The sequence below is a fragment of the Dermacentor albipictus genome, chromosome 1 (assembly GCF_038994185.2).
Source record: "Dermacentor albipictus isolate Rhodes 1998 colony chromosome 1, USDA_Dalb.pri_finalv2, whole genome shotgun sequence".
NCBI classification, from domain to species: Eukaryota; Metazoa; Arthropoda; class Arachnida; order Ixodida; family Ixodidae; genus Dermacentor; species Dermacentor albipictus.
In genome coordinates this window covers 225,301,999-225,446,177 of record NC_091821.1, presented here as the reverse complement: position 1 = coordinate 225,446,177, position 144,179 = coordinate 225,301,999, and the positions used below count along the sequence as shown (strand labels likewise).

The window sequence follows — 144,179 nt, the reverse complement described above, 5'->3', positions numbered from 1 at the left end:
AGAACGTATTTCCAACTTATTAAGACAAAGGAAACACGTAATAAAATAGTAAAAAGAAAACCAGAAAACCACATATTTGCATTCACGAGAAGCGAATAAATATTGCAGAATAGCAGTCATTTTGCGAAATCACAACGGAGTTCAGCATCCCTATACGTGCTTATATCAAAGCCCGCAAAGATTATGTTGTTGAGCAGTTTAGGTAAATGTTTCAACATTTGTGATCCGTAGTTACTACGTAGTGCGCTAGTGCAAAAATACCTTACACCGCATAATGAATAGGATGGTACGCGAAGGGCAAATTCACGTATATTCAAAATAATCGAAATGTTGTGTCTGAGTTTATGCTTGTAGCGAAGCGAAAGACGGATATTGTGAAGGATGTTTTCGACAGGGTGTTTTCGAGGAAAAGAAACGTCGTTAAATGCATTAGACAAATCGTTGCCATCTTTTGTCGATGCCATTAATTTTTACTTCATCAGGCATTGCCGCGACAGTCGCAGAATTCGAAACACCGGAGAGCTGCTTTCACATTGCAACCATTGCAGCGCTCAAAAATGTGAAAGTAATAGCAGTCCTCAGCTGCTCTGATGTCGGCATTCAATTTATTACCGTTAGAATTAAAATTAGATTCTGGGGTTTCACGAGGCAAAACCACGATATGATTATGAGGCTCGCCGTAGTGGAGGACTCCGGTTTAATTTTGGCCATCTGGAGTTTTTTAACATCCGCTTAAATCTAAGTACAGGAGAGTTGGTGCATTTTCATTTCGCCCTCATCAGAATGCGGCCGCCGCGGCCGGATTCGAACCCACCACCTCGCGCTCAGCAGCACGACAGAGTATAGCCACTAAGCTACCGTGGCGGGTAGTTTGTTACGGTACGCCTTGTATTGTGTTCATAAATTGGCATCGTTCGTTTGTATAAAATACCAGCACATTTGTTCTTTGCATGAATACGGCGAAAGGGTGATGGCGAAATCCACGGCTCTCTAAATCTTTTCCACTTTGTCCGCCTTATGTGCGGAAAAAAGTTTGTCTGTATATTTTACAAAACCGAGGAACAAGGCGTTATAAAGTTGCAGCATTGACCGGACCGATGTGACCCATGACTTTCCATCGAGAAATTTGAGTTGTATCATTCTCACTATTCTCTTCTTTAGATACAGCCTCCCTGTGCTTGGTAGCACCTGCAAAACAAACCTGCGTGTACTCCAGGGGCTACAGGACGTGTCTCGGTTTTCCGAGGTGTGCGTCTACAGCGGCTACGATTGTCATAGCTCGAGATCACCCAATATCAACGTACTTGGCAACCGACGCTCTCAGGGCGCATATTCGGCACGTTGCCCCACTACCTTCTCACCATCATGCCGCTCTGCCCGCAGAAAGGCCACACACAACTTTCAGTCGTGTAATTGTTGCCAATCGTATCTCGTTGCCATCGAACTTCACGCCTTTAGCAAGACCATCCTCACCTTTATGGTGCCTGCACAGACCTGAAATACGCGTCAACATCCCAGGAATCACGAAGAAAGGCAACAAGCCGTCGTTTGCCCTGACGCAGGCCGCATTAGGACATTTACATTAGGTGCACAGTGGCCGCGTACACGTTTACCTCGATGGCTCAGTCCCACTTGCAAGTTCAGCTGCCGCTGTGGTGATACTGTTAGATATGGAGCTGGTTCCTGCGATTACTTCGAGTTCCCCAGACCACATCGGATTGCAGCACAGCTAATTGAGGAATGCAGAAGCAGGAAAGCGCATTCCAGAGAAGCGGCCGAGCAGACAAGTTTAAGGCAACGAGTTTACATGCCAACAAGTTCGTGCGCCGCCGGGATTAGCAGGTGGGCATCCGACAATGAAGCAGGTGCAGCCCTCCCCTTCTCTTTGTTCGAAGTGCATTGCCAGTCTGCGATGCAAGACCGCAGCAAGCCGCCAGGTGTGACACCACGACACGGGCGCCTACCATTGGCTGAAAGTGGCGTCATCGGAGTGGACTCTCCCATTGGTCAAACATGACGTGACTTGCAGTGCTCGAAGGGTTTATAAGAAGCCTTCCAGAGAGACCTGAGCATTCTGGGACATGCCCTGATTCCCTGATTCACCTCTCTCGAACTTCTTGCCGCGGGCCGCAGCGTCCGAGTTGCTGCCGGCCCGTAATGACTGTACGACTGGTACTTGACGCTCACCTTCCTGTACATAATGTAAAATAAACCCTCCCAAGTTTTGGGGTTTTTCATCCCGGAGCCCGTCCTCCAAACCCTACATCTGGTTGGCAGCGGTAGGATCGCCTCCGAATGCATCAGCTGGTGGCAGCGCTACGGATAAACCTTCGTCGAGAGAGATCCTAAGGAACCGGGAAGAGCGAAGAAGAGAGAGCCTTCGTCGGAAGAGGTCCGAAGAGACTGGGAGTATCGAAGAAGGAGCGAGCCTTCGACCCAGGGAGTCCGGAAGGAACCGGCAACAGCGGACGAACGAACCGGATGGCAGGGTGCTGCAACCGTAAGTGAGCGCGTGGTTTTTTTCCTTATGATTCGCCAGACTCAAAGGTTGTGTGTTCAATTTTGATAGTTCTGGGAATCGGGAGTTTGTTGCATTGTGTGTTTGCACAAATTAATTAAGGAAAACAGTTTTAACCACCTGTCGGGGCAGCTGCCATGGATCTTAGAAGGTTGACGAGGTTAGACTTGTTGTTGGTGTGCGACGATTTGGGAGTTGAGGCGGACGAACGGATGAAAACGCCAGCTATCATAAAGGCGATTAATGATAGTGGCAATGATGATAAAAGCATTGAGCTTGCTTGGGAAGTGATACAGGAGCCACGGGAGCGAGAGCGTCGTGTACGTTTGCGAGAGCGTCGTGAGCTTAGGAGTGAGCGTCAGCGTGAAGAACGCGAGAATGAACGGAAGCAGGAGCTTCAAGAACTTACTCTGAGGTGTCAGCGTCACGTACGTGAGAATGAACGCGAACAGGAGTATCAGCAACGTAAGCTTGAGCGTGAGCAAAAGTATGAGAGAGAGAAGGCAGCACTGATCAAAGAGATACAGGATTGTGATCAGTTATTGGCACAGAGACAACGGCTGTCTGAGAATTCTGTAGGAAGTACAGAGCGAAAGAATGAGGCAGCATCGAGCAGATTTTCGCCAGAAGCCGACCAAAAGAGTAGTGCCTGTGAGATTGGCTGCAGATTCATAAGTAAAGGGAAAAGGCTAGCTGCTAACGATGCCTTAGTGGCAACAGAGGCCGTTAAAGGCCGCAGTGAGAGCGACGAGGTGCTGTGCCAACAGATGACTGTAGAGACAGCTAGGCCAGCTGCGAACAAATTGGCACAGTTACCGCGTGTGTGCGTCGCTGGTAATGTTAGCGAGGTTGCTAGCGAAGAAAAGGGTACTGCTGACCCGACAGACGTGAGCACCCATGTCGAACCAGATCTGCGTGCAGAATTGAGGTGCGAACTGGACGATGCAGTTGAGAGTAGTTCTCGGGATGGCGAGCTCCGTAGTCCACGAGAGAACAACTGCATTGTCCAGGGATCGGTGCGGCTCTCCGCCAGTCTAGATAGCCTAGAGAGGGATGATTCAGTCGTTAATCATTCGGACTGTGCGCGTGAGACAGCGATCGATACCGACGGGCTGTGTGCCGATTCACAGCGTGAGCTGAGCAATGTAGTAGAGGGCAGTTCGCAAGAGTGCGAGTTGTCTAACTCGAGTAAAGCCTGCTGCATTGTTCCAGAGTCGGTTGAGCTGTCCGCCAGTCGAGGCAGAGAGAGAGTAGATTTAAAAGTAAATCACTCAGACTGTGCGGGTAAGAGACCGATCCGGGCCGACGAAATGTGTACCGGCCAGCACGAGGCACGAGGCGACATGAAAGCGAATGCAAAGAGAAAGCGCCTTAAAAAGAAGCGCGGTAAAAACCGAAAGTCGGTAATTAATGTAGCGCCGCCAAAGATGGCGAGAAACCCAAAAGGGCAGGGCGCGAGGAAGGAGGTGCGGTCGTCTAGGACGATGTTGACGCATCCAAAATGGTCGAGCCACCGGTCAAAGGGGGACCGCGAAGAATGTTCTGCGCGGACGCGGACAAAGGGCACGGGGCAGTTAAGCTCCTCGTCGTTCCGTAGTTCTTTTTATAGCTCAGCGTGCAGTTCGAAGAAACGCAAGGTGGCAGGACGAGACCAGGTGGGGAGTGGCGACGCGGTCAATCGAGTTCGTGTTGAAAGCGGGGCGCGGGGACGCAAATTGGCAGTAGACCGTAACGTCTTGGGGGAGCTGATAGTTAGTCAGCCCTTTTGTTGTCTCTCGGCAGCCAGAGTAGCTTTCAAGCCGCGACCACAGCGAGGACGGCTCAGAGTATGAGTCAGACATAAGCGTTGGGCAAGGGAGGCCAAGTGAGCTTCCGTAGTAGGAAAACGTGTTGTTTTGTATTTTATTTTGAGCATCGGAAAGTTTTTCGCGAATTGAGACGAGGATTTCTTTCAATGTGTAAGGTTTGAGCTTTGTTTATGTTTTGGTTTGAGAAAGCTCCGAGATTTGAAAGATGCGTTTTATGTAAACATGTAGTCTCGCGAGATGCTCATTAATAAGTAGATAGGTTTTTTTTTGTGTGTGTGAGTAACCTGAGGGTCAAGGTTACTGTTGAGAGGCCTATGGTAAAGCGCGTGTGTTATTTAACCTTCTTTCTTTTTAAGTATTTTTAAATTTTCTAAGGTTAAGCGCGTAGATTTTCAGTGAGTGCATGAGTTGCACTGAGAGGCGTTTTTAGTTCTATTAGCGCATGTCCTGTGTGGACGGAAGGAAGCAGATTTATGACGGGGTTGCTCGTTTGTGTTGAGGGCAGCCGTATTCTGACTTCTCTGATAAGTATGCGTGGAGAGAGTTAGTAGAAGACGCATCATTTTAAGGGTTCTGCGGAGTGTGTAAGTCCCGCGAGTTTGATTGTTCGTTTATGTCACGTGTCCTGTAGGACTTTCAGGAAAGAAACGTGAGTAAGCGTAATGAAAAGTTTGCCTACAACGCAAGTACGCGTTTTGTTTAGTGACCACAAGGCTAGTGCGCTTGTGATTACGTACTTGTGAAGTTGACCAGATTGTTCAGTGGCACCATTACGTGCGATAAGTACGCCACTGCGATAGATTGGAAACATGCTGTTCGTGTAGTTAGGCCACTTAAGTTATGTTCGGCTGTTTTCATTTGTTGTTTGCATCGTCAACGACCCTTTTGTTTTGCAACAACAATAGTACTCTGGTCTTGTCGGCATTCGGGGAGAAATGGATAGCGGTTTGGAGGGGTGGTTGGAACTGTTTTGTCGAAATTGGGGAAATAAAAGATCAGGGTTGATTTTGACTCAGTAATAGTCTGGCGAGTCAGGGGTGAAGAGCCTGCGCTTACGCGTGGTGCAGCGCTGTGCTGTTTTGTTTGTTTGACGTCTGTTCTCCAGGGCCAAGGATCCCGAAGTTCGTCAAACGAGGCTCGACCCCAGTACCCTGCAGCTTCTTTCAGCGTTCCTCATGGCCAGCGAATTGATTTCACCGGCCATTCAGAACAACCGGGGCGAGGACGAGCTGTTAGATATGGAGCTGGTTCCTGCGATTACTTCGAGTTCCCCAGACCACATCGGATTGCAGCACAGCTAATTGAGGAATGCAGAAGCAGGAAAGCGCATTCCAGAGAAGCGGCCGAGCAGACAAGTTTAAGGCAACGAGTTTACATGCCAACAAGTTCGTGCGCCGCCGGGATTAGCAGGTGGGCATCCGACAATGAAGCAGGTGCAGCCCTCCCCTTCTCTTTGTTCGAAGTGCATTGCCAGTCTGCGATGCAAGACCGCAGCAAGCCGCCAGGTGTGACACCACGACACGGGCGCCTACCATTGGCTGAAAGTGGCGTCATCGGAGTGGACTCTCCCATTGGTCAAACATGACGTGACTTGCAGTGCTCGAAGGGTTTATAAGAAGCCTTCCAGAGAGACCTGAGCATTCTGGGACATGCCCTGATTCCCTGATTCACCTCTCTCGAACTTCTTGCCGCGGGCCGCAGCGTCCGAGTTGCTGCCGGCCCGTAATGACTGTACGACTGGTACTTGACGCTCACCTTCCTGTACATAATGTAAAATAAACCCTCCCAAGTTTTGGGGTTTTTCATCCCGGAGCCCGTCCTCCAAACCCTACAATACCAACAAGATCCGTCAAAATACAGCTAAAAACGTCACATGAATCATCAACAATAGCTGCTGAACTGGTAGCCCTGTGTGCGGCTCTTCATTTCATTCAGGAGGAACCACCCCATGCATGGTAAACCTTCTGTGATTTCAAGGCAGCCCTACAGAGTGTACTCTCAGCATTGCGTCATGGATCACACGAGCAGCTCGTCGCAGAGATCAGAGAAGTCCACCATCGCATATTTGACGAAGGACACGATATAATATATCAGTGGTTGCGTAACTGTGGCATACATGGCAATGATCGAGCAGACGCAGCTGCCCGATCTGCCCATGACGGCGTCAATTGCGTTGCCATTCCTCTTTCGAGAGCCGACGCAGCGCAAAAACTTTCCGCACTTGCGCGTGCCCTAACATTAGCTCAGTGGAATTCATCCGAGTTCACAAGTGCACGCCTTCATCCTGAACCCTAATTTACAGCTTCTTATTCCGCCCGACCTTCCACGACGTAAATGCATCCTTGTAGTCCGTCTATGGCTAGGAGTAGCATTTTCAAATGCGTATACTCCTTCCTTATCGGAATGGCCAACAGCCTACTTTGTGACTTCTGCGGGTGCAATCAAACAATCGCGCACCTTCTTTGTGAGTGCCCGCGTTTCAACCCGCAAAGAGCAGTCCTCTCAGCCACCCTACACAAACTGCCGTACGAATGTTATAGTTATATACTTCACAGGGGTAGTTCCAGAAGGTAAGGTGTCGAAGGTAAACCAGGATAGCAGTTCATATTTTATCATTTATTTTATTAGGATAGATATGCTATGCATCATGTATGTAATCTGCCTATTCTGACGAATGAGGAGCACGGTTTGACAAGACTGAAGCGTGAAAACGTATTCGTCATCGTCATTCCATATCTCGGTGATCGTGAAAACATCAAAATCAAACTTAGATCTTCTTCGTAACAAAGTGAAATCATCAAATTTGTTCTTAAGCGATCGGGCATTTTACGTGGTAACATGCGTGGCCGGGACGCAGTGGTTTTATGTCGCTTTCGCATGGCATACACACCTGGCACAATATGTTTACTGCGACGGCAGTTAAAATTTCGAAACTGGGTTTGCTGCGTCCGTCTGTCCGCCCTTTCCGTCGCGCCGCCGTTCAGCCCACGTCGTGATCTCCCACGATTCTCCCCACATGGCGACGAATAAACAGAATTTCGTTCGCCATCGGTTCTGGGGATCGAAATATTTTCCCTGAAGTAATATGCGGTTGGAAGCCGGACGCGCTGAGCGATGAACTTTGTTCGTTGTAAATTTCGTTATAATTTTTTTGAAGCGACAGTTTCCCACTAGACCCACAACCTTCGCGTAATGCGACGGTTGTGAAGGTAGAAGTTATACTGGACGAGTTCTTCGCCGAAATTCACTGTGCGTCTCTAGTTGTACCAGGGCGCGTTTCTACAAGGTCGAGCACGTCGAGTCTAGTGATTCAACGCGTTTTACTGCGGAATAAATGTTACGTTTTCTCTTAAAGGTCCACCATGGTGGCTGAGGGACGCGTTCGTCACTCAGCCACCATCTACAGTGCCTCGCTTGTAATGCGCCACTTTGCCTTGGTGGCTCATGAAAGCTTCGTGCATGCACAGATTCTTACACCGCGCACACCCTGCATAGAAGAAGAAGAAACTTTAATAAAGAATAGTCCGGCAGTGCTTGCTGTGGTGGCCTCAGGTGACGGCTCGAAGTCCTTGGACTCGAGCGGCATCTTCGGCTTGCCGGACGGCCCAGAGCTGGTCTGCCAGCTCTGAACTTCTGATAGCCGCCTCCCAGCGGCGGCGACGCCTACGGAGAAGGTCCCCGGCGGCTCCCGCATCCGGGGCGGCGTCGGGAAGAAGCGAGCTCGAGCCTTCTCCCACCCTGGCAACGGCCGCGATTATGGACGCGTCGCTAACGGAGCTGGTCTGATTGCCGTTGTTGCCGGCACACTCCCAGAGCATGTGTCGCAGCGTTGCTCTCTGTCCGCATGTTTTACACGCGTCTGTTGAATGTAAACGCGGATAGCAGTGGTGTAAGATAGCGGGGCTAGGGTAGGTGTGTGTTTGGAGCAAGCGTAACGTTACGGCCTCGTTCCTGTTCAATTTGTCGTGCGGTGGTGGGAATGTGCGTCTTTCTAGTCTGTAGTGTTGGGTGAGGTCTCTGAACGTGGTTAGGCGATCGCCCCACGCCCAGTGTGCTTCTTGTTGTGTTTCTGTTGTAGTGTCCCGATCCGGCAGATCCGATGCCCCGCTCTCGGGGGCGGAGGCGGCCACATAATCAGCGACGGCTCGGCGTGTGAGACCTCGAGCCGTGGCGTGGGCCGCCTCGTTGCCCGCGAGCGGAACATCGGTATGTGCCGGGGTCCAGAGGAGGAAGACCGTAGAATTTTGGCGTTGCGAGGGCGATGACGAGTCGCCGTCGTCAGAAATTTGGAGTATGCGGGCCGCTTCCCGCGAGACACGACCGCGCGCGAAGCCGCGGATTGCCGCCTGCGAGTCGCTGATCACGATCGCAGCGTTCGGCACCGCGATGAGTGCTAGGGCTATCGCGGCTTCTTCGGCCGCCTCCGTGTGTCCCGTGGTCACCGTGGCGCTCGCGAGGCACTTACCCGAGCGGTCTACAACCGCTATCGCGTGTGCGCTTCTCCCTCCTCCATATGGAGCCGCGTCTACGTATACCGCCTCGTTGCTGTTACCAAACTTCTTCTGTAGGTCGCTTGCTCGTTTGTTGCGTCTCCCGGTGTGGTGCGTAGGGTGCATGTTCTTGGGAAGCGGCGGGATGATCAGGCGGTCGCGAACAAAGGCGGGAACCGCCGTCTTCTCTCCATGCTGGGTGTGGTACGCGATGCTGAGCGACTCGAGGATGCATCGACCTGCCTTTGACCTCGATAATCGTTCGTATTGTGCAATGTCGTGCGCCTCGATTAACTCGTTAAGGGAGTTGTGAACTCCGAGCTCTAGAAACTTGTCGGTGCTCGCGTTGAGTGGAACGCCGACCGCCCTCTTGAAAGCCTTTCGGATCATGCATTCGAGTTTGTTTTTTTCGGACCCGATCCACCTCAGGTAGGGGGCAACATACGTTATGCGGCTTATCGCGTACGCCTGCACGAGACGGATCGCGCACTCTTCACGCATACCATTGCGTCTATTCGTGATGCGATGCAAGAGTCGGATCGTGTCATCTACCGAACGACGAAGTATTCGCACCGTCTCTCCGTTATGGCCGTTTGCCTGCAGGTGTAACCCTAGGATTCTAATTTTCTCTACGTGTGGTACGGGAGTACCATCTGCCAATGTGATGCGTATTTTGGAATAATCCCGTTCCTCTTCGAGCAAGGTTTTACGACCTCTCCTTGTGGGTTTGTAGAGTAAGAGTTCGGACTTGGTAGCCGAGCAATCGAGGCCCGTTCCACGCAAGTAATTCTGAACCGCATCTACTCCTGCCTGTAGCGTTCGCTCGACGTGACCGTCACATCCTCCCCCGGGAACCCAGAGGGTGATGTCATCCGCGTAGAGACTGTGATATAATCCTTCTATTTCTGTTAATTTCTCGGGTAGACCAAGTAGAACTAAATTAAAGAGCAATGGTGATATGACGGATCCTTGTGGCGTGCCGCACGGACCCGTCACAAATTCCGGCGATTCCTCGTCGCCGACGACGACGCATGCGCGCCTGCCCGCGAGGAAATCTCTAACGTAATTATACATTCTTTGGCCTAGTCCTAATGTTCTAATTGTTTTTAAGATCGATTCGTGCTTAACGGTGTCAAAGGCCTTTTTAATATCTAAGCCTAGAATTGCCTTAGTGGAGCTGGTAGTGTCGTCTACGATCTGGTGTTCAAGCTGAAGCAATACGTCCTGTGCGGAAAGGTTGCGGCGGAATCCTAGCATGGTGTGCGGGAACGCGTCATGATCTTCGAGAAAGTCTGTCACGCGGGTGAGAACTGCGTGTTCCATGACTTTGCCGACGCAAGACGTAAGGGAAATCGGTCTTAGATTATCGAGCGTAACTTGCTTGCCAGGTTTAGGAATCATGATAACGCGGGCCCGTTTCCACGCTTCGGGAATCGAACCCTCTCGCCAGCACTCATTGACGTAGGCCGCGAGTCGGGAGATTGACTCGTCGTCTAGGTTGCGGAGAGTCTTGTTGGTAACCCGGTCTGGGCCGGGCGCCGATCGAGTGTTGAGTTCGAACAGGACTATCCGAATTTCCGATTCGCTAAATTCCGCGTCCAGTTTCTCGTTTGTGACGCCGTCGTACTCGGCGTGCTGGATGCTTTCAGCCTTCTTAAAATAACGGTCACGTATTGCGTCGAGGAAGTTATCACCTTTATAATCTCTGACTAGTTTACGAGTCTTGTGGCCTTGAGCGGACCGAGTCTCCTCCGGATCTAATAGGTGTTTAAAAAGGCGCCAAGCGCTCGCCCCGGTCATCTGCCTCTCGAGGCCGTTGCACGTGTCTTCCCATTGTGCCCTGCATACCTGAAGTGCGTGTTCTTCGATGCCTCTGTCTAATTGTGCTATGCGTTTGCGCAACGCCTTATTATCTCTTTGGCATTTCCATCTCTTTAGGAGGGCTCGCTTTGCTTCCCACATGTGTAGGAGCCTACTGTCAATTATTTCGAGGTTCGCTTCGGGCGGAACATCGCTAGTTGCTGCGCCTAAGTCCCTTCTGAGCGTCTCGGTCCACTCGTCTATGTCCGTAATCGGCTCGTCGCCTCGCCCCGCTTCTTCTCGCTTCTTGCGGAACATGTCCCACTTCACGAGTTTGAGCTTACGACCTTTGCCCTCAGGGTTAGTACTACGACCGCTCGGGCCCGTGCCTATCGTGATCTCGATCAGCGCGTGGTCGCTCCCCAAATCTTCCTGCGTATTTTGCCAGTGCACTGTTGTAACATTTGAAACGAACGCAAGGTCTGGTAACGTATCGGCACTCACGCTGTTCCCTCTGCGTGTAGGATCGGCGGGATTCGCGATCAGTGCAAGCCTTTGGTCTTGCGAGTCTTCCCAAAGGTGTTTGCCCTTGGGTGTTTCTCGGGTGTAGCCCCAGGCTCCGTGGGGTGCGTTAAAGTCGCCCGCAACAAGTAGAGGCTCGCCGCCGGAAGCTGCGCGTGCGCCCCGCAGTAGTTCCCCGAATCTGTGCTGCAGCGTGGGTTTACTATACACGTTAAGGACGAAGAGTCCTCGGCCGCTCTTAGGGATTAATTCTACGAACACGTGAGGAATATTTACGCAGGCAAGCTCTCGCTGCGCCACAGTGATATTACGTCGAACGAGCACGGCGGCGACCGGCAACGGGCGTGGCGGGGGAGAAGGCCGGCGCGGCACCATCGCCCCCGGCCTAGCGCCACCCGCCACGCGGGGTGTAGCTCGTTTCCTTCTTTGCCTGTTCTCCGTCGCGGTCGCGTCTATGGCTTTGTAGCCGGCAAGTTTAACCGGATGGTTTGTCTCCTGTAAAAGGATCACGTCCGGTTTCGTCTCACGGCTGCGTATGAATTGCTGGAGATTACCCCGCTTCCTCCTGTAGCCCCGGCAGTTCCACTGCCAGATTGTGTATTGTTGTTTCCCAGTGTTAGTGTGCTTCGTTGCGTGTGTAGCCATGGTGATGCCTGCGTTTAATTTAACCCGTCACCATCGAGGCGACTTGGTTGCTGCTGAGGTTGCACCTGCGGTTGAATCTCTACGTCTGTAAGCGTGTTTTGCTGCTGCTGATTGTGTTGTTGCTGTCTAGCGTACGGCTTGCTCATTGTTCTGATTGGTCTGCCTGCAGCTGGCGATAGCCTCGCTTCTATGTCGTCTATGCGCGCCAAGTGCGCGGCGAACATTTGTGTTATTTGTTCAGAGAGCTTAGCTAGCGCGTTACTGAACATTTCGTTCATATGAGCCGTCTGTTTTGTAAAACTTTCCTCGAGGCTCTTCTCGATGTTGTCTACACGTTTCTGTAGTTTCTCATAACGGCCGCATCCCTGTTTGCTCTCGGGTCTTGCGGGATCTAGTGCGATCCTTTTCGCGGTAACGGGACGGTCGTCGCGTTCATCCGCCGTCTCCCTCGAGCTGCCCTCGTTGTCCGTGTCCATCTCGGCCGGCTCAGGCCGTGATGGAGTCGGTGATCGAGGCGTCGAGGACGGCGACATCGTCGTTTGACGTTGCGATGGTTGCTGCGGTTGTGGAGCCTTGCCTTTCAATTTGATATTCTCCTCTCTAAGGAGCGCATTTTCGCGTTTAAGCTCGCCAATTATTCATTCTAATGGTTCTAAACGTTGTTTTAGGACTCGCTCTATCACTCGCTCGAGCTCGTTCCCACCGCCACCGCCGACTGTAGGCCCGCCAGAGCGGCCCGCCGAAGCGCCTCCGCCGCCGGGAGAAGCGGCGACAGCCGCCCAGCTCACCTGTTGCCCAGTGCTCCTGTGACCTTGTTGCTGCCACGGCTGCTGCTGCTGACTTTGCTGGTTGATGTGGCCCACAGCTGCGGTGCCTGGACCGCCGCCACCGCGCGTCATCGACGTGCTTCTCGGCGTCTGTGTTCGGTTGCGAGAGTGGGATCGGGATCGGGATTTTCCCGCGCCGCCCTTCCCGCCACGGCTAGTCGAGCGTCCTCTTCGGTTGTCCGTGACTGAATGGCGGTCTATCTCTGGAAAATGGAGGTAGTAGCCGGCGTTGCCATTACAGTCGCTGCTGCTGTTGTAACCGCTGCCGTACGCTGTAGCTGCTTCTTCCTCTTCTTGTCTTTTTCGCTCTATTTGGCGACGCTTGACTATGTATGGGGTCTTGTACCTCGCCTTGCACCTGCGGTCTCCCGTGAAGTGTCCTTTGCCGCACAGTCGACACCGCGGCTCGCATTGATGGTCAGGCGACGGATTGTTGCGTCCGCATCCACGGCAAATCTTGTCGTTGGGATTGGGGCAAACGTCGGCGCGGTGTCCCAGCCTTCCGCACTCGTAGCACACGTCAATCTGCTTCCTGTAGAGGGAGCATCTGACGAGCATGGGGCCGTAATATACGTGTCTCGGTACGTGGAATCCGTCGAACAAAATGATTATGTTGTCCGTGTTGCTCATGCGTTTCGCGTGCAGCACTCCGGGGTTGCGCTTCGTCACTAGATTAGCGATGATGTCTGCCGGGCTCTCGCTCTTGGAAATGTTCCTATAATGAGGCCCTTGGAAGTGTTCTCCGGGGCGGCTTGATAACTATTCGCCTCGAACTCTCGGTCTCCGATGCAAAGCTTGCTAATGGCTCCGTAGCGTTTGGCTCTGTCTTCAGACGGCGTGCTGAGCACCACCACGTTCTGCTTAACGTTGAGGCAGATGCTATCTTCCCCGGCCGCTTCTCTGCTTACACCCGCCGCGTTACGTAGGCAGCAGTAAATGCGATCCGTCCCGTAATCGCGCACGTTGAAGCCGCCTCGGGGGCGTACGACGATTTTGTAATCGTCCGGCGGTAACTCTGGCATTCGGCTTGCCATGGCAACCTGCTTCACTTGACGGGCGTACTTCCTTTTGTACAGCGCTGTAGTGACTCCCGCTGTCGACATGGCTACCGTCCGTCGCTGCATGTGCCCATGCTGGTTATGCGCCGACTCGGTCGCACCGTCGGGCTGTTTCTTCCTCTTGACATTGCACCACCCCGCTCCCTCGCCGAAATCTTCCGGCCTAATATCTGTTCCGTCTACCTGGACAACTTCCATTTAACGTCAGGAAAGGCCTGACACTTTGCCGTCGGAGACTGGGAGCTCCAATGAGGTCCGGCGACACGGTAGGCTTGGCACGCCCCGCAGGCTTAGCTTGCCCCGCCTGCGTGGCGGGACAAAAGGCGCTGCTTATCGGCCAGAAGATGGGCCCACCTGGCGAAACTTGGTGTCGGGGGAGTCCTGATGAGTCCGCCGATTGCTGGTAAGAAGAATTACCACGAGAAGCTCGATAATCCGCCAAAAACATAGGAAAATAGAGGAGCCGACACGAAGCACGCCTGCACTCCGTGGTCTTCTTCTTCTTCCCTCCACACCCTGCATAACTTTTTTTTTATTAGATGACATTTATTGTAAATATCACCCATGGCACTTTGTGCGGGGTTTTGTTCGCCACTCAATCTTGAAGTGGTCTCTGCACATGCATTTCAGAGAGCACAGCAGGCAGTAATGTAGAGGATGACGACGACATTGTGTGCATTGTGGAGGTAATTAATTGTTCTTTCACTATTTTGTTTATTTTAGTATTAACAATTATTTATATATTCTCTTTGCAGCATAACATAGATAAATGGCGTAGTCGGAGTACGCTCTACCTCTATCTCCCCACAGCAACATATCTATAACAGAACAGAAGGAGGCGGTACATGTTCAGTGAGAGAGCGCGCTGAGCAATAAATGAGTTATTTATATTTTTATTTATAGAATACTGCAGGCCAACAAGTGGCCCAGGCAGCAGTGGCTTTGTTTATACGGTATTGATACGAAATACAAACATTCAACGAGAAGAAAGAAAAAAACAAGGAAAAAACGTCACAATAAAAAAGAGAACGATGTACAATGCAAGAGATCGTGTAAGGTGCAATAAAAGCAATGATAATTTTTGTGGAAAGAAGAGTGAAGAAATATTTGCGATACGAGTAATCCAGTCTGATCAGGCTTAACGCAGTGAGTATAGACACACCCTTTTTTTTTTTCTTTACGCGCAGAAAGCAGTTCGAGCGCTTTTTCACTACCTTAAGGCAACAGACTTGAGTGCCCGACTACAGAAATCCTAAACCTAATAGTGCGGTATAGACTCGTGTTTTTTCTCTCTCTCTCTTTCACTCCCCATTCCCCTCCCCACGTGTAGGGTAGCAAACTGGACTCAGTCTGGTTAACCTCCCTGCCTCTCCTTCTTCCCTTTTCTCTCTCTCTCTCTCTCTCTCTACGCGCAGGCTAACAGGCATTAAAGCACGCATACGCAAGCACGTTTATTACGAATTCAGTTTTTTCTATGGCATATGGTAAATTGTTGAACAGGAATACATCGGCTGGCAGGGAGTTTAATTCATTGATTGTTCTTGGAAAAAAAGGAAAACTTAGAGCGAATGCTTCGCTGAAATCGAGGAATATGACATCAACCTGGCCCGTTTTATCAAGAACGGAGGCTAGAGCGTGAACAGTGGAGAGAAGCTGAGTAGTAGTAGACAGCCCCTTGCGAAAGCCGTGCTGGGAAGAGGACAGAATGCCACGTTTTCTCACGAAATTCCACCATAAAGATTGAGATAATATGCTCTAGAAGCTTGCACGATGTAACCGTCAGTGATATGGGGCGATAGTTTGATAGTAATACAGGGACACTTTTATTAAATATACGGGCACAACACGAGCAACCTGCCAGTCTGATGGAGCGATGCCAGAAGATAAAGAAGAGTGGAAATTTACAAAATGTGAAAGCCACTCGGCATAGCGACGAAGAGAAGCATTGGGAATGCCGTCAGGACCGCATGCCTTTGCTTTTGTTTTAGATTTAAGAGCATATAAAATACATCCTCGTGTGGTATAAAATCATAACTCACATTTTTCTATGGTCAGGAACAACCGGAGAGCACTGATTAGACTAGGAGAAGATAGAATGAAAGTAACAATTAAATATGGATGCCTGTTATTGCGTATCCTGAATTACTAGTCCATCAATCTTTAAGTGGTGAATAGCTTGGCTCTTCTTCGAGTTCAAGTGGCACCAAAATTTTTTCAGGGTCAGCTTTAACAAATTGAGTGAGGGTGTGGGAGCAATAAAAACTGCCTACCTGCTTAATTTTTTTCAGTGAGTGTTTATTTTAGCCCTTCGAATATTGGACCAAATGTTGTATGCTTTCGGAATATTTTTACTTTTCAAACGAAGTGGATTATACCCCGATTGATCTAATGGTTTTTGCGGTGAACTTTCTTCGTTTTGTTTGAAATGAAATTATCAATGCAGAAGTGGAAAATTGATTTGAACTTACCTAGAGATAGTCAACGTCATCGCCAGAGAAGTCATCCAGCGCTAGTTCAAGGGAATAGGGAACGGACTCGTCGCTTGCTTTAGAATAATTTTTTGAAAGATTTATATACTTTAAGCGAGCTGTTTGAACGATCTGTTCGACATGTGAAACACAAAAGTTGATAATCACATATCCCCTCTTCAACGCTTATGTCCACGTCTCGAAGAGATCTGCTGACTAAGACTAGATCTAGAATAGAGGACGAATATTCCTGCACCGCGTTGGAACGTAACTTCTTGGTCGAGGTCGAACATTGTATCGAAGATTATTCGGTTCGCGAGAGTAGATGATGACAGTTTTTTTCCCAATTACTATTGGGTAGGTTAAAATCGTCAGCTACTATTACGGTCGTCCTCGAATATTTATGTTCACGAAGCTTGGTAAAGAAATCCGACGTGGCACATGGCGGACGGTATATTGGTGCAACGTTAAACAAGAATCCGTCCAAGTTGACCCGTAGAAACAAACTTTCATGATTATCAATTTTGTTCTAATAACGAAGCAGACACGTTCTTGCTCACAATAACAGCTACACCACCGCTACGAGAAGGTCGGTCCCTTCTGTATATATTGTAGGATTCAGGAACCAAGTCATCGTCTTTCATTTCTTCATGGAACCATGTTTCGGTTAATACTGCTATATGAGGGTCATGACAGAGGAGTAGAGTTTGTAGCTCTGCGGTTTTGTTAATTATACTTCGTACGTTCACGTTTAAGATTGGATCAGATGCTGTGGCGAGGAAATAAGTGGTTGTCAATCGCTACCTGGCACTGTCGCGTCTAGCACTAAGTTTAACGCGTGCGCTTTAACGTGTCGCCATCAATGCGTAGTTTATATTTGAAAAGATAAACTTCTTTCAGTTTGCTCTATCTCCACTTGCGATCTTATACAGCAGCCTCCGCCTGCGCAGTGTTCGCCAAGACTAATCATTCTCAATGGAAATGCGCGTGCCTTTCAATTACTTAGCGTTTCCTTTTTTTTTTTTTTAGAATGGACTGCTTTTCATTGTAATGCTCCATGATAGAATACATCCGGACAATTTTTGCTACTACTGCGACCTAGCCTATGAATTCTACCGACGGATCAACAGTTCACCCCAAATTTCTGTTCGAATATTTCATTTACGGTTTTATTTTTAGTTGAATTGGAGTTTAAATTAATTTAATTAAATTATGGGGTTTTACGTGCCAAAACCACGATATGACTAAGGAAATTTCCGGTGGACTCCGGAAATTTGCACCACCTGGAGTTCTTTAACTTGCGCCTAAATCTAAGTACACTGGTGTTTTCGCATTTCGCTTCCATAGAAATGCGGCCGCCATGGCTGGGATTCGATCTCGCGAACTCGTGCCTAGCGGCTCAACACCATATAGCCACTAAACAACCACGGCGGGTGACTGGAGTTTCATAGGGCGCTTCAGGTACACCGCATACAACCAAGTTAGAGCGACAGCTGCGGTCTTCAAGATAAACCAACATCTCGGATTGCTGAGTGACAGAACAGCGAAGCGATTCTAGAGCCCTATTAATATCGCCAATTTGGCCTGTAGAAGTGCTTGATGTCTTGCAGAAGTTTGTCAAGTTCCACTATGTCCTTGCACTGACTGCGATTAAAGCAGCCTGTGATGTCATCAACTGGGATTTCAGCTCTGCAATAGCATGAATTATTGCATTCTGGCCTGTTGCGATATCATTTAACGTGCTTTCGATGGCAGGGGTAATATTTGACTCAACATTTCCGCAAACAAGGAGCTTGCACAGAAGAAAACATTCGTACGTGATACACAGGAGAGTGCGTGTGCGTGGCACAACAAGAAATATTTTGCTAGATTTTACGGAACAATATGAGTAGCTAACCTAGATTACAAAAGGAAGGCGATCAGTCAGCGTTGATGTCGACTTCATTTCACCATGCCCACTGAGGCGGGAGCGTTGAAGCTATGGCTTTATAGCTTCGGGAGGTTGTGACGTCTCAGATCACTGCGCCACGCTGATACGGACGGGCAGATGAACAGAAGAACCAGCAAAACGGGCCGCGAAAGGATATCATGACGAGACGGGATACAGGCATAGAAGGGGCTGCGGTAGGCCATTAGAACTCGCAAACGCTCAGCCAAGAAGAAATGCCCGGATTACAAAAGGAAGACGAACGGTCAGCGTTGATGACGACTTCATTTCACCATGCCCACTCAGAAGGTTTAATATTTAAGTACATAGAACAAATCGATGAAGTCTGCAATTTTTTTTTCCGAGCAAAATGAGTGGCTATAAATCCTATGTACTGCGTGCCCATGTGGCACCAACTGCTCCAGAAATGTTTGAAAACTATGATATTTTTGTTAAAAGCAGCACAAAAGAAAACCCCAGTGGGTTGAAGATTAAGCGAGACAAGTGACAGTACCAGATGAATTCGGGTGCACCGTAGTCGGATAGCTTTCTGAAAACGAGTCCCAATAAGTGGCACGTGTTGTTCTAATATAGCCCAAAGCAAGCGGAGTATTCCGTAAAAGAACTCTATCGAAAATATGTTGTTCCAATAAAAAATGCACTTTGTAATAGGATACATTTCCCACACTTCATAGGAAATAGCTGAAGTTGGCTAAAACATAGAGGGTAAATGGTGAAAGGCCGGTTGTTGACATTGATTACAACGTTACCTTTCGCTAACCAATTCGTGTAACGACTTTTGGACTGCACTTGGTTGTACGTATACGCCTCGTTTCCGATGGGTGATTTATGCAGCTATACGCCGCACGGAAATTTGGCCCAGCGGAATGGCTAGCACACGCTGCAAGAACATTTTTTCGAGTTCGGTTTGTGAAAAAAAAAAAAAACCATGACAGTTCGAACCATTTTGGAGCTTTCGGAGCCGGTTCACACGGATTCAAGCAGGTGCGAAAAAAAAAAAAAAAAGACGAAGGAAAGAAAAACATTCAAATGCCTCCGGTTTCTGGGAAAACCGCAAAAGTTTCTGGGAAACCGCAAAAGTTGACAAGACGCAGGATCTGCCAAGACGCTGAATTCTCGCGAAGCGTGGTCACACAGCCTCGAATTAAATGTTCCAGCATTTAGTAGCCTTCGCCACCTACACGGCGATTCATTAAATACGAAGTGTCATGCCTTAACAGTGCAGGAATTCACATTTGAAGGGGAAACCGCATCCCGTAAACTTTTGTTGTTGACTGTACATACACTAGTTCGCTTGGGTCTTGTAGTACTACTGCGAACCGTTTTTTTTTTTTTTGTGCGGGCATTAACTTGAAGCACACATACAAACATGCATCCGAATTTGTACATTCACTGGCGTCCTGCGCGGCTATCCACCGTGTTAACCCACTCTCTACCTAAAAAATAAAAGAATAAAGAAACATATCCGCTCTTGCATTCTTAGCCGCTCGCTTGTTGTCAATACAGTAGGAAGTAAGACATTTCATCTAGCGCTAAACTATCCCCATGTACTATGTGTTCACATTTGCAAAAATGAAAGGAGGCACCTGGGTTTTAAGGGAACCTGTAATATTTTGCAAAAGTCAGTGGTCGCAATCAGCACAACTGCACGAACACCTACTGTATCTTGTTGAATTCACGAATCTACAGGGTGTCTCAGCTAACGTTAGCCAAAACAAAGTACAATATACGATTATGTGACTTAGGTGTTCGGTCTCTTCCGTCACCGGGATAACTTTAGTGTACTCATTACCTGGCTAATAAGAGCAGATTCATTAAACAAGTTTTTGATTTTTGAACAACGAGCGCGACTTCCTATGGGAAAGCTCATTCAGTCGTTTTTTGCCGCATGGCTACGCGCCCACGCGTCGCGACACCAGCGGTGCGGTACGCGATTCGACACTATCTCCGCTCACTGCGCGACTCGGAAACCTCCTGGAAGTGGTAAGCTGTCGGTGGATGAGGTGGAAGGTTTGGCTTGGTGGTTCACGACTATAAGCACAGTACGAGGAAGAATAAATTCTGAATAAATAATTATTCAGAAGAATAAGAATGGGCTGGGGTGCGTTTGGCAGGCTTTCTCAGATCATGAACAGCAGGTTGCCATTATCCCTCAAGAGAAAAATGTATAATAGCTGTGTCTTACCAGTACTCACCAACGGGGCAGAAACCTGGAGGCTTACGAAAAGGGTTCTACTTAAATTGAGGACGACGCAACGAGCTATGGAAAGAAGAATTATCGGTGTAACGTTAAGGGATAAGAAGAGAGCAGATTGGGTGAGGGAACAAACGCGAGTTAATTACATCTTAGTTCAAATCAAGAAAAAGAAATGGGCATGGGCAGGACATTTAATGAGGAGGGAAGATAACCGATGGTCATTAAGGGTTACGGACTGGATTCCAAGGGAAGGGAAGCGTAGCAGGGGGCGGCAGAAAGTTAGGTGGGCGGATGAGATCAAGAAGTTTTCAGGGACGACATGGCCACAATTAGTACATGACCGGGGTTGTTGGAGAAGTATGGGAGAGGCCTTTGCCCTGCAGTGGGCGTAACCAGGCTGTTGATGATGATGCAGCTGATAAAATCACAACCTTTACTTTGTATAGCTGCCCTATAATTTGCTATCGCAATCAATGGTTCGGCTTTAGTGCGAAACTGTGACTTCTATTTAAAACGCTTCGACTACGAGGCATCCAAATCGTGTCTCATTATCCGTGCACTGTATTGGAGACAAACAGAACACCCGCCAGATGTCCAAGGATGTCCGACGGATATGACATATGAACCTTTTTTTTTTTGGCCCACATATGAATTGCCCTCCAAGATGCTTTGTATTTCGCTTTCCTCTTGACCCGAATAATGTTTTATGACATGTTCAAAATATCATCCTAAGCTGTCATACCTGCAGCTCATAGGCACATCGTACTAAGCGAATTTTCTGACGCAGTTTGCTTTGAAGACATGAGCTAGATCAATGTGCCACCTGTTCTTAACGGAAGGGCTAGAAGAATGAGTTCACTGCACTTCCGCGGCGGGAATGTGCGCTCATATGGTTAATTCTACACCAAACGTGCGCGACCCACTCACATTACTTTTAAAGAAATTGTGGGTATTTATGAGGTCTAACGAAATACAGTTCCAAAATATTTTGTGCGAAAAGCTATTTTGTCTGCCTGAGCGCCATATCAATTCCATCCTTATATATAAAACTTGTTGTACAAGAAAAAAATCACGAGAAAAATGAATCGTAATTTAGAAAAAGCGGAATTTCATCTTAATACTCATAAGCGATTGTGATTTTCTATACACGCTCCTTTATATGCCCGAACTTTAACATATACACAATGCAGTCAAAAAGGCCAATTTAGGCATTTTTGAGTTCTTTTAAAAAAACTTTTGAATTAACCGCATTTGTTTTGGTAACTATTCCTGACAGTCTTGTGTACAAATAATTGGCTAAAATATTTTGGCTTTTTGACGTTTTCAGCTGTGAAGTCCGCATTGAGGTGGTCCACCTAAATATGTGAAAGGTTGCGTAGTTCACAGAAGGACAATTAACAATTTGTTTCATAAAGCTTATTCAGAATAATTATTTTTTAGGCGAGAAAATATTTTTTAAAGTTTAATCCCTACTTCATACGGCGCCGTTGACTTCAAGTGCATCTTCACTGCAGTACACGCCTCGGGGTGACTGGAAACTTATGTACAAGTACTTGAGACTGCCTATGTCTCCGATTATTTAGCCACCTTCAACTCCTCCGTCGATGAATAGCAGTTCAGTCAGTCAGCACATGAGAGCTCGTCCTTTCATAAACAAACAGCAAACAAAATCAATTGCAGGAGCTGAAATTTATTACCAAGGAGAAGCCACTGTCATTATGGATATTGCAGAAAACCACCAGTTGAATAAACTGATGGTTCCTGAACATACAGGAATGTTCGAACCGGGAGTGAACCGAAAACCGGAAGAAACCAATTTTTGCTCGAGCTGGAACTGAATGGGAACGTTATGATTATTTTTTTCACTTCGGGCGAAATTGAAAAGAAGTACTAACGGTTTTCGGTTCAGGGTGGCAAAGCTTTCTGGAACTTTCCATCCATGCAGTGCCTGTACTTTTGGTGTGCAAATACAAACCACATGTTTCCCCGATTTTACAAGTAGCAAATTAACCATTAAAATCCAGGGCTTCAAAAATGTTTTGAAACGTGTCGCTGAAATGAGATAAAAGAGTCCTTAAGGTTCCCATTAAACTGCCATCTCACTTCTCACTAAACTGGCAAGTGAATGGTATCAGGAAGTAGCAGATTATTTGTACAAAAGCTAAATTTTAGACTTTTTAGTTTTAGAGTAATAAAAAAAGTATCCTCGAAATTAACTTCCATTAGCAAGAATTTACACAAATCAGTAATGTTCTGGAAGTCCTGATTCAGCTTGTGTCGGCCAGAAGCCCTTTGGATCTGCCAGTAAAACGCAATCATTAGCCTAAAATATAATTTTCACTGAAATATATGTTACTATGTTATAATGAATATGAGAAGTAAAATCAGCCCCAGCACCGATGCTATGGGATGCCAGAGTGTATACTGAAAGACGTTCTGAACAGCGGCCTTTGTAAACAACACATTGCTGTCAATTTCCTAGGCTGACAACCATGTTATCAATTATGTGTTTCCGTGGCCTTCATTTAATTGATAAAGTAACTTTTTGTGGGGTGCTTTGTCAAACGCTTTGTTAAAATCTAAAAATTGCGTCAGTTTGGTTACTATATGCTACAGCAAAATCATGAACGGTTTCATTTAGCCGAGTAGACGCAGAATAACCTTTCCGGGATCGGCCCGCGTATGGGGAGTGCTTACCACCAGCTTCATCCCCACCGCGGGTCGACCCAGCATAGCACGACCTTCGGGATCGGTCCACGCATGGGGAGTGCTTAATGCCTGCTTCACCTGCGCCGCGGGTCGGCGGAGCATTGTACTATCTTCGGGATCGGCCCACGTATGGAGTGTTCTGAACACCTGCTTCGCCTCCGCTGCGGGTCGGCCTAGCATTGCACAATCTTGGGGATCGGCCCACATATGGGGAGTGCTTAACACCTGCTTCACCTCCGCCGCGGGTCGGTCAGGCATTGCACTATCTTGGGGATCGGCCCATGTATGGGGAGTGCTTAAAGCCTGCTTCACCTCCGCCACGGGTCGGCTCAGCATTGCACCATCTTCGGGATCGGTCCACGTATGGGGAGTGCTTAACACCTGCTTCACCCCGCCGCGGGTCGGCCCAGCATTGCACTATCTTCGGTATCGGCCCACGTATGGGGAGTGTTTAACGCCTGCTTCACCACCGCCGCGAGTCGGCCTAGCATTGCCCTATCTCAGGAATCGGCATACGTATGAGTGATTAACACCCACTTCGCCTCCGTCGCTGGTCGGCGCAGCATTGCACTATCTTGGGAATCGGCCCACGTATGGGGAGTGCTTGACACCTGCTTCACCTCCACCGCGGGTCGGCCCAGCATTGCACAACCTTCGAGATCGGCCCACATATGGGGAGTGCTTAAAACCTGCTTCGCCTCTGCCGCGGGTGGCCCCAGCATTGCACTATCTTAGGGATCGGCCGTGGTATGGGGAGTGCTTAACGCCTGCTTCACCTCCGCCGCCTGTCAGTCCGGTATTGCTCTATCTTTGGGCGCGGCCCACGTAGGGGAGTGCTTAACACCTGCTTCGCCTCCGCCGCAAGTCGGTCCGATATTTCACTATTTTCGGGATCGGCCCACGTATGGGGAGTGCTTCACACCTGCTTCGCCCCGCCGCGGGTAGGCCCAGCATTGCACTATCTTAGGGATCAGCCCAGGTATGGGGAGTGCTTAACGCCTGCTTCACCTCCGCCGCGGGTCGGCTCGGTTTTACACTGTTTTACACGGTTTTACACAGGGATTGGGCCACGTATTCGTACTAAGCAGGCGTTAAGCATGCTTGAGAGCGCTGCAACACGATAGCGCACGAGTGCAGTCAAGTGGTTTTATATCATATTTCGTGGGCTTTCCTTAAACGCCGAAAAAAATCACCACGCAGCATGTACAGCGCCACAAAAAATTGAATCGGTTGTTTCTGAATCCCTTCTACAACGTAAAGAAACGTACTTGGCCCCAAGTGAATATGAAAAATTTTGCATAATTGATCTTCGTTAACTATTCAAGCGGTATGTAAAAGTAAGGGGCGTCACATGACGGCAAACCACATGGCGTGGTTTTTCCATTCAACTGAGGTTAACCCCTTTTTTTAAATCCGTGGTACAAGTTACGGGAAACAGCCTGTATAGTCGCATCCTATTGGCTATTCTTATAATTCCTAATACCACTCTTTCTCTTCCCTCTGCAGAGAACAGTAGGAGGCTAGAGGACCTCTGTTTCCTCAATAAATTCTTCCTCTCACTAGAACCTTGCTTCACATAGATTCGAGCATTGGTGTTGAATCTGCTTAATTCTTCTTTAAAGCAGTAATTACGTTTGGCCTGAAGAACAACATGCACAAGTTTTTGTGCAGCTTAGCAGCAGGGTCGAGCTTTTAAATAAAAAAAAATTGTGCTGTTTTCCTTTATTATATGGATATGCAAATCAATTTGAACCGTTTTGAACCATTATTTTTACGCTCTTCAGCTGAACCGGAACTGAACCGTTTTTTACAGAACCAGAAAGAAAAACGTTTCGGTTCGACATTCCAGTTCAGGATGCTCCTGTCTTTTCATTGGATGACCCCCGACAAAGCCACTGTTATATACAGTTGTCACTTACTACAGTACGGATGAAAGCGGCGCTGACATCCCTGTTAAATAATCTGCGATCATCACAGACTGCATAGAATGCATCACAGAATCTGTGTCAGCGTTCCAAGCTGGATTTCTAAAGATTTTCAACACAGTTTTTCGGAATTCAAAAACTACACTACCTAGCTTAGTCCGAATAAAAGAATCGGAAGAATTTTCTAAACCTCTGCTACCACAAGCATGACTACAACCTCTTTGCAAAATTGAATGTTTTACCACTTCGCATAGTGAAAGTGCTTGCGGTGGCGTTGGTGGCACTGCCAAATGTTTAGCATGAGAGCAATTAAGCCTTCTACTCTAAGGCATTACAGGGATCACATCACAACTCCGTATACCAGCTCTTCAAATGGTCGAAACAAAAAGTGAAAGAAATACAGTCTTGAGTACAGCGAAAAATGTTGTATAAAAGAAAGAGAAAAATCAAACTAGCACCCCGCTTTCAGAGAGCTGTATCCCCCAATCACAGGTACACAATCTCACCACTTCTATCGATCATTACTATCCGTGACCTTCGCAAGCCTGACTTCATGTTCATTGACACAGGAGTTGGACGTGATTAAACAAATGGAGGCATGTACGGCAGTCTCAAGCACTTCGGCAATAGCCTTCCATAGAAAAACCCGGTCAGCACAAACTTTCCCCCGCCACACCGAGGCATGTATTCTAGTGAAGATGCACGGCTGGTCAATGGCGCTGTATACAGTATGGTCGAAGGTTCGAAAATAATAAAAAAATATTTCTCGCCTGAAACAAAATTAATGCAATTAAACATCCCGCGAAAATTCTTAGGCGGCCTTCTATGAAATACGCAACCTTTTATATTTTTAAGTGGACCACCTCAATGCGCGATATATACAGTTGAAAACATGACGCAAATGCAATTTTTACAACCTTGAGATCACTTTTCAATATTTAGAGGTTGCTGCATGCCAAATACTTTAGCCAATTATCTGGACACAAGAACGCCAGTAATAGTAAACAAGACAACTGCAGAAAACCCAGTGTTTATAGAAAATCTCATCTCAAATTGGCCTTCTTGCTCGCATTATAAGTATATCGGAATTAATATCGGGGCCTGCAGAGTTGATCCTTTGTAAGGTACTTGAGATGAAATTTTGCTTTCTATGCATTAGGACAAATTTTTTAAAATGATTTTTTTCTTTTACAATATGTTTTGCTTTTAAGAGAATTCAAATGGCACTTAGCAGCCAAAAAAATTATTTCACACAAAATATCTTGGAAATTCATTTTTTTCAGACCTAATAAATGCCCATAATTTTTTAAAGAGGAATCTGAGAGGGCTGAGTTTACGGCCGGTGCATTTGGCATGGAAGACGTGTGCAGCCGATGTATCGGATCCTGCTGTCTGGGCGTTTTGCCCATTGCATCTGTCATACAGTGCGCAGCTGCTGTGAAGTTAATATTCATTATAGTGATAAAACATTGTGCAAAAGGCCCTTGACATGTCCGTGCACTAAACCCAACATGTCCCCATGATGTTCCTCACGAACATGCAAGGGATGTCTACAGTGCGTGGAAAGTGTGATCAAATGATCATGAAAGGGGTGACTGCTGGACAAATTTGGCACATCTCAGGAATACCCAGATCCTCACAGTGGATGCCAAAAGGATATCCACTGGGTCGGTGCTTGACATCCGAGTTTACACACTTCAAATGAAGACAGGACAGGAATGTTTCAGCATGCAAACATTACTTTTTATTTGACGCCGGTGCCGTGCTTTTACACAACATTAGTGAGGCGCAGAGAGGCAATAAATGGCATCCAAAAATATGGCTACTCACATTGGCTCAAAACTAAGACCAGATATTCATCAAAGGCAGCTAACTTTCCTTCAGTAACAATAACTAAAAAATATCACAATCTATACACAAAAATATATTTATGCTATGTTTAAGTAAATATCACTAAACAACACAGCGCTGTCATAAATCACAATGATTAAAAGACCTTAAACTAAAGTGATTAAAAAGAAATTTCATTTAAGAATGGGCAGTTGTGGTTGTAAAGCTTGTAAATATATTGTAGCACTGGCATGCCTGAGCAGACAAAAGCACTTTTATATATTTTCTAAATATTTCTCATGTCTCTGTTAAATTATGTTAGCCTGAGAATCAGTTTCCAGCAAAATAGAGCTATGAGAATAAGCTGTATGACTCCAACAGTGGACACATTCTATATGCACACCCGCTATGAATAAAAAACAAGATCAACAATACTCACCGCGCCTATTGATGAACACGTTTGTTCTGAGCAAATCTAACATTTCAGCATGTGAAAGGCATGGCATACGTCTGAATATATGCAGCACACATGCGGTCCATCAAAACGAGACTTAGCTGACATGCAGACAGACAGAGAGACGTCTTACAAGAAACTTGAAACAGTGAGACACCATTAGTGTGAATGCAGTAAAATGGAAAAAAAATATATGTTGGGCCACTGTCCTCAGCACATATATACTATATATATACAACTGGTCGTGTATCTATTACCCATGACTAGAGGGAGGATTGCTTACACAGAGTTAAACTGCAGCCATATAGAGTATACATAGCTTGAATGGGCCCTGATCGCATAAATCTTGGGGAGATGCCGGCTTCAATAGAATCACAAGTGTATCGATTGCAAACATCAGATACAATGCTTCAGATTCATTGCCAAGAAAATATGTACAACTACGAACAAAAGTTTACAAACCATGACGTCCTGTGAAAATTTCTTCGCAGTGTAAGAGTGAGGTCTTGAATTAACAAGTGCTGTTGTCTTCAATTGCATTTGGGATCACCAGTATGTACAGTTGAGTTCCGGGCTATGTGCATAATTTGTGTAATGTGCATAATTTGCGTAAGCATGTTTTTGTAATCTCATGGTCTGCAAACTTTTGTCTGTTCAAACATTCTACATGAACAATGAACTCGACATTTTACATATAGTTTAGAACCAGAACCAGTAGCTGATATTTACTATGCAAGCTCAACTTTCTAAAATTATCAGAACAATCAATTCAGCACTTTTAAACAAACATCAAAAGGAAGATGTAAAACTGAACCATAACTGAAAAAATTATCAACAATGAAATAACCCTTTCATTATGGGAAATTGCAATTCGCACAGCCACGGGACTTCAAAAAATATACAGACTGCTGGTAGACTTTAGCTAAAATTTAACTATATAAAGGTAACTGCTTAATATTTGACTAAACAAAATATTGTAGCTTCTTTATTGCAAAAAAATCAAACATTGTTGAAATTTGAACTAACTCCTGGGGTTTCACATGCCAAAATCACAATGTAATTATGAGGCATGCCATAGTGGGGGACTTCGGATTAATTTTGACCACTTGGATTTCTTTAACATGCACCTAAATACCCACAAGTGTTTTTGCATTTCGCCTCCATCAGAATGCGGCCGTCGCAGCCGGGATTGAACCCGCGACCTTGAGCACAGCAGCCCAATGCCATAGCAACTGCACTACCATGGCGGGTATGAAACATTGTTACTGTACTCTCCATTTACAGCTTCAATAGCTCAGATCACAAATGCTATCTGGCTTTTAGGGCATCTTTCTTTAACACAAGCATAAAATGTGTGCAATACAACTTTTATGCAGCACTTCTTAAGTTAAACAATTCTCACACACTACAAAACATGTGGAATAAGTTAAAATGATGGAAGATATATGTCGCTTACTACAACTTCTACTTACCTGTAGTGATGCTGGCACAAAATGTATAGTGAACATGAGCAGAGAGGTTGATATGCACAGTAAAAAATATAAATCCATAGCACAGGTTAAAAGGTGAATGTTTCCCTAACAGCACACCAAGTACAACTTGCCCGAGAGAGTTACTATGCAAAACAGCATGTAGTGATTGACCAAAAGAAAAAGGACATAAGAAAATTGCAAGTCCCATTGTGTCAAAACTAGTTCCCCTATTATGTCACTACTTGAGGGCACATAGTATATAAAATGCATTTTTATGCATTGTGCCCTACTTTTGACACATGTACAATAATGTGTATGGTGTATAAAAACACACACATATCAATAAAGTAATATATTCAACAAGTTTTACAGTAAAACATGTTCCTTTGAACCACAGTTGGGCATGTTGTTCTTTTATAGTTAAGTATTTCAGAAGGCTTATCTGCAGCTGCACCTTTTGGACTTGAGCCCACATTAGCCTTACAGATCGCTGCTCTATAATACTAATTGTACTTAATGCCCTGAAACTTCACTTAACAGGCTTCACAAATCTGCAAACTTCAACTGTCTAAACATACAAGGTATGCAGTAAGAAAATTTATTTCAGTGAAAGTAAGCTACATCATTAAATGCCACATCAACCATGTCACTTAACCTTATAAATGAACAGAACAGAATCCGTTTGAGGTAACACAATTATGGATTCAGTTAATCTTTTTAGAATAAAGTAACTATGCATTACGTGATGCATCCTGTATCTAGTATTTCTACACCTACACCTGGGTTCAAGCATTTTACATAGCCAATGAGAATACACGAAGGCTTGTGAAATATAAGGTGAAGCAAATGATATGTGCCAAAGACACTTTTCTGTGAATTGCAAATGCTTGTTTAAGTGAGGTTTCAGTGCAAGGAAAAAGGACGAAAAATAAAATAGAATAGCTATGGCTAATTTAACTGTAGAAAAAGAATAAAGTAAACACGGCAGTGTTCACAAGTCTGTTTCATTCAAACTGTTTACGGATTATTGTGATGGAAGCTAATATCGCTATAAGTCACACACAGTGGCATAAAATGATCCTGTCATTCTCAGCCTAAAGTGACAATGCTGACTCCAGCAAGGACTACTGTATGATCTGATGCTGAATGAGCTTGATACTGATACTATCAAGTTGGCATATTAACAAATAAGATTGAATCAGCAAAGACAGATTTACCTTGTACATATTTTAAAACATTGCCCATAAATTACTTTCTAAATGTGCAACAACATACAAGAACATGAAATCCAGACAAACACGCACAAATACATATACACATGTGCAAAGGAAGTTCCACACATAAAGTGTCCACAGACATTAAAATGGCCATCCTTGTACAGGGTTTAATACCATGAAACAAACAGCGATTGTGCACACAGTAACTGTGATGCGAAGTAGGTGAACAGGCACAAATTAATTTGCACAAGCCAGTTCACACATTCAGTGTTGTACAATACAATACATTAAAAAACATTACAGTTATCTGGAAGGTGTACAACAATGCTAGCCTTTAGACCAGACTGAATGCAACATGCGCCTCTTCAGCTGTTCCTGTTCAAAGAAGCAGCTGATGAGAATGCGAACAAGAGAATGACAGCAACCCTTTAACTTTTTCCTGAGTGACCTAATATCACCGGGGCTCTGTAACAACATCAGCGGACACTTGAAATGTCTTACCACAAGGAATGGAAGCTGACCTGACAGCCCAACGCTGGATATCACCATCCGGTGTTTCAGGCAATTGAGATGACAGGGTGAACACTTCACCCTCGGCATCAGCACTGGACACTGTTGTTGCAGCAGCAGCAGGTGGAGCTATTAAGCGTTTGGCAAGAGGTGGCAAGGCCCTGACATGTGGCCGAGCTTCCCGTGGGCTCTCCTTGTACAAATCTGAGTGGTGCTCTATGAGCAACTCTCCAGGTGTGGATGCTGGCAACACAGCATTTTCAGAAAAGAGCAAGTTGCTAAGGCTTCCTCCACAGGCAGAAGTGCCCAGGCTTAAGGCTGCATTGGCTGCCACGGGAACCTGGACTGCATCATCAGTGTCCAAGGATGACTGGGAGACTGAGCGGCTGGCTGAGGTGATGCCAGCCAGGCTGATGGAATCGAGTTTAGGTCGGAGATCAGAGGCCCTTGCAGGTGATGTCATCCCTATGTGCATGAGAGAGCAGGACTTTGATGCTGTGGTCACTTGAAGTAGCATTATCAAAATGAAGGCAGAGCGACAAAGCACACACAATGTTTAATCTCCTCCTTGTGTAGTACAACCAAACAACACTTTTAATAAAACACGGCACAAAGACTACAGGGCTATGGCCCATGGATGCTTTTGAAGGTCAAACCAAAAATGGAAGGAAAAATAATTAAAACAAGAGAGTTAGTACATCAATAAACTTCCCTTTGTAGCTAATATTTGATTGCACGTTAGTACTATACTGCTTGGGGGCGTGTTAGTAGCACTGATCATTTTGAAGAAGAAACCTAACTTTGTACACAAGTACTACAACGTTGAAAAATGTTTGGTTTCTGCAAAAAACAAGCAGTAAATAAATTCTCTTGCTCATTCCAGAAGAATATAAATAGTTTATGGTAAACAATTTGTCATTCTAAAAATATAAGTACCATGCCTCATGCATAAGGCTTCTTTAGCTGCTCCTATAACAAAGCTTTTCTTTTTCTGTGTGCTTGAACATTCTACCACCTTATGGCTGTCACTAAATGCCAGCTGATGCACATTTATTTTGAATGAGAAACATTTCATCCATTTTAGCAAATCAAAAATGAAACCAAAGCAAGTGCTTCAGAACCACAAGTGCATCCAACTGCTGTACCTTAGCCTCAAGCAGTGAAATTTCTCATATCAAACAGGTGCAATAAGCATCTAAAGCATACCTTTGCTTCAAACCTTGGCTTAGATGTACTTAAATGAAACAAATACAGACAGCCCTTTTATCCACTGTTGAATCCTTCTGCAATTTCTGAATATTGAAACTTACAATAAGACTGTGACCAGCATTACTGCATGTGCCAAAATGCATACAAAGGATTATCCTATGATAAATGTAATACGGTCAAGTCCACATGTAACAACCCTGTCTAGAGCGAACTTTTGGTTACTGCAAATAGTTGCTAAGTGCTCAGAATGTTTTGCAAGGAGTTGATGAGAGAGCCATCTACTTATAGTGACCTTGTGCCCTGCACAGTCCTGCTACAACAAACGCAATAAATCCCAGCACGCCAGCGTCTAGATGAGCCAGGGGAAGGGAGAAGACATGTGGCACCCCCCAAGCACATGCCACGCCACATAGTCAATCAGTGCAGTGTTTCAAGCCTCAAGTTTATTTATGTTCACTTATGTTCTTTTTTTCTTCTTTCTTTTAGGCTCGTGGATGTCCTGCCATTGAAGTGGCATTACACAAGCAATCACAGCTGTGCGATGCATTGGCTTTTCTTCCCTTGCATAGTGTTGGTGCTTCAAGAAAATGAAAACGCATTTCTGGGGTTTTAAGTACAAAACCACCATCTGATTATGAGGCACGTCATAGTGGGGGACTGTGGATTAATTTTGATAACGTAGGGTTCCTTAACATGCACCTAAATCTGAGTACACAAGTGTTTTGCATTTTTACCACATTGAAACATAGCTGCTGCGGCCAGGATCGGACCCATGCAGCGCAATGCCACAGTCACTGGACTACAGTGGTGGGTACGTTGATGCTCCCCAACAACACGTGGAGCAATATTTTTTTTTTCTGCAGGAGTTTCAAACTCACTTGAGGTTGCCATTATCGCCAGCAGTGAAGCACTTGCATTCTTCATTCGCACATGGTTTGCAATGTCAGAAGGAGCCTCAACATCAATGAAGTGAAAAATTATTGACATTAGTAGTAAAAATGCAGTTTTTCAAGAGCTTGCCAATTGTACTAAGAATGAAGATTTGTGCAAATGGAGTGCTGAAGTCTGCAATCTCAAGCATTCTGAAGGAGAAAGAGAAGATGAGGGCTGCAATAAATGAAGACGGCGAGTGCAAAGCTCAGAATTGGCTACATCAGGCCACATACAAATATGGTGAAGACGCCCTCTCCACACACTTCATAGTGCCAGGACGTTGAATATTCCCACCAGTGGCACTGTAATGCTTGCTAAATCCAAGGACATTGCTTCTTTTCAGGGTTTTCAGGAGGATGACTGGATTAATCGCTTTAAGAGTGTCATGGCATTGTTTACAAGTCTGAAAGTGCAGAGCGTGCTTTTGCAGATAAGGAAAAAGCATAGCAGTGGAATAAAAAGAACTTGTAAGCGGTTCACCATTACGAGAAAAAAGATGTTTACAAAGTGAATGAAACTGCTTGGAATCTGCAGGTCCTTTTCAGAATTTAATGGTAAATACCAAAAACTTAAATCACTATATATAATGTCAGAACATTATAGAAGGCCATAAGGTTAGTATCATTTTAGTTTCCTCTGACTTTTTCTATATACTCTTCTTTGTAATGAATTATTTAGTATTCAGCCAGTGGCTTCAAGCACTATTTGAAGCTGGTCTTTTCCAAACATTAGAAGTTTACAAAAAAATTCTACTGCTTGAATGCTCTCGTATCACCATGCAATGTGGGAAACAAATATCTTTTGGAATGGAATGAACCTTTCCAGGAATAAGGACAAGTAGTCAAAACAACAGCGTAAACTAACTCTATAACTCTAAAACTAACTCTAGTGAAAAGAAAACTGCCTGTTTTTATAGCCATAGACACACAGTACAGCACATCAGATCCTGAAAGAAACACGAGCCACACCAACAAGTGCAGAATACAGACGACTTACAGTTTGCACATCTTTTCATCACCCATACAAATGTATAAAATGTGCATAAGTGCTTTATGTAAAAAAATGCGAGGCAAGAAGCTTATGCAGCTTGCAACCACTGCAGTGAAAAAGGCGCTGAAAACAATAAAAGTCAAATGACATTTACAGCTTTCAAGCTTGGGGAACAAAAAGAAATGGTGCAGTTTCAGCAGTGCAGATTAAACTAGACAAAAACAATGAAACAATGCCACTGAAAAATGGCATAAGCTGCAAATTCGTTAGCAAAAAAAAAAAAGAAGGAAAGCACTAGATGGTTTTACTAATATATAGAAAAAAATTAAGGGGGGCAAAGGTCTGACAAATGTAGTTTCTGCTCACTGACAGGAAGTGTGACAACTCATCTATCCCAGCGCACAATAAATGAGACAAACAGAGCCATCAATGTGACTACTAACGAAGCTTTACGGTTATATTAGTAATAATGAAGTCCCTGTGCTGAAAGGTTTTCTGTAGTCGCCACCTCTTTCCATATGCTTCAATAATAGCAATTTTCGAGCTTACACAGCCTCCAGGAGAGCTATTGTTTCTTAAGAGTCTCGTACAAGTGGTAACAGCGTACAGTTTTAAGTGCGCACATTGTATTTTGGCTCCATATGCACTTAACTGCTAGTGATATTTAGCTGCAGCAGTTTGCCAAACACTAGAAACAGTTCTCGCCTCTCGCGATTCTTAAAAACCAGACAGTCACAGTTCACAAACGCCAAAGACTTATCTGCTCTATCATGCAGAAGAATTGCTGCACCAACTGTTTCCCAGAGTTCAACTGCATTTTACATGTACTGCAGTCAGCTTTGCATCCAGTGTTGGTCACTTAGGAATTGAGGAGCAGTGTGCTTATGCCTGCCTTTGGCAATTTCTTCAACTACTATAGAGAAAAGAGAGAGCCTTGGCAGTTGACACAAACGTGGAGTGGCAACACGCATCTTTTCTGTACATTTAGCTTTTCCACATGTAGCTTGTTTGCACCTTAGTTTCACGATTGCAGAAACTGCCAATTTCTTGAGCTACACTGTTGGGATTGAGGAGGAAGTACATAAAGTGCTGCGGCAGAATTGTCTAACAAACAGTCACTATAAAACCTCCGAGTGCCAAGACAAAGCACCAGTGATTGTATTGTAGTTTTACAACTTCTTTAATGAATTACACTAGTGTTGTCAGCCCCAAGACAAAGCGGTGTCGATCATGCAGTCAGATTTTGTGGCTATACCAGTAGAACTAATTCATAGGCATCTTTCTTTCGTTTGCTGCATGTTATAGCACATCTAGAGATGAGCACCAAAGCAAACTTTTTATAAATGGATGACACTGTAAAATGCTAATACTAATCAGCCAAGCTTTCTTTTTCCCATGAAAACAGAATGCGGGAAACTAGGTGCCTCACATCTGATAAAATTATCACCCTTGTAATATTGTCTAGTGGGATACAGAGAGTTCATGTTGCTTGACAGGGACTCTGAAAGTAACAGTAGTGAAAATGAAAGAAAAGCTTTACCTAATTCTGTTTTCTATTTTCAAGAGTGTCTTCAGAGATCGATTAATCTGTAGTCCGCGTAAGTCCATCAAGTTTGCTGTTTACACGAAATACAATATTAATTTTGTTTATTCAAATACGAGACAACTGCAGTATGTCACTTGTTAGTAAAATTGTTGCTAATCAAGTTCACCTTTCACCTCTTTTGTTCACACTAGCAAAGTAGCTTAAATTGGTGTATTTCTCATACGAAATGCTTTTAATTCCAATTTCAACAATTGACTAGGGCCAATGATAATTATAACAATTAACAGGGTTTTAAATGTCTTGGAATGAAACCTCATGAGAAATTCTGCAGTCACACTGAAGTAGTGCAACTCAAGTAATTTACTGAGATCAACAAATCTTGATAAAGTTTATGTTATGTATGCTCCCCCTCCTCTCCACACTTATGAACTATTTCTTATATTTCACCTAAAGCTGAAATGCTGCATCACAAACCATGACCCAACTGTTACCATGCAATTACGCCTAATACAGCAGTCGTCCATATTGATTTTAGTGAACAGACAGTTGCATGACTAAAAATTACATCAAAGTGTACATTAATAAGCTAGACAAGCACAACAGTATTATGAAAAAGAAAGTATCGGAGTGCTGAAGCAGATCTGCTGATTTTTGGAACATTATTGTGTGAGCGTAAGATAAAGAAATAAATAAATACAAAAAAATCAACTTCATGGGAGGATTGTGCAGAGCAGTCCATGAGACTAAGGAAATTGCATTCTCTAAGTTGGATTTTGAGAATGGAACTAAAGCAATAGCTGGAACTCGTGATTACATGGGGAAGAGGTTTCTGGGAAACAAAGGGCCAGGAGGTGTGGGGAGAAAGCACAAGAAGCCAGTACCTGCAGAGCAGCCAAGGCAGGTGCAGTGTAGTAGGACATGCACGCTCACAGCCTCACAGCGTCTGTGCGGTGACCCCAAGAACCACTACCTTGCTGATTGGCGAGCCCCACAATCGGAGCGGCATGGCTGCCATGCTCCGACACTTCCATCAGCTTGCCACCCCGGTTCTTGCGAGCCACCTAAAGAATTTTAAAGGTCTTATCACAATGGAGACCTCTATGCATTCTGTTAAACATGCAACATTCTTTATTGGAGAGCTAAACACACTGTTTTTTGTGCATAAACTCACAAAAAATATATTTTAAACTGAGGGTGAGACTAACATGTGAATTTTGCTGTCAGCTATGGCTTTATGGCAATGCATACTGAATTGCTGTGCAGCTGCCTCTGAAGGCAAAACTCGCATAGAAGTGCACACATCAACAGACCTAAGCCTACAAACAATTCGCTTGGCAAAAAAGTGGGACTCTGATAACTAGAAATCGCTAAGATGAAACAAACTTTTCTGAGGTTAATGATGCTAGCATCAATTGAGCATGTGAAAAAGTGTTGAACCTGTTACTTTCCAGCTCTGTCAAACAAAACAGTGCCATGTACTAACAGATCTTGACACATAAGGCATTACTAATACCGATCTTGCTGCGCCATTTAACGATTACTTTGTTAATATAGACAGTACTACACCATGTAACCAGCATGCTCAAGACGTGATTTGCCTCAATCCCCCCCCCCCCCCCTCTCTCAAATGACTACATTTGTCTTCTCAGAAATTACAGCAAAAGCAATAGACATTCTAAAGCTTATGCAGTCAAATAAGGCCATGGGTTACAATGGTACAGCTGTAAGCTTACTAAAAAAAAAAGTTGCAGTTTTGCCTGAAAGGTGCAGCATGGATTAGGATATGATATTAGATTATGCGTGGTGTTTAATGGCGCAAGGGCCATGCAAATTATTAGACAGCTATACAAAGTAGGCCTAGTGGTTTTATCAGCTGCATAAACTGCTGTATACATTCGCTTATTAACTAAATTAACAAGCAAGTTCTCACACATGCACAGGCAATAATGAAGACATTTCACTCTTTGACTGAGGACACTCGCTGTCAGAACGATGGTGTGATGAAGAGCAGCAGCAGTGCCGGGCGAATTCCCCTTCATGCCGCCTTTCGCTTCACGGTGAACCAGGCAGAAACACGAAGCCATAAGCTATCTCGAGTCGCCTAGCCTTCGAACCCATCACAGGTTACCTCCAAGATAGAGCATGCCTGGCCGTGCTCAACTGCCACAGCCACAGTAGAAGAGAAGACATTGCTCAAACCGAGCTGTGGAATACTCCAGCACATTTTGAGACCAATAAACTTGTTTTAAACTCCAAAAAGGCGAAGTTTATAGCATTTGCCTCTAGCCAAAATACTGGTTCTGACACATGTGCCATGTATCTCAGAGACACAAATCCAACAAATTAGCAGTGATAAATATTCAGGAATAACTCTCGACTTGTCACTACACTGGGCACTATGTATTAAACGAGCAACTAAACAATTTGTTTTTCATTGTTATGCCTTACTGAGGGTACGCAGACATTTCCAAGCTTAAACACAGTTTTTTTTAAATATTTCAGCATATTTAATTGCCATTTAGCATATATTGAATCATGGTGTTTGACTTATGTCTTGTAATAGACACCTTTGCTTAAAATTCATAAACATGCTGTAAGAATAATTGCATCAGTGACTAAGGATGCACTTTTCGCACAGCATCTTGCATAGTTAAACATGATGCCATTTATCCAAATTCAGGACTACAACACAGCTGTTTTCATCCATAAAACACTAGCCATAAACATGCCAGATCTTTCATCAATATTTCTTGCAACTACACAGGATATTAGGCAGGCTGAACATAAATTCAACTAGCCAAAACTCGCATTGTATATGCTCAATGTTCCCTATCATTTGTTGGCACAAGAATTTGCAACTACCCTGCATCATTAAGAAAGAAACGTCTGTATATTGAGCCATCACTAAAACATCACTTTTAAAACATGCCTATAGTATTCTTGGTTTGGATTGCATTTTGTACTGACTCATGTCATGGATCCAAAACTAGCCATGTAGGCTAAGGATCCAGTTGAACTGTCAACCTTATTGTATTACATTGTGCCAAAATAAAGTGGTCCCTTCTTAGTATTGCTGTGAAGCCACACCACACTTCAAAACTGATTGGCAGTGAGAAGCAGCAACAAGTGAATACATACACAACTGTTCTTGGAGGTCTGCTTTGAGCTGACAAGTGTGGCTGGTTGCTTTTATAAAGATTTGAACAATGTTGCATTCAGTTATTTTTGTGGGGTATACACAGAATTTTTTACCCTGACAGTAGAAATACCTGGATCATTGGGGATGCAGGTATTATAAGCATAAGTGGATTATATGCACAAATATATGGTATTGCAACACAACAGCCACAAAAATAAATACATGCACCTTGTCAGTTTTAACTAAAATACGCAAGCATCCAGCCAGAAGCACACCATGCTATCTAGTGATTATTACCTGTACAAGTGGCGAGGTTACGTGTACATTCTGTGGCACTCCAACTGCTACTACAATGTCACAGCAAATCCCGTGCAGCAAATTTCAGCCATGTGCTGGCAAACTTAGTGTGTGCACATCACAGTGTCAGCTACACATATGACCACATATATCCTACATACATACTACACTGGGTACTCTTGATTATGCTTGCACATTTTCGTTAAAACTGACAAGCCAGCACAGTATAGAAGGACTATTTCAGATGTCCAATTTCAATATTCAGGTAAGTAGGGTAAAAGAAGTACAATAAAGCTAGCATCGCAGGCATGATGCATATTACTTTTGGTATGATATCTCTAGAGATATTGTCTAGAGACACTGTTACTGGTCACTGATAGCAGTAGTACTTAATATAGGTCTATAAGAAACTACAAACAAAGAATGTTCCCAATAGTAGTAATGATAAAACATCACGTCCTACCTTTCAAAGTGGCCCTACAAGTTCTCACTAGCTAATTTTATTTTCTTAAACTGCGCATCAATATCAGCACACAAGAATCAGTCAACACGACACTTTACACACACACACACACACACACACACACGAGTGAAGAAGGGAAACTGAGGAGCTCGATCTTTGTTAATCATGATTATATAGAGCCAACAGACAATGAAGCGAAGGAAAGCATCAGGGAAATTAGCTGTGCTTGAAATTGAAATGAAGAAAATAATAAAGAAAAAGAACATAGAAGTGGACAAAAAGATAACTTGTCGCCGGTGGGAGCTGAACCCACAACCTCTGCATTATGCATGTTGCACTACCAATTCTGCTACGGCGACGGCTATCAATCCATCCACTTCATGGTCTCATCACCTGTTGGCTTTGTATATATATAATCATAAGAAGCCAACAAACAAAGACGCTGAGGACAACACAGGGGAAATTACTTTTGCTGACTAATTGAAATAAAGAAATGATAACTTAATGGAATTGAACATGGATGAAAAAACAACTTGCCGCAGCTGGGAAACAATCCCACGTCTTTGCATTACACGTGCGATGCTCTACCAATGCGGTGCCATCTTCCCATCCACTTTCTGGGGTATTTATATGTTACTACTAGAGCTAACCCTGGGAGTGTTAGCCAGCGCCACCACTCACAAGCCTTGGCGGTGGATGTGGAACATCCTTTCTGCCGCAAGTGTCACGAATACGTGATCTTTTTGGGTGAAGGCAACTGGTCAATAATCCCACACGTGCTACCTGAAGGCATTAATGTTGCCAGATTCAAGACCCTCATTATGCAATGAACGAGAAGAAAGGGGGTTAACCGAGGGGCCCGATTTTTATTAATCATATCATAAGAAGCCAACAAACAAAGACACCAAGGACACAGGGGAATTTACTTGTACTGACTAAATGAAATAAAGAAGTTATAAATTAATGGAATTGAAAGTGGATGAAAAAAACTTGCTGCAGGTGGGGAACGATCCCACGTCTTTGCATTACGCATGTGATGCTTTACCAATTGAGCTACCACTGTGCCATCTTCCCATCCACTTTCTGGGGTATTTATATATTACTACTAGAACTAACCCTGGGAGTGTTAGCCAGCGCCACTACTCACACACCTTGGCTCCACTGCTGTGTGGTGTTTTCGTGGTCTCGACCTAAAGCCGACTGACTCCTGTGTATTAGGTTCGCATTTGGTAGGTCACCAATCTGCAATGTTCCTGCATATTGCGTTGCGTTTGAACGCGGCGGTCACGCAAATTTAGCTCTGCAAAGGCAAATTTGCTCTCGTGCGTTGGTAAATATACACGTGCAGTTAAGTCTGTCAAGCTCCACCCGTGGCCCCACCATGAAATGCCAGAAGTCTGCGATCGTCAGTCTAGAATTAGAGTTTCTATCATTTCACTGCAGTCATTCTCACTGCACTACAGCTATGTTATGCGGTAAAGCATATTAAGAGTGGAAAGGGGTTACTGAGACTGAACTAGGGTGGCTAAAACTGGGAGGTGTGAAGAGCTTGGAGCATCTCCCTTGCCAAGAAATGTCGCCTTGCGCAATCCCTCCACTAGGTCAAGATAGGGTGCTCCGGCCTGGGGCTCCGGGGACTGGTCACCAGTCAAGATAAGCAAGAGGCATATGAGCATATGAGTATTTAAGTAAAGAAGACAAGCAAGCGATTCATAGAACCAGTCATGACATTCATAGCTTACCATTCCACATACTTTTGCAAAACTCCCTCATGTTAGCATGCCTAGGTATTGAGGACACACACACATGAGAAAAAAAAAAAAAAAAAAAACAGTCACCATGGTGTTTTGTGTCTCAGTGTAATGCAGGGTACAAATCCTTGACAGAAAAGTGTCCTTTTTCCAGAGCAACTTACGAGTTGTGAGTGAGTTATCCTAAGGGCTGACAGAGCTCTACAGGAGAATTTCGCTGTGCGTGCACAGTAAAGGAGGTTCTACAGCAAAATGAGGCTCAAGAGGAAGGTCTAATGCTACGGTTCTCATGGAGGCAACAGAAGTGGCCGTGGAACATATGCTAACTACACAGAGCAATGCAGCAGCGATGGCCCCTTTGTGTACTATTATATGGCAGGCAATGTGACAAGAAAGCGGGTTCTGCCAACACACTGAATTATGCTGGGATGCCTGCAAAGTGTCAAGGGACAGACAGCGCCACCGTGGAAGTGCCGACTCTGACATATCCAAGGAATGGGATTAGGAAGACTTCTGTCTTCTACAGCCATCAGCGTCACTGTACAAATTAATTCATGCTGTTGAGAGCAAACTACGTATGCTTAGCACAATGTGAATGCATTCAAAGATTGTGAGCAGCCTAAGTACTACAGGCAGCAGTGTGCCACAGATTAGCTGGCAAGTACTGCGCAGGTCTAACCTGATTAGTTGTTAAGATTTTTTTTCTTCTTTTATCGCAAGGATTCATTCCCTTTTAAAGGGGCTCAACCAAGCAGCAATTGAAAAAAAAAAATCAAAAGGGTGAAGCCTTGCATAAATTAAGGCAACATCCAACAAATACTCGTAGATAATTAAACTGTTGCTCATAAAACTAAGTGTTATAAAGCCATGAACCAAAGTTCAGTCTCGATTTCTCTGCAACGCTGAGCATGCATACATACTGGCTTCACGATTGCATGACCTTAGGCACCACTTAAAGGTGTAATGAGAAAAAGAGAATACATCAATGGACGTGATCCTTCACACTAATTAGATAAATGTGACTGCCCAAATAAGGGCCACAACAATTTCTCACACATTAACAAACACCAATTTCAGAGCAATGAAACAACGAAATATTGGCAAAAGATACCACCCTACCACTGGAACGGCCTCAGGCTACTCTCCCCAACTATGTAAATAAATCATATAAAGATTTATATAGATCATTTTGCAAGTGCAACAACTGCAATAAAGAATGCGGCCCCTTCAAGGTATGCTTTATCGAAGAATGGTTGCATTATGACTGGATTATTTTGCTGGTGCGAGGTTCATGCTGATGTTGCACTCGAAGGTTGTCCAGTGCTATAGGTGTACACCGTGAAAGGGCAATATCATTGTTGAATGTTAAAGTAACTTACACCTGCGAAAAGCAAGCAACACGGTGTGCGAGTGCAATGCCACAGACGCTGCGAGCAGCTACTATGCCCTGGTACCCCCAGCAACAGTGCCACTACAACGGGAATGTGCATCCTGGCAAGCTTAATTGGAGCAGCCAATTTTCACATCTCCCAGTTCTAGCCACTCTAACGATACACGGTTCATGTCCCTTAATTATACAAGCATGCATGCGCTGTTTCCTATCAAAGCCGTTTCTGATCACAGTATGAGCAACGGGACGTATAGTAACTGTACTGGCAGGGCCGTTATTCTTTTCTTTTTTTCCACAGTCCCTCGAAAAAATGGGATTCTACCGTGTGTGTGTGCGTGTGTGTGCGCACGTGCGTGTGCGTGTGTGCGTGCGTGAACGAGAAGGAAACTGAGGCGCTCAATTTTTATTAGTCATGTCATAAGAAGGCAACAAATACTGACACCATGAACAGCATAGGGGGAAACTACCTGCAGGTATTCATTGAATTAAAGAAATGATAAATAAATGAAAAATGAAAGCGGAGGAAAATACAACTGGCCACAAGTGGGATACGAACCCACGTCTTTGCATTATGAGTACGATGCTCTTACCGATTTAGCTACCCTGGTGCCATTTTACCATCCACTTGCTGAGGTACTTAAGGTGTGCATATGTGTGTGTCAATAAGAAAAGGAGAAATAGCATGAGTGAAAATGGGTTTTGTCACAGATGTAATTGTGCTGCACCATTCCTTTAGTACAACGCATTTCCTTGGTTCCTCATTTTAAGTGAACTCCCCAGTGCAGTCAGCCCTCAAAGCAGTTAGTGCCCCTTTGGAGCTTTAAAAAGGTGGGAAGCAGAATGTGCTATTGACCAGCCCCCAAGTGACTCACTTGTTTTCTTTTTTTAGACGAGGGGGGAGAGAGAGAGAGAAGAAATGCAGCAGTGCGTCTGCAGATGAGATTTTTTTTGGTCAGAAGACTTTTCAGAGCAGTAAAATTGCAGAATTCTGGAAACTACATTTTTCTCTAGCCTCACCTTAAGCCTTGACTTGTGTATCTCTCGGAGGACGTAGCGCTGACGTGATGGACTGTTAGATTGCTGCACATCTCGAGAGTACAATGAGCCACCACGGGTACTTTTTTCATGACCATTGGGAACGTCGATCCTGTTTTTGTGCAGATGACAAAATGCAAAAACAGGAAGCAGTTTGAATATGCAGGCATGTAATGGTAATTGAAGTATATGTAGGGTCATTCCACACCAACTATCCCAACTGTGGCGTTTGAATAATATCCATTTCTCTCAAAACATTTCAAAAAAGTTTCACATGCATAAGCATTACTCGCACAGTATTTTCTCAAAATATTATGAGCCGGAAACATTTTTGCGCCTGTGAGGCACATTTGAATTTCACGAAATGGTGGAAAACCAGGTGCAAAACAAATATTTGCCAAAAATAGACTGTTTCTTGCATTCTTTCAAACTTTGCATGGCATTGTCTGAACATTCTGCTATCATTACAAAACAGTTTTGCAAAATGCTTTTGTTTTTCAATCCTTTGCATCTAGGTGAAAATGTACAAATTGTAGCACTTTTGAGAAATTTTTCACAAAAAAACAGTCATAGAAGGAAACATGGAATTATTTTTATAGGGCTGTTCCTAACACATCTTATATTCTAAAATGTTATTTTTGCCAATGTGCTGTGCAGAGGCTCTAAAACCACAGCCTGAGTTTAGCAAAAATGCTATTTGGCCTATGTTTAGATGTTGGTAACACACATAGACCCTGTAATGAGTGGAAAACAAAGAATAATGAACACAATTTGTCACACAGAGGGCAGCATATGCTATAGCAAAAAATTGTATCCATGGTGACAGTTCACTTAAAAATAAAGGTATAAGTCAAGCTACAAAGCATGTGTTTTTATTTTCAAGTGGGTAATTAGGAAGATGCACACATTCTCACTTGTATAACACGCAGAAATACAACACACTTCTTGTAATGCTACATTTTTAATAGAACTCCTGCAAACATATGTGTTGCAAGTTCTTGTGATTATATCACATATATATATATATATGCACACACATGACATACGAGCCGAAAAGCAGACTATATGTAAATATATATATATACATATTGCATTAAGAGAAAGAGCCTGGAAATGCACCTGACATTTATATTTATAATTGACAAGGACACACTTTATTATCAATCACATATGGTGAACCATTGGGGACCACAATATTACTTGAATTTAAATTTATCCCATGAAGTTATATAAAATCACAGGATGATTCAGGAACTAAAAGCAATTTGTGCCTGGCAGAAGCCCCTGAACCCGCACAGTAGCAGCAGTACAGTGCATACAAAAAATACATTTTACACAAACAATCTTAATAATTAAACAAAGAATAGTACTTGGTGTATAAGCGTAAAAAAAAAAGAAATCCTGGGGTTTTACGTGCCGAAACCACGATTTGATTATGAGGGTAAGCGTAGTGGGGTACTACGCATTAATTTTGACCATTTGGGGTTGTTCAATGTGCACCTAATGCACGCCACAAGGGCATTTTTTGCATCTCGCCCCCATCAAAATGCGGCTGCCGCAGCCGGGATTTGATCCTGCGATCTCACGCTTAGCAGCGCAACGCCATAGCTGCTAAGCTATCACGGCAGGTTGTTTAAGTCAACAGCACAAATTTATTGCTAGTTAAGGCCATAGTATTCTCGAGGTTATGCACAACAAAGTACAATCAGCATAACAAACTTGAAATATTTACACAAAAACATGGCAGCAGATGTGACCTTACAGAATTATTACCCAATTTCCAAAGAAGCTGTTTCTTTTCAGCAGTTGCAATAAGAGTTTCAGTTTCCTGTAATTATATTGCATACTTTAAAAGTTGCCTGTATATGGCTGCTCCATTTCAAACTTTGCCCACATGTAATGCTTTCAAGCACTTGTTATTAGAAATTTTTAAAAAGCCAGTAACTCATCAACACAAATTTTACATTGCCAGAATATTGACCATAATGTCCTAGCCCTTTTGATAGATTTGATCTTGTTGCATTCACAATGTTCCCAGGGCAGCAGGATAAATTCTGCTTTGTTCGTAAAACATTCATGAAGCTCTGGATCACTTGCATGGGCAATTTACTGCAAATGTCGTGAATTTGGCCTTTCACTTTGAACTTTCCCTTCACATTACCCATAATGCGCCACTTATTTTTGGGAAATAACAAGATGCCAAGTTCACTAAGGACATCGGAGAAACTAACTGCGAATGTATTATGACGCATCAAAATCGACAAAAAAAATAGAGTTTAGTAATTATTTGCAACACTTCTAACTGAAACAGGAGCGTAAAAATCTTGTCACGCAACTTAACATGAATGCCCCACTTCCGTTTACACGAAATATAAACCTGCTGTAACCTACAGTTATGTCTGGACATTAAAAGGAACATCTGATAATGGCCATATCAGACATTCTAAAACTTCATTAGAAAATTTATATTACAAAAGTCATGTTTGATCCAACAGCATTTAACTTTGCACAGAGATTTTTCAGAGCGTTCCAGACAACCATTTTCACAAAATTTATTCTAGGTGTCATTTGTAACTCTGCCAAGGCAATGCGCTAAATTGTGCTTTGCTCAATAGATACTCATCCCTAAAGCATTTGCATATGTAATTTATTGGCAAAGCCCCAATTACCCACCCACTTTGACCATTGCCTACACACCACCCATTTACCTAGTCCTTGCTGTCACCAAGCATAAAGAAGCTGCCTTATTCAATTCACTGAGGACACCAGGCGAACCCAATGTACCATTCACTTGAATGAACAAGGGTTCAGTAATTATTTGTAACACTTCTAAATAAGCCAGAAACATTAAACCTTTGCAACACATTGCACTTATGATGTGCACATTCCTTCCAAGTACAAAGTTTCTGAAACACACAGTTCTCTCGGGAATTTGGGAAATGTAGCTGATAACGGCAGCATGACACCTTGGGACAGTTGTTTAGGAAGATCTTTTTTGATCAACATGCATATAGCACCACCCACAAACTTGGCGTAGCGTTACCATTACATTTGCGAAATCTGACATCGCTTGTAATTATGCCAAGGGCAGTGGTCTAATTTTTACGCCGCTTGTAAAATGCACTAATAACGCTCGGGACCACTTGCACACATAATATATTGCAAAAGACACATTTAACAGACTTATTTGGAATGTTGCCTACATATTACAAATACTGTGCCCTTATTTTCTACAAATATGAACAAGGTGCCTTGTTTAGTTACCCCTGAAAAAACAAACTACGGACCTCATATGATGTACGAAAATAGAAAAAAATGGGGTTTCAGTAATTATTTGAAACACTACTAGTATTTAAGAGAAGGAATGTCAAAGTTTTGCAGTACATTGCACTTCAAATTCTCCCAATTTTCAGAAAATTTGAAGTTTGTATCTTGGGCAGTTATCTTAGGAGTCTGGGAAACATTTTGAATAATGGCAGTATGACACCCTGGAAAGCTTGAATAGGTAACTTTTTACAAGGGCTGTAATGAACCCACACGAATTAAACATTTATGGTTCATCATTCAGAACATGCTTTCTACTTCAACAAAATATAAACACCAATCCTCGCATAGTTTACTGACAAAACCGGGAAAAGCAACTAAATGCCTTGTATAATGTATAACAATTGGGAGAAAGCTGGTATTTAGTAATTATTCTTAAAGCACATAAGTAGCCTACACCAGTTCAAACTTTCAGTATACATCACCCAAAAAGTTGGAACCTGTTCCACAAAATATCAAATCTCTGCTGCTCTTGTTCCTGCCAAGAAACATGTGCTAGTGTAACTCATATAGAAACAGCCTAAAAATTAAATGGACAGATGTCAGAAATGACACAAACCGCTAAAAAAAAAAAAAAATCTGCATTGTAATGGTGTTGTACCTGCACTGCACATTTGACAGGTCACTTTCACCAATACATGTAGGATAACTCGTGATTACACAATGAAATTCGACAGTCAGACCTGTAAGAGGTTTTATTTGTTTTTTGATGGTGATAATAGACAAACTTATAATGCTATGTAGACTATCTCTGGACAGAGATTCAATACTTCCGGTATTTGATAATCCAATGATTTCGTGCCGTAAGGCATGCAATTGTACTATGTGGCTGATTATAATACTTTATTTAGACTCGTCTCACTGTTACATACAGCAAGCCAAGTTCGTATGTACAAATATGTTTACGCAGCCTGAAGAAACTGGGCATGATGCAAGAAGCATAAGCTGAAATTTGTTATGGCAGGAACTGTCCAGTGCCAGCCTTCACCACAATGCAAGTGTGTATGGCACACCCTGCTCGTTGTCTGTTATAGCTTGTTGTGGCTAGGCACGAAAGATGATCCTCAGTGCCCAAGCAGGGGATGTGTAATAAAAAAAAGTATTACTTACATGGCCATTATATTAGGAACAAAATTTGGCTTCAGTGGTTGTTTTGTTGGATTTTCCAGTGTGCAGCTGAAAGTTCCCACTTTCAAGAGTGTGTGTATGTGCGGGGGGGGGGGGGGGGGAGGTGCAAATGGAATACATTGCAATCCTTCATTTTTGAGTGGGGGCAAGTAGTGCCCCCCCCCCCCACTGTAAATGTAAATATGCCTATGCTCGATGGTCAAGTGTTTTATAATTAGTTGCCCATAAGGATCTTCTGAACTTTATGTTATTTACTGCAGTCACTTTTCGGCATATGCATAAATATATGGCATTAGATAATAACAGATCCGATAACATTGTAGATTTTTGAACGAATGGAAGCAAGTGGGGCCGTAACATATCATATGGAGGTGAAAAAATATGACCTATACAGCTCAGCTCAACAGGCCACATGCCATAGAGAGCTCGACATCTTTCTGCAATATTCAAAGAGCCATGACTAGATAAGCTTGATAAGTCTGACTTTTCCAGAAGAGGGTTATAGCGCCGAAAAAACACAACACACAGCAAGCAAGACGGGACAGGCACCTGTCCCGTCTTGCTTGCTGTGTGTTGTGTTTTTTCGGCGCTATAACCCTCTTCTGGAAACATGCACCAACTAGCCCCCCAACAAGTATTACTCAGTTAAGTCTGACTTTGAATGCAGTTAATACAAAGTTAACTTAGGATAACTTCCACTAAATATCTCTACAAAAGTTCAGCAATTAGTGAATTAAAAGAGATTATAATTTAGAAAACTGGAGAACTGAACAAAGATGCAGCCAATGAAGTGCCTTGGTCGGGCACAAAATTGGGCCAGTATAGCGTGCAGCTATTCCAATCTGCTTTTATTCTAAATCTGCCATCAGTCCTCCATGAGAGGTGAAAATAAATCAGGTCCTGTTGATATAGACTACTTGCAACAAGCACCTAGTTCTCTTCTTTCTGCATTCTTTAGGCTCTTGAAGCAATGGCTGTCATGATGGGGAACATCCATTTCCTCCTATTTGGTGATCATCCTTGATCAGCTTCTCTCTATAAGCAAGCTGGCTTAAGTCATGCAGCTTGAACTGATGCTGCAGCGTTCATGTGCTTTCCACAGTACCATATTTTTCCATGTATAACCCGCCAACATGATTAACCACACCTAATTGCAACAGCCTGGAAAGAAAAAGAAAATCTGCATATATATAACCAGTGGAAATAAATGTGTACAACAAAATTAAAATCTTTGCAAGAACAATTTCTATTCACGGATGCATGACTCGTGCATGTCATACCTTCGGCCAGTGGCTCTCGCCCCGCTCTCCCTCAGCGATGCTGATAAAGCTGGATACACGCGGCGGACGTGATCACGAACAAATCAGCCACAACATAAGACGTGAATCAGATCGCTTCACAGCTAGCATACACATGACAGAGGATGACAGCATGGACGGAGCCACCCTCGCATGAGCAACGGCAATGGAACAAATGTGACCGAACTGAAAATCCCAATGATGATTTGACGCTTTGTAATATTGTGAAGCGCTTTGCATGGAACAAGGGAGCACCGTGGGAACATGAGTTTGCCAGTGCTGCATGCACTATTCGCTAATTACTCATTGCAATATGACCCGTAAAAAGGAGAAGAATGGGTGACCATGAAGGAGGGGAGAAGGGAGCTTCAAAACACCGGGATGGGGAGAGAGTGGGGTTCCATAGGAGATAACGAAACTTTGAATGGCGGAGAACCTTGGTGGAGAATCTCTCCGATCGTATAACTTAATGCATTGTCACGTGTGCCGCAGGCTTTCGTCTTCACGTGCTATAGGAGTGTAATGTAGTGTCGAATCTTTCTTAATTTTTTGGGTGGGTTATATGCGTGAGAATACAGTATTTCTAGTAAATAATAAGGACATTCACACACTAAGAGTCTGCTAGTGAAGCTTGTTGAAGTCTAATGAAATCTTGTCTGTTTAGAAAGAATCATGGTGAAAAACAGAGCCGACACTGACCAAGGGTATAAAAATTATTCGAAAATTTTACGTTTCGGCTCCCATGTGGGGGCTGAAAAGAGAGTTTGGGAATATATTTTTTTTACATTGGTCAACATCTGTTTTGTTTTTCTTCATAGCGAGCTTGTGAAGAAATGTCGGTCTGACCAATTGTGTGTGCTTATACGAGTGAAAACTCTAAACCATGTGAAGGTTCTCATATTATGCTGTACATACACTGTGGAAATGCTAATGGACAAAAGCAAGCTGCTGAGAGAAAAAATGAAGTTGCACACAATATTAGTGAGACATAATATCACAACAATGCACACGCCTGAGCATGTGCAGATTTTTGAGTCAATGTTAAAGCGGTGTAGTTGTTGAAGCGGAAAATTAGACAGCCCGACAGACACTTATGTCTTCGCTGCAGCTGTCATTAAAAAAATTACGTAATAACGAAAGTGCACATTTTGCATTACTTGATTTGGGAAGTGTGAGAAGCTCAGGAGGTGAATTTAAAAGATATTTCCTGTCAAAGTTCTTAACTTTTGAGATTCCTCAATGTGCCGCACATTGCCAAATCTGACCAGAAGTAACAGTGCAATCTTCAGCTTATACGGTGCATGGTGTTGCTCGTAGAAGATTTCCGATATCAATGATTAGCAATGTGTCGAAAAGCTGTAGATCGAATTGATAGATTTTCTATGGCCTGGTAAGGAAAGAGTTAAGACTGCCAATCTCAACAAAATGGCTACGAACAAAGCTACTATCTCTTAAAAAAACCCAAACTTGTCCCGAATTACTGTTTGCTTCAATAATAAATAAATAAATAAATAGAAAAATAAAACAAGGGCTATTATAGGGGATACATATCAAAGCACAATCTCCCTGAATTACCCATGAAAGGTTTCCACATTTGTAGAATCAAGCTTATATTTTGGCAATTTTTTAGTTTGAGTACCATGTCTTACTTTTTTCTTTTTTGTGAAATTGAAATGGTGCAAAGGCAGACAAAAATTTTACTCGCAAGAAATATTTTGGGAATGCATTACTCGAACTGTAGTATAATAAGCCACAATGTTTAAGATAGAAATTGGAGAAAGTCTATTCAGAGCTGGTGCGTTTGGCATGAAATGACTGACCCTCTATATTTGCAGGATAAACTCCCATACTTCACATAACTTTTGAGCCTTTCAGAGAGGCCAATACCCAGATAGCCACAAACATCCAACAGATGTACCGGATTGATCCAAACATCCAAAAAAAGATGGGATGTCCTATGGACATCCTTTGCATGCACATGCATCTAAGGGACGTACAATGGCATCAAAGTTTCTGATGTCCAATGAACATCCATTTAGTTGGTTCATCAGACGTACAGCATACAAAATTTGGATGTCCATGGAACATCCATAAAGTTTGTACTTTAGACGTGCATTGTAGGCCCCCCAAAGCTTTCGCATTGTCTTTGCAGGCTTCTATGATTTTGACGTGGATGATGCTGGGCAGTTGGAGCCTGTAGTTTGGTGCAACAATCGCGCGGTATCATCAGTGATCATGTAATGAATGTCCATAGACGTCCCCCCCTTTTTTGCAATTAATGACTTCTTTATTTCCAACTTTGGAAAAGCAATTGAAAAAACAAGGGACAGTATGCTTGGGAATGAACTGATATATATAGTAGAAAAAACTGCATGAAAATTATATCAAGGCACTCTACTTTTGTTGAGCACCACCAAACTTCTTTAAACTGTGACACTCTTCCCGTGTGGAAGTGATTGCATGGCCTTCGACACTTGAAACTCCACCTCGGAGGCCATAAGTGTCGAAAGCATGCGCGAAAGAAAGGAGCCAGAAGCGCGTCACAAATATTGCACTAAATGAAAAAGGGTGTTTAAAGACATCAGAAAAGTTAAATGATTTAAAGAGATTTTACGCAGCATTATTGTCCAATTATCAATTATTCTCACAGTCGCATGTCTGTCATATGTCACGATAAGTGCACCCATCAAGCAAGCGTATGCGGGCATATGCCAGCTAGTTGTGTTTCGGTAGAGTTGCCGAGTAGAGTCGCTGAGCTGTACTCTAGTGCTCCCCGAAAAGTTGCAGAAGATAGCAAGATAGCGCCAGCCTTTCCGTTCTCACAACAAACCACTCTTAGGTTATAATGCTGATGCTGTGACACTTCATTTCTTATTCTCGCCATGTCTGCAGTGGTGTCCGGTCGTCAGTAGGCACATGTTTTTCAAGGTATGTCGGCAGTTTGTTTTTGTTTTCTTCTCTTTTATGCCATTAATGATTGTTTAGCATGGGCTGAAGAGCTGATACACAACACAATGCACAACAGTTTCGGCAGTACCCTTCAAGGGATGGCGGCATTTCTTGTCGGAATAGCATTAAATTGAGCCAATTTGTGCATGGCTAAGACCAGTTTGCAACAGCTGAACTGCCACCCGAAACAAACGGCAATAGACAAGCGATGTTCTTGTCTGTCTCCCTTTGTCACGTGTTTCAGTTCAGCTTCTCATACTCGTCTTGCTCTTTTTTTGTACTGCGCTTCTTGCGATCTGCAGGTTTGGTACACAACGGCACAATGGTTTCAGTGGTTCTAGCACATGTTTTCAATAGTGGTGCTCGATGTTGTGAGTTAGTCACCATTCATGCATTGTTTTTGTTCTGTCTGCTGGTGGAGGTCTTTTGTAATAAGGGTTGTCTGTAGAGCTAAGTGATCTTTTGCGTACTTTGTTGCACATCTGTACGTTTACAAAGCTCCTGTGTATAGTGTGCAGTATTACGTACTTGTATCATTTGTAGGCACAAGGCATGAACTTTCACGTGTTATTGAACAGTCAATATTTTTGCACATTATATAAAGCTTTGCTGTGCTCTACTGCTTGCAAAGATAAATTTCATTCAGTGGCACTATTTAACCAGATGCCTCATATCTGTTTCTATGATAAAGGAGATGCTATAGTTGTAGATTTCTACTCTAGGATTTTAACCTAATGACTGAATTTAGAGAAGCTGAAAACTGGTTACATTAAGAGTCTTAAGCTACTTTGTATGTCTTACTCCCCCAATTAAGAAATGTGCCTTAACTACAAGCCCATGCTTGATTTGGTCAAGATAAAGCCTGATGAGAACGCGCCCAAGGAAAGGCAATGAGTGTCTTGGACACTTTCACGCATGTCGTAACAGTGACAGAGTCAAGCATGGGCTTCAAGTAAGGGTGAATAGTATCTAATTGCAGGGTAAGTAATAAGCGATGTGTTTGCATAGTTGTAAAGATTCTATACTTTTTCATGTTTAGGATGCTCAAGGCAGCCAGAAAGAAAGTGGTCTTCCAAGTACGATTTGCCCTACAGCCTCGCATAGCATCGTAACGTGTGCCTTTAGGAGTGCTGACAAATTTTCTTCCTCTTTTGAAACTGGTAGTGGTCTAACTTCTAATCACGGTAATAACTACAAGGCTAAAAAACCTATCTTCAGCGTAGAAAAATAATGTTCCCTTTGGAATGGCAACCTTAAAGTGAGCACTCATTGGCAACATGTTTCTTTGGTAGTACTGCTGCGGGGGCCAATGCAATTAACCACTGTTGCTATGTTGAGGCCAGTGTATGAACACCAACCAGATAACGCTACGGAGATGCAGATGTAGCAGCTAATCTCCAGCATCGGCTGAATCAATGCTTTGGCCTTTCGTGGCACCTGATTGCATTATAAGTAGTGCTGCATGTTTTCAAAACTGTGACAAATGTAGAATCCTGTTACCTGGTGTCAGGCTGAGTGTAGGAAAGCATTGAGACGGCTTAAAAGGAAAGGGCTGATTTTATACTGCTACAAGTGGCTCAGCACTCTTAGCAGCATGGTATGGCCTGGTGCCACTGCCCTTGGTTGACTAGTACATGCCAAGTGTGCTGTGGTACCAGATAACCACTAAATGCAATTACATTGACATTCCTTATGATCCATGAATCTACACCACTTGCATGGAAATATGATATAGTGATTCTACTCGAATAATTTATAGAGCATACCATGGTTGTACTTGGACTGCATGCTTGCTTAATCGAGGAAAATGAGGCAAAAATTAAGATACTTCCTCGTTATAACAGTCTTCATTTCTAAGAGAGAACAGTATGTTGAAAAAAATTTTTTATGCAGCAGCTGTGTTCCAAATATTCCTCCTTTATGGAGAGGCTAATTTGACACCCTTTTGCTGCAGGGGGTAGCCTGCTTCTCTTATATAATTTATCATTGTGCTAACATATTGATGGTTTTCAGATTGTTTTTCCTAAAAGATATATTGCTGCTTGGGCCTTCAGCTGTTGCCTACCTTTACGTTTCACTATGTTGTTTCCATTCTTTCTTCTTTCTTTTTCTGAATACAAGGTTAGACAAATAGTGATTTGATGTTTCCATATGTGAATTCTGCTTTCGTTTTTGTTTATAAGAATTAAGTCTCATAATGTGCCCTCTGTGTTTTATTTTACTGGAGAGAATGCAGCTAACACTGCGCTGTTGCTCACCTAAGAAATCATTTTTTTATGAAAGAAGCGTTTCTTTTCAAGCATTGGTTTTACTGTCGTATTTTATTTATCCTTTAGTATGTTTATGCTTAGCTGTTATGCAAAAGTGATATTTCTGTATTGGTTCGTGTGTTCAGTGCTCATTGTGCCTTTCAGGAACCAAGAGATGGCATTATGTTGTATTTTTAGTGTTCACTTTATTTTAATGAGACAGCTGCAGCCTGCCATTGTATTTCACTGCAAATATTTGTACATCATTACGTACTTGTCAAACGGTTGATACCAATAAGAGGTTTCACAATAAAAAGGCTGGTGGCGACAACTTGAGTTTCTATTCGTTTAGTAATAGTGGCACTTTGATTTGTTGTCCCAAACAATCCAGGACTGTCTGAGAAGCTGCGCAAGCCAATAATCATTGGCTGTAATAGCATCTCAAGCAGTCTGGGGCAGTTCGGGACAACAAATTAAAGAGGCCCAGTGCATGCATGCATGCATGACAAATAAAATAAACAGCCAAAAATAGTACAATGGATGTTCTAGGATGTAAGTGTGGTTAATATGGATATCGATTTGATATAGTAAATATCTATTGGATGCTGTGGATATCTATTACATACAATAAATATATCGACCGGATCTTGTGGACATCTATTATATGTTGCATATATCCAGCCCTGACATCCCCAAAACGTACGACTTACGTGTGCTGGATGCATTTGCGATGATCCATAGTACATCCATGTAACGTTTTCTGAATAAACCTGGATATCTAAGGAACGTACTGAATGTCCAAGGTGTACCATATTATGCACATCTAATGGATATATCTGGCTATCTGGGATACTATTACCAGTCATCACTTTAAACCTCTTGTGTATTTTTTGTGCACGTATGTGCGTACGCTTGCTCAGCCCTTTCTAGGTGCATAAATTGCCATGTCCTCTTACCTTTTTATTTTCTCGCTACCAAACGCCACGAGTTGCTTCTGCAAACTGGATATAATACACTATCTTTTCTGCATTGAACACGTTTTTGGGCTTTCCCCAAAGCCAAGTTTTACAGGATGCCCATATAATCTAAGTGGGCCGCAGCACTTACGGTAACAAGTAAACAGCAGCTTACACACTATATCTCAAGAAAATATAAACCAATAAACAGGAACAATGAAAATCTTAAACCTTGCAATGAAAAGCAGCAAGGTCCTGAAACGCTTTAAGTTATTATTCCAAAATGTATGACGCACACAAAATTATTGAGCAGTCAAAGCCACTGTTTAATAAGAAATTATGCCCCACATAAATAATAATAATTTAAACATCACAGATACAGAAATCACTACAACATGACTACGTACTTTACACTTGTTCTTCCAGCGCTGTCAACAGCATCACTTTTTTGAGCTGCTGAAGCTTTCTGCTGCACGGGTGAAACCTGGTTGACCTGTAAAACCAACATTAAATAGTCATGCAGGTAATCACCGAAATAATTCTTTGCCTATAATACACACAAGAACTATACACAAAATCTAAATGGAATGCCTGTGCAGCAAATGTTTACACCCCATATGAGAATTATAGTTAAAGTCCTCATGCGAGCCATAGGCTATGTGCTAAGGGCAGTGGCGTAGCAACAGGGGGGGCCGGGGGGCCGTGGGCCCCGGGTGCAAAGGGCCAGAAGGGGGGGGGGGGAGGGGTGCCATATACGTCTGAAGACACTCGGAAATTGTCGATATCCTCGCCTTCCTCGACTACAGCCGGGGGTGGGGGTGACAGAAGACCTATGGGCCCCGGGTGCCAGACGACCTAGCTATGCCACTGGCTAAGGGTTTAGATGAGTGTTTACATATACAGGGTCATCTATTTCGATGAAAACAGACTATCAAAAATCTCCTGTAGAAGATATCGCAATTCTGTCACATCGGCAGATTGCTTGAAGGTGGACATTAATTGCAAAACAAATTGCAGAGTTTTGTTAGCTATATTAAGTTTTTTATTATTTTGGCTAAAATTGACCTTATCTTGTTTTTTATGGCTTATTTTCAAACTTCACCCTATCGAAAATTCTTCTAAAGCTTTTTCAATCAATTTGCTTCATGTTTTATGCACCGAAACGATGCACCACCATAGAGTCAAGTCAATGTCGTCTGCGCTTTCCGAATCATCACTTTTGGTAGCAGAAGCTAGAAGAAGACTATCATAATTGTCTTCGCTGAAGAACAAAACTTCAGCGCATCGCTCACACTCTCACTTTCACTATCAGAGTCAAGCAGCAGTTTTCTCTTGCCTGACTCATGCACAAGCTGTCAGCGATAGACGGCATCGTTCCAAACATGTCAAAGGACGTAAAAAGTGTGCGATTCCAAAAATGCGGTCTTTGAGCGCTGACAAACTGCTGCCATCTATATATGCAGTATAAAACAATGACCGCAATAATTGCACCCCTACAGCACTGACAAAATGGCTGCCATCTATGTTATAGAACATGGAGACTGAATCAACAAGGCATTTGAGATGCTCAAAAAGTGATTGCATCTATGTAGTATAATAAAGAAAGTGAAATTACTGTGAATTTCAAACATTGGCCCTGTAGCCACCAATGCAGTAGAACAAAAACAAAGTGGACCTGCCGAATTTGTCCAAATCACTTTGAAAACGGGATTACTGTTGTTGATGAGCTGAGCTCGTCCAAAGCAAAATTAACCAGGATCGCGTTGACGAGCTGAGCTTGTCCAAAGCACTTAATGGGTGAGGAATAGTTTGCTAATTAAGATTGTAATTATTAACTTCAATGCACATGTCCCAAATGCTGAATTAAAGCTAAGCACTAATATAGTAGAAATCCTTTGCTTAGCATCAATCTCAATAAATACATCCTCTAACTCTGTAGCAAAATGCATTGATGTTTCAGTTAACAGTTACCAGCACTCTGTAAAATAGAGTGCTGACATGACTTGACTTGAAAATGATGATTCTTTAGACAAGCCTGACATTATCAGTCAGCTGAGACTCAACGGATTTGCAGTTGAAACAAAATATTTTTTAGTGCATACCATTATTTCCCACTTGAGAAACATATCCCCTTCAGGTGCCCATTAATTCTGTCTATAGAATATTTAGCTTCACCACATTTCTTTTATTTTCAGTATCATTCAAGAGATACTGCCACAGAATTGATTAAGAATTTACAATTCTTCTGCGATTTTTGTCACTTCTCAAGTTTACAGAAACTGGATTCTATGCGAGAAATTTCTACATGGACATCAAATATGAGAACAATTATTTCATGTCTAGCATACTGGGAAAGCACACAGCAGCTTGAAAAACATTTCTGACGTAAAACATTGTGAAAAACAATGAAAGTAGTGAACCAGCTACATGACATACTGACACTTGAGAGGAAACACCAAGCCATCTACTTTCAAACTCATTTTACTAAAACACTTACAGCACACGTCCAGTCAGAAATGTTTCGAGATACATCTCACAAATATAGTTGTTTCCATAAGAGACTGTGTAGTGCAATGCGAAGCGGGACAAAGGACACAGAAAAACGAGGACAAGCGCTTTTCTGTGTCCCTTGTCATGCTTTGCGCTGCGCCACACAGTCTTGTGGAAAACCTACTAGCCCAAACCATCACCCTTCTAAGCTCCATAAGAGCTTTCGCTTTTGAGGCACTATTTTGCTGTACACACTTCTGAAACTGCACCTGAAGGTGTGGGATATGCTACAGTTTAGGCAACCGTAAAAATTTGTTTTACTGATGCTTCACCTCAATAATTTTGTGCCGCCCTCAATTTCAATGGACTAAGATTTATTTAATCTATTACCATAAGGAAAAGTGACGATGTAGATGTGAAGTTTGATCTGTAATTACAAATGATATCACTCAAAGTGAACCACAGAAATAGGACACTGCTGTGGTTTTTCGTTAACCCAGATTATGCACACGAAATCTGCGTTCTGTACTTTACACTACATAATAAGCTTACCTTGTGCTTGCACCACTTCAAGAAGAAGTTCCTTTTTTCTGCTTGCGTGCCTCCGTGGAATGATGCATTACGCTTGAGAACAATATAATCATAGGTTGATAGCCCTTTGAATGCTGCAACAAGCCACGAAAAATAAGTTCAAGCACATTCCATAAAGCCTTCTTCCAACAATGCTCGTTGATAACATTTGAATTATATGTATACACATGCAAGAATAAAGAAACAATAAGAAACAAATGAAAACACCTACCTAGAGTACTCATTTCAGTCCCATAAGCATAAAGGATTACCTTATTTAGTGGTAATCACTATAATTTGAGAGGATTGTTACGATCGACCTGTCAGGTGTGAGAAGCATTTAAATGGGCTTCCCCACGTCAACATAATTGCCCTCTTTTCTGAAACGGCGTCATCCTTTTGCTCGAGCTGACACAAAAGATGAACGAAGGGAAAGACAGGCCACAAGGTCCAGAAAACGCCACCCCATTCTCCACGAGCTGACACAAAAGGATAGAAGAAGAAAGATAAACCGAAGGTCAAGACGACGTCACCCTTTTCCTCGAGCTGACACCAAGTATGGGCAAAGGGAAATACAGGTTTCGGAAGAAGACTGCGAGACCACAGGACCACCAGAGGTTATTTAAGGCTGTGCTGGCTCCCGTGTTAATAAGAATTGCTCGAGACTCAGATGAGAGGCACATCCATGTACCAATGAAGTGAATACAATCTTTTCAACTTTTTTTTCATCACAATGCCCGGCTTCGTCGTCGTTTCCCGATTCTTGTGGTAAAGACCCACCCTACCCGTTCGAGATTAGATCAAGATCTCAAAATATTTCACATAGAAGAAAAACATTCAGAATTAACACACAAAGTGAAGTCCACTTTGAGTAGTACTGCTCACAATGATGGGATAATCTACTACTACAGTGTATAGACAATTTCTAATGGATTGAAGTTAGACATGTCAAAGTGGAAAAAAGTGTATGTGTGGGAAGCCGGTCTCACATGGCAGAGGTGTATGAAGTGTGTGTGCGTATGTGTGTGTGCACGCACGTGCAAGCCTAGGCGCACACGCACACAGACACACACAAACCTAGGCGCGCGTGCCTAGGTTTCTGCCGGCAACAAGTCATCTTTTCGTCCACTTTCATTCATCTTTTCGTCCACTTTCATTTCCTTTTTCTTTATTATTTTCTACATTTCAATTTTAACAACAGCTAATTTCCCTCATGCTTTCCTTGGCTTCATTGTCTGTTGGCTTTATATGGTCATGATTAGCCAAATCAAGCCCCTCGGTTCCCCTTCTCATTTATTCACAGCGAGGGTCTCGAACCTGGCAGCCTTGGTGTCATTAGGTAGAATACGAAGGTTTATTAGTCACGTGCCTGCTCTCCTTCTCCTTAAGTTCATGTGTGACGTGATGCCACTGGGCAAAAAAAGGATGCTCCACATTTGCCCACCATGGCTCCGAGTGACACTGGCTAACACTCCTAGGGCTAGCTCTAGTAAACATACATACCCAAGGATTGACAGCAGTTGCTGTAGCACAATTGGTAGTGCAATGCACGCGTAATGCGGAGGTTATGGGTTCAGCTCCCACTGGCGACAAGTCATCTTTTCATCCACTTTCATTTCCTTTTTCTTTATTATTTTCTACATTTCAATTTTAACAACAGCTATTTTCCCTCATGCTTTCCTTGGCTTCATTGTCTTGGCTTTATATAGACATGATTAGCAAAATTGAGCCCCTCAGTTCCCCTTCTTCTCATATGTATATATAGTGCGACTAACGGTGGCCTGCTCCTGACCACCATCAGGGACTTTAAAGAGATGTAATGTAATGCCCTCCCCACAATGCATTTCTCTTGCATTTACCACTAAATCGCCACTGATATTTTTTGTTTACTTATATACAATTACGCTGCAATCTTAATACAAGACTAACGTGGGAATCAATTACAGTGAATGAATAGAAAAAATCTACAACCTGAAAAATCTCTATGCAGATAAATGCAAACACAGAAATAATATCAATTTTGTTGTTCTGCAATCAGATACAAAAGAGAGAAAGAAATGAAGACAAAGATAATAAGGTAGAAAAGACCTGACATTATATTTATAGTTCTCACAGGGGTGCTGCAATCATGTGCAAGTGGCATCATCTAGTGTCTGGCTGGTCCTGGCTCCCATCAGCAGCGTTTGACTGTGTGAAAACAGCTGCCACTCATTTCTGCATCTTTTTCATACTTTTTTGCTTCACTGCAGGTTGTTACCAAAAACAAAAGGGATCCTGCAACAACTTTCATGAAAGGCATAGAATGCGCCTTGTAATAAAGGGCATCATCTCACAAATCTTTTCCAACAAAAGATTTTTTTAGTGCACTTCAGTAAGTGGAGTTATCAGCAATCAAAAGCTGCCTCTGCCATGCTCTAGCTGCTTCCACCTCCATTTCGTCATTCCAACTGCCCTCAGAGCTGTGCCAGTGTGCTCATGCAGCTCAATGTTTTGGTGTTGGCATGGTCTATGGTGACACTAACACAGTGCTCATCTCGGCAACCAGCTACTGCCTCATGTGATCAGATTTCGGTTTCTGCTTCTGCTGGAGCTCATGGAACATAAAACTTCTTAAAGGTATCTACAAACGGTTAAAGACAGCTAAGAAATTCTTCGTCTACATAAGACTAATAAATGATGCCGACGAAGTGCTGCTTTCAAGCTTTAAATATGAGTGCTCATTGAAAAGAAGTTATTTGGGATACCTTCATGACAACACAATCCTGCAAGTCTTCAGAATACTAGCTGCTGTGTAAAACAGTGCGGTTGAAGCAATGCTTCTTTTTTAATGGGTGTCTGAATATAAAGTACTTTTATATCACTGGCAAAGACACATGATTATTCATGTGGGCATACTGTAGCTCGTCACTTGTGAAGACAGTCTATAAAGTCAACCTGTATGCAGTGACATGGTTATAACTAGGAGTGTGTGAATACTTGAAATTTTGAGAATTCCCAATTATATTTCAAATAGAAATGAATATTCTAAAAATTTTAGGGAACAACAGCACTTAATAGCATCTACAGGGAGTAGGATAGATGCATATGGAGACTGATTTAGTTTCTGCTGCAGGAGAATTGCATCAGCTGTACAGAGGCACCAGTTAATGAGCAAACATGTGTAGAGCAGCTAATTATTGCACAATATTTCCTCGTCATACAATAAGGGCGCCTCGCTTTAGTCTGCCCAAGAATTAGCTGTTTCGATCCAGGCAGAGCAATTTTGTTAAGCCAGTCTCACCTTGTTTCATTATCCATTTTTTTAAACCAATGTGTAGTGCTGCAGTGCTTAACCCCTTCAATGAACACAACACTATATGCGCACTGTTTTCTTACAGTCACTATTATGGTGCATCAGGTGCAATCACCTTTCATTTCTCAAATAACCAAACATCCTGTTTTGAACAGCATCACATGTAGTACAGGAAGCATAAGTGAACATATTAGCAAATATCTCTAAAGATTCCACAGCTACCTTAATTCTTCACAGGAAAAGTAGAAAAATACCTATCAGGAAAGGAATAAGGCAAGAAGACACAATCTCTCCAATGCTATTCACTGCATGCTCAGAAGACGCATTCAACCTGCGAGAATGGGACAGATTATCAACAGTGAATATCTGAGCAACTTGCAGTTTGTAGATGACATTTATTCTGTTCAACAACACTGGATATGACTTGAAACACATGATTCAGTTCCTTAGCTGACAACGTGTAAGAGTAGAATTACACGATTGATATGCAGAAGACCAAGGTAATGTTGAACAGCCTGGAACTATAATTCGTGATTGACAGTCGGCTTTTAGATTCAGTGCGAGAGTATGTTTATATAGACCATCTACACAAAGGGGATCCTGAACACGAGAAGAAATTTACAGAAGAATAAAAATGGGTCGGAGCGCATATGGCACGCATTACAAAGTCATGACGAGCAGCTTACCGCTATCCTTGAAAAGAACAGTGCATTATCATTGCATTCTATCAATGCTAACACATGGGACAGAAACTTGGAGGTTAATTAAAAGCTTCATAATAAATTAAGGACTGTACAATGAGCTATGGAACGAAAAAGGATAGGTGGAACTTTAAGAAATAAGAAGACAGCAAAGTGGATTGGAGAGGAAATGGGGGTAGCCAATATTCTATTTGACATTAAGAGGAAGAAATGGAGTTGGGTAGGCCATGTGATGCATAGGGCAGATAACTTGCGGTCTGATGGAGTTACAGAAAGGGTGCCAAGAGGAGGGAAGTGCAGTCAAGAACGGCAGAGAACTAGGTGCCGTGATGAAATGAGGAAATTTGCACAAGACAGGGGCAATTAGAAATCGCTGGTAGAGGCCCTCATACTGTAGTGGCCATAAGTAGGCTTATGATAATTTTGTTAACATGAATATAAACAGACTGCAGTGTATTTATTGCTTGATTCACAGCATAAAAAAGAAAATCTTGCTTTTCCCTCTATGGGACTGATACACAGAATGCTTACACAAATGCCTTGACACAGATACACAAATGTTTCAACTACATAGTGCAAAAAGTAGAAATGTGTGCAGGCAACTTCAATGCATCAGTACTGATAAGAAGCACTGCAATGTGGGTGAAGACAAAGAAAAGCATACTGTACAGTGATAGCCAGGCAAGAAAAGCTGACAATACACTGGCTCTCTGATTATTCTTCAAACCCATCACTCCAAGACACAGCCTCTGGCAGAAAACTTTAGAAAACTTCCCCAAACTACCCTCTTTTCAGACAATTCTCATAGCATGAAATGAGTCAATTTCACTAATTATGCTCAAAATTGCATTTGTACATGTTGTGCAACTGAGAGAGTACTGTTTTTGCTAACACTGAACGGACAGACTGACTTTTCAGACACTTTTGCAGTCCCCGAGAGGCCCGAAAAATAAGTCGGCTGATGTATATACCAAGTGATTTTAAGTGCTGTGTCATGGGAAGGCTCTTTTCCTCAGCAATACTGAACCACTGCGATGCCTCAATCGGCACAAGGGCTCTGCAACTGCCTCGACTTTCTCTATTTTCTATATGTCTCCCTCCCCTTCCCCAGGGTGCTGAGCCATACTCCCTAATGGGTTGCAGAAAATAGCAGCTCTCCCTCTTCACAATCCCTCTCTGTCTCTCTCTCTCTAACCACTTCTTGTACACGGAGACATGCCAGAAGTATTTTACCGTTGATCTACCTGGCCTTATGGTTGCAGAAAATAGCAGCTCTCGCTCTTCACAATCCCTCTGTCTCTCTCTCTCTAACCACTTCTTGTACACGGAGACATGCCAGAAGTATTTTACAGTTGATCTACTTGGCCTACTGTTGCTGCAAGTAATTGAAGATTACTTTCAACTGGGCTGTAAATGTGATACCTAGATGCGTCACCCCCACTGTCAGATCAAGTTACTTTCATGCATACGGGCTACTTTCATGTAATGAGGGTCTGGAATCTGGCAACATTGATGCCTTCAGGTAGCATGTGTGGGTTTATTGACCAGTTGCCTTCACCCCAACCCCCCCCCCCCCCCCAACCTCCCAAAAAAGATCGTGTACTCGTGATGCCTGCGGCCCAAAGGATGTTCCACATACGTCGCCAAGGTTTGCGAGTGGTGGCACTGGTTAACACTCTTGGGGTTAGTTTTAGTAGTAAAGCATAAATACCCCAGAAAGTGGACGGGAAAATGGCACTGCAGTAGCTCAATTGGTTAGAGGATTGTACACGTAATTTGAAGACTTGGAATCGTTCCCCACCTGTGGCAAGTTGTTTTTTCATCCACTTCCATTTCCATTAATTTATCATTTCTTTAATTCAATTAATAAATACAAGTAGTTCAATCAGTAAGTACAAGTGATGTTGGCTTCTTATGATATTTCATGTGTGCAGTACCTTGTTTCCATTAATATGTACTTTTTGTTGGGCCATGGTCAACAATAATCGCAAGTGCACTGCATTTATTGGGTGCATGTCAGTATATATCACACTGCTGTATACGCGACACAGACAGTGTACACTGTGTGAAGAAAATATTCAAGTGGCACCCTGTTTGCACTACATGTCACGAACCACCACCATACCTATACCCACAGTGCATAATCAAGTGGTAGGCAGGTAGAAGTAGGGAGTGAACCTGACTGGTGGGTGGCAACACTACCGCCACATGCCGAGAAAGGTACCTTGGCTTCTTACCTAAGTATGTGGTTCAAAGGCAAGAAATTGTCTGATAATCCAGCTGACCAGCCATAAATGAAACAACAATGTAAAATTTGAAGGCGAAGACTATATTCTTTATATTTTAGATTCCTCTAGAATCTGTTAAGTTGCTCCTGCACAACAAAATTTACATGCAATTTGTACGTAAGCAGAAACTCAATAGCAGCAATAAAGGCAAATACTTACCAAGAAACAAATGAAAACCAAGTAAGTGGCTTAGAAGGGCAATAGCAAGGAGTGAGAGTGCTGCACATATTTCCACCATAAGGAGCCAGACGGTCTTGTCTACTGGCACAAACACATAAAATAAACCTGTAAAAGCAAGCATAACTTGTCTTTACTGCACATACAGGAGCTTGTAAAATTCACCTCACTTTATGGACTCTGCATGTAAAAAGTATACGATTAAATCTATGTGCACAGGCAGGCCAAACTTCCCCCTATTTTAACCTCATATGGCTTCACATTGCTTTTCGCCATTCTTCATTCCCTATCTAACATTCAAATTTAACTTTACCATCTATGTATGCCTTGCTCTCCAATCATAAGGAGTACCATTACTCGAATTCCTGATGCTATCTAGTCTTCAGCTGCGTGAAAGCTTTGCCTACAGCCTGTGTTTGTTTACCTGGGGCATTGCTGTAATCTCATTAGGAGAGTTATTCCTTCATATATGTTTCCTGTAATGAGCACAGTAATCCGTGTACAAAAAAGAAAAAAAAGTGATATTTTAGTGGCACAAACAGCACCAACCATGAATAGACTGCAACATCAAAACATTATGTGCCTGAGTCGGTCTGTTAACTCACACTGAGTCAGCTATGGCACAGTACTCACCAATGCATATCATCATCTCCTAGACCACAAATATGCTTGCCTGTGCGGGCTAGCTCGCTTATACATGCCTTGTGCCTGCGGCACCTCGCGAGCAAGAGCTCGCGCTCACTCCTGGCTAGACGCCTTGATAGGCATTACTCCATGTTGAGTTAATGATACCGCTCCAAAATGCGCAATCTGGATTCGGCTACTATGTGTTGGTCAGGCTGGTGCAGGACAAAGCTGGTGCAGGGCGTGCGAACACGAGTGTGCACTCCAGCCCTGTCATGCACATAGCAAACATTTTGTGTTCCACTATACACATGACAGTTGCGTACAGCTGTGTCTGCTTTGTAGCATAGATACCGCATCTGCAACAGGGTGCTGCAACGAGCCCTCTCGCTGGCGAAATACTCCGACAACCACATGCTCTGATTGGTCTTGTAGGTGACACGCATATAGTGACACAATATAAATCAGTGGCCCAAGCTCTCAAGTCGAGAAAGTGCCATTAAGAAAAAACAACAATGACAAAAAAAAAAGTGGAAAATGCCCAACTTTTGGCAGGGGCCTTGCCCCTTTGCTATTCCCCCTGTGTAGCTTACAGCGTGCTAGTGGAGATGAAAGGGGAGATAAAGAAGTGCATAGGTGCAATAACTACGTTCCACTTATACTTGAATGATTCAAGCCATTTTTGGGGCAGGCGATTGCCATTCTATGACTAGTTAAAGAGGAGATTCAGGGCCCCTTTAAGAAACACACCAACAACACAAAGTGGATGAGAGGGTCTTGGGTTAAACCAGACGGTTGTTTAAAAACATATTAAGCTTTTTAAATTAGTACTTTTATATACTAGTAAACATGGTAGCTAGTAGCCCTAGCACATCACATTCTAGCAACATTTAGTGGCAGCCCTGTAATTTAGATACTGTTTCTACAGTATCATGAGCATTAGTTACCAAACTACAACCACTGAACTAGGAACAAGTAAAAAGCATTTGTCAAATTTCAGACAGCAAAGATAAGGGCATTGGAAGAACACTTTTGTGTGAAGTTTTGCTGCAAGCCTTGAAACTTTTACAGAGTGTTTCCCCGTTGCTTGACTATGCACAGAGATGTCTGCATGAGCCAAATGTAGTGTTGTAAGCTGTTAGAAATTTTAAGGAATGCAGGACTACGATGTACTGGCTCATGCCTCACCTTTTGGATGCCTTTCTTCAAACAGGGCTTTTCCAGTCCCCTAGACTTAAGATAACTCGAAAGGACGTACTTCCCAAAGCATACATCCAGGAAAATGAACAAAATAACTATAAATTGTGAGAATAAGTTTTAAGAATCTTCAGAAAGTGGAAAAAATGCTGGGAGCAGTACACTGGTAGAGGAGGCTTTTTAAAAAAGAAATGTATCTACACCTTTCTAAAATTAATCACTGTATTTACTGGCAATATGAACGCACTCACATAAGTGCACCACCAACTTTGCACTTAAAAATTAGAATTTTTTTCCCTTCCACAATAATCACACCCCCAACTTCAGCCTCACGGAGGCCCACAAAATAATGGACGTCCATATTTGCTGCAAAGCTAAGTTATCTAAGACGTGTTTTTAATCATTAACATCTTAATCTCCAATTTTTGGTCTTTTAAAAAAGATCCCATAAAATTTACACCACATATTAAACACATCGCCCAACTTCAGTTTTACAGAAAAAAAGTGCGCTCATTATGCAAGTAAAGAAGGTACAAATTTCTACAGTATATTGAATTTTTTTAATGTCCTAGTATGTTGGGCACGAGGTCAGGTCCTGTGAGAGAATCAGTGGTGCCTATTATGTGCAGACATATTAATTCGCCCACCTACGAAATGACATCAAGCCTGCTAAAACATGCAATAACCATGTCACAAGGGCGACATGGTGGTTCATGGAAACTATCCTTTGACAATTCGACAACTTTTTGAGGAAAGGGTAGCCCGTGTGGACTGTGATGAAATGCTGAGAAATTTGGAAACAATGAGCCAGTTAGACATCATCTGGGTTTCATGTGCCTCGTCTATTGAGTGACAACCAGAAAGAGCCCCATGTCAAAGACAGTCACAGGCTCCTTTTCACTCAAAATGGTAACAAAAACTTTCTGAAAGAAATTACACTCGAACCTCGTTATAATGAAGCTGAAAGGGGAGCCGAAAATTACTTCATTATATCTGTTATTGTCGTACATACCTAATAGGGTGCACAATTGTAAACATGGAAATAAGAAGACAGCTTTGCGGCCTGCAGAACTGCTACACGGCCATGCATGCGATGAAATTTTTAATACTACAAAAGAATCTTTGGCATGTGCAACATGCGAGTTGATGTGACAGCCTTTACATAGCTCCTTCTGTTCCATTGTGACGCTCTTTCTTAGACCGATTTCTTAGACTGCTGTGAAATCTGGCATTTGCTGACTGAAGTCATAGTCACTGCATTTCGACAAGGAAATTCAACTGCCTCTGCAATTGGCTCAGGTGATGACTATTCAGGTTAGCAGTTTGTTTTCTTATTCTTGCACTAGGTGATTTATTTTAGTTATAGCCATCAAGTCCATTTTTCTTTTCTCAAAGCCTTTCAGGAATCTTTCAGGGACCCAGTAGAGTCAATGTACAAGGCAGTCTGAAATTTCGGACGCTGAAATGCTTCACCATCCGATTTTTCAAGCTTTTCGCCATGACTGCAGGTCCAAAACAACATTAATTGAAGCCACCATCGCCACCATTATGATTATTTCGCAGCCTCGAATCGGCACTCTTGCATGCTGATCTGCTGGCAGTCATAGTAGTTGTTTTGTGTTGTCTTTAAGCCTAGCTGCTTCGACATCTGCTATCAAGCTTCCTGCTGTTTGGTGCTGTGTTTCAAAAAATCTGCGCTGTTGACAATGGTGCTGACTCTGCTATTGTCATCCCTGCCATTGGTGTTGAAGCGTGCAAATCAAGCAAGGGTCTAAAGTGTTGCATAATGCCGATGCACAAAAGTCAGCTTCGACGCCATACAGCGGAGTTACGCAGTCAAGTATAGCATCTCCTGTCGTCTCCTGTCACAGTACAAGCACCGAGACGCCTAATAATTGTACTGGCAGGCTTTTAAAGCTATTTTGGATTTGACTGTGGCAATTTCAGTCCTTGAGGGCAGTTAAAGGCATACATAAATTTTTTTGGACTGCTCGATTTTTCAGACATTTTCACGATTCCTAGGGAGTCCGAAAAATGGAACGTTGACTGTATAGTAATCTGCTCCAACTATCGTGTACTTAAAGAAACTGCACATCACACATGCTTTGCACTGACTGCCACTACTAAAATTAAACTAAGGAAACAATCCTGTCGAAAATGATAAACCTGAGGTCTATTTCACTCCAACTAACAAAAATGTGAAGCACTGTCCATTCTCTTCATTCAAGATGAAAATATGCTGTTCACACTACCACAGTGATCAACGTCACTTTAGCAAACAGGGTGCACAGAGCATTACTACTCTTTTCTATGAAAACCACATGTTAGTGCACATTTCTGTGCTTAAATGGCACTCACACTCACCACTGGAAGAATATGTGCCACGTACTTGGATAAATTGCTGTCAAATGTAATCACATTTACGAGTTCTACAGAAATATAAAACATTTTTTTAAAGATTGCTGGCTGCATTTCCGGAGCTGCTGTTAGATTTACAAGCAAAGAATGCTCTGTCGTAATATTTTATTCACCAGACATACCACTTTCAACTAAGACGCACCATGATACCTACAACATGACGATGTATTGCAATCACCTCATATTCTTGCCACAACTGAAGGGAGGCAGCACTGTATTGCTGGCTCAAATATGCAGTGCATAAGGCCCATAGCACTTCATATGAGACAAGGGACTAGAGAGTAAGGACGAACACATGCTGCCCTTGTCCCGTGTTCAGTGGTATAAGATGAAATGAATCGTAACCACCAACTCACTTAAACTTTTGCATTACTCAGTTTGTGAAGATTAATTTCCTTGCAGACTGCCTTTCTTGAGAATCAAGGTTGCTATGCTATCATTAAATAAGAAGCTATGCAGTAGCACATGCAATCCATTTTCGCTATCAAAAACTGCAAACTATGTCAGTAGTGGAAGTTGGTTAATTCGGGTATAATGGAGCAAAATCAACTAAGGCCATGCTGCACCGGCCATTAGATATAAAGAAATCAAACGTTACGCAGCAAAAGTTGCATTACTTTATAGCCTGTGTAAAAAAACAGTTTCTTCTAAAAAGTTCAACAAGTCAGTGAAAGGCACGAATGGATCATCTCCCAGTATTGAGGCGGGGTGTAAAGGTATGTGTAAGTTGTAGAGATTTTGTAAAAGCTTCCATCTCTGTGTTTCAGTATGTGGACATGTCATAATGTGCATTACTGTAAGTGGTTCATGGCAATTCTCGCAAGTTGGTGGGTTTTCGTTTCGAAGTAGAAAATTGTGCGTCAGGCATGTATGCCAATTCAAAGTCGACATAGGATCACATCATAGAAGTGTTGCTGGTGACTGCACGACTTCCACTCACCAAGCAGGGGTTTTGTTGTGTGTAACTGGTTATTCATGCAAGAGTCCCATTCTAGTTGCCACTTTGATGCCAGGGCTTTATGAATCGCTCGGATACTGTCTTTGCACAGAAGTGTTGTGTGTGTTATGCCTTTGTACGCTGCCGTGAATGCAAATCTATCTGCTGCTTCATTCCCTGGTATCCCGACATGGCTTGGGACCTAGCAGAATTGTATGGTTCCTCTGTATTTATTACAGGCCACCATGTTTAGGACATCACCAAGCAGAGGTTCACACGCGGAGTTTAAGTTTGGAGCTCTGAGTGCACATAACGAGTCAGTATAAATGATAGCATTCTTTTTTACTGCCATCCATAACGCATAAACTTAGTAGTGAAAGGAATAGGACTCACTGCCATGAGTAATGAAAAAAATAATATGTTTGTGGTGCACTCTCAAGATATATACCAGAATTCTGCGCCAGGAACCATAAAAGATGAGATTTCATGGTTTAAACAATGTTGCTGCTGTGGTTTATACACAAGTAAAATTGCAAATAAGTATTCTAAATTCAATTACAACTTTCTGTTAATATGTTTTTTTCTGCCAAACAAAACTAAAAGCACTAGAAAAGTGTAATGTACAAGTTTAGCCTTTATCGTGCTTGCCATTGTGTTCCTTTACTTTTTCTAGATAGGGTACAAAACATAATTTGCGCAAATAGTGCTTAAATATAAGGCATGTTAGGCACAACCTGCTTGTAAGAACTATATTGCTAAAAATTACACTGCACTAGAAGAAAAAAGAATGGAATGACCATTCTTGAAAATTTTACCTATTTGCAACTAAAAATTATTTTTTTCATACAACAAGAAAACCACAACCATATGAAGACAACAGATACTGAAGCCAAGAATACCTATTGGCTTCATATGGTTGCAGCTAACGAAAATTGAGCCCCTCAGTTCTCTTCGTTCAGAAGAAAACCAGTTACTTGAAAAGAAGACACTTAAAAACGACAGATACTCACAAGACTGACAAATGCCTCTAGGCTTCCTTACTTGTTCTAGCACACATTGTCACAAGTTGCCCAAGTGCACTAGATATGTGCAAGATACAACACTGACGATTGCCTCTAGGCTACCTTACTTTCTTGTAGCACACATCATCACAAGTTGCCCAAGTGCACTAGATATGTGCAAAATACTTACAAGACTGAGAAATGCCTCTAGGCTACCTTATTTTCTTGTTGTAGCACACATTATCACAAGTTGCTCACTTGCCCACTAGATATGTGCATTCACTTTTCTTATTCGTTAAGAATTCTGAGCTTTCCAAGCCTGCCACCTATGCAGATTCAGCCAATATCTTGAGCATTCAAGTGACCTTCGCCAATGAATGCATGGTTGTTTGTGCTGGCTGCTCCTGGATTTCATCCAGGAAACAGGCCTTTACATCTTCATTTGAATTATGCCACAAGGTGCACTTGTGGAGAAAAAAGAAAAAGAAAAGCTTGCATAATAAGACTGCATTTGGTAGTTTTTTCTCATGTTTCATTTTTTTTACTGTCCTTTTGTACTATGTTCTGCCCTGCAAATTAGCACACCAACGTAATTAAGCTATTCATTGGCTTGTGTTCTAAGCTCATATACTTTCCGAATGTCCTTGCTTCATTAACCCTTTACCTCCTGTTGACGAGCATAGTCGTCATGAAATCTTGTACCAATGTAACCAATGACGACTATAGACATAAACAAATATTTGTCACACAGTGAACCTATGACAACTATACTTGTCCCATTAAATCTAGTTGTGATTCCTGACACTAGATGACCACACTTGTCTATGTTGTGCCATTTGTGCCTCACCTTTCATTATACTGCCTCTTACATACCCGCATAAAGTATAGCTCCCTCGTTGAAACAAGGCAATGAAAGCGCACATAAAGGAAATTATTTTGAGGACTCATCATTAAATGACAGCTCTGTAGGCTTTTGCATGGAAACGGAAAGTGATGTGTTCTCATCTGAGGAGTCTGATGACGATTTTGTGGATGGACCACAGGACCTTGCAGCTGCCCGTGAGTCTACCATGCGAAGACGGCCTGCTTTAGGAGCTGCGGAAAAGTAGCCACTATTCATGTGTATGTTTTTGCACCCTTCAGGCTACTTTTTCTTCGTATTCTCTTTTTTCATAGTGTATTGAGCCCCAAATGCTTTTCTACAAGACACAACAGTCATGCAGTGAAGCCTCCTTCAAATTATCTTCTTTACACAATTTGTGAAATGAAGGATGCCCATTGAATTGAAATAGTGCCATTTTATTCAGGAAAAAAAGCTCTACAAAGTGAGCCAAAAAAAATTCCGGTAAATTAGGTAAAATTCTCCCCCCGTTTTTTGCGGTAGGGAAAGAGTTAATGACACCATAATAAGCCAGCTATTTTCTGCAGTGGCAGGCTTGGGCATGTTTATTTCCCACGGCACAACAAAGGCCCCTGTAAGTACCCTGGGCAACACCCTGCTGAATGGTTGATGTTTCTAGAGATCCCCTAAATGTACTGCGATTCTATGAGAAGTAACCTAAAGAGGTTTGCCTCAAAGTTGACAATGCAGAAATCACCAAAAGAAATGTTGAAATCATGCACTTGGCTGGCAGTCAAACATTCCTATGCCACTGTCATGTTGCCGGAGCCTTTCCAGGAAGTTTTAATCAAGTTCCCACTCTTTAATTTTTGCAAGTTAGTCGCTAACCAGACATATTTCTGTCAGATGTCTCCATTCATGGCTTTATTTTATTTATCTGTGGCCAACTCGTTACCAATCACATAAGTGAAGTGTTCACTCTTCACTTACCTGCAGGGTGGTTAAATAGGCTACTTTTAGCAAAGTATGCCACAATAAGCCCAGCAGACACCAGGAAAGTCAGAAGGCAGGCCATCAGAGCGCTCGCTACGCATATGGCAAAGTACCTAAAGAAAAGAAATATAAGTCAATGTGCATACACTCACACACATCCAGAAAGCAGTCTAGCATCCACTTAAAGCAATATCCACAAAACCCAGAACTTTCATTTATACAACTACACATCATAACCAAGTCAACTAGATACACCTCATAGTATTAGAGGGTGGGACCCAAAAGTGACGAGAATTTTTTTATACAGGTGGAAGGAGAGTTAACACCCACGAGTGATGCAAGAGCACATACTACACTATCGTTTCCATAATTTGGCCAAGCAGTGTCCTTGTGTGAAAGATTGTATGCTCAGTGCATTGCTTTCTTTTTAGCCTCTGGCACCAACCGTGCTGGTTTTGCAATGGCGGACGTCAAAAAACATGTGTGCATCATGTTCTATTCCACCTTGGGAAATTTTTTTTATATCAGTAAGATTCTTCATTTTGAACGTTTATCACAATGTCAAAAAGTGAACCAGCATTTTTACATTGAAGTGCCCAAGGAAGCAGTTGCATGATGCAGTTCGAACAAAATGCCTCGTTTTGTGGAGCACAGGCAAGTGGCTTGTGCACGGTGACAACACTCCCTTCCACATAGCATTGAACATGCAGCATTTCCCCACAAAAATGAGATGACAAGGCTACCTCATTCTTCTGATACCACTTGTATCTCGCCCCTTGCAATCTCCAAAAGTGAAACGAGACCTTCAAGGAAAGCGTTTTCAAGATATGCAGAACGCAGAGAAAAAAAACGATGAAAGTATTGAAAGGAATCAGTATGCAAGAGTACTGTACCAGAACACACTGTTGCTCAGGGAGCTGGGCTTAATAGGTAAAACCACAATCAGTCGAAAATAAAATTTTGTTTAGACATGGCAATAGGCAGTGGGTATTGTTTGGATACTATATACAGATGCAGCACATGTGTCCTACTGTCATATTAAATATGAAGGCATTTCAATGCAACATATTTGATACAATAGTGGCACCATCTGCTGTGACCATTCGAATAGAGAAAAAGGGCATTTCTTTTTTTCACTCGCTCTGTCATCGCTGCAGATGACTTGCATTTCTGGTTTGGGTGTGAAGGCATACACAAATGTTATTTGGGCCAGAAGGCTTCATTTCTGAACTTATTATGGTATTGCACGACCACGTATGCTCAGAAAAGCGCCGAGTTTGCAAACGAAGTTTTAGTTATTCTTACGGCTCCATTTGTGCTTTAAAAATTATGTGCAGTGTAATTACCTGCAGTTAATGACAGGAGATTTCTAGTGTCATCAATACCATGACGAGAAAATTGTTTAATGCTGCTGGTAAGAAGGCTGTATATTATTCGTAAACTATTTGAAAAAAATTTTCTATAGTTAATTGGATTCGTTTCTGATACAAATCGATTCATATTCAATTTGGTCTCAAAAACTACTATTCGTACACTCCTACTAAATCAGTTTAGTCGAATTTCAGCAGCTCTAAATGACGCCTGCTACTCTGTTCTGCAAAAGGCTCAGATCAAACTTAAAGGAGGCAAATCCGTTAGCGACGCAAGATGCAAATGGTGTTTTGTGTACATAAACAGCTATGTCAGCATAGAAACATAGAAACCTGCAGGCCTGATGCCACAGAAACAATTATTCCAAGAGATCCTTGAGGTGCCTATACAGGCTGATAATTATGGCGAGGACATTACCCAAAAAGCATAAGAATCAATGCTGGTCACACATTGTGTAGCTGATCATCATCACTATCATTATCATCCTGCTTTATGTCCACTGCAGGACGAAGGCCTCTCCCTGCGATCTCCAATTACCCCTGTCCTGCGCCAAACGATTCTAACTAGCACACGCAAATTTCCGAATTTCATCGCTCCACCTAGTCTTCTGCCGTCTTCTACTGCGCTTCCCTTCTCTTGGTACCCATTCTGTAACCCTAACGGTCCAACGGTTATCTAAGCTGCACATTACATGACCTGCCCAGTGGCATTTTTTTCTCTTAATGTCACTTACAATATCAGCTATACCTGTTTGCTCTCTGATGCAAGCTGCTCTCTTTCTGTCTCTCAAGGTTATGCCTAGCATTCTTCATTGCATCGCTCTTTGCGCGCTCCTTAAAGGGACACTAAAGGGAAACAATAAATCAGTTTAGACTAATGGAGTATTGTTTGAGAACCCTACAGATAGTCATAAAAAAATAATTTGATTATTAGATGAGAAAATGAAGGTCCAAGTATCAGTATTTGAATTTCGCGCCAAAACCCCAGCGCCGGTACGTCAGCGTGACGTCAGGGATCCCAAAGTATGTTTTCGCATTTGGGCCGCGTTGGCTGAATAAAGGTTCCCGAAACTTGCCATGTTTAATATTTGGTTCCTTTAGAACACAATGTAGTCAATCTGTACCACTGTATATAATTAGTAGGCCCTAGAAGATGCCATCAAAATCCATGACGTCACAGCCCCCAGGTGCGGGAACTCAAGTAGGCGTCGCCACCCGTATTTCGTTCCTGCGCTTGTTCTCGCTTACCAAACGTCTTATCGTTGTAAGAGTGGTGTTTTTGGTATTGTAGACCAGTAATTTACTGATGCAGAAAAAATCATTTTTCACTTTAGTGTCCCTTTAACTTGTTCTCAAGCTTTGTTGTCAGTCTCCAAGTCTCTGCTTCATATGTCAGCACCAGTAAAATGCACTGATTATACATCTTCCTCTTCAATGATAATGGTAACCTTCCAGTCAGGAGCTGACAATGTCTGCCGCATGCGATACAACCCATTTTTATTCTTCTAAGAATTTCCTTCTCATGATCAGGGTTCCCTGCGATTAATTGACCTAGGTAAACGTACTCTGTCACAGACTCTAGAGGCTGACTGTTGATCCTGAACTCTTGTTCCTTTGCCCGGCTATTCATCATTACCTTTGTTCTTCTGCATATTAATCTTCACCCCCACTCTGACACTCTCTCTGTTAGGGTCCTCAATCATTTGTTGTAACTCGTCTGCATTGTTGCTGAATAGAACAATGCCACCGGCAAACCGAAGGTTGCCGAGATAGTCGCCATCGATTCTTACTCCTAAGCCTTCCTAGTTTGAAGCTTGAATACTTCTTCCAAGCACGCAGTGAATAGCATTGGAGAGACTGTGCCTCCCTGTCTGACCCCTTTCTTTATAGGTATCTTCCTGCTTTTCTTGTGTAGAATTAAGGTAGCTCTAGAACCTCTGTAGATACTTTCCAAGGTATTTACGTAAGTGTTCTGTACTCCATGATTACATAATGCCTCTATGACTGCTGGTACATCAACTGAATCAAATGCCTCTTCGTAATCTATGAAAGCCATATAGGGAGGCTTATTGTACTTTGCGGATTTCTCAATAACCTGATTAATGACATGGATGTGATCCGTTGTAGGGTACCCCTTCCTGACGCAGCTGATACATGTCCCTAATTCTTTGGTGCATACTTTTTCAACATTATGTCACTGAAAAACTTATGAGCAAGCTAGGTTAAATGACAGCTTTTGTGACAGCAAACAGGTTTGCACAGCACTGACAAGCATCAATTATTCAATTGCATAAAGGGGCCCTGAACCACCCCTTGGGATTGGTGAAAAAACACAGTCCCCAGATAGCAAATGCTGTTATGAACATTTCAGCCAAATTTTGCAGTAGTGCACAGATCTCTCAAGCGGAGTGCAAGATCACCGTTCTCTCAAACGCGCTCTTTTAAACAGAAGCCTGCTCCTCACTCTTTCCTGGATGCTTTATTTTGTAATTTAGCAGATTCCCATAAGTGGCTGCTATTGGCCAATAATTGACATTAATCAAGAAGTTTGTTTGGGTCAGTGCACTTCTTACTGTTACTGCATACATTTATTGACACAATTTAATGAACAGGCTGAAGTTAGCGAAAATTTGCTTTCAAATTTCAATAATTAGGCACTTCCAGAACAAGCCAGCTATCGTCTGTTCATGCTTGGCTGCAGCCGCCCGCATAGGAATTAAACTTTGGCCACCCTGCTTATTGGTGTCCTAGCTCTTGGAGCTTGCTCATTTCTACTACTTTTGAACACTCAACTAGCCTTGAACCACACAAGACTTATGTTGGTAAGATCACACGTACGCTTGCCAGCGCGTGCTCACTCCTGGCCACTCCTGGTTAGACGCCTTGCAGACTTTGCTTTGTGATAAGCTATTGACAGCACTTCAAGATGCACAAGTTGGATGTGGCTACTATCTGTTTGTCAAGCTAGTGCAGGACAAAACCGGTCCACACCACGTAGCACAACCAGACAGGAGCATATGAGCGCGGGCACCCACTCTAGCCCTGTCGTGCACAAAGTGAATGTTGCAGTTGCATGTAGCTGCGGTCTGCTACATAGCGTAGATACTGCGACGAGTCCACTGGCTGAGAGCACTGCAGCTCTCTGAGGACAACCGCATTTGGCTCATCGTAGGTGCCAGAATCAGAAATAGTAGTCTATGTGAACATCCAAAATCGAATTTGAACTGCACGCCACAGTGACATTCAGTAGGTGGACCTTTGTGGGCACACCCCCTTCTGCTGTAGCTTTCGCAGTGCGAATCATAGGAGAAGGAGTGCAAGCACCGCGAACGGTATATTTGATTGCCAATAATTCCCCTTCTGCTGAACGCATTGAAGAACTTTTTGTGGCAAAGCATTTCTGAAATGGTCTAATTTAATTTCGAATGCATTTATCGACGTCTATAAAAAGTGGTTTAGGGTTCTTAAGCAAGAATGCATACGACAGCACTTTGTATCATGCAAATCCTATAAATGTCTCTTTTTACACCTGCTTTTTGTTTCTTAAAGCTGGTTCACTTATTATTTTCTGTTGTTCATACTTCGGTACACCAGGAAGAGCAGCTTATAAGATTTTGTATCACTTCTGTTAACACCAGCTACTGATAAGATAAATTTTCAGACCTTTCAAGTTTGACTAAACAGATCTGCTTTAGATGTATTAAGCCTTTTGGTGCTGGGTGCTTTACTGCGATAGAAATAACACATGTGCTCGAGGCAAATTCACGCCGTTCCCGTTGGTGCCGCCGCCGTCATGCTGTCACAGTATCAACGCGCATGTGCGGCCCGCTTGTGAAGGATAGCAGATCTCCAGATAACTGAGACACACAGTGCGTTTGGCTGCAAAAATGAGGAAGCCAAGTGGAAACACCCTTATTCTTCACTCAATCAATTTTGCAGCGGAGTCAGGGCAGTGTTCTGTCTCAAACTGCTGGCATGAGCACTGTGGGCATAAACACTAGCATTCCTGCGAAGCAGCTGTGTGCATGCATACATGACATTAAGGTGCGCAAAGTGGTCCAAGCCGGCCAGATAACATGCTTCAAGCTACAAATGCTGGCCGATTTTCTTCAATCTCATTTCGTGCACCATTAAAGTGCGATGCCTCTAACGTCGGTGGCGGCACTCCTCCTCATGCAAGCATTGCGAGACACCTAATAGCTCCCAGGGAGTTGTTTCTGCTGTGCAGCAAAAGTTGCCGCGCATGCAGTGTCACGCGAATATGTAACTCCGCGTGCTCTCCGAACACTAAGCTAGGAGCTATAATGCAATCCTAAACCTTGCTAACACTGAATGCTTCACCCTTTGGACAAAACTGCCCAAGCGTTTCCAAAGTGTAACAAATTCAATTGCTATTGTCACTGATATGCTGCTGAACATATTACTTCTTTTTAAATCTGAAGATTCAAACAAAAATTAAGACAATTATTTTAATTAGGATAACTTGTGTTCCTCAGGCAGTGTGGCCACTTTTGTCGTCGTTTTCTTCCAATTCAGGATTCATCAACAGTTCAGAAACCACTGTGAAAGTGCAGATGTCACATTGCTTCGCAAGGGCTGTTCTGCCGAAATAGAGCGACAGAGCACTGTGACATTTGCTCCATCTGCAATAAGAAACTTAACTTGCAAGTTTGTTTGTGTAGTGCTTGTGCGTTCTACCATAAATGGTACACCAGCTACACAATGTTATTTTTTGCATGAGTTATGTTAATTCTTGCAAGTTTTGCTTTTGGAGAGGCAGGGGTTGCAGTGAAAAAACAAAAAGAGCTATACACAGGAGTGGCAGGGGCTGTACGAGGGTGTGTCCGCATTATTTGGGAGTGGCAGTGAAAAGGTTATAGTGTGTGTGTGCATGCGTGCGTGCGTGTGCGTGCATGCGTGCGTGTGCACGTGAATGTATGCGTGTGTATGTGTTGAAAATCGTGCAAAACTATTATTGTTTCCACAGCATGCCCTCCTATTCAGAACGTGAAAAAAAATAAATAAAGATAATGCTACAATGCACCAGATTCTTCACAGAAAAAGTGCACCATGCATAAAAATAGTGAACTAAAAGGTGACGGCAATTTTATGAAGCATGTATTTCTACAATTTACCCACTTGTAGTTTCTTGAACCAACACAGTTGTTCAGCCACTTGCAATGATGATCAAATTTCTTGATGCACTTGTTGCAACTGCTGCAGTGCTTTGATCGGTTTTCCCTGATATAAGGAGGAGTGAAGGAGGTAGTTATAAGGAAAATGTGACTGGCAACTAACTCTGCATTATCGAAAAAAAGAAATTGGAATGAAAGACATAGTACAGGGATATCAGCGGTTATGACATTCATTGTAATCATTGCTACAGTGACAGTGCCTGAACAATGGTCACGTAATAAATGGAATATTTTTTCACACATCTCCAGGTCGCAGTATATAAGCATTTCACAGGACAAAAGCAAACATTGTTGTGCAAGCACTTCCAGAGCTGCTTGAAAATATCTTTGCTCTGCAGCTGGAGAATTCGTCGCCCACGGGGACACGTGTTAGTTCTTGGGGACAATTCAATCTTTTTTGTTTTGGAATTTTTTTTTGTCTCATTATATATAATAGGTAAGCTGCAAACCACAGCTTGGCTAAGGCGTCCCTGGCATTGCTAAGACCTTTAATTCCCAGCCCGCTCCCCTACTTCTCATGTGGCTGACCCGACAGCTGTGCCCATGTGATCCTCTGCACAATGTCATGCCAACTACAGCACCAGTTTTCCAAGCTGTGGCGCGCACTCTAAATACAAAGTCAGAATTTCCGTGCTATTACATGTATGCATGACTACAATTTTTCTGCAGCTTTACAGTATCGAAAAAAGAAATGTGAATTACCTATAAAGGACCACATTATGCCACTATAATTTTTCATATAGTAACTAATCCCTGTATAGTTCATTATTGGTCAGAATAGCCTGATGAACAAAAATAACAAAAAAATGCTTTAGAAGATAACATTTAATGTCTATAACTTACAGCAATTATGCGCAACAGAATGTTGTGTTTGTCTGTTTATAGCTATAGAACTAACTCGATGTACATACAAAATGTGTCGCCGTTCATTTTTCAAGAGTTATTATAATATACAAAACATACGTAATGCATTTTCATAAAACATTTATCTGCGACTTTTTGTTTCATCACACTTACTGGTTACTTACTTTATGACTACTGTGAATGTTTTAATATGGCAATTGCTTGAATGGCACTAATATACCTGTACCAGTTTAATGCTATTAATAAGAGGTACCACTTCGTTATCATCCCATGGGACCTCATTCTGTACACTACTCTTCGATTCCGTGTAATATGTATATGTATAAAAGACCAATAAAACGTTACTGCTACTGAAGGAAAGGGATACCATTCTAGGGGTATGGTGCTCCAGTAGGAACAAAAATTTTTAGGCCCCAGGGCAGGCACAGTTACAATGCTATGAGTATTTTATCTTGTAGCACTTTTAATAAAGCGCAAATTAATGACAAAGACAGCAGGATGAAATGAACAACAAGCATATGAACATCTTAAATAGCTGAAAATTGACAGGTTCTATGCTACATAATATACTATTAAGAGGCATCTTCAATCTTGAAGACTGAAGTGTGCATTGCACAGATTTGAACACAGCCGTGTCACATCATTTTAAAGACGCACAAGCGTTTAGCTGAAAACTGCAAATCATCACAGCTACCAAACTTAACAATACACCATTTCCAAAATCACTCCCAATCTCCAAGTAAAGAAAAAGCATTCATAACAGTAACAATAAGCAACTTGAGAGCATTGCTAGCAAAACAAAAGAACACAGTATAGAAATTTGAGATGCATAACAAGTTGGGGCACACTTTATTTTACCTACATGAACAAGCTTGCACGTGACTCATAACAAAAATTAGGGCCATGATTTTGTAGCGATGCTTTTTCATGATGCTAATGCCCTTCATTGCGTTTCATGTTTGTGAGTGATCAAACAACACTTTACCCCAAGCAGAGCACTGAACGCGGTCACTCAGCAACGTGAAAATCACCGAAAGGCATTAGCATAAAAAAAAAGGCATTGCTACAGAATAGCGGCCCAGGTCTGTTGGACTCACTAGCTCACATGGCTGAAACATTTTGTTGCTATTCTATAGAATAGCAACAAAATGCTTAAGCTTTATGTTTCTATGGTGATCAAGGAGGGTCAGTGACTGAAAATACATGTGGTGCCACATGTTTTTACTCTCAATCACTTCATTAGTACATCCAGAAAGTGGTGATCAATATGCAAAACTAATTATCCTGATGCCGAAGCAACAAATAAAGGTACCATCTAGTGTGTAGGTATTGCAGCTGTAGTAAAGGAACAGTGCAGTGGCACTAAGACAGTAAGAGTTTGAAACCACAACACCATGCAGAATAGAGAGTGCCAGTTGAACGCATAGCAGTGGCATCATGCCAAGCTGCACATTGCACTGAAACCAGATTTCCAGCCTGCTCTAGCTCTCTATTGCAGCTGTGTGTCACAACCTCATTATGTACAAGTCTTTTCAGTTACAAGCAGTTTAGACACAGCCATATGAATCACCTGCTAGCTACTGGAGCAAAAAAGAATAAAGTGTGATGCATTTAAAAATTATGTTGATGCATCTAGCTATCTTTACTTTTTTTTTCCCCACAAAGGCAAATAATGATAAAGCTGGCAGAAAACATGTTTGCTGCTAAAAAGTAAGAACGAGGTTGAATTTGAACAGAAATGCGTAAATTAAGTCACTGTCACTATCAAACAATGCAAGTAATGACATTCTGGAAACCATCATGACCAACATTTAAGCTATTCATAATTTAATGCTACTGTGCTTGCAATAAATTAAAGGAAGCAAGTTAAACATTTAGCACCGTTTACTCAAGCAAAAGTAACGTGGCAGCAAGTTCATCTTTCGTGAAAGTTTGATAGTGATCACCACATATGAAAATGAGGACCTAATACTTACACTTTTACTTCACAGATGTAGCAGAACTGATTCTCAATCACGTGAGCATGCTTGCTTCGATCAAACTGAGGAAGTGGACCTTTAATATTTTTAGCCCGCACATTGGCATCTGCTGGGTCGATGGTAACACTCAAAATGTGGGACACTACATGAACAATGCCAACAGCTGCATTCACCTGGCAAAGATGTCAAGGAATACCAATAAAGAACAATAAAAAACAATGTTTCAGTACATTGATTGTGAGAAATTAATCATAGTTTAGGAAGGAAATTAATAAACCAGCATACTATTGAATTAACATGCAGCTCCACATGCATTAGTATATAATATTTGGGGTTTTACGTGCCAAAACCATTTTCTGATTATGAGGCACGCCGTAGAGGAGGACTCCGGAAATTTTGACCACCTGGGGTTCTTTAACGTGCACCTAAAGCACACGGGTGTTTTCGCCCCCATCGAAATGCGGCCGCCGTGGCCGGGATTCGATCCCGCGACCTCGTGCTCAGCAGCCCAACACCATAGCCACTGAGCAACCACGGCGGGTAACACACATGCATTAGTAACGAGTACATAAATTGCACATTCAATTACGAATGTAGTCATATTCATGTAAACATGTTCCATGCATTTAAAGGCCCTTCTAAATGCACCAGGACAATTAACTTTTAAAGGATACAAGTGACAGGCCAATCTGCCAGCCTCCGGTTGGACAGCTGGGCACGAGAACGGCGAAATACATTACCAAAAAGTATGCGAGAAAAAACCAGGCCACAAGCTGCAGCGGGTGCAGAGGCAGACTCCATCCATTTTGACGGCTCCATTCACCGCCTTTCGTAGCCTTCACACCACAGTCAACAAGTACCTGAAAACGTTCGCACAAGTGCAATTAGCGAATCATGCGGCTACTCTGCGCCGTCCCGCAAAATCAGCAGAGGGACGGGCCTCGCATGTTGGTTAAAGACGCTCGCACAGAAACCGATCGTACGTGCTTCGCAGCGGACACCAGCCGCCAAGAGTAAACACAAATACAATGGAAAATACGGTTTTGAAACATGAAAAACCGTTAACACACTGTCGCTTATAAACACTAGGCTCTTAAGGGCGTAAACAATTGCTCTCAGTAGTAAAATCAGTTTCTTGGCGTGATTAAAAGTCTCTCTGACTTGACCCCGTAACGCTATTAGCTACCAAAATGAGCGAGCTGGTGTAGAAACTACAAACCTGGCATACTCCCAAGAGGTGAGCACAGCGGGTCTGCAGGATGTCTCTCTTCATAGCAGCCCTCAAAGCGCTTCAAGGCTACAGCCAAGCGCTCGGCAGAGGTGTTTGACGCACGTCTATGCGCAGCAAAACTTGAACAACATAGCTATGAAACAAATCATAACTAAATATTAGCCACCAGGTTTAAGTCAACAGGCTACCGCTTTAGGCGTAAACGAAGAACCTGCCGAGGCACCTTAGCATATTGATGAGATCAAAGAGGAGAGCTTTGTGCGCAGTGCTCTTCAAAGTTGAGTTGCCAGGCAAAAAACGAATCAAACAGAGAGTCCAAGCCTAGAGCCAACATTTGCACTCGTCGGTAGCTCCCACCAGCATCAGTCGCATCTTCCTTATTTTGCCACTGTATCTTTAGATGCGATCACGCACGGATACATGACCGCGCATGGCTGTGACCCTGGTTGCCTTGGTTGCAGGCAGGAAAGGGAGTGGGAGACTGGGAAGGCCCGGGAAATGCTTCGGGAGAGGTCGCTAGGGGCGACACCGGCGCTGCAGGCGCTGCAGTTTTCCTTTTTCTGATTTCTCGAAATTTGCTCGCACGACGCGGGAAAGTCCCCCGCCGTGCGCGCGAAAATGAAAATGGCTGCGAATTACGCCTTGGGTGCACTGTGCCTCGGGGAAACAAACTCCTGTGCTTCGGTGCAACCAGATTCAGTACTTTCGAATTGTATTGCTACGTTTCAGTCTAAATTACGCGAAACAAATAATTATAACAGCATCTATAACACAGCTGGAACAACGTAACCACTTTCAGATCTACGTTCTAGTGTTACCGAGCATAACGATGTCATAAGAGGCCAACAAACAATGACGCATCGCATTACGCATCGCACGCATAATGCGAAGGCGTGGGATCGTTCCCTACCTGCGGCAAGTTGTTTTTTTCATTTCCACTAATTTATCATTTCTTTAATTCAATTAGTAAGTTCAAGTAATTTCCCCTATGGTTCCCTTGGTGTCATTGTTTGTTGGCTTCTTATGATTATTAAAAATCGGGCCCCTCGGTAAACCCCCTTTCTTCTCGAGCATAACGATAGAAATTTCAAAGTATACACACTTCTATAGAATTAAAAGAAGAACAACATTGACAAATAATCGCTTTAGGAAAGTAATTTAACATATCACTTTGTTGCATAAATTTGAAGCTGGCGTTTTTGCAACCATATGTAGTACGTGAACCATATACCGTGAACCGTGTACTTACGCCTGACCACGGTGTTCACCCGATAATACAGAATTCGCGCATTTATCGCGGTACCAAAATGCGCGCAGCTGACGTGCATAAATCAACGAAAATCCGAGGAATTGGTCTAATTCAATGTACAGATGATAATGTATTAAAAAAAGAATACGCAGATACAACGCATATGCTGGAATCTGTGTGAAGCGAAACTTTAGTCAAGTCATCATCATCATCATCATCATCATCATCATCATGATCATCAGCCTAGTTACGCCCACTGCAGAGCAAAGGCCTCTCCCATATTTCTCCAACTACCCCGGTCATGTACTAATTGTGGCCATGTTGTCCCTGCAAACGTCTTAATGTCATCCGCCCACCTAACTTTCTGCCGCCCCCTCCTACGCTTCCCTTCCCTTGGAATCCAGTCCGTAACCCTTAATGACCATCGGTTATCTTCCCTCCTCATTACATGTCCGGCCCATGCCCATTTCTTTTTCTTGATTTCAACTAAGATGTCATTTACCCGCGTTTGTTGCCTCACCCAATCTGCTCTTTTCTTATCCCTTAACGTTACACCGATCATTCTTCTTTCCATAGCTCGTTGCGTCGTCCTCAATTTCAGCAGAACCCTCTTCGTAAGCCTCCAGGTTTCTGCCCCATATGTGAGAACTGGTAACACACAGCTGTTATACACTTTCCTTTTGAGGGATAGTGGCAACCTGCTGTTCATGATTTGAGAATGCCTGCCAAACGCACCCCAGCCCATTCTTATTCTTCTGGTTATTTCAGTCTCATGATGCGGATCCGTGGTCACTACCTGCCTTAAGTGGGTGTATTCCCTTACCACTTCCAGTGCCTCGCTACCTATCGTAAACTGCTGTTCTCTTCCGAGACTTAAACATTACTTTAGTTTTCTGCAGATTAATTTTCAGACCCACCCTTCTGCTTTGCCTCTCCAGGTCAGTGAGCATGCATTGTAATTGGTCTCCTGAGTTACTAAGCAAGGCAATATCATCAGCGAATCGCAAGTTGCTAAGGTATTCTCCATCAACTTTTATCCCCCATTCTTCCCACTCCAGGTCTCTGAATAACTCCTGTAAACATGCGGTGAATAGCATTGGAGAGATCGTATCTCCCTGTCTGACGCCTTTCTTTATTGGGATTTTGTTGCTTTCTTTGTGGAGGACTACGGTGGCTGTCGAGCCGCTATACAGATCTTCCAGTATTTTTACATATGGCTCATCTACACCCCGATTCCGTAATGCCTCCATGACTGCTGAGGTTTCGACTGAATCAAACGCTTTCTCGTAATCAATGAAAGCTATATATATATAAGGGTTGGTTATATTCTGCACATTTTTCTATCACCTGATTGATAGTGTGAATATGGTCTATTGTTGAGTAGCCTTTACGGAATCCTGCCTGGTCCTTTGGTTGACAGAAGTCTAAGGTGTTCCTGATTCTATTTGCGATTACCTTAGTAAATACTTTGTAGGCAACGGACAGTAAGCTGATCGGTCTATAATTTTTAAAGTCTTTGGCGTCCCCTTTCTTATGGATTAGGATTATGTTAGCGTTCTTCCAAGATTCCGGTACGCTCGAGGTTATGAGGCATTGCGTATACAGGGTGGCCAGTTTCTCTAGAACAATCTGACCACCATCCTTCAACAAATCTGCTGTTACCTGATCCTCCCCAGCTGCCTTCCCCCTTTGCATAACTCCTAAGGCTTTCTTTACTTCTGGCGTTACCTGCGGGATTTCAAATTCTTCTAGGCTATTCTCTCTTCCACGATCGTCGTGGGTGCCACTGGTACTATATAAATCTCTGTAGAACTCCTCAGCCACTTGAACTATCTCATCCATATTAGTAACGATATTGCCGGCTTTGTCTCTCAACGCACACATCTGATTCTTGCCTATTCCTAGTTTCTTCTTCACTGTTTTTAGACTTCCTCCGTTCCTGAGAGCCTGTTCAATTCTATCCATATTATAGTTCCTGATGTCCGCTGTCTTACGCTTGTTGATTAACTTAGAAAGTTCTGCCAGTTCTATTCTAGCTGTAGGGTGAGAGGCTTTCATACATTGGCGTTTCTTGATCAGATCTTTTGTCTCCTGCGATGGCTTACTGGTTTCCTGTCTAACGGCGTTACCACCGACTTCTATTGCGCACTCCTTAATGATTCCCATGAGATTGTCGTTCGTTGCTTCAACACTAAGGTCCTCTTCCTGAGTTAAAGCCGAATACCCGTTCTGTAGCTTAATCCGGAATTCCTCTAGTTTCCCTCTTACCGCTAACTCATTGATTGGCTTCTTGTGTACCAGTTTCTTCCGTTCCCTCCTCAAGTCTAGGCTAATTCGAGTTCTTACCATCCTATGGTCACTGCAGCGTACCTTGCCGAGCACGTCTACATCTTGTATGATGCCAGGGTTCGCGCAGAGTATGAAGTCGATTTCATTTCTAGTCTCACCATTCGGGCTCCTCCACGTCCACTTTCGACTAACCCGCTTGCGGAAAAAGGTATTCATTATCCGCATATTATTCTGTTCTGCAAACTCTACTAATAACTCTCCTCTGCTATTCCTAGAGCCTATGCCATATTCCCCCACTGACTTGTCTCCAGCCTGCTTCTTGCCTACCCTGGCATTGAAGTCGCCCATCAGTATAGTGTATTTTGTTTTGACTTTACCCATCGCCGATTCCACGTCTTCATAAAAGCTTTCGACTTCCTGGTCATCATGACTGCATGTAGGGGCATAGACTTGTACCACCTTCAATTTGTACCTCTTATCAAGTTTCACAACAAGACCTGCCACCCTCTCGTTAATGCTATAGAATTCCTGTATGTTACCAGCTATTTCCTTATTAATCAGGAATCCGACTCCTAGTTCTCGTCTCTCCGCTAAGCTCCGGTAGCACAGTACGTGCCCGCTTTTTAGCACTGTATATGCTTCTTTTGTCCTCCTAACCTCACTGAGCCCTATTATATCCCATTTACTACCCTCTAATTCCTCCAATAACACTGCTAGAGTCGCCTCACTAGATAACGTTCTAACGTTAAACGTTGCCAGGTTCAGATTCCAATGGCGGCCTGTCCGGAGTCAAGTGGTGCATGTTAAATCCTATACAACCAACGGCGATGCGTACAATTGTGCTTAAAATATGCAGCGTGCAATGTTTACGTTTATCCACCACAAAGTCCACAACTTTAATGTTATGAAATTTTGTATGTTTATGCACTGCATCGCTCACAAGCAACGCACCGAAATGCAAACACCAAATCGAAATCGAGCGAATGCACAGTGTGAGACGTCTGTGCAGCGATGTCACGAGCAAGGTTATGGTTATATATAGTAACGTAGGTGACGAGTACAAAGGCGATGTATTATGCTCATGATTATGCTTGATTATGCTTGTCGAGCAAAGAATGGTGATGGCAGGTGTATGCACAGACAAGTACGACATATCTACTATACTTAGGGATTGGGTACCTCGTGTCACAGTGGCACATGCCCATTCAGGACGATTGGTCAAGAATGGGTACAAAAGTGGCAAATACTGAATGTCTAAATCAAATAAAATCAAGTAAATCAAAGAATCCGTTGAATACAACGCTCTATTCCATTAGGAGATCGGTGTGCTTTAGAAATACCTCTAAGCCGACATGCTAGGTTCAGTTTTTAGGAATTTATTATTCTTATTCTTATTGTGCAGAACAGAGGTACGCTTACAGGCACTTAGCAGAGTGTGGGTGTAGGCCAGTTGGTGATTCATGATTTTGGAAAGTTAACGCAAGCGAAACACAACACTTGAAGAAAGGGAAAACACGAAGTGGCACTGACGATTGATGATTTAATGAAACGAACTCCAAGCTTATATGAATGAGACACACGTGTGCACACGAAAAGCAACGTAAAAACCAATAAAAACACAGAGCGACTTTAACAGGGGTGCGATACGAATACTAAGAAAACACTGACAGACTACTGAGGCACCGAACACTTGTGTATCACATGGAAAGAAATGAAATTTCTGAGACACCGCAACTGACGGCGAGCTAACGCAATCACTATCCTTAAAGCGTCCCATGGCCACTGCCTCTACAATCGTCCTTTCCAGCTAACCATTTTTTCTGCCGATAATCTCAGTCTTGCCTATTGATTGCCATAGTTACTTGGGTTGCTCCCCTTTGCTTCCAAAGACTGACATTATCGACAGAAAGAATGGCCAGCTGGAAAAAGATTGTACAGGCAGTGGCTATGCGACGCTTTAAAGATGGTGGTGGTGGTGGATGTGATTGCGTTAGCACGCCGTCGGTTGCGGTTTCTCAGAAATAATTTTTATTTCTTTCCATGTGATGCACGCGTGTTCGGTGCCTCAGTAGCCTGTCAGCGGTTTTTTTTTTGTATTTGTATCGCACCTCTGTTTAAGGTCGCTCTGTTTTTTTTTTATTGGTTTTTACGTTGCTTTTCGGGAGCACACGTGTGTCTGATCTATATAAGCTTGGTGTTCATTAAATCATCAGTTGTCAGTACCGCTTCGTCCGACCGACCGACCCTAGCAGCACCCATGCCAAACCCGGGAAGGTAGGCAAAGAAAGCTTCGCTTAAAAAATTAAAAAAACATACAGACCTTTGTCACTGAAAAGCTATTGGATGCAATAGCGACCCCTCATTTTCATCACACATTCATTTATAAGAACAGATTCCACCCCTCCTCCTTCCACATGCAGAAAGGAGCGGCCGTTGCGTCAGCTTTTGCGAGACGGCGCGCGGTCATGTCGTCCTGTAGGGTTTCCCGATGTACTCGCTCGCGGGCGAGGAGGAGAGGCACCACTACCGTACTGACGAACGCTCCTCTTCTGTGGCTGTATCCTCTGCCACTCCTGCTTCACTCCTGCCTCTTCGAGCATGGCTAGGGCATTCTAGTCTGGCGCACAGAAACTCTGCAAAGTACAGAGTAACGTTGTATCGGACATGTAGCCGCCGTCATACTTAATACGATTACCACAGAAAACACATTTCTAGCGGTTTAACTAGGACAAACACTGTTTGTAAAGATAAAAAATTTAAGTGTTTTGCACCTGAGAATTTCCCAATTTCATCACTCTACCTAGTTCTCTGCTGTCCTCAACTGCGCTTCCCTTCTCTTGGCACCCATTCTGTTACTCTAACGGTTCACCGGTCCATATCCTACGCATTACATGGCCTGCCCAGCTCTATTTTTTTTTTCTCTTAATGTCAATTAGAATATTGGCTATTCCCGTTTGCTCTCTCATTCACACCGCTATCTTCCTGTCTCTTAACGTTACACCTAACAATTTTCGTTGCATTGCTCTTTGCGCGGTTCTTAACTTGCTCTCGATCTTCTTTGTCAACCTTCCAGTTTCTGCCCCAAATGTTAGTACCGGTAGAATGCATTGATTGCACACCTTGATAGTGGTAAGCTTCCAGTTAGGATCCGACAGTGTCTGCCGTATGCACTCTAACCCATTTTTATTCTGTTGTAAATTTCCTTCTCATGATCAGGGTCCCCTGTGAGTAATTGACCTAGGTAAACATACTCCTTTACAGACTCTAGAGGCTGACTGGCGATCCTGAACTCTTGCTCCCTTGCCAGCCTGTTGATCATATTCTTTGTCTTCTGCATATTAAACTTCAACCCTACTGTTACGCTCCCTCTGTTAAGGTCCTCACTCACCAATTGTTGCAACTCGTCCCCAGTGTTGCTGAACAGAACAATCACATCTGCAAAGAGAAGGTTGCCGAGATACTCGCCATTGATACTCACTGCTAAGCCTTCCCAGTTTAATAGCTTGAATACTTCTTCCAAGCATACAGTGAATAGCATTAGAGAGATTGCGTCTCCTTGCCTAACTCATTTCTTTATAGTTATCTTTGTATTTTTCCTGTGGAGAATCAAGGCAGCTTTGGAATCTGTAGATATGCGTTACCGTCCATCCAGCCGTCTTATATTATTCTCCCCCACAGATTTATTCACCTTTTCGCATAACTATCTTCAAAGCCCGGGGTGTCGGGCAGGGTATTTACACGGCCGCCTTTACCTACGGATGGATACTGCGGCATGCTAATAAAAAAATGTCAGTTTCCATCGATTGCGATAGCAACTTATTAGACATTACGAAGTAAGGATAGTAGTTTTAGCAGCGGTATAAACTTGTAAAAATTCGCTTTCTAATTTGATAAGCATTGGGTCAAGCGCGCACAGGCAAACATGAGCATATCTCACTCGATGTCCGCGAACACTCGCTGTCAAAGCGCTGGCGTGAAGAGCGGCAGCAGCAGCGTGCTGCCTCTCGCTTCAACGCGAACTAAGCGGCGAGAACATAGAGCACACGAAGCCGTCAGCCCTTGGCGTGCCCCACTTAATTTCAGGGGGGGGGGGGGGGGGGCGCTCGGCCACCTAAATATTTTCCAAATATTCTCATGTGCTTCATTCAATCGTCTCTCGATTTCGTGCCTTTCCACGAGAGGAATCGGCACTCGCCGTAGAACGATTATAGCATGTGGAACTGCGCCCAGTGGAAAGTGTATCTCACACCTCCCAAACGGAGTCAAGAATATGGTAAGCTCTTCGAAGTCTTTATTTAGCCGGATTTGATGGACCCCGAGAAGGCGTCAAGCTTTGAAAACCATTTCGCACCTACCAGAGAGCCTAAAGCTTGATCAGATAAGCTTGGCTGCAGTGAGTGAGCCAGCAAACTGAATGCCTCTAACCCCCGTATTCAGAAATGCAACTTAAGTTGAATGAAGCCCATGCTTGACTTGATCCGAGTGACGCCTATCGGGAACGCTCCGAAAGAAACGCAGTGAGCGTCTTTGGGCACGTTAACGCCAGGCGTCATCTAAATCAAGTCAAGCATGTGCTTCGACTTAAGTTGCGTTTCTGCATACGGAGGTAAGGCTGGCAGCCCGAGAAGTAAGTCACGAAGAGGGCACGTCTGACGAGCAGTTTCCTCGTTCCAGACAATCCCAGAGTCAAACTTCGGTGTCGTCCAGCACCGACACTATCGCGGTCCCCTGTGACCTGCAGAAAAAGGCTTGAGTGTGGTGCACACCAGTGTCTATACTCGAAGGCATGTTTGCTTGGTTTCGAAACGGGGGACAATTTTTTTTTGTCTAGAGTGCGAGAATGTCAAATTAATGACCCGATTTGTAAACATTGCGACATTCGACAGTCATTTCGTCAAAGAGCGGAACATTCTTTATGAAAGTTCTTCTTTCTTTATGAGTGGACTTGGTGGCACCGACCAGACGACCATGCTTATTCCTGCTCTTTTCGTTGTGCAGATTGCGCTGTGGCCAAGCGGCCTCACCACCGGGCAGGCCACACATATGCACGCAAATGGAACAATGCCAGTGGCTTCGGATGACAGAGCACGGGACAACAAATCTGCGCAGACTCCGATCACGATCGACGCCCTTCAACTACGCAGCGACCACGTCACGGATGCGGTCACAACAACCTTATCAGGCACTCGGCAGCATATAAACCCGACCCATGACCCCATCCGCTTCAGTGGACTTGGTGGCACCGACCAGACAACCATGCTTATTCCTGCTCTTTTCGTTGTGCAGGTCAGTAACTACTCTGTACCCTCTTTACGGGACAATGATGTAACGCTGACGGTGCTTCCAAGTCCACACTTCCTTGCTGTACTGATTGTTGAGTGCTATGATGTATTTAAGCTATTGCTACTAACATCGGGCGATGTCGAGCTTAACCCCGGTCCGACGTCAGACTCAGAATCGGATACTCGTCCTAATAACGACCTTCTGAAACAAATTCTGAAAGAACAATCTAAAACCAACAAAACGTTAAAAGAACTAGTAACTAACTTGAAAAAGGTTGAGCGAACAGTTGATAACATGGAAACTAGGCTTGCCACGATTGAAAACGACATGGAACGACTGAAGTATTGCGAAGAGAAGTTGGCCGAATGTGAAAATAATTATGACACCACGAAAAATCAAATCCAAGATCTGGCATTGAAATTAGACGATTTAGAAAATAGAAGTCGACGGAACAACTTGATTATTTACGGCGTAACGGAAAAACCTAACGAAGATATAGCTTCACTCGAAAAGATAGTGAGAGAAAACATTTTAAAAGAAACGCTAGGCGTTGAAGTGAAAACCCTTGAAAGGACTCACAGGATAGGTACCCGCACAAGTAACCGAGACCGCCCGATCATCCTTAGATTGTTTGATTACGCCGAAAAAACCAAAATCTTATCTTGCTGCTACAAACTGAAAGGCACACCATTAGCCATTTCCGAAGATTTTTCTAAGAGAGTAAGGGAAATGCGCACGCACTTGTGGCATTCAGCGGTAAATGAAAGGGCAAACGGAGCAAAAGTTAGGCTAACATTCGACAAACTGAGAATCGATGAAAAAGTGTACACTTGGGACCCAGTGAGGAATATCAGGACTGAATTACCGCAGAAAGCAAGTGTTTCAAAACAGTCCCTTCCCACTTCGACTTCGCTGAAATCCTCTAAAAACAAGAAAGTTTCCAAATGACAGCCCAGTACCAAAACTCTACGAATCGTTTCCCTAAATGCCCGAAGTGTGGTAAATAAATTTGATCAATTAGAAAACCTAATCCTGTCTCATCAACCTCACATTTTAGTAATAACAGAAACGTGGCTTAACCCTGGTGTACGTGATTCTGAAGTTATTCCTCCTTCGTACAAACTGTTCCGTAAGGACAGAGGATCAAGAGGCGGCGGTGTCGCGATAGCAATTAAAAATAATATAAAGTCCTTAGAACTTGATGGTATTCCGGACCATGAAAGTTTATGGTGCAAAATAACATATTGTAACAAAAACATAACTATAGGGGGCGTTTATCGGCCCCCAAATGCAGCTCCGGACTTCATCGATCAGATTCATGATTACCTCTCAAAACATGCTAATTCTAAATCAAAACTTATTATTGCCGGGGATTTTAACCTTCCCGGAATAGACTGGAACAACCGCTCGCATGACGGCCGTGATGTCTCAAGTTCAGAATCACTACTAGACTTGGCATTTACATTTTCACTGAGCCAAATGGTAACTGATAAGACCCGTATCACTTCAACCTCATCATCTTTACTTGACCTAGTTCTTATAAGTGATACATTAGAAGGATCTTCCGTGTCCATCGAGAATGGCATTTCAGACCACAAAGCGCTCATTCTAACCTGTCCCATTTCAACGACGCGAAAACACAAAAAACCACAACCTATATACTTTAAGGATTACACACGCGCAAATGATCCTGATGTACTAGGTTTCCTAGAATTCCAGTTTCATTCATTCAATGAACTAACAAATGTACAAGAACTCTGGACACGTTTTAAAAATATTGTTAATTATTCCGAAAACACCTTCATTCCTAATAAAAAGAAACGCGTTAACCGAGAATACCCGTGGATAACACGTGAAATCATCCAACTAAAAAGGAAATTAAAACGACGGCGGAAAAAGGGAATCACGTGCACGTTAGACGATCTTATCGGTAAATTCAAACAAAAAATATCGGAAGCAAAAGCCCGTTTCTTCAACACTACATTACCTTCGTTTATGGCGCATAACCCTCACAAATTCTGGCGATATTTGTCAGATGAACGAGAAAAAATAACGCAAATCAAAATCTCGGATCATGTTATTCAGGACCCTGAACACATTGCTAAAGAGATGAATAACTACTTTCAGACAGTTTTTACGAAACATGCTACAAATGCAGCTTTAACACCTTACGATATCAAAATACCAATGGAAGAAATAACTAAGTGAAGAGGGTATACTGTCTCTATTGCATAAACTCGATCCTAAAAAATCTACCGGCCCCGATCAAATTTCTAACTCATTCTTAAGTCGATACGCAAGTTGGACATCAAAGTATCTATTTAAAATATTCACTCTTTCTCTTCAAACATCAGTGCTACCAGACGATTGGCGCAAGGCTGCAATAATTCCAATACATAAATCGGGCTCGAAATTAGATTTAAATAACTACCGCCCAGTATCATTAACAAGCTCATGCTGCAAAATAATGGAACACGTAATATTTAAGGCCATAATAACACCTAGAAACAAACGAACTCCTATATAAACAACAACATGGTTTCAGAACAAGCCTGTCAACCATAACCCAACTAGCAGAGTTAACTCATGACATAGCTAACGTACTTAATAATAATGGCCAATTAGATGCAGTTTTTTTAGACTTTTCTAAAGCGTTTGACGTAGTTCCGCACCATGATTTAATCACAAAATTATCGGCTTTCGGTATTAGTAATAAAATAATATCCTGGATCAACAGTTTTCTAACCAATCGTAAACAGAGCGTTTCAATCGATAATAATCTTTCACAACCACTCGAAGTTTACTCCGGAGTACCTCAAGGATCAGTTCTCGCACCACTTTTGTTCTTGATGTACAGCCTCCCTGATTTTTAATAATATAGCGCGAGCGTCGACTGAACTGCTTATAACTGCTTATAACGGCGATAAGCGTGCAACAAGGCGAGAGTTCGCGCACGAGCCTTGTTGCCTTGTTGCACTCGCCTTGTTGCACGCTCTTTTTGCACGCTTATCGCCGTTTTAAAGCGCTCACCAGCAGTTCAGTCGACGCTCGCGCTATATTATTAAAAATCAGGGAGGCTGTACATAAACGACATCCAGTTCTGCGTTAAAAACTCAATTCAGATGCGCCTGTTTGCTGATGACTGTGTCGTGTACACAGTCGTACACAACCAAGAAGACCAAATAGAACTTCATAATTCACTTCAAACAATTCACTCTTGGTGCAACACTTGGGGCATGAAACTAAACACATCAAAAACACATTACATGTCTTTCACAAATAAGAAACTCCCGCTTAACTTTTCATATTCGATCGGAAGGTCAACAATCAACAAAAGCAACCAGGTAAAATACCTAGGCATTAAACTCACGCCTAACCTTAACTGGGAGCCTCATATTTCGACCATGTGTCAAAAAGCCATAGGCAAACTGACCTTTTTAAAAAGGAGACTGCGCGCAGCACCACCACACCTCAAACTAAACGCGTACAAAACACTAATAAGACCATGCCTAGAATACGCTGATCTAATCTGGAGCCCTCATCAAAAATTTCTTATAAACAAAATAGAACGCATACAAAAATTAGCAGTTAGGTTTGTATATTCGGACTACAAAAGGCAATCCAGCGTCTCGGGTCTGCTAGCAAGGGCTAACCTAAAACCCCTCTCGCAGAGAAGAGTAATTTCGCGACTAAAATTCATCTATCAATTATACCATGGTCATTTCCAAATAGCACGTTCTCATTACCTCCAAGATCCTCCAAAACGTTCAACCAGACTTAATCACTCCAAAACAATCTATCTTCCCCCAAGTCACGTTAATGTTCACAAGCATTCCCTTTTTCCGTCAGCCATTTCCCAGTGGAACAAATTAACTAACGATATTGTGTGTTGCAATAACATCGACTCTTTTATTAACTGCATTCAATGTATTGACTTGTCATTGTGATTTTTTTTTTCATTGCATCTGTACCACTCCTGCACGGGCCGTGAAGGGCCTGCAGTATATTCAAATAAAAAAAAAAGAAAGTGCCTGCTTTCACAGGCGCCACATGGCTGGCGGCATCCTGCAAGTTGCCCCCAGCCCCCTCTAGTATTTCGTCTGCCTTATCGACGGGCAATCCTGGAAAAGTAGACGGTAAAACTGACACTTCTGCCCCCGAATAAACCTTAGCAAGGATAGGCAGCTGCACATAGCGCGCTTTCCCGGCCCCGTCAATCGCACCAATGAAATTTTCTCCGGTATCGTGTTGGAAAATCGAGACGCGTACCTTTCTTTGTGCTGGCACTTCTTGCTTGAGGCAAGCTTTCGCAAAATGTCCTTTGTTGCCACAGTTCGAAGCTCTGGCCGGGCACGCCGACCTCGGGTGGGCGTTGCCGGCGCAGTAGGGGGAACCTCTGTTGTGCTGTGGGCGTTTCTGGTGGCCTACGGCGTCCACGCTGGCTTCCTAGTCCTGAAGTTCTGGCGAGCTCCTAATGTGGACACACGGGAGCTGCCGCACGAGGCGAGCCTTGGCCAGCGCCGTAGCCAATGTCAGCTGCGGATGCATCTGCAGGGTCTCGGACAATTGCGCGTCAAGAAGGCCGACGACCGGTCCCGGACGAGTCGTTACTCCATATCCCCGAAGCTGCAGCGTTCTGTCAGCACGTGAAGTGCAGTAGTGAACTGATCCACCGATTCTTCTGGCCGTTGCTGGCGAGACGAACTTCCGCTTGACGACATCAAAACTCTTTTCTTCTTCGTCAGTCAGCAAAGACTTCACGGGCTTGGCGTACCATAGTACACAGTAGTGTGCGTACCTGGGCCTCCCCCGAACTGTGGCGAATCGGTAGTCATCGAAGTGGTCGATCCACGCCGGCCACCACGGCCACTCCGACTTTTTGTCAAAGTCCGGCGGTGGCGGCTGTTGAAGCACTGGGACTTGTTTTCCATTTTCTGTTCTGCCGTTCACGGCCTCCGCGAGGTAGTTGACCACCGCCCACTTCTGTAACCATGCGGTGACATTGTATACGACCGCGTATGCGTGCGGGAAGGAGCCAGTCTGGGTGGCAAAAAGCACTGCAAGGTCGATTCAAATAGGTCGCGAAGCTTCGGGCGAAAAGCTGTTCAGTACAGATTGTCACCGACATCAGCATGGGGGGTTATGGGAGCAGCGATTGAAGCGCGACTATGTTTGGAGGGAACAAACATTGGGAAAGAAAAAGGCGTTTTTTAATTCAGACGAGACACAGTTAGATTCATTCAATGAAAATAAAATTCCTAGTCAATTTTATATATTCGTGATGAGTTAAGAAAATACGTTTAATTTTATTATTATTAATAAATGCATTTCTTTTTAGCGCCCATCGCTACAGGGGGCGTTGACGCCACTATCACTCGCAGTGCAATGCACCTCTTGAAATGGGCAGAAAGGCGCGCTAGTATCACCTGTTGAAATACGCCCCCCTCACGATTTGTGCTTTCTTGCTTGTCGAAGTTTGTCCGAATTTGGTGACGCGGCTAGCTTCACTGCTTCTTAATCTGTTCAGTCAAAAGTAGTGAGTTACGACCGCCAGATAATTGTGTAGTTGTTTTCGTGCGACTGCGCTGGCCGACGGACTTGGCATCCGACAATAGGATCAGCACTCTACGCCTAAAGCTTTCGTCGGCCTCCAACGAAAGTATGTTCTGTGCAGGGATGCGCGGCTGGCCTTCTTTCCTGCATCGCTTTCCACGCTGAAAGCTCGAAACGCCCATCAAGTCGAATGGCGGGGCATTTGAATATATAGCTCCAAAGGAGAAACAACAAAACAAATTTCGCGCCTTCGAAAACAAAATGACTTCACTTCTGCTTTTAACGGACATGGCGTCACGTCATTTTTTCTTCCGCCGGAAGTGTTCCCACCACATACAGATGGCGCTAAGCCCCATGAACCGGCGATGGACCGCCATGTTTTGAACGTATGGGCTCCTATGGAAGCTTCGCTACCAGGTATATTTACCTTGGGCACTGTTTATTGCGATGGCCGATAATACACACTTCGGGGGATATCAGGTCACGTGGATAGCTTGGCGCACGTAGCGTCGCCCAGCTATCCGTGGTGACGTCACACGGATAGCTGCACACACAGCTATCCTTGTGACACACACATGCATGCGATAACAGCACAGAGTGTCCTTATGATTGCTATCGCAATAAACTTATGTGGATCCGACTCAATCAATGTAAGCGACGCTTTCTGTGCTCAGATTGACGATAATTCGCGGTGATGTTGACGGTGAACGTTTAATTTATTCGATATTTAGTGCAATGCAGAGTGTTTAGCCGTGGTGCACGTTACCTTGCGTGCACCACGGCTGCTTGTCTGTGTAGAACACATAATGCAAACCGAGACGTGCTTGCTCGCGGCGTTGTTGTGCGCGATGTTTCGTAACCTCCGAGACTGAGCCACCAGGCTTCTCGGCTCAACCTCGCACGCTCACACCGGCAGCATACGGCGCTCGGCCTCGATGTTATCGTATTTGGGGCCCTATAACGTAATCCAATCTCCTGACGTCAAATTTGCATAACCGCCGACGCAAGCATCGGGCGGCCACCCGCAGGGTTGTCTGAAGAGAACAATCAAACACGCTCCTCGTTCATAGGTGGTCACTTTTGTTTGCTTGAAAAACGAATTGTCAGCTGCGGATCCATCTGCAGGGTCTCGGAGAGTTGCGCGTTACGAAGGCCGACGAGCTGTCCAGGATGAGTCATTACTCCACATCCGCGAAGGTGCAGCGGTCTGTCAGCACGTGAAGTGCAGTTGTGAACTGATCCACCGATTCTTCTGGCCGTTGCTGGCGTCTGTGAAAGCAGACACTTTCATAAACAATGTTCCGCTATTTGACGAAATGACTGTCGAACTTCCGCTTGACGACATCAAAACTCTTTTCTTCTTCGTCGGTCAGCAAAGACTTTACGGGCTTGGCGTACCATAGCGTACAGTAGTGTGCGTACCTGGTACGCCCCTGAGCTGTGGCGAATCGGTAGTCATCAAAGTGGTCGATCCACGACGGTTAAATAAGACTAGCCACTGAGTGGCTTGTCTTATTTAACTGGCTCACAAGTGGCGAGAAGCACGCTCAAGTGGAGAGGGATTCCATGGGGCCGAGCACTGAAAATCGATAACCGGATGAAGAGAGTGGTGCCGACGTGTGCGATTGGTGCGCTTTCACTTACTTAGCTTGCGGTGGCTGGTCGAAAATCGCGGCGGCATGCAATGGAAGCTTGAGAATGACGCTAAAACGGATCCACAGGAAAGAAGAGATGGCAGAACGAGGTCGTAAACGTGCCGAAAGTGCTCGAAAACGTTATACGGCCACGCAAGAAGTTTTATTATAGGCAAATAAACCCATACTCTTTGACAGGTGCGAGTAGTCAGTGCCTGAGCGGTCGACGGCAGCCATCTTTTATTCCTTTCGCAACAAGGCAGCCTTCGGCTATTTAAAAGAAAATTCAGTTTTGTTCGACATATTAATGCATCTTCAACGCGTACTTTGATGCGGTGAATTTTTGCGGTATTGTGACGTCGCGTGACGGGCAGGTGAAGTGGCTGCAGCCCAAAAACTTTTGCCCAATAGCCGAGGGCTAATGGCGAAAAGGCGTCGAATCAGAAATAACTATTATCTTTTGTTCGGTGAACTCATGTGAACAGGTCATGCCAGATGGGGAGCTATCGCAGTTTTCGTGACGTCGCGTGACAGACAGGTGAAGTGGGGGTGGGCCAAAAAGCGTACGGTTGATTGCAGAATTGGAATAAAAAAGTTTGGAATAGTTTTACGTTATAGCGCTTTACACGAAACATCACGGTGACGGAGGAGACGACACCGATCACGTCGGCGGAAATGCGCCTGGAGTGTACATATAATTGCTATCACCATAATAAAACATTGTGCACGGAAAACGCTGCCACAAACTCGAAGCTTGTTTCCCCACAGTACGACTTAGCTTGTGAGGAAACAAACTCTTTGCATAATTTCTCAGTATTTTCAGGCGTTTTCATGCGACAGCATTTAAAAGCCCGGAATCAGGTTAGTCGTGTCCGACCGGCTGTCCGACCAGTGTTTTGTTGAGGACATTGCAACAGTCACCTTGCGCGAGGAAATATTCCCGACAAGGCGAGGGTCCGAGAAGTATTGTCCAGTGGTGACGTGTTTGCGCAGCTAAGCAATCGTGCGGGTAACTACAGACCATATCATGATTGATTCGGTGTAGTTCACCAGTTGTACCTGCACTATCCCAAAGCTTCCGAACCTAACTTTCGCTTACGAATCATGCGTAGGAGATTTGCGTAGGCATTATTTTAGTTATACTTCCGAACGGCATTAAACGAGACAAAGCTGCTGATTTTCGCTGTAACACAGAGATTCTCCCTTCCTCTTTATTTCGTTCCGTCACGCGTTTCATGAGTTTTCCCTTTGAATTTTTTCTGCACTGATAATATTAAAAACTTGGCATTGTCGCTACATTGTGCTGTCAAGTAAACACGCGTAAAAAGTGCTCGATTTGGCGATCTCCGTTCGCGTCAAAAACGTTTCTAATAGTTTTGTACCAAATACGGAATAAAACATTTTACCATGCACCGAGACTTGAAAAAAAAAGTGGCGCACGCAACTGTGTTTAACGCTTGGACGTCACTCCATCAAGGCTGCTGTCTTGATGCTGCTTCTTGCAGAATTTGACAATTCATCTTGCCTTATCCGTCACGCGTTTCATGAATTTTCCCTTTGAATTTTTTCTGCACTGATAATATTCAAAACTTGGCGTTGTGCAGCTGTGATGCGCAAATATGCATCACAGCTGCACAATGCGGTAGACGAGCCCTTCTCGATCAATTAAACGACGAACAAATCTTTTGCCCCTGCAGAGCTGCTTCACCGTATAGTGTCGAATAAAAGTGCCCCTGGATAAAAAGTTAGCCAGGGGAATAAAACGAAACTGGAGCTGCACATAGAGAGAGATCCACAGTATGTGGACTATGTTCGCGAGTGACTTCGAGCACTCGCGAATATTATGTTCAAGGCATTCTGTCGAAAGCTGGGAGTTTTCATGTCGCTCTACAATTTTCTGATTGACACTTTTTCGATAATAATAATAATAATATAAATAATAAAAACTATAATATTGGAGAACTTCATTAATTCAATAAGACTAATTATCTAGTTAGGCGGTATGAAAAAAAATAATTTGAGCATCTCCAAGCGACGGCAATCAACATTACGTTGGGTCTGTCTAGCTAAGTGGCATTCGCATATTTTCAAACTTAACCGCTAGCTGTATAGCGGATGAGTTTTCGCTGGGTTACAATTGTCATTTTAAAAAATAACCCCATGTATTTTAAACGGGACTACAAAAGTGCCCAGGAAAAAAAATCCAACCAGCGGAATTAAACTACACTCGACATATCGCGTGAGACCGTTGTCGGGATTAAGTGCCTAGAGTGCAAATTTTTCATTTATTTTTTTTTATTTTTCATTTATTTTTCCCTTAAAGGTCCGAAGGCATTACATAAGGGGGGAGCAAAATCAACGTCAAAGTGAAAGAATAAATTGACAAAAGAGAACAATAACAAAAAAAGAGTATGTAACAGTAAAATGTCGCGAATCGCGAAAAATGAGGTATTGCTCAGCAATACATTAAAAAAAAAAAATGTTTCCCATAGCCGACAAGGGTCGGCTACGCCGCAATATTCTATGTCCCGAATTCCTGGACTTGGCAGCTACATCGATACTACAAAGGTGCCGAAGCTGTCCTGAGGAGCGCGGTCAACTCAAGGGGCAGGATGTTATCGAAGGATGTTACCGTTGTGTCTATTTTTTCCTTGTATATGCCAAAGGGTCGCAAATTACATGTTTATAAACGTACTTACGTATACCTACGGATACGGTATACCTACGCCGCGGTAGCTTCGTGCGCTTTTCGATGGGGGCGAAATGCAAAAGCACCCGTGTACCGTGCACTGGGTGCACGTCAAAGAACCTCAGGTGGTCAAAATTATTCCGGAGCCCCTCGCTACGGCGTGCCTCATAATCAAATCGTGCTTTTGGCATGTGAAACCCCCAAACTTAATGTAATTAATTTTAAAATAAAATTAGTGAACCGCTGTATATGGTTTTCGATCCTCGACAGCGGTTCTCATTGCGGCGCATAATGCGCATGTGCCAACGAGCAAGCTCAGGAATGAGCTCGCCAACGTGAAATACCTTTTGCACCGCTAAAGTATCCGGGGATACAACTCTGGACATGGGCGCGAATTCCGCCATATCGTCAAATTCTGTAATGGCGGCATTTTGAGCCAATCACGCCGTAAAAGCCGCCAGTCATAGCTGGCAAGATGGCGAATTCGACAATATACGGCATAATAATAATAAGCACCTCGAGATTGGTTTACAAATTCCCTGTGCAGATTACGAATCTGTCTGCATCGGAAAAGGGGAAACTACCAAAGGCGTCTGAAACAACCCAAAAACGACGTTGGCATCAAATGTCACCGCGACGCGCGTTCGATCAGAATACGCGCCGTTCGATAAACTGGGAAAAAGCAAAGGTCACTGGAAAGGAACGTATCAACGAGACTATGTCTGGAATCGCTGGTCATTCAAACGACAGAAAATACGCTAAACAGGAAGCAAGATACCGGACAACACCTACATTCGAATCCTGTCGACGCTCAAGCATCGATGGATGGATGGATGGATGGATGGATGGATGGATGGATGGATGGATGTTATGAGCGTCCCCTTTAGAACGGAGCGGTGGGTTGAGCCACCAAGCTCTTGCTATTATACCGCCTAATGTATACAAACGCACGATGAATTCCCATAACCAATCTTGCAATGTGAACCAGAGATTTAAACTAGAGCACTGCACGGGGCCCGGGCCGGCCCGAAAGGCTGAGCCGGCCGGGCCGGTCCGTCCGAAGCCTTCTTTAGCGGGTCCGGGTCGGGCTCGGGCTTGAAGCCACGGGCACGGGCCGGACTCGGGCACGCTTATTAAAGATTACGGCCTTCGAGCACTCGCGAACATTATGTTCAAGGCATTCTGTGGGAAGCTGAGTTAGCAAAGAATATAGAAAAAAAAAAACCAGATGAAGTTCTAATTTTTTTCTTTTCCTCACAAACCGAACATTGCTTCCACGTTAGGAAAAAACTAATTATACAAGAACAGCTCTTCAAACCATTTCCCTGTTACCGCTTTACCCGCCGTGGTTGCTCAGTGGCTATGGTGTTGGGCTGCTGAGCACGAGGTCGCGGGATCGAATCCCGGCCACGGCGGCCGCATTTCGATGGGGGCGAAATGCGAAAACACCCGTGTGCTTAGATTTAGGTGCACGTTAAAGAACCCCAGGTGGTCAAAATTTCCGGAGTCCTCCACTACGGCGTGCCTCATAATCAGAAAGTGGTTTTGGCACGTAAAACCCCAAATATTATTATTATTACCGCTTTTGCGATTGCACTATTACAACTCTCACCGATACTATTATATCATTTTAGCGCTAATGCAAGTGGTGCCGTTTTTTACTTGCGCGTTTATTTTAACTGTATGTTCGTGAATTCGCCTGTTTGTCGAACGGGGTATCCCAGCTAACTTTAGCCAAAGTTTAAAAAATATGCGAATGTCACTTAGCTGGAGAGACCCAAGGTAATGTTGTTTGCCGTTGCTTGGAGATGCTCAAATGATTATTTTTTCCTTCCGCCTAATTAGATAATTAGTCTTATTGAATTAATAAACTTCTCAAATATTATAGGTAGTTTAAAGGGGCAATGAGAAAATTGTAGAGCGACATGAAAAATTCCCGATACAGCTTTCTGTTGCTCAGTACGTGCTACATAAAAATTTGGAGGGCGCTTAAGCTTCGCCTTTAAGAGCGAAGCGCGATAGCATTCGAAGATCCCTGACTGCTTCGCACGCTTCACGGCAACTGCAGCGTGTGTAACCGTAATGTTTACCGGGAAACGCTCGCGGCGAACGCCATGCACGATGACGGGCTTTGTAGTAGAAACGCAGCCTCTTGCGTGGGCCGCGATGGATGGATGGATGTTATGAGCGTATCCTTGAAACGGGGCGGTGGCTTGCGCCACCAAGCTCTTGCTTGGTGGCACAACCTATGGTCACTCCCTATGCTGCTATAGCAGCATAGGGAGTTACCATAAGCGCATCATTTCCCTTCCTCGTCAATGATCATTTCTTTCAACTTATCATGAATTCCTTCTGTTATCAGACAGTAATCAATGGTCGATTGCCGGTGTCCCACTTCCCACGTGATCTGCCATTCACACTTAGGTCCTGTATTCACGCTAACGAGGTTATGTTGCTCACAAAGATTGACTTCCCGTTGCTCATATTGCTCACATTGACTTCCCGTTGTTGTCGGTATAGCCATCTAGATCCTGTATGTGCGCATTCATGTCACCTAATAGGATAATTTCAGCATAATTCCCTAAACCCTTAATATCAGCACTTATGCATTACATTAACTCTTGATTCCTTTCTGCGCAATTATTTCCGGTCCATCAATACGTTACACCCAGCCTAGTTTTTTTTCCTCTCGTTGTACCTGATAACCAAAGTTGCTCTTGACATTTTGAATTCACTCTTTTCCATTTGGCTCCCTGATATATGAGCATTCCGACTCCCCCTCCCTTTTTTTCCGACTTAGTTCTGTTGCACCCTTGCCAAACATAATTCTCAATCACTGGCACCTCTTCCGAGTGATTAAGGTCCGTTTCTGTAACCGCATACACCCACAATTTCTTCTCGATTTAACTGCTGCTCAATTTCTGCCCACTTTTCTTATCTTCTGCCGCCCTGCATGTTGACGTAGCCTATTGCATGGTGAGCTCTCTTTTTTGTTTTCATCTTTTTTCTGTTATTGACGGCGACGCTATTCTGGGTTTCCCCTAGGGGACCTTCTTCACTACTTTGACCTCCTGAGAGCCCATGGGCCTCCTAAAAAAGCAACAGCGCGACCACCAAGTCCCAGCCTACTTCTCGTCGCAGCTTGTAATTGAAGTGGATCCCGTCTCGTTCAAAACCACCACATCTTCTCACTTCCCTATTTACTTCGATAACCTCGAAACCTTTCTCTCGGCTCATTTTCCATATCGCCTCATTAGCAGCCATTACGGCTATTTGTACGTAACTGTCCCGTACAGGCACCTACACTCTAAAAACTAAGAGAGTGCCGGGCACTCCCTTTGAGGGAGTAGCGGCTTGTCCCATATTTCACTCTCTTTTCGAGAGTAGATCGACCCTCTTTGAGAGAGAGTAGGTCAACTCCTGTTGACAGAGTTTTGTTACTCCGCCGCAAGGGATTGCTAGTACTCTTCTGCAGAGTGATAATACTCTTCCCACAGGGAGTGCTAGTACTCTTCCGCAGAGTGGTAATACTCTCACCGTAGGGGTAATGGCACTCCACCAGACCGAGTACTTCTACTCGCCCAAACAGAGTGCAACTACTCTTCCCAATACCCTCTTAGCGAAGTCCTGGCCACGCATGCAGGCAGGAAATCAGATCAAATTAGGGTCGCTGATACACCGTTCTCTAGGCGGCTCCTCAGACTCAGTGGCCCGATTCCAAGCGGCCTTCAGAATTAGGCGTGAGCAATGTTATGCAGGATTTTAAAGTCATTTTTCCTGGCTATTTGCTGCCTACCATGAGTCGTGACGGCTCGTAATCGGCCTATGCGTATGTGTCCCGAACGCCACTGCGGAGAAAGAAAAAGCTAATTCACATTTAATCCGCAAATATTTTCGCATATTTCACAATCAGGAGACACATAATCTAATTAGAACACAATAGTCGAGGGAATCACACACTTATGGAGAACCACATTGCTCTATACATCACGTGGATTCGAACCCGCGTACACTCGCATCTATACAATTCAAAGCACACATCCTAACCATTACACCACAAAGCCACCACGCTCAGTCGTGTTGTTTTAGAGCTTATATACATAACAAATGTATTTGAGGAATCGGCTGCGGTGGTTGGAGTTTCTCTGCAGTGTGCTGTGCTGTGCTGTTGCGTACTGGAATACGTTTGCGTTTGCATCATTTCCATTCCTTGCTACGACTAACGGAGGAATACAACGTAGACGACGACGTGAGAACTATTCACGGCTTGTCGTCACCCCAGGAAAATAACAAATGTGCCGTTCAGCTCACGATCGAGTGCTTTTCCAGTCCATGCATTATATGTTCTCCGAAAATACGCGGATACAAAGTATCGTGCCAACCATCCACGTATGTGAATTTAAGTCGCGCGTATACTGGTGAGCATTTCTGTTTATTTTTTCCGCCAGTTCCATTCGTATGTGGTCAACTGCGATGCCAGTACCAGGCATTTCGACGTGCCTCACGCTGCCGTGTAGGCGTTCTTTTCAAGTGCATTAGTTTAGAGTTTGGTTCAGTCCGCTGTGAGCTGTTGTCCTGCATTAGCAGCGGATCGTTAGCGTTTTGAAGAGCACGCATTCCAGCATTTGGAGACTGCTTATGCCGATAGCCGCGTCACATGCGTTGGCACGCATGTTTAAATGAGTAATGTGTCCACTTGTTACGCGTGCACTGCTCGTATCCTGTGGCAGTGCTCGTTCTAAAAGCTTCGAAGACCACCTACATTCATACGTGTGTTCAATATATATGCACAGGATAGACTTGCCGGCTAGTTGGTTGAGCATTTTAGAAGAAACAGCGCAACACAAGGACGACGCAAAAACATGGACAACACCACGAAGCGCTGGTGTGGTCGATGCTTTTTTTCGTCCTGGTGTTAGCGCTGTTTCTTCTTCCACGATACACGCACACCACAGGTACGCGAAAGTTTAGGAGTATAGGGCGTTAACTTTGTTTTCCCCGTTTCCTCTCAGTGTCAGTGGCACAATGCGTTGCCCGAAATAGCGCACGCTTACCCCCATATTCAGAAATGCATCATAACTTGAAGCCCATGCTTGACTTCATCTAAATGATGCAAGTCGTGAACGCACCAAAAGAAAGGCAGTGAGCGTCTGGGGGACGTTCGCACCAGGCGTCGTTTATATAAAGTCAAGCATGGGCTTTGTATTAATATACATTTCTGAATACGGGGGTTAGTCATCTACTTCTCACAGAAAATGTCGAAGAAACGCCCACCAAAACCAGGCACATTCGTAAACCTAACTAGGCAATACGAAGCTCCATAGAAAAAGAGTGGTATTAAAAGCTTTCAGTATTTTTCTTTACTCCAAAATGGTTGCGCTCTCGTGGTTTCAATGTACAGAGATGATGCAGCGTTAGCTAAAAAGCATGAATTTCCGAACTCCATGCCAAAATAAGCTTGTAAAATTATTTAGGTGCTAGAAACCAGGGTTTGTAGCGATCCTTGAAAACCCTTTATTTCTAAAATGCCATTTTCAAGGCATTGAAAAGCCTGGAATTTTTAGAAGTACTGGAAAGTCCTTAAATTTGTACACTTGGCTAGACATAGCAGACATTGCCAAGTGTTTTTTTTTCCCTTCTGTGACATTCTTCGCATGTCACAGAGAATTGTCTGTGGAGGTAATAGAAGGAAAGCGACATCCTTAAAGTTCAAATTACAAAGGAGCTGCAGATACCAGTTTTAGGCACATGGAAGCGGCGACAAATGTACTTGGAGGAGCAGAAGCAGGAAGCTCAACGGTTGAGGCATTCAAAGAAAAGCCGTGATGAGTAAATTGAGAGCTACAGACACAATAAAAGATCACCTTTCTCCGGTGCTGTGTTGTTCCGCGATCTTGAGCGCGCGCGCGCGCGGTGGAGAACTCCGAGTGAAAAAGTAGAGCGCTCGCTACGCGTTCCTTTGAACTGCGGCGGCCTGTTCTCTTAGAAGCAAAACGATGTGTTCTTTGCTCAGCGTGCATGAATGATACATTGCCATGTTCGGGGCCAGCCACCTACAGTTGAAGCAGAAGATCACGCTACGTTTTGTTCTCTATTGCCGCAAGAGTAGAACTACTCTCTCTCTCTGAAGGGGGAGAGTGAAAAGCACATTTTACTCTCTCCTTGGTGAGAGAGTGAACAATGCATTTCACTCTCCTCGACATTTTGCGAGAGTAAAACGACGCTTTGAAGAGTGAACCGGCCGCTTCACTCCTGCGATACCCTTCCTAGTTTTTAGAGTGTACGGCACCGTGCACACCACGATCTGCACCTGAGGGGACAGCTCGCGCAAGTCGTCCACCCCCTTCGCCAAGCGCTGGGCTACTCTTAGACAAAGATACACTCTTTGGGGTGTATATCTGCCACACAACAACAATCGTCATCTGCCTTGCTTGCGTTTCCTATCTTGAAAACGCCACGCCCGCTACTTTCCTGTCGGCAATGCTATGTCATGCTGATAACGCCCATGCCGTTCGCAACTGGGACGTACCGGACTCGCAGCATTAAAGAAAGGAAATGCGGACAAGACAGATGAAGTTTATTGTCGTGCGGCAAGATACAACCCAAAGGGTGTAATTTTGTTTTAGAGTGTAGTCCTGTCCCTTTCTGGTTTAGGACGTCATTTAGCCCACCTGCTACTATGTCAAGGTTGCGCACTTGGGCATTTTCCGCGAGCTTTGCTTATGCTCGGTCCACGACATAAGCCAGTCGGCGCCCCAGAAATCTCCTTACCGCCACTCTTTTATCGCCATTCAACCTCTCCAGAATTGCTTCTGAGCACCTAGCCAGGTTTGAGTCGCTGGCGATAATCACCATTTCACTCTCTCCTTCCTCTCCCTGCTTCCCTTTGTCCTTTTCAGCGTGATTCGGACTTGACAAGGGGCATTGACCCCTGCGCTCCTGCTTTTTTCGCGTGGCGGCCTCAAGGTAGGTGTCGCTCCTTCCAGCTAACCCCTAACGTTGCTAAAGTTAGGGGTTAGCAACGTTAGCTAACGTTGCACGCATTCCACGTACTTTGCTAGCATTCACTCTCCTGTCATGTTGGGGGACTGCGTTCCATTGTCACGGCCATTCTCGTTCACAATGGCGGCCCTGTTCAGCTTTTCCTCGGCTGTTTGAAGCGTTTTTTACGCTACCTTCCGTGCATCATGCTCCATATTTAGCTCATGTTTGAGCTCTTCGGCCTGTTTGACAAGCTCATCCTGGAAAGCCTCAATTTTCTTCAGCCTAGCATCGTGATCACAGTGTGCGCCGTTTGATTCGATTCCCTCTCCATTCTCATTCGTCTCCTCGTCTGCCTTGAGGGACCCCCCACACACCGCACGCTTTCCCGGCTTTCTTGCCGGGAAAGCCCGGCTTTTACAGCGAAGCTGTATACCTCTGCTATCCAAGGAAATTGTCGTGTCCTTGGCGTGGTAAGCAAAAAACTCCCCATACGTGGGCCTATCGCGAAAATAGTGCAATGTCGGGCCGACCCGCGGCGGAGGTGAAGCAGGCGTTAAACACACCCCATACCTGGGCCGATCCCGTAGATAGTGCAACACAGGCCCGAACCGTGGCGGTGAAGCAGGCGATAAACACACCCCATACGTTGGCCGATCCCGAAGATAATGCAATATCGGGCCGACCCGCGGCGGAGCTGAGGCAGGCGTTGATCACTCTCCATATCTGGGCCGATCCCTAAGATAGTTCAATGCCGGGCCGACCCGTGGCGGAGGTGAAGCAGGCGTTAAGCACAACACATACGTGGGCCGATCCTGAAGATGTTTCAATGCCCGGCCGACCCCCGGCGGAGGTGGAGTTCGCCATTAAGGGGCCCACATACACAGCTTCGGTGGTCATCCTTCTTCGCAGAGTGGAAGGGCACTGAGTTTTTTTTTCTAATGCAAATACTATATTACTATAATAATGCAGAGCACGTGTCTTAGTAATAGTCAGAGTAATTGTCACCAATGTTTTAAATCACTGCCACACAGAGTTAAGGTATGCCACCTTTTTGCACGTGTTCAACCACGCGGCCACGCTCTCACTTTCCTACCAAAGCAATATTCCCGATACCAAAGTGCACACAGTAAAACCACTAACAGGTATTAGTCTTGCTACTTTCAAGCTACTATTTAGAGGCTATAAAGGGTTGACGTCCCACCCGGTTGTACGTGTTGAAGCAGGTGGCGCGAAAGGACGCTCTGACTATCCTGCAAAACCACATATACACGATACACACCTGCGTACACGAATCAATTAAAAACAGAAACAAGCTCAAAGCGTGCACAAAGAAACTTATGATTTCGTCGCCGCCAAGGAGCCCCGGAAAAACCCGTCCATCCGTTACAATCTCACGCTCCCGCGATGCGGTGGAAGCGAGCGCCATCTGGAAGTGTTTGAAGGAGACGGGCGCGCCGCGACTTCCTACCACCACTCTTTTATCGCCTTTCACACCCTCCAGAATTGCACCGACTGCGAGATATTCACGCGCCGGCGGGCGCAAATGGCGGACGCCGTGGCCGGTCTATGTATGGTAGAAACGCTAGAAAAGGGGTTTGAGTTTCCGAGTAACAGAATTATGCTATGAATCCGACGCTATCATGTCTGTAGGTCGTGTGTAAGTCGTATTTTGCGATTTTTCTACGTATTTTAGCTTGAGAAATACAATTCGTTCAGTAACTTTCTTGCGTCATATGGAGGGCCTGGGTATGGATGGTTCGAAAATCTTTTCGCCAAAACGACGCCCGACGCCGCCGCCGAACTTTCTGCGAGATGGGGCTCTTAAAGCTACCAGGTGAAAGGTGTTTTCCGAGCGTGAAAGGTGCCCCCAAATGCACGCAAAATTGCCGCGTGACTGGCCGCTTGAGGCACTTCGCGTGTATTCGCGGGCTTCTTTCACGCTCCGAAAAACACTCTTATGTAGCTCGTACTGAGCAAACAGAAAGCTGTATCGGGACTTTTTCATGTTGCTCTGGAATTTTCTCATTGACACTTTTAATCTAATTATAATATTTGAGAAGTTGATTAAATAATTAAGACTAATTATCTTATTAGGTGGAATGACAAAAATAATTTGACAGCAAACAAACCTTGGGTTTTATGCAGCTACGTGGCCTTCGCATATTTTAAAACTCTCGCTAAAGTTAGCTGGGACACTGTATACACGCATGCTAAATGATCTCATAGGACCGAATCGTACGATCAAGCCACGATGCATACTCACCTGTGGAAAAATAACTGCACAGGCAATGGGCCAGATCACTGATGTTACCATGCGAGAAACAAAGATTTCGGTCTCATTGATTATACACTGCAGCTGATTAGACCCCGAGAAGGTGAGGTTGACACATACTGTACAATCTAATCTGTAATATATATATATATATATATATATATATATATATATATATATATATATATATATATATATATATTACTTACGGACCGGACCTGGTCATGTGCACGCGGGCACTGGTCAAGCTTATTAATGAACGCCCGGGCCAGGGCCGGGCCCGGGCTTGGTAACATGGGCCCGGGTCGCGCCCGGGCTGGGCTCAGTCATATACTCCCGGGCCCGGGTCAGGCCCGCTCTTGGTATGACGGGCCCAGGCGGGCTTCATCAAGCGTGCCCAGGCCGGGCCCGGGCCCTGTAATCAGGCCCGTGGAGTGCTCTAGTACACATCTCGAAACGTCAATTTTGGTTTTTTGACACTGGACAGCGACCTGCAGTATTCCTGATCGTTGATCGAAATTTAAGAAACCGTACGATATCTCGTCGAATTTTTTATGAGGTGATCCGCGCTCATGATGTCGTAAAAATGACGGCCGTGAGTAAAGTCGTCACTATTCAGGTTATTGCCCTAGTCGTTTGAGAGGCGATTTCTCGACCTTCCGCATGCCGTTCGGGTGCTGCAAAAATATCATTTGTCGACTTCGCCGGTACTAAAGTTAATTTCAATCTTCAATTTCAATTCCTGTGAAACAGCACGCACACTGAAGAGAGACTATAAATCAGTTTAACCTGATGCAGCATTCTTTCAAAACTTCGTCTTCGTTATTGTCCCGCTAATAGGTTGATTATTGAAGAAAAAAAAATCAAAGCCAAAGTCGAAATTTGTGAATTTCGCGCTGTAGCTCATCGTCGGCGCATTAGTGTGACGTTGTGACGTTATTTGGCCCATTATAGCTGAGTGAATTTCTAAGTTCACGTCTTTGGCTCACTACAATCTAGTCCATCTTTACGGATAAATGTATTAACTAGGCCCGATCAGGCGCCGATAAACTTTGTGACATCCCAGCGTGAGAAGGAGGGCTCTTCACGGTATGACAGCGTGACAGTGTGACAGAGACGAAAATTAATCTCCTGCCGCCGTGGTGGCATCGGCGGGCGACAAGCCGCCGCCGGAAGGTTGCTGCCCATATTTTATGGAAGGCTCCACACTGTTTAGGTGCGTAAGAAATCGTTGAACGTCGACCTCCCTTAGAATGCAAAAGTAGTCGTCCACGTAGTTCAGGAAGACTTCAGGCTGGGATTGGAAGGAGCTCAGTGCTCTGGATTCAATTGCCTCTGATACAGGGATTGAAACACCCACAGACATTACATGTGTCTGTTTGTAGAATGTACCGTTGTATAGACCGTTTTTTCGTAGGCGCCGCCATATTGTGAACGCAGTGGCGCCGCTAGCCACCATAGCGCCGCCTATGAGCAGCGCCATACTGGCTTGGGTGAAAGCGGTGCGGTAGTTTCTGGTGTTTGTTTTCGCACGCGCGCGTTCTATTTAGCATTACGTGCGTCTTCTACGCACTTAACGGTTCTGTGAGGCGTACTGAAGTGGTTTAAGTCGGTATAGCCGGATTTTCTGCTGGCATTGCGGCGGACGGCGCTCATAGCTCCATGTGTACGCGCATATATTTGAGCCTACTATTAGCCTCGGAGATCAGTTGTTTATTTCTGAATGTTCCATTCAGTAATGTGACCTTATTGCAGTATTATCCTCTATTTCTAAGCTGCGGTTTAGGAGCCATGAAACATACGCGACGATCGCAACAGCGTACCGTTCTGCTACGATAGGAGCTGTGGTGTTATACTTTGACAAGCGTTCAAACTGTTCGCTGCAGGTTACATTGCGTGACTACTTGGTTCGATGGATGAGGTTTCCGCCCCTGAATAAAATAGTTTTGGCAAGTAATAGCAGCATACCTTACAGTCTGAATTAAGCCTGTCCAGCAAAGGGACTGCTTACGAACTGCGCGAGCGTCCCAAGCAGTGGTAGGTGCTGGATTACAGATATCTTTCTTCTGTATACCACGTGGCCCAAGCATACGGCATCAGCGGTTATATATCTATAAACGTTGTGTGGCGTGACTATGCGAGGTGGTATTGCGGCGTTAGCCCGTTTTCTCTTGCTTTTTCGAGAAAGAGGATGATAACCGAATTTTTTTTTTCGGTTGTGTTCGTTCCGTTCTCTACGACGCACTAGCACGTGTTACGGAAATTTTGTCCTCAAAGATAGCCATCGCATTCTTTTTATGCGATCCCTCTCATATATTATGGCTGTATACTGGCCAAAAAGGCAATGCCGAAGCGCACAGCTTACATATGTATCGTGCTGGTTCACCAACCGCAGTGATCGCTGTGTTGAGCAGGGCCATTGGCCTCATGCAGGAAGGCTAGCGTAGACATGTAGTAATTTCAAGCCTACTGGACTTTAAATGCGCGAGAACGATGCCGGTACATCACAAATATTTGATAGTGCCTGCCGCTGAGATGTTTCGTGGTTCCCTTAGGTTGGCCGTGCACGAGCATGCGCTCTTATGCTTTATGTTTTACTCCCTACGCCAAGCGATCAGACAGTGAGCTGATTTATAATTTAATACTGGTAATACAGAGACACCGGTTTTCTTTGTTAAATTAAAACCGATATAAGCAAAATAGTTCACAACACATACACACACCGCGACTGATAATGTGCGTACACCGCGGCTGATAAAGCGCGTCACATTTTTGCGCCCCCAAGACATATTTCCGCCTGCTGTAGTTACCGATGCACCGAAACTTAAGGCGTCCCTGACGACCTTGTATGAACATACATGGCGTAAATTTCACAAAGTACCATCTAAAACATCTCGAAATCGTTCCGCAGTACGCGACAGCAATACTTTCAAGCAGCGCCGCGCCGGATCGCACAAGCCAGAGAGGAGCAAAGGCTCTCCGCGCGCCCTATCCTCCTCGCCCGATGAAAAGGTCTATAGGTGAAATATGCATTCTACCTGAACGCGCTTCTGCCTAAAAAACACGTGCTCCCTTTAGCAGTCAACGGCGATTGGGCCTGGGATCACGCTCACTTATGGCCGCTTGCGTGCAACCAGCCGGTAACAAACAAGTCCTACGTTTCTAGTAGGACTTCTATTATTCAACAGCCAAAGTTCACTACTGGAGGCGAAAGATACCAGAGCTCTGCCTCTCGCGTTGATCTTCGAACTTCCCCAGAGGGTATAATGAACGTTGAATTCTTCAATAATGACCCACGGATCGGGAGTTGAGGACTGGATGTCTCGTAGTCTTTTGTGACCAAATATCCTTGATGGAGATAGGTAGGCGCATACATTGACAGTAAAGGTAAAACTCGCTTTCTTTACTGTTAGGCATATATATTGATTATCGTCATTAGGTGGCACAGGCTGATAAATGTAAGTTAGATAACGGCTAATAAACACCAAAACTTTACTGTTTTCACCAACAGTTGACGACATAAACGATTCACATCCGGAAGCTCGATAAGTTCGGCTCTCAAATGACGACAATGGGAAACATATTGGCATACACGAAGCGACGGAAATCGGAAAATGCGAGCTCTGAGTCCGCGGCAATTCCACTGAAAAATAGCTGCTTTTCGGAGCTCATCCCTGAAAGACAGTGGCGGGAGAGCTATTCTTTGGCAACCCTTGAGTTGTCAGTCCGGTGCTGGCAACTCAAGGGTTGCCAGCACCGGACTCAGAGCACCCAGTACTTCAAGCGTACTTCTGGCAGATTGTGTGTGCATGTAACGTAGCAACACGCTAATGACATGCATTAAAAGCCTAAGAAAAGTTATTACTTGCTCAGATGAGCAAGTAATAGTTTTCCGCGGACCCTCGGATGCAGCACCTTGCCGTTCTGGGGGCGGCTTCTGCTGTGGCTCTTCTTCCGGTCGTGTACGCGTAAGTGGTGGCAATTCCTTTGTAGAGAGAGATCTGGCAGTGTTCTCCCTGCCAACATCGGTGTTTGCGCTGCTGGAAACTTCCGCTGACGGTGCTGCATGACGAGTCGACTTTTCTTGAAAAGTTGATATATTCCATCGTGAGGACTTTCGATGGTGACGTCGTCTTCGCCGGATTTCTCCAGCGGCCTCTTTGTGGGTAGAGCTGTCTCTCGCCATCTGGAGACAGTCTTCGGAAGAGGGGCAGTGATCACCTTGACAGTTAGGACATTTCAACGTGGTTGTGCTGCAGTTGTCTTCTGAATAGGGTTCGGCGCATCTAGGGTATCATCATCATCATCATCATCATCATCATCATCATCATCATCACCAGCCTGTTTTATGTCCAATGCAGGACGAGGCCTCTCCCTGCGATCTCCAATTACCCCTGTCCTGCGCGAATCGATTCCAACTAGCGGCAGCTAATTTCCTAATTTCATCACTCCACCTACTCTTCTGCCATCCTCGACTGCGTTTCCCTTCTCTTGGTACCCATTCTGTAACTCTAATGGTCCAATGATTATCTAACCGGCGCATTAAATGACCTGCCCAGCTCCATTTTTTTCTCTTGATGTCAATTAGAATGTCGTCTATAACCGTTTGCTCTCTGATCCAAACAACTCTCTTTCTGTCTCTTAACGTTGTGCCTAGCAATCTTCGTTCCATCACTCTTTGCGCGGTCCTTAACTTGTTCTCAAGCTTCTTTGACAGTCTCCAAGTCTCTGCCCCATATGTCAGCACTGGTAAAATGCACTGATTGTACACATTCCTTTTCAATAATAATGGTAGGCTTCCAGTCGGGAGCTGACAATGTCTGCCGCATGCGATACAACCCATTTTTATTCTTCTAAGAATTTCCTTCTCATGATCAGGGTTCCCGGTGATGAATTGACCTGGGTAAACGTACTCCTTCACAGACTCTAGACGCTGACTCGCGATCCCGAACTTTAGTTCCTTTGCCCGGCTATTCATCATTATTTTTGTCTTCTGCATACTAATCTTCAACCCCACTCTTACACTCTTTCTGTTAAGGTCCTGAATCATTTGTTGTAACTGGTCTGCATTGTTGCTGAATAGAACAATGTCATCGGCAAACCGAAGGTTGCCGAGATATTCGCCGTCGATCCTTACTCCTAAGCCTTCCTAGTTTAATCGCTTGAATACTTCTTTCAAGCACGCAGTGAATAGCATCGGACAGATCGTGTCTCCCTGTCTGACCCCTATCTTTATAGGTATCTTCCTGGTTTTCTTTTGTAGAATTAAGGTAGCTGTAGAACCTCTGTAGATGTTTTGCAAGGTATTTACGTAAGCGCTCTGTACTCCTTGATCACATAATGCCTCTATGACTGCTGGTATCTGTACTGAATCAAATGCCTTTTCGTAATCTATGAAAGCCATATAGAGAGGCTTATTGTACTCTGCGGATTTCTCGATAACCTGATTAATGACATGGATGCGATCCATTGTATAGTATCCCTTCCTGAATCTAGCCTGTCCCCTTGGTTGACTAAGTCCAGTGTTGCCCTTATTCTACGGGAGAATATTTTGGTAAATATTTTATATAATACTGAGAGTAAGCTAATTGGCCGATAAATTTTCAATTCTTTAACGTCTCCCTTTTCGTGGATTAGTATAATGTTTGCATTCTTCCAGTTTTCTGGAACCCCTTGCAGTCGATAGACACTTCGTATGAACAGCCGCCAGTGTTCCAAACATTACGTCTCCTCCATTTTGGATTAAATCGACTGTTATTCCATCTTCTCCTGCTGCTCTTCCTCGTTTCATGTATTGCAAGGCCCTTCTGACCTCATCGTTAGTTATATGAGGAGTTTCTGTATCCTGTTCTTTACTGTTTCTAATGGAGGTATCCTGACTCCTCTGGGTATTGTATAGGTCAGTATAGAATTCTTCCGTTCTTTTACTATATCTTTGAGATTGCTGGTGGTATTGCCTTGCTTATCTTTCAGTGCATACATATTGGTTTGGCCTATGCCAAGTTTCCTTCTCGCTGATTTCAGGCTGCGTCCATACTTTACGGCTTCTTCAGTCTTTCTTATGTTATAGTTTCGAATATCCCTTAATTTTGCCTTGTTTACCAGTTTTGACAGTTCGGCGAATTCTATCTTACCTCTTGAGTTGGACATTTTCATTTGTCGTTTCTTTATTAGGTCCTTTATTACTTGGGAGAGCTTGCCTACTGGTTGCCTTGGTACCTTGCCTCCCACTTCAATTGCTGTTTCTGAAGCCAGCCTGGTTACGGTTTCATTCATTAGCTCTATGTCATCATCATCTCTCTTTTCAAAGGCTGCATATTTTTTTTGCAAGTACCCGCCTGAATTTGCCTGCTTTTACTCTTACTGCCTGTAGGTTGACCTGTTTCTTCTTGGCCAATTGTGCTCTTTCTCTTCAAGTTGAGGTGAATCCATGCCCTCACTAATCTATGATCACTACACTTTACCCTACCTATCGCTTCTACATCCTACACTATGCTGAGATCAGCAGAAAGTATGAAGTCAATTTCATTTCTTGTTTCACCATTCGGGCTTTTCCAGGTCCACTTTCTGTTGCTACGCTTCCTGAAAAAGGTGTTCATTATTCGAAGCTTATTCCTTTCTGCGAATTCTACCAGCATCTTTCCTCTAGCATTCCTGGAATCGACGCTGTAGTTGCCAATGGCTTGTTCACCAGCCTGCTTTTTCCCCCACTTTTCCATTGAAGTCACCCATTACTACAGCATACTGAGTCTGCACTTTTTTCATCGCTAATTCAACATTATCATAAAACTGATCTACTTCCTCATCATCGTGACTGAATGTTAGTAGTGTAGGCTTGTACTACCTTTAATCTATACCTCTTATTAAGTTTGATTACGACTTTAGCTGCCCTCTTATTAATGCTGTAGAATTCGACAATGTTGCCCGCAATGTCCTTATGGATTAGGAATCCTACCCCGCATTGCTTCTTATCTGGGAGACCTCTATAGCTGAGGACGTGTCAATTATTCAGCAATGTATAAGCCTCACCAGTTCTTATAATCTCACTAAGGCCAATGATATCCGAAACAATGTCTGGTAGTTCCTCAAAAAGTCCGGCTAAGCTAACCTAACTTGAGAGGTTTCGGGTGTTAAACGTTACAAGGGTCAGTTTCCATGGGCGGCCTGTCCGGACCCAGAGATTCTTAGCACCCTGTGCTGCGTTACAGGTCTGACCGCCGCCTTGGTAAGGTGCTCCGCAGCTGCTGGGGACTGAAGGCTATTGGGTAATAAAGTGAGTCATTTGGGAGGGAGTTGCCTTCTAAGTGGGGTTCGGCGCACTGCGGAATTTCTGCAAAACACACTTCACATGGTCTTCGAATAAATGGTCTAGCCTGGTGGTGAAAGTGGTCAACCTTCACGTAGAAAGGAAGACATTCACCCATGAACGTTATCCTCGCACAACGTGTGTTACGGAGACGACCAACATGCACAATAACGTTGTGTTCACTTGCTGGTTTTATGAGAACTGGGAGGTTTGCGTTAGGTATTTCATTGTCAATGTCATATATGACTCCTGTTATTGTGGCACCAATCGCTGGCACGACGGATCGGACCTTGATGTTACCCAGCTGCGTTACATGTAGTAGTGTGTTCAGCGCGCTCAGGTTCATCACATCGATTGCCAGGATGTTTCTCCTAGTATATATCTTGACATCCTTGATCTAGTTCGGCACGGTGTTTTCTATATACACAGAGAGTGCTTGTCTGTTGAGGACGCGTAGGTTGTCAGTAGCATTTTGTGGCACAAACAGGATTGACTGAGGCCATCGTTGACGCGCAGTTTTCTATGTGGCCGAACTTTGACGCCAAATATGAGTTGATAATTTTTCGTTTGGCCTTGCGGTACTGGACAAGTCGAAAGCTGTCTTCTGAGGACTCGTCACTTGATGCGGCGTACAGCTCCGTGTCCTCGCTATCGCTCGATGTATTTACTCGCTTCCTCGAAGCGATGTCCGCGGGCGAACGGGAACCGGGAGGGTCCTCGGGGTGTTGTACATCCATCACCGCGATGCAGGGGCCGGCAGACCCCACAAGTGCAGTGAGAAGTCCAGAAAAGCACAGAGACTGGCGAGATGTGTTCCACAAGAGAACGAACAAGTCGAATAAACTTGTAGCAGCTACCGCTGTACAGTCGCGCCCAGTTAAACGCACCGCCAGCCACTACCGTCACCTCCGATCCCCGTGCACGAGTGACCGTCTGTAAGGAAATTACAACAGTGAGGTGTGCTTTGTTGCTCATGATGTGAAGACAGGGCAGCTATTGTTTCCCCCTTTTGCAATGCAAACCAATATGGGTGCAATAATAATAATAATAATAATAATAATAATAATAATAATAATAATAATAATAATAATAATAATAATAATAATAATAATAATAATAATAATAATAATAATAATAATAATAATAAAAAATAATTATGATTATTATTATTATTGTTGTTGTTGTTGTTGTTGTTGTTGTGAAAACATATACACTTGAAAGAGAGTAAAGGGAAAGCAAGCAGCAGGCTGGCAACTGTTGCCGGTAGGGGCACAACGCCTCCTGTCAGGATTGGGGGCTCAATCCCATCGTCCGTGGTCCTTTGCCAAGATTGGAGTACGGCATGAATTCGAAGGTAGCTGGCCCATGCCGTCGTCCAACTTATTTACGCTGAGATCGTTGATGAAGTGAAGAACTGCTTCTCATCGAGAACGAGGAAAAGGGTTTATTTACAGAAATTAAATCAGTCTAACATGACTGCTTGAGAAAAAGAGTATTAGTCCAACAGGACTGCATGAGAGAAGTGACTCAGTCTAACATGACTGCTCAAGAGAAGTGTCCTCAACATTCGCACAACCACAGTTTTTATACACTCGATCCGCCGGTCATACGACGCGGCGACTGTTCGTTTACCCATCACCAACTCGCCGCTGCTCTGCAGATCAGTTTACGTACACAAAGGCAACCGCGCTCTGAGGCCCGACGACGGCGTTGGCGGGGTGCCGTTCCGGGAACTATCGGTGCCGATCGAGGGTCGCTCGTTGTTCCGTGCCACGCCGAAGCGTGAGACGCACTAAAATACGTCGTCCCCACGGCAGCTTGTCCATGCGTGTCAAATCAGCTCCGCGTTGGGGAACTCCGGAATCATTGTTCACACACGCCGAACTAGTTCCGTCACAATGTCGATGGGGCGGGTGGAAGGCGGCGGATTCCAGCGCAAAGGCCGCTTCTTTGAACGCCTCCCAGCTGCAGCGACGGAGAGGGAGAGGTGCGCGTCGTGTCGCCCTGTCGTAACTGTGTGGCAATCTTGTTTCGCAGCTCGCCATTCTTGACACTCCCTACTCTCGCGTGTATGTCTAATTCACTGGGCTATATCGAGTTTCTCACTTCCCATGATTATCTTTGAGAACAGTGTACCGAAGGCCTCGAATTAGGCATTGCCAGACTCCCGCTACCACCACGTTCTAGATTCTATGGGGGACATAAGAGGGCATACCAGCCATTCGCCTAAGACCACTTTACTCGCTGTGCCATTAGTTGGAAGGGACGTTTTACATGTGCCATAGTGGTTCTGAACAATGCTAGCTTGAGGTTAGGATATAAAACATGCTATACACAGGCAGCCACAAGAATATGCTTTGCAGGTGCTGTGAACAGACATAATACAGAACCTTAAGTTCCGCGTGAACTGTGCTGTGCAAACAGAGCCCTGAAATAGCCAATTAAAGGCCACGCCACACCCTGATGAATCTGATCATGAAGCCGCGTCATCAGGCAATGGCCGCAAACTCACCTATAATACCTAATAACACTTTTATTTCCAACAATGAAATCAGTACATTTATACAGGCCTGCCAAAGCCTTTGAAGGCTTGAGCGGCAGAGCCTGGCAGGCAGCAAAACCATACACGGTACATAATAAATTATAAGCAGCGAACTCGAGTATGGCGTACCAGAAAAAAAGTTATTAAAATTTATACAGTGTCTAATAGAAGAATTTTCATCGAGAATAATGAAACAGAAACGCAGCAATTCGTGTGAACGAAAAAAATTAGGCATTGATCTGATCCGCCGTATTATCCACAAGAGCTAGGGTAGCGAAGAACGAACTGTGCTCACATTTGTCAATACATTTATAATTTACACTTACTGCGGCGCGCCTCAGGCAGGAGTATTGAGTCCCACGTTGTTAAATGTGATACTCATTCGATCAGCTGAAGTTTTATCTAAACCAATCTACCTCTCGGTATACGCTGATGACATTTGCCTTTGAACTTCTGTGGTCACCCGCTTTCAGGTTTGCGCGCGATTACAGCGGGCAGCAACTTTGACATCAGCATACCTTCAAAGATAAGGCTTGACTGTATCGACCGAGAAATGTGCATTGATTGCATCCACACGTAAACCTATGACGCCATACCCAGTCTCCATTAATGGAGACACTATCACCTATAAAAAGACCCACCGATTATCGACCGTAATATTTTCTGGAGCCCTCATTGCACGTACCTGAAGAAAAAACTGTTGTCGATTGCCCAGGTACTGAGATTTATGTGCGGGAAAACATGGAGCACATCTGTACGCCCCATGTTTCAGTTGTACAGAGCAACATTCCTAGGATATCTACGCTACACTCTTCCAGTGTTGTCCAGTACGTGCAAGCTAAATATTCGCTCATTGGAGAGCTTACAGGGCGAAGCATTGCGAATGTGTTTAGGACTTCCTCGCAGTGCGTCAACAGCTGCAACAATCGTGCTCGACAAAGACAATCCCATTCAAACATACGCTGCTGTGGACTGTCTCAGGACGCATACCCGTCATCTTTCCCGCGTCCCTGATCGTCACTTGGCGTTCTTGCCATCGCAGAAACCTCATGGAACATCTTACATTCTCTTCCATTACGATCAAGGATCAGGAGAAAGGCCTTCATTGCCCTTGTGGTGTCTCCAACAGCCTCAGGTGCGCCTAGGCATTCCGGGTGTAGAGAAGAAGGCCAGCCACCCAAAAATAGCTCTTAAACAGATGACGGTGCTATTAATCAATGAGACATACGGGGACCCAATACATATCTATACCGATCGTGCCGTGTCATCTATCAGCTCTTCATGTGCCGGTGTCCTTTTGGCTACGAAAATCACAAGGAAATTCAAACTGTCACATATGACAACATCAACGGCGGTAGAGCTTGCTGCCCTGTCTGCTGCTGTCAAATACCTCCTGGAAGAGACACCTCAGAAATGATTCATGTTTTGAAACTCTAAGGCAACACTTCAGAGTCTGCATTTTGCCCTATATCATAGGACTCATAAGCAGCTGACATTTTCATATGTCAGCTGCTTATAACTTGGAGAAGACTACCATCAAGCTACCGCTAAAGGGCATGAAAATATATTCAAGCGGCTTCCTGGACATACCGATATTGGTGGTAATGACCTCTCCGACGAAGCTGCCCGGTCTGCCCATCTGGAAGCTGACCTATTGCAATCCCCTTATCCAAAACCGCCGCCTCAAGAAAACTTCATCTCGTGCGTAGAGCTATGACACACAAATACTGGTCGTCTCCCAACCTCCCGAAGTGTCATCTTCATAGGCCTGGTCCATCCTTAAAAGCAACAGGTGCAATCAAAAGGTTTCCGCTCCAAGGCGACAGTATTGTGCCGCCTCTGACTCGGGGTGGCATTTACGAAGGCCTACTCGTTCCGTATTAGAATGGGGGATAAGCCCATGTGCGACTCTTGTGGAACTATAAAATCAATTGAACACATACTGTGTCTCTGTTCCCAGTACGACGTTGAACGTGAAGCTATCCGGACAGCATTGAACCGGCTGCACTCTAAACCATTTTCGGAAATGAACATCCTTGGACCATGGTCGTACGCGTCGATGGCACAGAAAGCCACGAAAGAGTTGTTGAAGTACCTCAAGTTGACAGGTCTTGGCAACCGTGTGGAGACTCGGTGCGATCCTTCAAATGTGCTCTCTCTATTTCCTCTCTCTCTCCTTTCGTCCCTTGTAGGGGTTGAAGGACGGACTTCGTGGATGATAACCACAAACTTGAGAGGTTTATTCTACATTATGTACAAGAGAGGTGAGCGACAAGTATCAGTCGTACAGTCATTACGGGCCGGCAGCAACTCGGACGCTGCGGCCCGCGGCAAGAAGTTCGAGAGAGGTGAATCAGGGAATCAGGGAATGTCCCAGAATTCTCAGGTCTCTCTGGAAGGCTTCTTATAAACCCTTCGAGCACTGTAAGTCACGTCATGTTTGACCAATGGGAGAGTCCACTCCGATGACGCCACTTTCAGCCAATGGTAGGCGCCCGTGTCGCGGTTTCACACCTGGCGGCTCTCTGCGGTCTTGCCTCGCAGACTGGCAATGCACTTCCAACGAGGAGAAGGGGAGGGCTGCTCATGCTCCATTGTCGGATGCCCACCTGCTAATCCCGGCGGCGCACGAACTTGTTTGCACGTGTCTCCTCTGGAATGCGCTTTCCTGCTTCTGCATTCCTCAATTAGCTGTGCTGCGACTCGAAGTGGTTTGGGGAACTCGAAGTAATCGCAGGAAACAGCTCCATATCTAACACCCTGTACCCCTTCCACCAGTGCAGGGTAACAAACCGGACGTGCGTCTGGTTAACGTCAATGCCTTTCCTCTGTTCTATTTCTCTATCTCTCACTCTAAATGGCAAAGTATTGTGCGGCTGCTCTACTCACTCGTCGAACGTGCCCGCGAGCGCCTCGAATAGCTCTATAACCAAGCCATGTGCTTCATTAATAATTATATTCTATTATATTATTATTATCAATTATTTATTATACGCTATTATATTCTACTGTGACGCAGGCATTTCCTCGACGGCTGCTTATGGCTATCAACCCCTGAGGCTCCGCAGGTGCCTCAGGGGCGTCAGTATGCGCTGGAAAACTCAGTCCCATATGGTGGCGGAGCTAGGCGCCATTCATCTCGCCTGTGCAGACATCCCTTCTACTACCCCTACCGACACGTTTTCTGAACAAACCACATCTACCTTGAAAACCAAGAAGCGGTACGGGCCTGCTACGACAGCTCACCCATTAGTGACACCTGTCAGGATTGGGGGCTCAATCCCATGGTCCGTGGTCCTTTGCCAAGATTGGAGTACGGCATGAATTCGAAGGTAGCTGGCCCATGCCGTCGTCCAACTTATTTACGCTGAGATCGTTGATGAAGTGAAGAACTGCTTCTCATCGAGAACGAGGAAAAGGGTTTATTTACAGAAATTAACTCAGTCTAACATGACTGCTTGAGAAAAAGAGTATTAGTCCAACAGGACTGCATGAGAGAAGTGAACCAGTCTAACATGACTGCTCAAGAGAAGTGTGTCCTCAGCATTCGCACAACCACAGTTTTTATACACTCGATCCGCCGGTCCTACGACGCGGCGACTCTTCGTTTTCACATCACCAACTCGCAGCTGCTCTGAAGATCAGTTTACGTACACAAAGGCAACCACGCTCTGTACACAGAGGCAACCGCACGGGGTGCCGTTCCGGGAAACTATCGTTGCCGATCGAGCGTCGCTCATTGTTCCGAGCCACTCCGAACCGTGAGAAGCACAAAAATACGTCGTCCCCACGGCAGCTTGACCAGGCGTGTCAAATCAGCTCCGCGTTGGGGAACTCTGGAATCATTGTCCACACACCGAACTCGTCCCGTCACAATGTCGATGGGGCTGGAGGAAGGAAGCGGGTTCCAGCGCAAAGGCCGCTTCTTTGAACGCCTCCCAGCTGCAGCGACGGAGAGGGAGAGGTGCGCGTCTTACACCCCTTGTCGTAATCGGGTGGCAAGGTGGCAATCTTGTTGCGCAACTCGCCATTCTTGACAGCGCCTCCATGGCCCGAAAAGTCTCGACTGTCTAGCGCTGACAACCGCTAGGCAGGAAGAGAACGGCTGCTGGTCAGGGGGGGATTGATGTCTTGGCTCGCAGCGACCACTTGTGCATTGATGTCACCGCCCCAAAACATCCAACAAGGACAGGCAACTGCAAAATGAACCCCACAACACGGCTCTGCGCCGAGATGACGTGCATTGGCTCTCACTTTAGACTCGCTAGGCTTCAAAAAAAACAACAACATAAGTGCAGAAACAAAAAAAAATGCTGCATTTCACTATGCCAATTTCTGAAGCAAATTCCTGCTGACAAATTCAGCAATCATGGAGGGAATCCTGCTAAATGAGAGGGGATCTTCTCCGCTTGATAAAATTAACACTAGTAACCCTAAAATTTAGGCGGGACCCCCAAACGCAGAATTCAAATTAGCCTGCTCAAACCATCCGCATTGCTATGCAACTTTCCCTTCTTATATCTAACGGAGAAGTTGTACTCTTGGAGAGTGAGGTTCCATCGGAGCAAGCGGCCGTTTTTGTGTGACATTTGATTGAGCCACGTCAGAGGACAGTGGTCGGTCTCGAAGATGAACTTCGCTCCGTACAAGTAACACGACAACTTCTGGGCGGCCCAAACCAAACAAGCGCATTCCTTCTCTGAAGCGCTGTAGGCTTCCTCTCTTACATTTAGTTTACGGCTGGCGTAGAGGATAGGATGCTCCTCGTTATCGTCGCCGACCTGACTAAGTACCACGCCCATACCTCTGTCGCTTGCGTCGCATTGAACTATGAATTCCTTTGTGTAGTCCGGCGCGCGAAGCATAGGGCGAGAAACCAATAGCCTTTTCAAACTTTGGAAAGCGTTCTCTTTGTCCTTATCCCAGTGTACGTTACTCGGTGCTCCCTTTCGGAGGGCGTCTGTTAATGGACTTGCCAATTGCGAGTAATTCGGAATGTACCGTTGATAGTACCCCACAAGTCCCAAAAATGAACGAACGTCCGTTTTCGTGCGCGGCTGAGAAAAATCTCCAATCGTCGCTATTTTCAGCTCAGCCGGCCGTCTCATGTCCTGACCGACAACATGGCCCAGATAAGTAACCTGCGAACAACCAAACCTACACTTTTCCGCTTTCATCGTTAAGTCAACTTTAAACGTACGAAGCCTCGCATTCTTGTCGTAATAGACTTTGGCGTTCATTTGAGCTATTTCCGTGTTCTTTTTGACTAGTTCTCGGGTTGCGCTTAGCCGTTCCAGTAAATTTAGCACGTATTCAACCACGGTTGGACTCTCCCCTCTTTCCTCCCACATCTCTCTTAACATTCTCAGCGGAGACCGGAGTGTCCTCCCATACACTAGTTCTGCTGGTGAGAACCCTGTCGCCTCATGTGGAACTGTTCGCAAAGCAAACAACGTTGCCGGCAGACAGTTCTCCCAGTTCTCCTTGTGCTCGTAACAGAGCGCACGCAAAACTCGCTTAAGCACCGAATGCCACCTCTCTACACTGTTTGACTGAGGGTGATAGACAGAACTGTGTATTAACTTTACCCCGCACTTTTGCAAGAATGTGGAAGTCAGTGCGCTCGTGAATACTGACCCTTGATCTGCCTGAATTTCGGCTGGAAACCCAACTCGTGCAAACACTGTCAAAAGCGCGTCTACTACTTCAGTGGAGCTGAGCTCTTTCAAAGGGATTGCTTCTGGAAACTTGGTAGCCGGACACAGCATGGTAAACAAGTACCTGTAGCCTGATTTTGTTTTTGGAAGAGGCCCTACCGTGTCTATTACAAGCCGTCTGAAAGGCTCTGTTATTAAGGGCACTACCTTCAGTGGAGCTTTCCAAGTCTCTCCTGGTTTACCAGAACGCTGGCAAGCGTCGCATGATCTTACAAAGTTTTCTACATCTTTGAAACAGCCAGGCCAGTAGTATTCCATAAGCAATCTTTCCTTTGATTTGTTTATGCCTAGGTGGCCGGACCACCCATTTCCATGACAAAGACTCAAAACGTCCTCCCTATACTTAGTAGGTATGACTAACTGATCTAAAATCTTACCCTTTCGATCTCTGTAATGCCGATACAACAATCCTCCTCTCTTATGTATCGTTACGTTGCGCCTAGCAATGCCTTCTTTAGCTGTGTCACGTAATTTGGCTAAGCTCTCATCATTCTTTTGCTCAGCTGCCAGTGACTCTCTATCCACGCGTAAGAGTTGATCAAAGTTCTTTGAGGCCGGTGATAATAACGACCCTGTCTCGCTTGTGAGCGCGTCTGCATGCTCTTCCTGCAGGCTAGAACTCTGACACTCTAGTGCTACGCTCTCATTGAGCTGGTCAACTGGCAGGCTCTCCTCAACTGTTCTTTTGTCCCTCGGGCCTAGCTCGGATTCGGGTATTGAAGCTATCCCCTTTTCTGCTTCAGCTGGAGGAGCTTGAGCATTTTCAGCCGAAAGCGCCGCGATCTTACGAGCTTGGCCTCTGGTCAATGCCTGTACTATGCCCTCTCCCAGTTTGAGCCCTCTGTCACGCAGTAACTGATTCGAACGATTCGAAAAGATGTAGGGATACTGCAGTGACAAAAATTTGGAAACTGCAGCCTCAGTCTCTAGCTCCCCGAATGGTCCACTGATCTTGACTTTGGCCATGGGCAGACACACGCTGTGTTCTTCTACAACCTGTTTTATCCACGCTACTTCTCCGGTGAAGTCATCTACCATCACGTAAGACGGATGGACAATGTCCAGCGTGGCGGCACTGTCTCTTAGCACTCGGCATGGTTTTCCATTAACTTGCAGGTTGTGGAGATACGGACTTAAAAGTTCCATATTCTCATCATTTTCCTCCACGTAGGAAAAAACTACGCTAGACTTCTCGCAGTTTACAGCTATATGTCCCAGTTTGTGGCATTTGTAACAGCGAATTGGTCTAACAGATTCGAATTTTCTTTTCTGTTCTTTTTGTGCGGTTTCTCCGTTAAGTTTCTCCTCGCTCTTTTCTGCGGGCTTTTCCGCCAGGTCTACAGGCTCTGATCGTCTAGTTTGCGCACCCTTTTTGAACGGAAATGGTTTCCGCGGTCCATTTCGACCGTCCCAGTTTCCCTCCTCGGCGTTCAATTTTCTACGGGTTGCGTACTCTTCGGCTAATTCAGCCGCCCTTTCCACAGTGTTTACATTACCTCTGTCTTGCACCCACAGTTTCACAGCTTGGGGGATGGTTTTGTAAAACTGCTCTAGACACATGCATTCAATGATCATGTCTCTGCTGTCGTACGCTTCCGCGCTTTTAAGCCACTCGACTAGGTTGGCCTTTAAGCTATACGCAAACTCCGGATAGCCCTCGCTATCTTTCTTGCCTGTGCTCCTAAACCTTTGCCGAAAAGCTTCGGCTGAAAGGCGGTATTTCTTCAGGAGACTAGCCTTAACTTTCGCATAATCATATGCATCCTGCACACTTAGTCTGGCGATTACTTCCGCCGCCTCACACGGCAACATAGACAGCAACCGCTGTGGCCATGTACTCGGGCCGAAGTTCATCTTCTCGCAAGTCCTTTCAAAATTGCTTAGGAACAAGCCTATGTCGGTCCCGACCTCAAATGGCTTTAATAGCCTGTCCATGCGGTACGATTCTGCCTCACTTGATCGACCCAGAGCGCCTTCACTTCCTTGAGGCAACTCCAAACGTTTGCTTTCAAGTTCAAGTTGCATTTTCCTTAACTGAAACTCGCGATCTTTATCGCGTTCCTCTCTCTCTCGGTTTTCTCTGTCCCGTTCTTCTCTTTCTTTTTCCCGTTTCTCTCTCTTTTTGAGAAGTTCCAATCCCATTTCAATATCTTGCTCACTGGCCTGATTGGAAATTAGCTCCAATAATTCCGATTTGAGCATTTCCTTGCGTACATCTAGGCCCAGTTCCTCACCAACAATCAACAACTCGTCTCTCAGCAGTGTCCTTAACTCCATGACTGCTGCTTTACTGCCTTGATTCTGCTCTCTAAATCTAGCTAGGAAAACACAACCTAGCTAACACACAACAATCTAGCTTCCCTACTGTTCTAAACAGAACAACCACAAAATGAAGCCTAGAGAGTCAAAGCAAAAACCAAGCACTCACCGCAGATACAGCACCATGTCGCAAAGTCCATCTCACCGCTGTCAGCCAGTTGTCAGGATTGGGGGCTCAATCCCATGGTCCGTGGTCCTTTGCCAAGATTGGAGTACGGCATGAATTCGAAGGTAGCTGGCCCATGCCGTCGTCCAACTTATTTACGCTGAGATCGTTGATGAAGTGAAGAACTGCTTCTCATCGAGAACGAGGAAAAGGGTTTATTTACAGAAATTAACTCAGTCTAACATGACTGCTTGAGAAAAAGAGTATTAGTCCAACAGGACTGCATGAGAGAAGTGAACCAGTCTAACATGACTGCTCAAGAGAAGTGTGTCCTCAGCATTCGCACAACCACAGTTTTTATACACTCGATCCGCCGGTCCTACGACGCGGCGACTCTTCGTTTTCACATCACCAACTCGCAGCTGCTCTGAAGATCAGTTTACGTACACAAAGGCAACCACGCTCTGTACACAGAGGCAACCGCACGGGGTGCCGTTCCGGGAAACTATCGTTGCCGATCGAGCGTCGCTCATTGTTCCGAGCCACTCCGAACCGTGAGAAGCACAAAAATACGTCGTCCCCACGGCAGCTTGACCAGGCGTGTCAAATCAGCTCCGCGTTGGGGAACTCTGGAATCATTGTCCACACACCGAACTCGTCCCGTCACAATGTCGATGGGGCTGGAGGAAGGAAGCGGGTTCCAGCGCAAAGGCCGCTTCTTTGAACGCCTCCCAGCTGCAGCGACGGAGAGGGAGAGGTGCGCGTCTTGCACCCCTTGTCGTAATCGGGTGGCAAGGTGGCAATCTTGTTGCGCAACTCGCCATTCTTGACACACCGTACAAGAAACACATGAAAAAGACCACCAGATCGACAGTTTTGGCTCTCGTAAACTAATCATTTGGGTCCTTGGTCACAGGGACATTCCCGGCAACGTGTATATTGACAGGCTGGTACAGGAGCAGTTGCACAAGCCCTCAGCCACTCAAACAGATATCTCAACCACACTGAATGACTACGAGTGCAGTTGCCCGCTCAGAACGGCGACAAGCACTCCGATTGAAATTACCCGAAAACCCTACATCCATGCCTGTGAAGTTTCCTCGCGCAGCGGCCACCCGTTTGCGTCGTCTCCCCATAGAGACAGCGGTGACTCCAGAGCTGGGCTGAGCAATATCTAATATACATTAATTGAATGACTGATTGATTGAATTAAATAGTTTATTTATTTATCACAATAAATGTGCTGGGAGGCGAACGAAAAGCCATTCAAGGATGGCTTGAGGGATGTTGTGCCTGGCCATCCCTGAGAACAAAGGATGCTTCACCGGCAGACATGCGGCTGTCACGGGGGCTGATCACGCCTCATCGTTCACTCAAGGCCGCTCAATCAGCGTCACTTGAGCCTTACGGACAGACAGTCAGGTTCCAGATCTTCGGTTTTTCGAGCGCCCAGAAATGACAGCTAGCTTCAAGACAAGAACGTCGCCCCTCGTGACCGTCACGAAGAGGCCACTGATTGGTGACAGGGTCATTGGCGAAAACTCCAAGGGAGTCGTGGACGGCCGGTTCACAGTTTGCCACGTGGTTGCCTCGTATTGTGAAACGTTGGAGACACATGGGACGTTGGGGCACGGGAGGTGATGAACGATTCGGGGTTTGTAATTAGCGAGTGAATTTCCTCGGCGAGGGAAAGAGGGAAATAAACGGCATAAAAATCGGATCGGGACGGCTGTGAGAGAGCGAAAGACGCCCGGACATTCGAAGACTCTAGCATGTAGAGTGCTCCCATAGTTGGAGCCGTGTTTGTAAAACGGAATCATGTACCTTTTTTGAATATATTCCTTTTGCCGTTTTCTTAACCTTCGTTCGGAACCCTTTCTCCCGGCACCTGGCACGGCACCATCCATGGAACCTTCGTTGGCCGCACGGACCCCCGGCTTTCACAACAGTGCTGGCAGCGGTGGGATCGGTCGGCGTTGGCTACATCGGTGTGGTGAGTGCTACGTGTTTGCTTCTCTTGTCTGCCAGACTCATCAGCGCAGGCAGCCGGTAATGGTGTTTGGTGTTGTTAGTGATTTACTCTCGTAGTAATTTTGTCTCGCAGACCGAGATTGAGCGTCTCGCGGACTAAATTACTAGTGGGCATGAAATACATGGTGCACTGTGAGCATGGAGAAGTTGCAAATCCAAGAAATCCTCGAAATTCATGAGCAGATGGGCATTTCGGTTGGCCCTACGAAAGGAAAATGGAAACAATGACAGCTTTCACAGAATGAAGAGAGGAGTTGGGAGGAGGCCGATGAGGCCAGAATAATGAGTTCACCATGAAAGAGCGTGAAGAACGAGAAATTCTGCAGTCTCCTGATGATAGCGATAAGGACGGGCTAGGTAGTGCTTGAGGTTTGCAATTAATGTCGCCAGAACTCTCTCTAGTACAAGAAAGCAGTTGCTAGGAGAGCATGTTAGTGTTTTCTGGAGGCACTGTTTTGGAAAGTCACTGTCTTTAAATAGCGGAATTCAACTTTAAGGAAGGGTGCATATTGAAGTCAAACAAATTCGCTATGGATAAATTCGAAATGCAGGACCTCCTTCTAATTTCCGAGGAGTTGGGCATTTCCGCCGACTCCGCAAAAACAAAAGAAGTTCTCGACTTAATGAACGTAGATGTGATGGTTAAGGAAGCTGACGAGGCTTGGGAAACCACCGTTGAAAGAAAACAAAAGCAAAGGAGCACGAGAGGCGCGAGCAGGAGGCAGAGCTACGGCACGCTCTTAGGATGGAAGAACTTGAGCGGAAGAGTCAGATGCGTAGATGGCAGATAGCGCGACGCCAGCTCCACACTTTCAGGGCCGACGAGAAAATAGTTAATTTCCTCGCAGGTTTTGAGGGTGTGTGTGAGGAAGAGGGTGTCAACCGGGACTTGTGCACCGAGAGGTTACCAGCGCTGATCCCGTTTAGTATCGCTAAGTGCTTCATGAACTGCTTGTCCGAGAAAAAAGCGCAAGACTTTGTTCAGTCACTTCGGTCTAGCATTTTACGCCGACTTCGAAGGCCAAAAAGAGAGAGCGGCAGAATTCGCCGAGGATTGTTTTTTTAGAGTTGTTTGTTACTACTGCGGAGAAAAAGGCCAAATGGCCAGGATCTGTGAGATGCCGGTGGTATTTGCCACAATTGAGGACTCCAATAAGAACCTGCATCTGTGGAAGCCGTATATGAGAGCTTTCAGTGAACAGCCAGGTGTGTACGAAGGCGGAAACTTTGGCCAGCCTGCAAGAAAGGGCACAAGAAACGGAGTGCCCGTTAGGCCAAGTGTGTGCGGAGGTGGCAAGTTTGGCCAGCCTCCCAGAAAAAGCACAAGAAACGGAGGGCCCGTTAGGCCAAGTTTGTATGGAGGCGGCAAGTTCAACCAGCCTGCCAGGAAAAGTCATCCATGGCTGTTCGAATAGGCCAGAACAGATGGCGAAGAAAAGGCATAGGCCCAAAAGGAGAGAGGCGGACGCGGTCGAGGCATCTAGAATCAAACGTGTGAAGAGACAGGGCTACAGAGGCAAATGCGCGAAGGTCAGGATCTAAGCGGAGACTGAAAAAGCGGAGAACGGTAATGAAATTAAAGAAACAGTAATCATGAGTAGAAGCAGGTGTGAAATGACGCGCTTGATAATAGAAGCCAGACACATATCAACATTCGGCGACGCATGCGTCAGTAAACCTTCCATTTTATTATCTTCAAAAGAGCTGAATTATCTTTGTTCGCGTTGAACGTGTACATGTCTTTCAATATGTGAGTCAAGAAACTGCTACGTGTGGTTCCCAGTTTATATCTTTTGTTTATTTTTCCAAAAATGTTACACGTGGTGTATGACGGGTTGAGGGTGTATATATAGCGACGAGAACGAGAAATAAATCTGTTGTTGAAAGTAGCGCTGTGTGTGTCAGATGTGCCTTCTGTTGTCCTCGTCAAGCTTGCGCTATAACAAAATAAGATCGTCTGAAAGGGTTCGTTTGAGGCCCGAAAAAGAAATCAGGAAGAAGCGTTGCAAATAGTTTTGTTCTTTATGTATTCATTTTGTGGGAGATTAGTTGGGCGCTGAACATTTTAAAAGCGTAAGGAATACCGCAAAGTTTTGTTAGGTTGTTAGCATTTTCGGCTCAGGTTAGATCAACGATTAAGGTTCAAGTGTAAAGTTTACGTGACGACACGTGTACCGTTGTAAGGCAAACAGGGTCAGTGTTGCATATAATAAGGAAGATCACGAGCAAGTTGCGCAAGTGGATAAGTGAAGCTTTTGCGGGAGTTCATAACGAGTCGTGTTTTATTTGTCAGGATAGTTTTCTTTTTTCAGGCTCGTTTTGTAGATTAAGTTCATGAGCTTTCATTTCTTCGACGATATTAAATTTTTTGAACATTTAAGTCTTCGGAGCTTTTGTTCGACAGAGGACATCATTGGTCTCTTCTGCTCGTGGTATGTCAGATTTTTTTTTAGTTCGTTTGATTACTTCCATGAAGACGTGACAGCTGAACGTTCTAGAAAAGAAAGCGTCAGTGTTTTCGTCTTCTTTAGTCACAAGGAGATGTAGGTTGAAGATAAAAAGCCTTAGTGTAATTTTGATTGCAACTTGCTTTGGATAGTTTGCACGATTTGGTTTTGGTAGTTTTTTATTATTTGTCAGACTTGGTGACTTATTCTAATCACGCGGCGTTGTATTATGTAAAGGTTTGTCGCATAAATGCGGCCACCTGCTCGGATTGAGCGTAGCTTTACAGTGACACAATTTATAAGAGCGATTGAAGAAAGGTGGAATAAGTCAGGCCTTCTGAGCCAATTTAGGAACGTGGAAAGAATTGTAGATGGTTTCCCTTTTGTTTATTTCGCAAATTGGCGTGATGTAGTGTCTATATAGCTATCTTGTGCTAGGTTTTACGGATATTAATTAATCAAGGCCAGTTCTTCCTTCGCCTTCCTGACCTGAGGAACCTTTAATTCATGATTGCTTAGCTTGATTACGTAAACCCGTTTGTGTCTATTCGCGACGACACATGATTGGAAGTTTCTTGGTACTTGCCTTGGAAGCTGTAGCTGGGCATATGACTTTTAGCATTGCAGTGGTTCTGAATTTTATCAACCCGTCCCTGAATGTATTTTATCTTGTTCTCGTGGTTGTTTAGGCGCCCCTGAATTTTATCAAATTTATCAGAAAGCAATTGAGCTAGCCTTTCCACTTCTCCAACTTTCTTCGGTTAAAGGGAGGAGAGAGTTTAGAACGACAGAAAGCTGAGCTAGTTGGTAAGGATTCATTATGCAAAATAGAAGTGAGGCGTTTTTTTTTAGCACTGAGGCGAAAAATGAAAGAAGACACAAAACTCATCTGCGCATGTTCAGGAATGGTAACACCACGTGTCAATCGGGTACACGTGCTGGTCTACGTGAGAGATAACTGTTAAGGCACTTATTCTCTTCCTTATGTAAAGTAATCGAAGGCTGACTCACGCACGCACTTCCACCATTATAGATATGCCATGCCTCTACCATAAGACGCGTATCTTCATTCTTATGCCTGTACAGTATCGCGCATTCATCTAACTTTGGCTTGCAGTTACAATCTGGGCAATGTAGCGAAAGATTAGAAGGCGATCCACCGGTTAACGACTTTTTATGCTCCATTAGCCTCTGATTGATACACCGTCCCGTTTGCCCTACGTAGAACTGGCCACAGCTAAGGGGAATTTGATATACCACACCCATACGACATTCTGTAAAACTGTTGTTCTTATTGTGCTTCACTGGACAAATATCTGTACGTTTTTTGCCTTTAACCCGCTCCTTTTTATTCTGTACGGCAGCGCATATCTTACCTAGCTTATTGGGAGCAGTGAAAGCAACATTAACATCATATCTACTAGCAACTTTTTTAAGCCTGTGCGACACTGAATGAATATACGGAATAGACACTACTCTTTTTTTGCGATTACTGCTTTCTGAAATTACGTCCGTCCCCCTCGAAACCGACTTCTTCAGGCGCTCAGCTACAGTGGCCACCGCTACATTAGGATATCCTGCTTCTAAAAGGCGCCGGACCTGCGCATTAAAACTGGCGCTCATTTTGTGCATGCAAGATCTTGTGAAGGAAGACTTAAGGCACGACATGGCAATCCCGTTTTTTACTAATTTAGAATGCTTGGATTGAAAGTTTAGCAACGTTGCTAAACTTTCAATAGTTGTTGTTGTTGTAGCCTGTGGCACGTGTGGCTCCTACCCACGATGGGGGATTCCTAAGCACGTTCGTCTCGAGCTCGCGCCTTCACTTCTTCATCGTGGCTTCCGTTGGCTTCTTCCAGGTTGCCGTACTAGTTTCTTACTACAGTTGTCTAAATGTTTCCATATTTTTCCAACGCACTCGGATGAGTATCCGAAAGACGGGTTTGTCATCAAATTCAGGCAACTGCCGAGCTCTACCGCACCGTTTACGAGCACATATTTATTGGACATTTCTACCGAAGAGCTGAGAGCGGTTAATGGCAGTCGGCATGCTTTCTAAAATGAAACATCATCTGCTGTTGCATCATGATCACCGTCTGATCGGTGCAAAGCCAAATCAAAAAGCGCGTTTTGCGAGTCCGCGATCAGCGGCGCACATTGGTCCACCTCACGCTTTAACATCCACCTATATTTAAGTAAACTGTGCGCATTGGTGTACACTCATTATGGTGTGTCATGATCATGATAATGAAAATGTGAGCACCTCATTTCAAACGGATTGGTGGCAAATGTTATCCAAGTTTGTTCATTCAACTTTCCAGTGTTTCTTTGTCATGAAGTTGCTTGATACACTACGCTACATTTACTGTGAATTATTTACGTATAAAAACGAAACGTGCAGCGTGATGTATCGTTTCTAAAGAATCTTACGTCCGTAGAACGCGTGACCTATTCATTGCGCATTATGCAGATTGTGCACTGAAGCTTAGTGTGGGACAACTACGAACATGTGCAAACGAGTACGCAGTAAACTAAACGCTAACGCGCCTTATATTCGAACCATAAAAGAGAGAGAGAGAGAGAGAGAGAGAGAGAGAGAGAGAGAGAGAGAGAGAGAGAGAGAGAGAGAGGGGGGGGTCATAAGGGAAAAGCAGGGAGGTTAAGCAAGATGAGCCCGGTAGGCTACAATGCTCTGGGGAAGGGGGGAGGGGAGCGAAAGAGAAGGAAGCGTGAACTTCAGACTTTGCACAGTTACATAGGCAAGCGTTCATAGCTGATTTATTCACAGGCGGTCATACAGGCTTGTGCATTTCAAAAAACGCAGTAGCGCCTTTGTAGCCTTGCACATAGCAGACGCACGAGGCCACGGGCCCAAGATCTTCTCTGTAACAGGCCTGTCATCTAAGTGCCCCCAAAGCTGTCCGAAGGGCACTCCTCCCATCTTCGTATGTGGGGCAGTCACAGAAGGAATGTTTGATTGTTTCCTTAACGTCACATGTGCTGCAATTATCACTGTCGGCCATTTCAATAAGGAATCAGTGCATCGTACCGAGTGTAAAGGCGGCATGAAAAAATCGCTGGTTATGCAGCGTACCTGCGCTGATCTGATGCAAGTCGGGCGGGCCCCATAGACTGTTGCGGAATGGCAATATAATGAACTTGGTTAAAACACGTTGGCGGGCTAGTTGGTTTGAATTCATAATAGAATGTGTAAGGGCGACTGAACCATGGCGTAGAAAGAAACACACAGACACGGCGCTGTGTGTCAGACTTATGAGCGCTGTATCTGTGTGTCAGTTCCTTTCTACGTTCTCGTTCAGTCGCGCTTACACATTCTATCATGGCAAGATAATACCTGTTTATACTGTTAAAAATATTTACCAGATAATAGAAGAAATTTCAAATAAACTGCCGGCGCGAGAGGAGAAATTCACAAATAAATACCTGTAAACTAGCAGCATCTCTATCAGGAAGCCATCGTGAGTAATTAATTGATGTATGGAAGTGTCTTAAGAGGAAGCTTTAACTCGGGGCCTCCTGTCTAAATACAGTGGATAGGAGAAATCGCTTTTCTCGGCAACCACAACACCAAAACTGATGAGGTTTGTTGCATTTAAAAGGAAAAGTTAAAATCTACTGATGGTTCATGGCGGATTCTTTATTTAGGTTGTCCATTTTTAAATAAAAGTTTACAAAAACCGCAAATTTCCATAAAGCGAAAGTATGAAGTCTAAACTGCGCAACTCAACAATGAAAGATGATATCACAATTCTGTAAATTGCACCTAATAGCACAACTAAAGCGGACAAAATCGATATAGTATACATGGCTTTCAAATAGACCCTTAATCTGTGAGTAGTACTTTTACAAAACCCTTGTAAACAATGTGACAAATTCACGTAAGATACTAATTGATATATCAAATTTTTTCGCTTCGGATGCTCTAATGGATGGAACTGACAGTACTGCGACGATATTTATTCTAGGTGCAGAGCTAGCTGTTTGTAAACTTCGTACTTCTATTTTTTTAATCATACTTGAAAAATTCCAGGCATTAAATTAAAATTCCGCTTCTAGCAGTCAGTAGAATTTAACTTTCTCTCTCAAATGTAACAAATTTCATTAAAATCAGCCTAGTGCATGGTTATCTCAGAAAAGCGCTTCTGCGTTTTACATGTGTTTGAATAGGTGGGATCGGAGTTGGGCTCGAGCTATAGCTTCCCCTTAAGACACAAATGGCAAGTATCGTATCGAATACAATTGATCTGCCAGCATCTCGTATCTGTAACATGATACAAAAGCTCAGCGCTGCTCCAGAGTGGCACCACCGCATCGTCTTCGCATCGTCAGATGACAGCCGATGTACCCACTGCCTCGACCGCGCCTCAGCGGACCTACAGCAGATCATGTGAACCTGCCCCGGCCTCAATTGGCAGCGCCACTAAGCCCTCCAAATGACGCCATCGAGGAATAGGCCACGGGGCTTGCACGCTTGGCTCCATCCTGCTGCTGAACCGGACGTGCAGATCCAGTTTTCTGGAATTTCCTATTTTTACATCCGTTAGAGCAACCTCGGACACTTTATTTGACTTTACCCTATGCCTATTCCACCTTGCCCTTTCGTCCCTATGACGTCGGTCAAGGGGCAATCGTATCCTTAATAGAAAGATAAACGTCTTACCACAACCACCGCCCCAACACCTTTTCCAAAATAAATAAATAAATAAATAAATAAATAAATAAATGAATAAATAAATAAATAAATAAATAAAAAGCAAACGCAGGATCCGTAGGATCCGTGGTACTTACGCCAAAACAAGTATGGCATGGCTACAAAATTCTTGGGAAGTTTTAAAACATTTTTACCCTCAGATATTTAGAATCAGTGGACGCAAGCAGATTCCCTATACTGGGAGCTTACGTATAAAAAAAAAAGAGCGTCGGCAGCACTGTGCATGCGCAGAACCTGCGCTGCAATTGGGCACATTGTGTATACCTGCGAACCGCTGCTTACTGGGCGTGAGCAGGGGTTTGCGTACGCACGGGTGACTTGGTGGCTGACGGATGAAAAGTTCAGCGAGGAGACAGGGCGAAAGGGAAAGGACACCAGAGCTTCGCTCGTATCATGTGTGGACCGTAGGGAGTTTCGGAACAGACTTAGACGCCTCACTTGCATTAAACGCGCTAGCACTCGGCGGGACGCTACACTGTGCGCATCCCTCGAAGACCTTAATGAGAACGCAAACTTAAGGGAAACGTTAGCCGACAGGGCGACATTTGGTGCCTAGTGTCAAATCGAATACTTTAAGGCAATTGCTCTTGTTGCAAAGGGGTCTCCCGTGTGCCTACATTTCTGGTCTGCGTGTGCACCACCCATCGTTAAAGCAACAAGAGGAAGCAGGCGCCACCACTGGGAAGTCAGAACTCCCGGGTGTCATCAGAAGTGCGGGTTACTGCGATTTAACTCTCTTTATGTAGCCTTGATCCTGCATCCCAGTAAAAAATAAAACACCGAGTTTACTGCAGCTATGAATAAAAGTATGTAAAAGTTATTGCACCCCACAAAACCATTTGCAAACTTCATTGATTCCTGTAGCGCTGAACTCATTCACTCGACAGCAGCAGGCTCTCACAGCAGACACCGTTCTTAAGAGCAACTTCATGATGCACACAACGCTGTCATCAGCTACAGTATTGAATGTTATGACCTCCGAAATACGTGCACAGGCACCGCCACTCTCAGAGTCCATGTGGCGCCCAGAACCTTGCACAGATTCCCAAGCTACAATTAAAAACATTTCCATTCTCCAATGTTTCCCTGTAAATCCCGATTAATTCGGCATGTTACTTCACTAAACCGTAGGGGTGGGTTTTCTGATACGAAGTGCGCATCGAATAGCGCCATAAGCGACTCGAATCGAATGTGAATCGAGGAATCACAGAGGCAGTAATATCGTGCGGAAAGCCCGCCTTTATTAGCCGCTGCGCTAGCTTTTGCCTTGCAAGGTGGTTGTCAGCCTGCGCTCACACGCCTTGCTGAGGGCAGCTCGAAAAGCTCAGGCAACTCGCAAGGAGTGCCCCGAATCGTAGCTTAGCATCCCCCTTTATTTAACTTTGTTGGTATGCTCAGCATACATGTTTTTCATTGGGGCTGAAGAAACCAAACTCGGGGGTGCTGCTGCGGACTTTGCGACCTTTAAGTACCGGACCCTGGTTAGGGAATTTTCGCCCTCTGATTTTGTACCCTCAGTGCTTGAGCTGCAAGAAGCATCGTGTGTGCCGCACAATACGGAATAGAGGGGAAAGGCTTTACATACGTGTTGCGTTCGCATTATCAACGTGCAATGTACACACGATCCCGTGCACACTACACAAGTTGCGGGTTCCATTTAGCGCTATACGTTGTAGCTGTCAGCATATACCGAGACCACATAAGTGCAGTGCTTTCAGATGTAATCTTACCAGGATTGATTGATTCTGTGCGCTTTGATTGTCGGAATAATGAATAATAATAACTCGGCGGCAGCGGCAGCACGAAAGGACATCGCTTGAACACCGCTCTGCTTTTTCGCAGTTTCGTCTCCACTGCGGCTTGGTTGCCCACGCTGAACCTGACGAAGGAACCCGACTGCGCAAGTGCGGCAGATCTACCTCGATCTGCTAACTGCCTGGAACCACCCGCGGCGCGACAAGCGACCTTCTCTGAAGATATAAGACGGACTGCTCGGATCTACCAGCACTCGGCGGCAGCGGCAGCACGAAAGGACATCGCTTGAACACCGCTCTGCTTTTTCGCAGGTTGGTGTCGTTACTTGTGATTGATTTTAAGAATATGTGCTGCTTGCTGCCACTGCCGCCGCCCTAGTATTCTGCTATTGTCGTTTTTTGTTGTTGTTGTTGTTCTTGTTTTGCTTGAGGCTACTGTCTTGAACGCACGATGTCGACAGATTTTTGTTCTTCATGCAATAACAAGTTTACGCCCGAGGAAATTTCTGCCAAATGTACTGTATGCAACAAATTGTACCATCTCGGAACCTGTGCTGGGCTTACCGTAAAGCAGTACAAAAGTAAATCGGAGTCAGCCAAGCAGAAATGGGCATGCCTCACATGCAAAAATGGAAGCGGCAAAGGAGACAACCAAGGGGAAAAGCTGCCTGATGACGAGATAGCCGACATTAAAACCCTACTCGTTACTATAAATGGAAAATTAGACGAGCTGATGCCGCTTAAAGACACTGTAGCTAGCATTGAAACAGCTGTAGAGCTAATGTCGGAAAAGTATGATGAAGTACTAGAAAGGCTAACTACCCAGGAAAAAGAGACAAAAGATATTCAAAAGAGATTGGAAATTTTGGAGAGAAAGGTCGGAAAAAAAGAAGAAGAAAATGAAACGTTGCGAAGTGACGTCAATGATCTTGAATGGAGGAGCAGGAAGCTGAACCTTGAATTCCATGGAATTCAGTCCACCGAACCTGAAAATCTGCTAGATAAAGTAAACGCTGTGGCTGACACGATAGGAGTTTCAAGGCTTTCGAGCGCAGACGTTGATGCAATTCATCGGCTACCTGCAAAGCACGATAGGATCCCAGGAATAATAGTTAGATACACCAGGCAAGCCGTCAGAGATAAGTGGCTCGAGAAAAAGAATAAACTGAGGGACGAAAAAAGCAACATTGCCATTATGGAAAATATGACTAGTCATAACCGACATCTGTTGCGACTGACGAAGGACTGGGCAAAACAAAATGCATATCAGTATGTCTGGCACAGGAATGGGAAGATCTTCATGCGCAAAACAGATGGCCAGTCGGCAATCGTAGTGCGCAGTGTGCGTGACCTTCCGTCATAGCACATTTCAGTATGTCCAACAAATGGGTATAAAATGTGTTGTGGGAGTTTGAAATGGCTAATGACAATTACCTTCTTCCAAAGGATGTAAACGCAGTTGCAACGAACCAGCACAAAAATTCACTAAAATGCCTTCATTTAAACGTTCGCTCACTTTACAACAAGGAAGCAGAACTGGATTGTTTTATCTCTAGTTTTTCTTTTTTGTTCGACGCGGTCATGTTAACCGAAACTTGGTGTAAAGACGACCAGGATAACTTTCAGTTTTCATGTTATCAATCCTTCTGCTTAAATCGAAAAAATCGTCGTGGTGGTGGAGTCATGCTATTGATGAAGCCGAATGTAAAGTGCGAACTGCTTCCTTCTTTTTCTGTGCTATGTGATGACTTTGAAATATTGTCAGTTCGTGTAAATAAGCATGTGTTTTCTGTTTGTTACCGGCCCCCACAGGGAAATGTGTCAAGCTTCTTTTTATTTTATGGGCAGTTTCTCGATTTTGTTTCTGCAAATGGTTACTCTGTCACGTCAGCCGGCGACTTTAATATAGATATGTTAGCAAACACTAACGAACAAAGAAACATGAAAATGCTTATTACATCAAATGGTTGCGATAATGCAATCACACTACCGACCCGAATTACGAAAGACAATAAAACACTGCTAGACCTTTTTGTGACAAATTTTGATAATACAGACATCACAGCAGGAGCTATATCATGTGGTCTTAGCGACCATCTTCCGATATTTGTTATGGTAAAGAAGCAGAACTTAGAAGGATGCAAAAGCCGACCACCCATTTTTTTTCAATCTATTACTCTGTCAAATTTAGACAGCTTCAGGACTGAGCTACTTAAGTCAGATTTTACATGGGTAATGAACATAAAAAATGCCGACGAAGGGTATGAAAAATTTATCAACCAGTTCCTGCAGGTTTACAAGCGACATTTTCCAATGAAAAGTTTTAAGCTAGGTAAAAAAATTCGCAAACCTTGGATAACTCCAGAATTGCGCCGAAAAATCAATGAGAAAAATATGCTTTACCATCAGTTTATTAAAACAAAAGATCCTGATACCTTAAAGCAATTCAAGGCGTGCCGAAATAAATTAAACAAGGAGGTTAAAAAAAGCAGGTCTAGTTACATTTACTCTGAATTCCATAGCTGCCTAAAGAAAAGTGACCTCGTATGGAAAAAGTTGAACACTGTTTTTAAACGCACGAAACTTTCACCTAGAATCGAGAAGCTGTCAATAAATGACTGTGAAGTGTCTGGCTGCGCCCTTGCAGATTCCTTTAATCAGTATTTACTTCATTATTCTGATCAAGGTATACTTGTAGATTTTCACAATACTATGTCTGCTAGAAATAATTCATCTGCTTTTCTAAGCCCTGTAACAGAAGATCAAGTTACCTCAGTTTTTTCTTCTTTAAATAATAGTTCAAGTTGCGACGCTGAAGGAATTCAGACACGTCCGGTGAAATATGTGTTGGATATCTTATGTCCACATTTAACCCATATTTTTAACCTTTGCCTAACAAGTGCATGCTTTCCAAAGCGAATGCAAATCGCTAAAGTAACTATGCTCTTCAAAAAGGGTGATCCTAATGATATGAATAATTACCGACCTATCTCTGTCTTACCCATATTTTCCAAAGGCCTGGAGAAGCTTATCCATTATCAGCTTTGCTCGTTCTTTGATTTACACAAAATTATTTCAGATGCTCAATATGGATTTAGGAAGAACAAATCGACTGAATTAGCTTTGCTGGAACAGAAGGAATTTATTTTGTCCGAATTTGGAAAAAAGAACTTTGTGCTAGGTATTTATGTTGACTTTTCTAAAGCATTTGATTGTATTCATCACTTAACTTTGCTGAAGAAACTGGAAATTTATGGAATCCGAGGTCATTTTCTTGAACTTATTAGATCATATCTCAGTTTTCGACAGCAGTTCGTTCAAATTGAAACGTATCGTTCTGATTTAAAATCCATACTTAAAGGTGTTCCTCAGGGCAGCATTCTTGGTCCGCTTCTCTTTAACATTTACATAAATGATCTCACTAACCTCTCTACTAATCCTAAATATGTTTTGTATGCCGACGACGCTAGTGTATTTCTATCTGCTCCAGACTGTCATATCTTACACAATGATGCGAATTCTCTCCTTACTAAGCTTAAAACGTGGTCAGTAGTAAACCATCTGAACATAAACGTTAATAAGACGAAAGCTGTAATATTTAGACCTAAATTGAGGCAGCTAAATTCTCATGTAAGCTTAAGTTATGGTGGCGCACCAATAGAAATCACAAATAATATTAAAATTCTAGGTGTTACATTTTCTCAGAATATGCTATGGGATAGTCACATTGATGCTGTTCTAACTAAGTTAGCTCGAGCAGTAGGCATTATTTCCCATTACAGATCATATCTCCCGTATCAAGTAAAAATCCTGCTTTACAATTCCCTATTTTACTCTCATCTTAATTACTGTTTCTTGGTCTGGGGCACAACCACGTATACAAATTTGCAAAGGATCTTTATACTTCAAAAAAAGTTTATCAGAGTACTTTTTAATCTACCATATAACAGTCACTCGCAAGGTCTTTTCTCCAAAGCATGCATAATACCAGTATTCAATCTTTACAATTATAAGCTAGCACTTGCATTCCAGCGCGAACTAAAAAATCA

General features: G+C 44.1%; 1 protein-coding gene across 3 annotated transcripts; it reads right to left on the bottom strand.

Annotated features, from left to right (window-relative positions):
- Positions 1-26,636: 26,636 nt before the first annotated feature.
- LOC135912075 (palmitoyltransferase ZDHHC11-like) lies at positions 26,637-97,158 on the bottom strand. 3 transcript variants are annotated; one of them, XM_065444458.1, is made up of 12 exons: positions 83,447-83,687; positions 83,212-83,356; positions 82,667-82,852; positions 81,990-82,165; positions 79,094-79,195; positions 72,582-72,697; positions 64,556-64,681; positions 58,098-58,210; positions 55,463-55,548; positions 43,134-43,263; positions 36,047-36,137; positions 26,637-30,863 (listed from the first exon to the last, which is right to left on the bottom strand). In XM_065444458.1, exons 2-12 carry the CDS (start codon positions 83,263-83,265, stop codon positions 30,343-30,345), a joined length of 1,701 nt encoding a protein of 566 aa, XP_065300530.1. In that variant the 5' UTR covers positions 83,266-83,356; positions 83,447-83,687; the 3' UTR covers positions 26,637-30,342. The 3 variants fall into 3 exon arrangements, with proteins under 3 accessions (XP_065300530.1, XP_065300531.1, XP_065300533.1); XM_065444459.1 differs by lacking the exons at positions 83,212-83,356; positions 83,447-83,687 and adding an exon at positions 96,314-97,158; XM_065444461.2 differs by lacking the exon at positions 83,447-83,687 and having other exon boundaries at positions 30,726-30,863; positions 35,958-36,137.
- Positions 97,159-144,179: the final 47,021 nt, after the last annotated feature.

What these genes read in the sequence shown, in the direction of transcription:
- LOC135912075 (XM_065444458.1), bottom strand. Translation starts at nt 83,265, where the DNA reads ATGAAGAGAGACATCCTGCAGACCCGCTGTGCTCACCTCTTGGGAGTA. An exon ending in TACATCTGTGAAGTAAAAGT is followed by an intron (nt 79,196 to 81,989) that starts GTAAGTATTAGG and finishes TCCTTATATCAG; the next exon opens with GGAAAACCGATCAAAGCACT. An exon ending in GCTGGAAGAACAAGTGTAAA is followed by an intron (nt 43,264 to 55,462) that starts GTACGTAGTCAT and finishes GCACAAAAACAG; the next exon opens with GATCGACGTTCCCAATGGTC.